General features: G+C 33.5%; 2 protein-coding genes across 5 annotated transcripts; one reads left to right on the top strand and one right to left on the bottom strand.

Annotated features, from left to right (window-relative positions):
- Positions 1-12,874: 12,874 nt before the first annotated feature.
- Positions 12,875-43,317, bottom strand: LOC124358956 (E3 ubiquitin-protein ligase TRIM23-like). The gene is made up of 10 exons (XM_046811245.1): positions 42,951-43,317; positions 38,196-38,358; positions 35,301-35,431; positions 32,843-33,127; positions 32,467-32,575; positions 31,580-31,806; positions 28,180-28,359; positions 26,668-26,907; positions 25,982-26,107; positions 12,875-19,210 (listed from the first exon to the last, which is right to left on the bottom strand). The coding sequence occupies exons 1-10, from the start codon at positions 43,041-43,043 to the stop codon at positions 19,031-19,033; spliced, it is 1,734 nt and encodes a 577-aa protein (XP_046667201.1). The 5' UTR covers positions 43,044-43,317; the 3' UTR covers positions 12,875-19,030.
- A 22,337-nt stretch (positions 43,318-65,654) lies between these two features.
- On the top strand, positions 65,655-127,005 carry LOC124358936 (NUAK family SNF1-like kinase 1). Of its 4 annotated transcripts, none has more exons than XR_006922090.1 (20): positions 65,655-66,257; positions 76,830-76,956; positions 81,678-81,756; positions 86,642-86,762; positions 87,237-87,388; positions 89,791-89,856; positions 91,133-91,263; positions 92,414-92,535; positions 94,013-94,227; positions 98,782-98,896; positions 99,012-100,042; positions 100,262-100,356; positions 100,587-100,703; positions 101,053-101,184; positions 102,914-103,066; positions 104,584-104,749; positions 105,987-106,084; positions 110,211-110,302; positions 119,372-119,487; positions 124,422-124,558. XR_006922090.1 is itself a non-coding variant. In XM_046811220.1 (20 exons), exons 2-19 carry the CDS (start codon positions 76,859-76,861, stop codon positions 119,419-119,421), a joined length of 3,033 nt encoding a protein of 1,010 aa, XP_046667176.1. In that variant the 5' UTR covers positions 65,655-66,257; positions 76,830-76,858; the 3' UTR covers positions 119,422-119,433; positions 124,422-124,557. The 4 variants fall into 4 exon arrangements, 3 of the variants coding, with proteins under 3 accessions (XP_046667176.1, XP_046667189.1, XP_046667168.1); XM_046811220.1 differs by having other exon boundaries at positions 119,372-119,433; positions 124,422-124,557; XM_046811233.1 differs by lacking the exon at positions 124,422-124,558 and adding an exon at positions 121,366-121,383 and having other exon boundaries at positions 119,372-119,433.
- The last annotated feature ends 14,792 nt before the right edge of the window (positions 127,006-141,797 follow it).

Below are 141,797 nucleotides of genomic sequence, written 5' to 3'. Positions count from 1 at the left end.
AATTATTGTTCATATTTTATTAAGTAGATTGTACGGTAATAAATACAAGTTATAAAAAATTATAGAAAATACTTGATCATATTTCACACAATAACTTAGCCTCTAGAAACTAGCCTCTATTATTAAACTTATTGTATAGTTATGCTTAATTATGCATTATTCAATGGTAAATTATTTTCAGCACAATCTGATTCGCCCCTAATTGTTGTGTTTAATCCAAAAAATTACAACATAGTCAATAAATACAAAGCGACTTATGGAGTATAACATCACGACTACACTCAAATAGTTACAGAAATACAATTAAAATAATAGATTATGAAGTGGAAGAAGAAGAGTAGCAAGTGCATTATGTAATATTAAAGGAATTCATATACTGTGCTCAGGAGTCTAAGGTCTTATGCATTCATAGAATAAAATTGTCGTGACTTCACAAATTGCATTTATGAATATTTTTAAGAAAACAATTGCTTGATAATATGTCACTGCTCAAGATTCAATACAAACTTTTCGCAAAAATAAATTTAAAGTACCGTATTTGTGAATAGGTATTAAGTTAGATTTTAAGAAAAGTGTAATCCTGCGTTTATTACAATTGTTTTGTTTGCCATGGTACGAGTTAGCAAAAAGGAAAATGAGAGGGTCTGTAGGGTTTTAAGAAAGGCAAACAATGAAAGTAGATGACTGCGTGATCTCAGTTGATCATCGGTTAACCAACGAGGATATGAGAAAATGACGTAGCTATAACAGAGATTTCGAGGTGGAAATATAAAAAGTCAGGGACTACACATAGTTGGCTTTTTTCTCTGTTTCAAGAGTTTGAGTAGAGATATCGTGAATTATTCCGTGCAGGATAAAATGTCTCACGTTTAAATTTTGTAAATTCATCAACTTACATTCTATTATTTTGTTTGTAGAACATATGTAAGAGCTGCAGTGAAAACGGACTGAACAATTCCGTTTTCACTGCACAGGTGCTTATTAAGTAAATCTATCTTTTTTTTTTTTTTTTTCAAAAGCTTTATTTCTGGTTCAATTACTACAAGTAAATAATTATACACAGAAGTTTGAATCATAGAGAACAGAAGAACATAGAAATATTTTAACATTAGTGGGTTTGCTCCAATGGAGACACCCTATAACATAATACAGTTAAACAGAAAATAAAACAATAAAATTAGTACTTTGACAAACAATGTAAGTTTCAAATTATAATAAAAATGTCTTGAACAAGGACGTGCTTTCAGTCTTTCTGTTTGACAGTTCTTTGGCCAATGTTAAAATGGACAGCACCTGGTTGATTGGTCCAGAGTTTCTAGAAATGTAGCACTTAGTTTTCGGATGTAGTCACAGATGGTCGGAATTTCTAATTCATTATGAATCTGTCGGTTTCTAACAAACCATGGAGAATTTGTTGCTATTCTCAAAAACTTGTTTTGGAATTACTTGAAGTTTGTTCATTTTTGATTTATGGAGGCAAGGACCCCAAACTGGACAAGCATAAGTTAAGAGGGGTCTGAATATTGTCCTTGGTAGATTAAAAGAGCGCATTTAAGTTTAAGAGATGATCTTCTATTGATAATGGGTACATTTGTGCCAATCTTGTGTTTGCTTGATTTAATTTTGAATTTATGTGCTGTTTATAAGTAAGTTTAGAGTCTAATAAGACACCCAAATATTTAACAGTTCTGTCATTTTCATTCCATGGTATGATGTTATCTTGAATTTCTATATTCCTTAAGGGATTGAATTTTCTTAGCGAAAATATTTTCGCTTCACATTTTAGAGGGTTAAGTGCGATTTTCCAATTAACGAACCAATCCAACAGTAGGTCTGTATCAGTCTGAAGCATGTCAACTGCTGTGTCAATGTCTTGATGTTGGGAAATCAAGGCAGTGTCAATCAGCGAAAAGAGCAAGCGTAGAATGAGCTGGAATGGGTAGGTCATGCATGAAACATATATTAAACAGGTTAGGTCCTAAAATTGAGCCTTGTGGCACACCAGCCCGGATCTGTCGAACAGCTGGAATGTAGTAGAATTTATTTTTACTGAAAAAGTCCGGAGGTTTTCTAAAAAATGATTCGATGATGTTTTGCAATGTAATTTGGAAGTCCAGTTTGAAATAGCTTATACAGAAAGGCCTTTGTGCCATACTTTGTCAAAGGCCTCTGAGCAACATCCAGAAAACAAAGCAGCAGAGTGTGTCTTTTATTTTCAAACCCTTGCACTATTGTTTGTGTTAACCTCGCAAGTTGCTGCGTAGTAGTAATGTTTTGCCCTAAAACCGAATTGGTGGGGAGGAATACATTGAGCATCTTCAATGAATCTGCATAGTCTCTTTCTGTATTAGCTTTTCAAATAACTTTTGCCAGAGTGGGTAGTAGGCTGATGGGTCTGTAAACTAGAGGGATTTCTAACAGGCTTACCGGGCTTGTGGATAACAATAACTTTCAGCATGTTTCCAGGATTTAGGGAAAGTATAACCAACGTGTAGGCATGCATTAAATAAAGTTTTTAATAGCTGATGGGCTGTTGGCGGGGAGTTCCTTTAATATTAAGTTTGTTATCAAGTCATACCCAGGAGCTTTCCCTCAACGGTAGGTATTGGATAACATTTCTAATTTCAGATGTTGAGATATACTGAGTGGGAAGCTCAGCAGATAAGAGTGTGCTATTTAAAAACCTGTTGACTTCATCTTCAGTTTGCAAATTAACAGTAGGGTTAGGGAAAAAAGCATTTTCAAAATAATTCGCAAAAACCTCACATTTTTCAGAGTCACTCTGGTACGTCTCCTGGCCTTGTTGAAGGGGGAGGGGATTCGTAGAAGGCGTTCTGAGAATTCTTTTGGTTGCCAGCCACATTGAAACTATCGCCTGGGTTTATTTCACTCAAATATTTCTTGATAGTCCATTAATTTTGAAAATATCTAATTCTGATTTTATTTTCCTGATGAGCCTGTTAAGCTGCATGCGATCTTCTGGATGCCTGTGTCTCTGCCACCGTCTCCTAAAAACATGTTTTTTCTTTAATTAAAATTAAGAATTCTTTGCGGAGGGCGATTAGGAGACAAAACATGGTTTGTGATTGTTTTTGCGACTGCTTTTTTAACCGAATTTTTTAATCAGCTCAGTGAATTGTAGTACACAGTTGTCAATATCTTCGAAAGAGACTGTAAACAATTCGGCAAGATTAATATTAGTTTCTATTCGTTATGAAATACAGCCCAGTCAACTTTACCATTTATTAGTTTCAATGGAGAGATTGGTAAAAATTCGGGTTTTAATTGAAAAAGTTACAATTACTGGTAAGTGGTCAGACGTTAACTCGCATAAGGTTTGCTGTACTATCGGTTTCATTGAAATTATTAAACAAAAACAATATCTAATATGTCAGGTTGCTGGTTTCTCTGCCACGGATAATAATGTTGGTTCTACAGGAGCAGATTATATTAATAGTTGTACGACATTCAAGTAGTCATTCAATTTATTACCCTTTGGGTTATTAGTGCGCGACATCCCCCATAAAGTGTTTTTACTGTTTAGATCTCCCATTAAAATTGTAGGACTATTATAGAGAATCCTATTTAAAATCTTCATCAACAAAACGTTTGTTAGGAGGTAAGTATGCTGAATACTAATGAAAAGTTGAGGTCCATTTTGTAAAAATATTTTTATGGATAAAACAGCTTCTAAACTTTGTAACTGGGGAGCAGAAATTCGTGGTGTTTTATGTTTCTTTTGATCAAAATTGCGACACCCCCAGAGGCATGAGGAGCCACTCGGTCCTGTCTGTAAATAGAATAGCCACTTATTTTTAAATTTATCATTGGGCAGGAAGTGAGTTTCAGTGACACTTGCAACATCTATATTATGTCTTACTAGGAAAATCTGTAAAGAGATTGTTTTTTGTCTTTCAAGCCATTGGCATTCCAATTGAGAACAATTAAGTTTTTATAAAGAGAGTTGGGGCCTGATTGTTAGTCCCGGGCATTTTTAAAGGAAAAGAAGCAATAACCTGCTGAATAACCTTTTTCAACTGGGGTATGAGTATTTTTACTACATTGCTTATTATTTCGTCAAGACCTGAGATGTTTACCTGCTTCCAGAGATTGTGGATCCTCTACGGAGTTTGCAGTTGAAGGAATGTACGACGGATTGAGCCACATCAGCATAGCTGGGGGAGTTCATATTCAACGGACGAGATCGAGGTGGAGATGATTTTGGTATTGAGTTTTCCCTAGGTTCGTTGAGTTTTCGGGTCGTCGTGTCGTTGTAACTTGTGGACGAGATTCCTTGGGTCGTTCCCCTATGGGAGGATTTCTTGCGACCGGTCAATTTCTGCTTGATGCCCTGGTAGTATTTACACCTCCTGTAATTTGAAGTATGTTCCTCGCCGCAGTTAACACACACTGGTTTGGTTTCTTTACTGACCGGGCAGTCTGAATAGAGATGGGATCCCGAGCACCGCACACAGCGAGGGTCCAGTTTGCAGAAGTTTTTGTGTGTGACCAAAAGTCTTGGCATCTCAGACACTGTGGGATGTTTTTTTGACTTCCTTTTAATTTCCACTTTAACTATGGGAAGATGGCGTGAAACAATTGTTCAAGGTTCATAATATCACGACCACTTTCCGAATTCTCCAGCTCTACAAAAACAGCCTAGTGGCATTGGACTTTTGTTTTTGTTGAAACAATCTTGATACTTTAATTGGTCGGCGTAACCCATGTCACATAACTCTTGATTGATTTCTTCGTCAGTTAGAGAGTAGGGGAACATTACGAATGATCACTTCAAGGTTTTTGTCCTGGGAAGGTTTTAAACGTGAAAAACTTTACTTGATTTGTTTCATAAAAGTTAGTTAGTTTCCTGTAGTCATTTATTTCTGTTAGGTTTATCTTGATCGATTTAGCTTTGATTTCAGTTGTAGGAAACTTGATATTTACATTACACTTAATATCTTTATTATTTCTTGGTGGTTATTTACGTCACGCAAAAAATATTGGTGGGATCTTAGATCGTGATTTATTTTTCTTTATATCATCAGGAGATCCTTGTTCCATTTCATGTCCTTGTTGTGAGGAAGGAAGACAGTAGCTATGATCTGCCAACATTGGTATGGGTTGGTTCAAGTATCTTGAATCGGTTTTTTGATCTGAATCTCACTCACATCGAGGTAGTACTTCTTAGGGAGGTGGAGAAGCATTTGCAGTTTTAGTAATATGTCGCTTTTTTTGGATTCTCACGAAGTCGTTGTTGTTATCGGGAAAGAGGAACAGTTAGCATTTCATTCATGTCTAACGTCGAATTTTGTCCGAGCGCGGGAACAATTCATTAGCCCCACTGGCTGGCTGTCATAGCGGTAGGAGTAGGTTTTTTTTAAAACATTTTAGGTTAAGCCTTTGTTTTACAATATTTGAATTTGAACATCAAATTTCTTGTGTGAAACGAATCTTGTGAATTAATCAAAACAAATACTATCTAAACACGGTAAAAAAAGTTAAAAACAATAATTAAAAACACTTAAATAAAACTTTTGAACAAACAATTCGAAGAAAATAGCGGACTAGAAAACACTAGGTAAAAACTGTTTTGGTCAGTCAGCTGAAGATTCCAAATCTATCTGGTCATTTGACATATCGGAAGCCTTTGAGTCCATAGACAGTATCTTACTTGATACATTAAGGCCCTACAGGTATGACGGGGTTAAGCAATATACACCAAGCTGTATGTTTAAATGTTCCTGTTGGTTTCAAGTTGGAGGCAACTTTGTTCGTACCAGTTTTAACGACCTCCTCGTAAATATAATTAGATCTGGTACAAATTATTTATTATTTGCTGATGACCTGGGTGTATGCGGGAACGAAAAACAATTTTTTTGTTTCTACTTATGAGCAACTCAATATAATATATGTAATAATTACTGATTCATGTAACGCCAACAAGCTCAATTTAAATGTTGAAAAAGTTTAGGACCTATCTCAATGTCTAAATAGTAAGCAACTGACAATCACAAATTTAACATTTTATGGAAATTGTATGCAATCTGACTTGAAATGGAATAGCCATATTAACTCTGGTGTTAACAAAATGTCCAAAGATATTTATTTACATGACCCGTTTGCTGAGAGGCACAGTAAATCCTGACGTTCTTCTTTGTAAATATTACAGTCATATACATGTAGTCATTTACCATATGGAACTTCATTACGAGCTAACTCCGGTTAAAAATTTTTATTTTACAAAAAAGGTATGCCCCCTCCCATCGCTCTCTGAATTATGAAGAAAAACATTTTCAATAAGAACTTAAAAATTTGAATAATAGACAAATAATAATACTTTGTACAATAGAGTATATAAATCTCATCAGTCCTAACCACTTTACAGGCCTATGAAACAGTCCTTGAACTTTTATTCTTGAGCATATCCTGGATTTCCTACTTCCCGGCACTGGAAGCAGGTGATAACTGTAGTTGCAGTCTGTTCCTTACAAACAGCTTGACGGCAGCTATCAAACCTGGCTTGAGTGACTCATGTTTTCTGTATTATACAGTAGGCACATCTAATTTTAGGCCCATCTTCACAGCGAGGTTCTGGGTCTTTTATCTTGGCAACATTAAATCTTCTGCCGTAGTGCAATCGACAAATTTGTTAATGATGAACGTCTTGTCATGTGAAGAATTACAAGTTCTCTAGCTAGTTCAGACAAATATTTTCGTGGAGGTAAAAGAGTATCTGTATTGGCCTTCAAAATTATTTCGCCGTTTATGGCTCCAATGCAGCCAAGAGCAGAGCACTGTTAGCGGCCTCCTGTTGCTGACTCTGGTGACACAGTATTCAGTTTTCATGCGATCGACTACATCAACGCCCCCTTTAGTTAGATTATAGAACGTGATCAGTTCTGGCTTAAGCTGCTCACCAGATTCTTCATCAATAACACTTTTTTGTGCATTGTTGAGCCAACCAAGACATTTCCCCCCTTTTTTGGAATGTAAGATGCAACCAAGCACTGGTTGGGATCCCTAGAAAAAGCAAACAAAGTGCTATTTACTGGGCGTCCACGTAGGTTACTAGTGAGTTCTACAGGCAGTTGAGGCTTGTTTTACGTAAAGTGCCGACCACAGTCAATCTATGGTTTACATATAGAACATTGGCTAGAGGAATATTCATCAAATAATTGACCATAGTAACATTGCGGCCGGATTTGTCAGTTAGCTTGGTTAAGCGTTTTACGACACTTACTACATCATTAGAGACATTAAATTCTCCATGGGGCTGTTTGCCATGATATATTTCTAAATTATTGGTAAAAAAGTTCTGGAATCAACTAGTGCATAGATCTTAATGGCAGGTTTGTTACCTATATATTGTCTGAATTTACACCACCCCCTAAATGCCTCAAGCATTTCATCTAGGGTGACAAGCTCCCCAACATTGTTAGTTTCCTGGCATTTTTTAACAAATTCCTCAAAAACTTGTCTTATTGGGGCTATGTTGTCCTTAGCCAGACGCTCTTGTTTTGTCTTTTTTTTATCAAACCTTATAGCCTGGAAAGTGTTTGGAAGCACTTTTTTTTACATTATTATCACAAAAAAACTCCGGAGCTGAATCATCGTCTGCCCATAGCTCATTTAAGTTCAAATGGTTACATTTTTCACGCCATCCAAATACAAAAAACCCAAAAAAGCTTGTATTTCACAAAAATCAGTTTGAGGAAATTCCTTAGCACCATTTGCATACTTCTCACTCATCAGCGTCAACTGTTCATTTGTGCATCGTACAATATCATCTACTAAATTGTCAGGAAAAAATAATTTCCATGACTCATACGCTGTTTTAGCGTTTCGAGCAACTGCATTGACACCAGGCAAAGTTGTTACTATATTTCGCCGCGAAGTTCTTGACAATGTAGGCTCATGGACATTCCATTGTAAGAAGATCCATTTCCAATAAATAAGGTTCCTGGTGTGAAACAGTAACTAAACGCTGACCACTTACAGTATGGGTGTTACTTCTTTCTTCATGAGATACCGTGGCTTAGTTTTCGGGTTCTTCTTCATATTCTGATTGTTCTGTGTTACTGTCATGGCCTTCATCTTCCGTTGGCCCATCAGAGTCCGACATATTACCCCGCACAGCATCAGGTTCACTCGCTACATTAGCTTGTTAGTCAGATTCATCCAACCAACTTAAAATTAAGTTAGTGTCGTGCCCGCTCATTTTAGTTCACAAACTACACTGCTAGATAAAACTAAACACATAACATAGAGCAACACTTCTTAATAAACGTAAAACATGCGTGACTAAAAACAGCAACGCGATTACTCTCGTCGTTAGGTGGCGCCTAACGAAACCGACTACGTGCTTACTCTCGCGTTAGTTCCACCCTAACGGGCCTGCGCACGCTTACTTCCCCCACCCCAGCCCCGACCCGTACTCCCTTGCCGCCAAAGCGCAACAACAACATGCCCCCAGATACCTAGTTGGGGATTAGACAACCGGTGGACGCAAATAAAAATTTCAAATTAGTTTATTCTGTTAAAGTTTATTATTGTTAGATTCAATCTAACAGCGAGAATAACCGCGGGTTAAGGCGCAATAGTCTTGTTGCTATAGTAACCACAAGTATTGAGCTGGAGTGAAGGTGTTAAATAGCAAATTCTGTAGAGTTATTGGCTGAACGTTTAGGGAAGAGTCTTATCTAATTTCATGTCCAATTTAAGTCTGGACAAACAATATCAGTCGAACAACTGACCTAGAGCAGGTTCATTACCGTTAATCCATGGACCACACTAGTGAGTCTTGGGATAGTCCGGTAATATAAAGGGGGACTCAAAAAACTTTAACAAAATATATTTGGTATCCGTTATATTACCTATCAAACATTTTTACATTCAAAACAGTTTTCATTTTATTCATCGTGTAGTGGAGGTTGTAATTACATAGTGCAGTGTGATTAATTTTGGTAGATTGCATAGATAGTCTATATTTCCAATTTTTATTTATATCATAAGATATTATTGTTCCTCCTTGTGTTTTACATGTAAAAATGACTCCAAAAAGTAAACATGATAGCAGACATTAATTTTAACAATTAAGAACTGTTAACATCTAAAGAAGTGGAAACATCTAAATTAAAAGATGCAATCAAAATTATTTATGATTACTTTGAGTAGCATAGCATTTAGTGTGATATAATAGCAGGATTCTGTACCAACAGAGCATCAGCTAGACTAGAATCACGTAGGAACACAGTCTTATTCTCAAAAAGTTACGTGCAGGATTAGATGCTATGCAATTAATTATACCTAGTATATATTGTTGACTGTTTTAACCAGCTGAATTAATAATTTCAAAGTTCTGGGAATTAAAACTTTGATAGTGTTGGTAATATATTTTGAATTTGAGAACAAACTTTGGGCATATCTATGTAAAATTGATATCTGGATGACTAAAGTTGAAAGGTCAATTTTATTTTTAAATCAATTTTAACTTTCCAGGCAACTTCCTGACTATGAGAAGTGTCGAAGAAAAAGGTAACATAACATACCGACTCGAAGATGACTCTTAATGGCTTTTACTTTTTAACATTATTTTCCTAAATATAGTAGAAGTGAAACTAAAACTATGACGTCACTCAAAATCCTTTGTCAAGTTTAATGATATGCCTGATAATATTGAATAACAAACAAGTCATTGAATTTCATGGATTTGGCTGACTGGTTTAAACTTGGACGTGTAATGATAAAAAGTCATTAGCTTACCAAAATATTCAATAAATTTTGCAATGTCTTACAGTGTTTTTCACATTACTGTGTGAACATGCAATGATTTATAATTTCAGATTATATCTCTAAGCAAGACTGCTCCAAATTGTCAAATTAGAGCACAAAAAATTTTACAAGAAAGTATTTGAAGTGCCTACTGCTTTAACATATATTTGTAATAAAGTACATTTAAATACTTAAATACACCAACAAAAAACTACCCAAAGTTGGGTATATTTGTATTTGCAAATTAAGTAATTTTAGTTAGATGCCTATGAGTTACAAAAGTAATTAATAATAGTCTACAATGAATTTGCTCATACTACAAGTAACTGTATATAGATATAACTGTTACTATTGGAGTGATTTACTTATGTTATTAATTTCAGGGAAAATACCATAATTGTGGTGTGAAAGTAAGAGTAGCCAAGAAAGATTTATATAAGGCCAAGTGTTCCGCTGACTTCTGTGGGTTTGGAACCACTGACTTGAGGGTTGAAATTTGTATACATCGGTTCATTTGGAGTCTCAATTTTTGTCTGTCAAAAAGTGACTCTGGTAACATTGGCTTTAATGTGTTGGCAATGAGAAAAACACAGAATAAAAAATAGAGACAATTGAGTGAATCAGGGAGTATTTTGAAGGTTAATCCATATAAAACACATGTAATGTAGTAACTTAAAGATTGGGTGGTATCATATAAAGCTTAACGTACAATGTCATCTTGATATTAAGCTAAACGGTAAAGGGCTTTTACGGAAGAGTTATGTTGACTGGGATCACTAGTGAAAAATATGTACTTGACAATACGTGTCTCAATATATACCTCAATATATATGGTAGTTCAAACATTTCAACTAATTCACTTTATTTCATAATATTATAGTCTATTATTGATTTTAAACCAACTTAGCGAAGACCTAGTGTCTTTAAATTTTATAACATGGTTCAAAATTAGAAAACAATATTATAATATGAAATTTAATACTTTACAATCTTTACATAATGAGCACTTATGCTCTGATATGAGTGTTTGCACATCCCTTGGATTGTTCCACATAAAACAAAGGGATTACCTTCTGCCGCCTGAAAATCAATAAATGTTGTATCACTTGATAATGTAGTTTTTAGTTATTTGTACGATTTTGCAGATGCACATGAACTCTTTTGTAAAGAATATGAAGAAGAAAACATTACATGTACACACATGGTATACATTACATGTATTTATTGTTTGTAAAATTTAGGGTTGAGTCCTTAAAAAGTATTCAAATTACAAAAATTAGCCAATACTGAGTTTAATTAACTGAGTGTTACAGTCTCTCATACCAGTTAAAAATTAAAGCAGATTTCCGCCTTTTGTGTGTGTCCATCCGTCCATGATATTACATCTAAACCCTGCAATGTTCGGCATGGAGTTCCACAGGACTCTGTGCTTAGACCAGTCCTGTTCCTTGTTGCTGTCAACGATCTCAGTTTGGATGGGAAAGCACTCCTCTTAGCTGACAATACTACCATCTGTCATACAGGGACATCGCTAGCCGGAGTGATCAGGGGGACAGACAGCCTACTCAACAGAGCTAAGCTTTGGTTTACAAGCAACAAGCTTAAGCTTAATGAAGAGAAAACCCAGCGCATGATCTGCTCATTGGGTCCACAAGTGGAAGAAAACAGCCAAGTGTCAAGCTGTTAGGGTTTGTCGACTCCCGACTTTCATGGATAAAGCATGCTGAGTTCATCTGCACTAAGTTAACACGTATGGTTTACCTGCTGCGCAGATTGGTAGATCTGGTGGCTGAAAAATACCTGTTGGTGGTACTTTCTTTATTTCAAAGCCATCTGATCTACGACTTGTTACTATGAGGTCATTTATTTGGGTGCTCTGAGGTTTTCAAGCTCCAGAAGAGTGCAGTCCGTGCTATCACGAGAAGCAAAAGAATGGAACACTGCCTGCCCTTGTTTCATTTAGTGCCTTGGGATTTTGACACTTTATAACCAATACATCCTAAACTGTGCCCTATGTGTGAAATTTAACCTATTGCATTTTGAAACCAGGGGACATCACCTCCACAGGACCAGGTAACATGAAGAATTCAACATTCCCTTCACTCGACTGAGTCTAGTAAGGGACAGTTTTCCCAACCTACCATCAAACTTTTTAATAGGCTACCGGCCCATGTCAAGGTCCTGGATGCAACAAAAATTCGAGTCGATGATGAAAGACTGGTTAAAGATGCGACCCTTGTACTCCATGAACGAGTTCGAGGAGGATTTAACAACCTTGAACGTGTCCACCGCCATGTGGTATTTTGTAAATAACTTGTGAATAGTTTTGTGTTGTGAGTTTTAAATTTAAAATTTTATTGATGCAGTCATTCCAGTTATGCTGGTATTAAATCAAGGGCAGGTATCTATTTACACAACTTTGAAATGAGATAAAGTAGAGGATTAAAATTTGGTGTGAAACTTCACTTTTCTAATATAGCAATTGAAAATAGTAAAGATCGTCCCAATTGGAGTCACTCTTTGGGCTTGGATAGTGTCTGCTGTGGGGCGAATGTGAAGCTCTTATACTGACATGAATTCTGGTGTACGTTTAGCATAATACTAATAACTCAAATTCATATTATCATAATTTATGTATATCATAATTTTTCTCAATAAAATTCAAGGTATAATCTGTTAATTGACAAAAACAGTATATTATGTAGTTTTATTACTTCTTTATTATTTTAATGTGTCTACTCATACATTTACAGGAAGAATAAGTGTACTCTTAGTCATATCTAGCGATAGTACAATGATTATTATTTAACTTTGGTAACATTAAACAAATGTATAAGGTCAGAAAAAATATTACAAACTAATGTTTATCTCATGGAATGGACTCATGAAGCGGAATTTGGAACTACCCAGCAACCATAGAATCGTTCTAAAATAAATTACATATTGAGTTGAATAAAGTAATGTAAAATCATTTGTTAAAAGTAACATTATTATATTGTATATGCCTCTTATTTTTAGAAGTTAAATTTCTTAGTTATAATTTAGATAATTCCTAAATCTGATGAACATAAATGGGGTAAGGTTTGAAATAAAGCAAACAAACTTAATATTAACAGAAACATTTTTATTCCAAACCGAATAGTGAAATGAAACAATGTAGAAAATACATTAAACCACAGCACATTAAATACTGTTTGTAATATCAAATCTTGTAATATCTTGAGGAAAACCAGTAATGTGCAATAATGTAGCAGTTATATTTTATTTAATAAAAAATAAAATTAAACCAATCCTCAATATCTTATTTTTTTATTTTTTAGTAACAATTATCCATAATGCTTAAAGAACTGCATATACCAATTAATTAAACATTTTATAAAAACTGAAAATTTACAATGATATGGTTCAACAGACAATTGATTTTGTATGAGCACTAAAAATGTAAGCTATGCAGAATACTTCCTATTATTCAGTTTAAAAAATAGAGAAAAGGTGCAAAAATATCCAAATAAAATAAACTGTGATCTCTTAATATTACTGTTTACTCTTTTTTATGCACTCTATAAGTGGTGATAAATTCTCTCTCACACAAATAGCCAAAAATGACAAAAATCGGTCTATAATTTGTAGGTAACTTTTTGTAATTTCATCCATTGGCATTGTTCAGCTATAATATTTTGAATGTGTACACCTTTTAAAACTTATTAAATTTAATTATTTTTCATATAGCCTAATCAACAAGACATAATTAGTATTCAGTTTATTACAACATTTTTAAAATTATTTTGAAAAGAAATATACTTTTACATTAAAATTAAAACATTTTATCTGTCCAAAACCTCTTCATAACCTGGATATTTATGAAATTTAATTTTAAATCAATATATTCCTGAAAAAAATAAGCTATGCTAATGTGTAATAAGAAAGTGTTATAAATGGTACAGGAAGTAGAATCCTACTTGATAGGGAATGAAAATTTAAAGTAATCAAATTAAGTACTGTATACAGTATTAGAAATTCTGAATATCACAATAATTAGATATGCATAAATTATAAATGTGTTATAAATATTATTGTTATATTTTTATATAATATGGATTATGATAGTACAAAGCATGTTTGAAAAGTAAACAATACTGTTTTGGATTGAGTAAATCGTGGTTGTATTTCACGAAAAATTTTAAGAAAATATAAACGGTTAACTATTTTTTTATTATCAAATCATTCATCCTTAACAACGTTTTAGACAAAGCATAAATTTAGCCCACTGGTAAAGTAATGGTGTTTAGACAAGGACTGTAGTGTACATGAGTGAAGTGGTAATTGTCACACTCATGTAACTACAAAGTTAAATGGTATTTACTTTTCAATGACACTATGTACTGTATAAATGATCACATGAAAAGCACAAAGCAACAATGAATCTACCATCTGCTTCTATCTGGTTGTAAATGCATTAGGGATCAACACAGTATTACATTACATTTGATTGACATCTCCTACAAAACATGGAAGTCACCAATTAAAAAAAATTTTGGTTTGTATTCTAAAAACTAAAAAAAAGAACTCAATGTATAAAATGAAACCAAGCACAAGTTTAGGCTTAAAAGAGAAACAATAAAACTAGTTCATTTCTAGTATTATTTAACCCATTGAAGAAGCAATTAACCTAGCCTCTATAGGACTGAATGTTTGAATTGATTTAAAACAAAAATGCATGCATGTATTAATAGAATGAGTTTGGATACAGATAAATTAGTCAATTTTTCAGGCCATTTCAGTCTATTTGATTGCTCTACAAAAGTATTTGTTGCTTTCTTCAAATATATAAAAAAAGTTTTTACATATATTTACAAATTTTTTAGTAAGAAAACAAAAAATCAAAAACAATTGTCAATATTCTATTACTTTTTTGTTTATCTGTTTCAATAATTTTTTATTCAAAACAGCACAATTTTTTTACATGAAAAACCAGGTTTGATTGTATTTTGTAATTATAATACATAATAACTAAACATTCAAAATTAACTTACATTTTTTCACTTTTTGATGATTTTATGATAAGCTCTTTGATTAGCTGTCAGGGAGATGAGATAAAACTGTTTGTTACATTCAATTGTTATTACTAAAATGATAATTAAAATAAACTATTTACATTACATACAGTGACTATACATTTACTTTTTATAATTCACTTTTGTATCAGCCTTTAAGTATCTTTGACATCTTAATATCACTATCCAAGTATCTGTCTATTTCTGAAATACGCAAATTGTCTTATTCCATGAGGTAGCGGAAGAATTAAAAACTCATTCAACAACTATAAACATTTAAACACTAAACATTGAGAATACGATATATAGAATGTAAGCAGAACATTGAAATGATGAAAATTGAGCATGTGGTAAAATATAAACAATAACAAAATAAGCTATTATTAGTTGTGGTTTAAGTATGCAAACATAACAAATCGAAACAGAATGGATGCTCAAGGATGCAAGTGGGCACAAAACTGCGATATAGCACTAAAACAAACAAATACATGATCATTAAAGTCTAGAAAGAGCATGGATGCCGCTTGGGCAAAATTATTCAGTCCTGCTCCGCCACAACAAGGGACGCTCGAGAAAGTCCCCCAATGGATTAAGTAACTAATAAAAATTTAACTACAATTTTATTTCATATTTTAAGATAGTTTTCCAATTTACATAAAAAAATATTGTTAAGAATTGTAATGAAATCTTATTATTTACTGTTTTCATTATTAAAACTCAAAGCCTGGAGACAAAAAATGCCATAATGAATAACTTTTTTCAAATAAATATAATTAAGGTTTTATACCAGTAGTCTCAATTTTAATCACATTGCTAAGGTTTCAAAAGATATCCAATCTTATATATTGTGAATAATATTAAAAGCGAAACACAACATTTTTACTTTCAAAAAACATTTAAAAAATTGGCTAATATTAAATATTTCCTTTAATATTTTAAGTTTCATAATCTTAATAAATAACATACACAATACAATCCACAGTTTTTCATCTCATGAAAGAATGTTTCAGGATGAATTGAAAATAAATGTTATGACCCACATATTTTTTTATAATGGACATAGTGATTTTTGTATCATAAATATGTCCTAAATCTGAAGAGCCAACTGTATTGATCCATCTTGACTTAAGCCACATCACAGATATGAATCTGAACATTCTGTGTTTGTTTTCATACTGTTATTGTTTATTCGGAAAAAATCTAGTCATCATATTTTTATTAGTCCATATTTAATTTTTTCCATAAAAGTGTTACTGTTTTAAGAACACTTATCATGTCACGTAATTTGATCAAAGCGAACATTGGATCTTCCCCCTGAGCAGGTATCGAGACAACTGCTTGCATCAAAAGTGTAGTCCTACATCAACTTCAAAATACAAAAGTTATTCAACCATTTCCATAGTTTTAGCACACTAGTTAGAGAATATATGAAGTTAAATTGCTAAAATTTTAATCGTTACTTCAAAAATAACCTTTTTACGTTTCCTATATATATATATATATATGTGAAATTTATAACCCGATTAAAGATTGAACTTGCTATTACTTTCACAAATAGAAATGAACTATATAGTCTTAATACAAAACTGTAGAGTAATCATAATATTTATACAGAACTTTAAAAATACATTTTCACAACCTTACACAACTTTAAGTATAAAATGATGCCATTTAAAATTAATACACTTCTAATGGGAATTGAGCTGCAACCCAAACAAGGTAAGCTTACACATAATGTACTAATTTTCTACTACGTTATCATAACATTAACCCTTTGAGGACAAGTTGACTCTGATGCAAGAAAGATGGGACAGCTGTTGTAAACATCTGGAAAAAATGTTGTTTTGAGCTAGAATCTTGTAAACAAATATATTTATAACACATTGAATGAGATTATTCATTAGGCAATAAGCTTTCATGATAGGTTTCATACAGTGAGTTATTTTATAAAATAAGGACCAGGGAACAAAACTGATGCATTTTTTAAACAAAAACGATTTTAAATATTTTCTATTAGTCTTAAATCTTTTCCAGATCAGTTCATGCTGACTATTTCCTTTCTGCAATGTCAGCATCAAATTGTTTAAAAAATTGAAATAGGTTTTTTATTTTGGTTATTAAGTGTAATAGTACATGTTCTATGCAGTTAAAACAGATCTAATTACATTTGATATATAGTCAAGAAGATGTTGAAAAACATAAACTGTCACATGACAGTACATATATTATAATTTTCACTAAATTATATAAAACTTTCTTATATGCATTATATGAGTAATCCCCACATAAACCATGTCTCAACTGAGTAGTCAAAATTGGTCCATGTTGTGTAGTTAGCTTTACTGCAAATTTCACGTAGTTTTGTCAAAATAAAATACGTTTTTACATATTAATAATTTACTTTTTTAAAAGCTCTTTTTGTAAGATTCAAAGCTTACAAAAATCTTAATTTTTCAAGAAACTGAATTAATTTTTTTTGTAAACTGTATATCCAAAATAGGTTCTGCCAGCAGTTGAATGGCCTATTGTAATTAATATGGGAACTTACTTTTTGATTTATGCACATGAAAATTTATTAAATATTCAAATTTTTATGTTAGTTGTTTAGGACTACATCAAATCTTAGATAACCCACTAATTCAACACCTATGACCCAAGCCATAAACTTCCTTAAAAAAATAAACATTTTTACAAAACTTGGTTGATTTTTATATATAAATAATTATTAAATAAAATTAAAGTACTCGTATTTCAAACAGCAGAGAATTTATTTGAGCGAGATTTAATATATTATTGTTCAAAACAGCTAAAAATAGTAATAAAGGTTTGTTTAATTTATACCAAATATGTTTGATGCTCCCCGGCTTGTGGAAGCGTATCTTTAAAGAGATCGTGCTCGCTTATGCTTTAACAAGTTTCATTAAAACAAGTAACGTTGGTATTGTAATACAAATGTTCAAATAGTTTGTATATAGTAAATTTGTTATAACTATACTGGGCTTTTTGTTATTTCACTTTAAAAGTTTTCAACAGGTTAAAGAAAATAACACAATTATTTAAAAAACTGTTCCTCTTATCTATTCAAACCTATGTGCCAAATTGGGTTTTTTTTAGTTTAACTAGTTTTAAAGATAATGTTTTTATAAAAAATACAAAATGGCGGCTAGTGCCTAAACGAGATATTTCTCAACCAATGTTTATATGAATTTTTTTGTTAAATCATGAATATTATCACCCATAGAAGTTTGTGACATGTCTTTATGAACATTCTGTGTGTGTGTGTTTATAAATATATACAAACATTAAATCACAAAAAGTTCTTGCTCCACTGGGACTTGAACCTGTATCTGTCACTTGCCACTAAATCATAGAGCCATTACTTTTTACAATATATAAAACTTGAATGAAAAATAAGATTTTAAGATGTAAAAAATACAGTGTATGTAGGAGTAGTATATAATATTATTGGTAGATAAATGTATATAATGATACTAATGTAACCATTATATATTTTTGTTATAGATAAATACTTATTTTTATTTTCTTGGGCCACTGCTAAATTTATGGGGCCCTTTGTTGTCTTCAAAGGATTAAATATCAACATTATATTTCAATATTTACAACAAATATTAATATCAATTCATTTTATACAACCTGGGAGTAGAATTTACTTTTAGTAAGCAAACATCCAAATTGAAATTAGTATATTACTATTAAAAAGACGGAGGTGAATGGATACGGCCAAAATTAACAGTTTCAGATCCTCAGGATTTCATATACAATTCGAAATTGTAGGATAGGAAATTTTTACTAAGATTTATATCCCATTTTTTATTGGTATTAGGATTAGGTAATGGTAAATCTTTTTAATACAATGTAAAAACAAAGTATGGTTTCTTTTTAAAGTAATGCTAACATAATTTATATACGGATAGGTAATTTACATACATAAATGACTCTTGAAAACTATGAGCATTAAAAATATGTAGATTTTCTAATAAAGTTTTAAGCAAATACAGTTTGTCAAACAAGAATACATTAAGCTATACGATTCGTACAGTATGCACCATTTATTAAATGGTAATAAAATTGTACCTGATGGAAATCTACTTGCTATAATGGAAATAAAAATTTGCTTGGATTTCTTGCATGAAATAGGGAACTAACAAAAGAAGTAAGGTCTAACATCAGACAAATGTTAACATTTAGGTCATATCGTAAACGCCAGCAGCAACAAGTTGTCGGGACAACCAGTCAAGTCCGTCACGCAGCCCCGTCCCACTCTGAGCGTCACAGGCCTGGATATGCCAGCTATGGCCACAACACAGTTTCGCCAGGGCTAACTGCTCCGAGATGCTTTCTATGCTCTCACAGCCCTCCACGTCCTAAACAGCAGATACATTCAATGTTATTATCAGACTGATGTACAAACTTGATCCTGCAGCTAACAATACTAGAGGTACTTCTTCAAGTAGATTTTTCAGCTAAAGCCAATGGTATAGAAATGGAAAAATACCTTAAAAATGTTTTAAATTAACAAGTTTGCAAACAATTAACATGTAAGGAATAGTAGTGTATCATACTACTATTTTTCTGTTGCATATCTGTGGTTTCATTATAATAATTGATACTTTGCTGTGAAAATAAACTATAATTAATTTGTAGTACAGTTTGCCTTGAGTGTTCAATCATTTTTACAAATTTACTATTTCAAATGTTATTTGCATGTGTTTTGTAATTGAATGACAAACTTTTATAGTTTGTTGGGATCCCATCTTAAAACATTGTTAATAATAATAACGTCTTTATTTGCAGCGATTTTCAACATTACATTGTTGTTTTTCAAAATAACTGAAGTCATACATTTTTAATAAAGGCACATACAAATCTATATCATCATCCGAGAAATATAAAATTAAACTAATCTAACCTAACTTAAACTAATCTAATACATTACACAGCTATTTAGAGGTGAAACACTCCTCCTCCAAAGCCAGTCTCAGATTGTCCTTAAACGAGGAATATCCACAAGCCTTTAGACTGTGAGGGACACTGTTGTATATCTGGGGGCCAAAGTATCGAAATCCATTTCTCCCCATCTCCAGCCTGACCCTGGGCACCTCCAGCATGGCGTCCTACCGAGTGTGACAGTCCCTAATCTCAGCCCGGGTCTGTAGCATCCCCCTGAGGTAAGAGGGTTTTCCCGTCAGCAACACCTTGTGAACAAGGCAAGCCACCTGGAGTTTGAAAATATACTTTATCGGGAGGATCCTTGCTGTACGGCGATACTGGCTAACGTGATCAAATTTTCTCAGGCCGTACACAAATCTTACAGCCGAGTTCTGTAACCTATCAATCAGGACCGCACCCTCAAGGGTCAATCTTCCCCCAAATACAGGAAGAGCATAAACAATAACTGGGAAAACCACAGCTTTGACAATCTTCAGTTTCACTTCCTCCTGGAGTAACCCCTTAAACCTAAACAACACTCTTAACCTATTCATTACACCACGATTGATATTTTGAACATGGTTCAAGAAGGTTAACTGCTTGTCAAAAGTAACGCCAAGGATTTTTACTGTGTCTGAAACCTGCAAAGGAACACCTCCCAAGGAAACTCCCAAGGGTCAATTACCAAGAAAGACTGCATTTGAGGAGGGGTAAAAATTAACACGTGAACACTTTCTTGGATTCAACTGAAGCCCATGATCGTCAGCCCAGAGCCTGACCCTCGACAAATCAGCATTAATCTGCTGCATTGCCAAGGAAGACTGTAATGGAGGATATGACAACACAAGCTGAGTGTCATCAGCGTAGGAGTAAAGGGAACAGAATGATAACTCAAGATTAAGATCCGCAGTATACAATAGAAACATAATAGGACCTAAGCAGCTACCCTGAGGAACCCCTGACTCCTTGAGAGCAATCCCTGAGAGACGATCATTCACCCTGGTTACCTGGGTTCTGTCGATCAGATAAGAGCGAAACCACATTGTTGAAACCTGATCAAAACCGTAGTAATGCAGCTTAGCCAAAAACATATCAAAATTCACTGAATCGAATGCATGTGAGAAATCAAGAGCAGCTAAACTACTACATAAATTCTTATCCCTGGCGGAAAACAGTTGGCTTGTCAAACTTAGTAGAGCAGATGTCGTACTGAAATCCTTCCTGAAACCAGACTGACTATCGGGCAAAACACCGCTGCACTCCAGGAAGGAAACCAACTGATTTGTTACAATTCTTTCCAATACCTTAGACAGAACTGGCAAAATGGAAATGGGCCTAAGCTCGGACACACTAGTAGGATTACTATTTTTGGGAAGAGGGATGACCAGGCTTTTTTTCCATCCAGAGGGGAATCGGCCAGAGGAGAGAGAGAGATTAATGATATGGGTGATAGCCCCGATACAGAAAGGACTAACTGCTCTGACCATGATGATTGAAATTCCGTCAATGCCAAAAGCCGCTGTGGAGATACTGTTGATAATGTTTTTTACCTCACTCTCACTCACCTGCCGAAACTGAAATTTATCTCGCACCTTTTCGCAAGTAGCGTGCTTATAAAAACCGAGCCTTTCCGGGTTCACACTGTTATCGCCGCCCAAGCCAGCAAAGTAGCGGTTAATTTCATCCGGGGAAATATTAACCGATATAGAACCGCCAGCAGTGCCCACCTTTAGATCTCATGCGCGCAAGGTTGCCCAGAAAGATTTTGAGTCACTGCACTTTAACTTTGCCGCAAAATAATCTTTTTTCGCCTTTCTAACAGCGTAATTGAGTTTATTGCGTGCGCTACAGTATGCCGCTTTCGCACGTGCATCATTACGACAAAGTAAATCTTTTTTTAATTGGTTTTTTGTGTATGTCAAAAGTATTATTTCTGAATTTCGCCAAGGCGCCTTCCTTTTGGTCACACGCTTTTTTACCAATGGAGCACATGTATCAAATACCTGCATAATTCCCGCGGTTAACATATCTACAGCATCGTCAACATCACTCTGAAGTTCAATCCCATGCCATTCAATGGAGGAAAGCTCTGTGGAAAACATTTGCAGATCCACTTTTGACAGTTCTCTGTAGGAAATGAACTTTTCCTTCATCCTTTCCTTAGTCTTGCAAGGGCAGTCACAGAAAACCAACTTGTGGTCAGTGATACGCTTGCCTCGACCATCCAAGATCTTAGACGTGTCAACCACACCAACAGTCATGTTGCTCAGGGAATTCCTAACGATGATATGATCAATCAAGGCTGCGGCATTGTCTGTTTCGCGGGTTGGCTCATTGACGATCTGAGCAAGGTTCATCGATGCCAAGAGATTCCTGAAATACTTGAACTCCGGCTTATTGTTCCCAAGAAGATCAACATTACAGTCGCCCATCAAAATCACCTCATCAACTTGAGAGAGCATGTCAATGAAGAGGGCGTGGAACAGAGAAGCAAAGCATGAGTAAGGGATATTCGGAGGCTTGTAGACAACACAGACACACAAGCGTAATCTCTGAACTTTTCCCAACACGCATATGTATTCCAGCCGGCCATCAATATGATCAAGATAGATCCTCTTCATATCGAATCTTTCCCTGAAGTAGACGGCAACACCGCCGCCATTTGAAGGCAAGCCAGGGCCGCACGTCCTATCAAAACGCCAAAATGAATAGCCCTTCAAACTGTAACAATCCGAAGACATATCAGGAGTAAGCCAGGTTTCTGAGATACCCAGGAAATCAAAGTTAAAATCCTCAACCACAGAGCAGAGCTCACCGAACCCCGTGTTAATTGAACGAATGTTCACATGGGCTAATCTGCAGAGAGATGGCGGCCTATGACGGCGTTTCCCGACAAGGTGGGAGATAGAGGTGGTTGTACAGAGCTGGCCACTGAAGGTAAAACATTCAAAGAGGGATGACCGTCCAAGGCTGCGGTCTCCGAAGAAGTAGGCGCTAGAGGAAGAGGTACAGAGCTAACCACCGAAGGCACTACTCCCTCCTGAATATGGGAGAAAATAAAGTTGCCGAGAAGATGGTTCCCCGTTCTGTTAAGATGACGACCATCACGAGCCAAGTGATATCTTTTTATTGAGTCATTGGCGTCAACAAAAACCACACCGAAGTTATTGCACATGAGATTTAATTGCTCGTTAAAAAGATAAATGGATGAGTTGCTGATGTCTCCTCGCTTCAGGACTCCACTCAAGATGATCCTAGATTCAGGGAACTGACCCTTAGCAACACTCAGCAGATCAGCCATGCTGTGGAGAGCAGCCTTCTTTCCCCATCCACCATTATATCCAGCACCCCCATTGTACCCATCTACCAGATTATTTGTCCCAGCATGAATGAAGATAAGCTTCGGCTGGGAAGCCACATACCCCGAAAGCTTTTGCTTAATATGTACTATTTTTGCCCCGGGACAGACATCAACGGTTGCCCCATTCTCAGCACAAGGGGCACCCGCGTACCTCAACAAAGAGTCCCCAATCACCAACACCCCCGCGGATGATAGACACCCAATTGAGTATGAATCAGAGCCGGCCTCTCCAGAAGTACAACAGACCCCCAAGTCAGCCCTACTAGCAACTACCTCAGTAACATTACTGCAACATTTCATATTAATACAACTAGGCTTATGTTTAGCACCTTGTGTAACTGAGGTAACATTACCTTTGGAGGACTTTCTATACTTATTATTTTTGGTATTTCTCTTCCGTTTAACATTCCATTTACCAGATACATTTCTTATTACACCAACTACGTCAGAGTTTACTTCCTCCTGGTCACCAGAACCTAATAATACATCATACGGATTTTTGTGGACAAAACTAGATTTTATTTGAGCTTGTATTCTATTGGACTTTAGTTGTTTGCTATGATTGGGACTCACCTTTGTCCAAAAATTATCCTTAACCTTTGTTTTGCCCATTACAGAGTCACATTTACTATTACTAATGCTTTCAACTGAGCTACAGTTTACAGCCTCATTTCGTTCCAGGCCTACCACAGGAATGTCAGAGGAGGTCCCCTTATTACTATTTACATTTACACCACTTGGGTGAGACACAAATATGTGAGAAGAAATACACCAATCATTGAAAGAAGTGTTACTTATCCTAACAGCACTACAATATCCGTCATAGACAAGCTTGGTATTCACAAGGACATGTATACCACATTCAAAATCTTTGCACTGTTGACTACATTTAGTTACAAAAAACATGTTTTCTTCAAAAATTCAATTTATGTACAAAAATCTTTTTGGCAATGCCCAAATTAGTGTTTGAAAGAGAGTCAAGACAGTGACCAGACTTAGCATTAATATCAATAAAAAGTAAACTCCAATGAGTGCCATTGTCAGACTTGAGTTCCGCTCCATTATTATTTATACAAAGAAAAGCAAAGTCAAATGAGTAAAAAGAAAGATCTTTCAGTTGTTGCTTTACAACATCAGGGCTACCATGGTTAATAATTTGTGTTACAGAGGGACCTAAAAACAAGGCTTTTGCCTTTTTGCTGTCATTAAACGCATCAAAATAAGAATCCAGAATCTTGTCATCCAGCCAACGCCCAGCTTTCCATACAGAGTCATTAGCATTATTAAGCTGCGCTCTTAACTTAACTACCTTCTTATTTAACTCTAAATTCTCTTGTTCACAAATATTTAATTTCTGAATAAAACCATCAGCCGTGGCATTTTTCTCCATAATTAGAGATTGGAGAGAATGATTTTCCCCTATAATTTGATTTAAAGTACCTTTACATGAATTTAAACTATTTTTCAATAACATATTATCTTTTAAAATAGAGTCTCTTTCTTCAGTGATGACATCTTGGGCGTGTAAAGAGTCGTTCATTGCAGCTCGACTATTACCTTTCACCTCCAACAGTTTACTTTCGAGAGATAAAATGTCTGATTTGCCGGTTTCAACCAAAGACTCGAGATGTGAGATAATGCTCGAAGTTTCGTCAAGTTTTTTAATAAGTTGGGAGACACCCTTTTCCAATTCCTGCAGTCTAGGGTCCGGACAATTAGCTTGCAATTTTTTCCAATTTAGGCAGAGTTCGGAGACAATGTTTGCAGAGATGTCATCAAGATTGTTTGTAGTATTTAATACACTTTCCAAATTTTCACAAGCTAACTTTGCACGAGTTACCACCATTGTCAGTTTACGGTAAAACGAAATCAGAAGAAAACAAAAAAATAAATGTGCCTATTAAAAACGTTATTATTACAGTCAGGAAGGAATACCTGATTTCCAAGTACTCCTGAAAAAGAACATTGGCAATCAGCACTGTAGATATGTAGTAAGATTGCCGTCCATAAAATGCAGGCGCAAGTGAAACCGCGCCGTAGTCGGACAGGTGGCTAGTCTATTGCACTGTAGCTGCAGGTACGGCAGGGGAATTTCGTGCGGCGGCAGCCTGCTGGAAGACTCTAGTGCGCATGCGCCGACTGAGCGTTGCGTGTCTGCAGGTACCCATTCATGCCGATATTTCCAAGAATAGACACTTCACTGATAACGCCAATCCTGACAAGCATTACTACTTACGGTAGTCCAGAGTATTTAGTGGCGCTGGACGGCCACGGGCACAGTTCAAGTAAACGCTGAACTCGTTTAAACTCTGCACTCGGATCGTATTATTTAAATATATAAACTTAAATAAGCAGCGAAATACCACACAGCAATTAGTGTAGGACCAGGCCTACCAATCCAATTGTACTATTGTTATGATATAGCATCTTATATAAACACATAATTTTGGCTTATTCAATGACAAATAAAACTGTACTAAAATTGTCATTATATATGTATCTTCAAAATTAGCAGAAGAGCAATTGATTGTGTGTACATGTATAAAACTGAAATACTACCATGGCGGTATAGAGATATACACAGCCGGTCTAATGCTGGGTGGTTTATGCATCTACCTGTGCCGAAGGCTATGACAGTTAGCACACCGACATGTTGGTACAGCTCGGGGGTAAAAGGGTTACTATTTTGGGATTTTATCAAGTAAATCGTCTTAAGATTTGGTAAAAAATGTATATCAGTATATTAAGAAGACAACATGTGAAATGGATTCAAGATTATTGTATGAGTCCCAACATGCAGGTGCCTGCCACAGTCAATATATTAGCAAGAATGTCCAATATGTACCTGTTTATTTGCAAGAATCAGCAAAGCTGCGTCCTTCAGTTCCTTCTCAGACATTAGCTTCGACAGCTCACTGAGGGCTTCTGGCAGCCGTTGCTTGTCTGCAGAGTCGATCACAAACACCACAGCCTACGCACACCCGGGCGGTCACATTGAATACAGCATATGGCAAAGTTACATTAATGAATATTGTTTTATGTAAGAAGTGATTCATTTGGGAAATGGTGTTACTCATTTATAGCATCATTTGAACATTATTAACAAGTAAATAAAAATATATAAATTATGACAAGTTTAAAAGAATTTCATAATTTATAGCACAGAAATTAAACTTAAGTCATTGCAAGAAAATACTGAGAACATTGATAAGAATTAGTTACAAATATGTTCCTGTAAAGTGCATTCAAACATCAATGAACCTATCATTGTTCTTCATAACCCATATATATCCAGAATCTGGAAAAGACAAGCAGTTACTCGCACACATTTTTGTACTAGCAGAGGGTCGATACCGACCCTGTGGTTATTAGTACATATAATGCCATCTTTTGTAAAAGTGACATGAAAGATGTGGAAGAATATTAATAAGTTACAGTAATATATATCGCAATTTTATGGGTGTATATGTACAGAGTGGCAATTGTTTTGAAACCATAAGAGGAGTGTATTTACTTCTCCAGAGCTTATACCTGAGTGTTGAGGTAATAATGTTTCCACAGAGGCCTCAGCTTCGGCTGACCACCAATGTCCCAAATGTTGAACCTGACGTTCTTGTACTCAACTGACTCCACATTGAAGCCTATAGTCGGGATCACTGCCATGAACTCGTTCTGTTTCAGCTTGAATAGGATGCTGGTCTTACCAGCTCCATCCAACCCAAGAGTCACCACTCGCATCTCTATCTTGGGCCCGATGTGCACTCGGTTGTCCTGCAATTGTTGGGACAAATTACTTTTAGACATTTATAAGAATAATAAAAATTTTAATGACCATCAACTGGAGTACGCCTAATTTCATGCATATCATATATATATATATATATATATATCTTTTTATTAACTTTTACAAGATTTTTGTGACTGAATAACATGGAGATTTGACTACGTGAGAAGTAGTACGTTTAGTAATAAAATGTTCTTACTTGCATAAATAATTGTTCAGCCCACATCCAGCTGAAAAACATTTTATGTTGTAGCTGTTTTATCTAAAATAATATTCGTAAATACTGTTTTTTAAACAGTTGTTTAAAAAACTGGAGTTTAAATAGAAACTAATTTTATATTGAACTGGTATTTATCACAATGTTTGTAGGTGCATTATGATTAACACCATTAAAAAAAATATTTTATGTACAAACTGTTCTTTATTCAAAACCCTCACTGCAATTCTATACTGAGTGATTCTGACTAGCCATAATGGTTATGGTGCACTAACACATCTGCTGGAGTCAATGTGTGCAAAAACTCATTATTCACGACTACTTCAGGAATGAGTAGATTATAAAAGGTTACGTACCTTATACCAGTCTCCAGTTCTTTTTTGTTTTTTCAATGTCTTATTTTTAAGTTAAAACCCCAATGTCAGGCTGTAAAACTACAACATCCAGGTCTTTGTCAAAATTCTAAAATATAGAACAAGACACATACATGACAAGCAAATTACTGCTGGCCCACTGATAATTTGGCAGGTGTGTCAGCCAGCCAGCCACCGCTGCGTCATGTCCTAATTATTTTATGGTTACTGTTAATTTAAATTTGTTTCTGATTATTATTTATTGTATTTCAGAATTTGTACAAAAACCTAGATGTTATAGTTTTACAGCTTGATGATGGATTTTTAATGCCAAGACCAGTCATTGAAAAACAAAAAGATATGAAGGAGAATTCATAAGGTTTCACAAAATTATTCTTCAATTTTCTTAATGAATTTATTATGATTGCTGATTACCAATAACTTTACTCTTCATTATGAATGGTGATTCATCCTGAAGTCAAAATGCTTCTCCCTGAGGCTTTGCAAGAGTTTTCAAACTTTTATTTTACCTTTATGGTGAAGAAGAATTTGATAGAATAAAAATTCTAATACTTATACTACCTGATAAATATTTATTGATAAGAAAAGCCTTCTACACCTGATAAATATTTATTGATAAGAAAGCCTTCTAGAAGTAAAATAAAACCTCAACATTACTGATTACTAACCTTGGTGAAAGTGATGGGAATGCTGGGGTCTGGTTGGAGCTGCTCTGGGCTGAGCTCTGCATACTGCTGCTGTTGCTTTTCAATGGACGACAGTGCCTCCTTGAGTTCCCGAGAGGCTGCTAGAACTCGAGCATCATCCTGTTGTATGGTGGCCTCACACTGAACACATACCACTGCCACCTGTAATAATTCAAATTATCTGTTGCTGCATTACAATGTACAATAGTGTATCCACGAGTTTCTTGAAGAGTGTTCACCCATTGAGGAACTTGCCTGAGGGGCACTCGTTGTGCTCTTTCTAGATGCTAATGATCACGTATTTGTTTGTTTTTCCACTAGATTGCAGTTTTGTGTCTTTTAAGCAATAATTCTGTTTCAATTCCTTATTTTTTCACACTGGAATAAAAAAATTATTGAAACAGATAAACAAAAATAGTAATAGGATATTGACAGTCGCTTTTGATTTTTTGTTTTTCTTACTACAAAATTTGTAAATATAAACTAATAAATTTTAATAAAAAATTATTTGGAGAAAGCCACAAACACTATTTTAGAGCAACCAAATAGACTTAAACGTCCTGAAAAATTTATATGTATCCAAACTGTACACGCATGCATTTTTACCAAAATCAATTCAAACATTCAGTCCTACACAGGCTAGGTTAGTTGCTTCCTCAACTTCCATTGTGAAATTTTGTAAACTATACAATATTTTTTATGTTTATTAAGACAAGAGGCTGAGGAAATCTCTGGTTAAACCTATGAAGTATTCTCACAGCTTCTTGAGTGACAGTATATTCAAGGAGGGATAATGATTACTGATTCAGTCATTCTACTTTGGAAGAAGAAGCTCTATTCATTCAACTACCTGACGATGCGGACAAGGGATTATTCTCCTAACGTTTAAGCTTAAAAAACATTTAAAACTAATGAAGTCTCACCCACTTCTAGTCCAATTGATCATCTCTAATAGATTTAGTTGTAGTTATTTTCAGTATTCTATGATTACAACTTTATTTTAGTTTGTACCTAATTTAAAATACATCTGTTACTGCTGGTGTGCAGAGTTCATACACATAAATTAAATTGCAAATAAAACACTCATCTAGTGTGAATTTTGGGTTTAGCTCATGTTCATCTCCCTCTTAGTGCAACATCTGGAATCTAATGCTATCAGACTTTACTCCTGGAATCTGGACTCATGTTTGTCTGCAGAGATCAAAAAGACTTTGAGACAAAGAAGCTTCAAACTCTTCATATATTTCCATATATAACTGACATTGGTTTATGCTGTACTTAGTATAGATTGTACTAGCAAATAAACCAGCCATAAGTAAACCATCCTGGGTAAATGGGGAAGGACTATGTTACTGTTAAACCTGAGCAAAAGTCATCAAATGTGAACTACCCAACCTAATTGAAATTAAATTAATCTTTGTTACTCCTTGACATTGTGTATCTTGAGTGCTAGGAGGCTAGTAACCAAGAGCACTCAAAACTCAAAACTTGAGTCCACAATGTAATATCCTTAAGGTGAAAAGAGTCTGTTATGCAAATCAAACACATTTGCAAATCACACCTATTTGCTTCTACTACTCGATAAATATAGTTTTTGTAGTGCTGTCAGCACTTAAATGTCACACTGCTGTATGGCGCTCTCACACATCAGATCTAATGAATTATCCACTACTGCTTCCGATGGATAACACAATCGGTTTCAGTCTAGAAGATATACTTTTGACTTCATTGTGCTGTATTGGTGATGTCACACTGCTGTATGGCGCTCTCACACTATCACCTGTACATCAGATCTAATGAATTATCCACTACTGCTTCCGATGGATAACACAATCGGTTTCAGTCTAGGAGATATACTTTTGACTTCATTGTGCTGTATTGGTGATGTCACACTGCTGTATGGCGCTCTCACACTATCACCTGTACATCAGATCTAATGAATTATCCACTACTGCTTCCGATGGATAACACAATCGGTTTCAGTCTAGGAGATATACTTTTGACTTCATTGTGCTGTATTGGTGATGTCACACTGCTGTATGGCGCTCTCACACTATCACCTGTACATCAGATCTAATGAATTATCCACTACTGCTTCCGATGGATAACACAATCGGTTTCAGTCTAGGAGATATACTTTTGACTTCATTGTGCTGTATTGGTGATGTCACACTGCTGTATGGCGCTCTCACACTATCACCTGTACATCAGATCTAATGAATTATCCACTACTGCTTCCGATGGATAACACAATCGGTTTCAGTCTAGGAGATATACTTTTGACTTCATTGTGCTGTATTGGTGATGTCACACTGCTGTATGGCGCTCTCACACTATCACCTGTACATCAGATCTAATGAATTATCCACTACTGCTTCCGATGGATAACACAATCGGTTTTCAGTCTAGGAGATATACTTTTGACTTCATTGTGCTGTATTGGTGATGTCACACTGCTGTATGGCGCTCTCACACTATCACCTGTACATCAGATCTAATGAATTATCCACTACTGCTTCCGATGGATAACACAATCGGTTTCAGTCTAGGAGATATACTTTTGACTTCATTGTGCTGTATTGGTGATGTCACACTGCTGTATGGCGCTCTCACACTATCACCTGTACATCAGATCTAATGAATTATCCACTACTGCTTCCGATGGATAACACAATCGGTTTCAGTCTAGGAGATATACTTTTGACTTCATTGTGCTGTATTGGTGATGTCACACTTTACAAATGCTACAACCACTTATATTACATCAAAAATTAAAATCCTTAACTCTAAATTACTTTGATTCCTCCTGAAGAATTTAAGGAAATAGTCAGGTCTGATATATGGTTATAAACTGTCTAGAGTCACACCTCTATAGGAGAAAACTTAGATATGTGATATTATATAGGTGAATAAGCAACTAAATCATTCCATATGTAATGTTTTGTTAATTCTTGCAATTCGTCAATCCACCATACTGTTAGAAAATTGATATTTAAATATCAATAAAATAATATTTTTCAATATAAGCCATTTATAATATGTAATTTGTGAACCCTGTCCCTCATTTCATTTGATAATAGTTTATGTCAAGTCGACCTGCACCACTGTTTGATTTCCTTCTAGTACTGGAATTTGTCTGTACTTTTGAATAATTATCATTCACGATGAATATGCTAAATTTCAGAGATATACAATCAAGTGGAATATATCAATCAGTTCCTTCTAACTGAACTTGAAGATAATTAATAATTATGAAAAAGTCAGTGGTTTCCTGTTCTTCTTGAATAAATATTAAAACTGTACTCAAATTGATTTATGGCCAATTCTGAAAAAACCCTGTCATACTCGTATTAGCAATTTTAATTGGATCTGTCTAGCTGACCTGAGATAGCCAAGTAGCTAGGTCCTCCTGAAGTTGCCTGAGAGAGCAGAGCCGTTCTCGCACATGTGTGTCCACTGCACTCCGAGCCGCCGCCTCCTGCAGCAACAGTGTCTCTCGCAGCTGCTTGAAGTATTGCTCCACACGGGCACGTGCCAGCTCACAAGTCCCCGGCTCCAGCAACTCCCCTCCTGGTCCCTGCCTTCCCTCCAGGCCCACCGCAACCTGCTCTGCAGCATTATGAACAGACCTCAATAATTGTCAGTAAACCAATTATAGGAGAGAAATATAGGAAAAGTTTCTCAGAACATTAAAGAATTCTGGAAAATAATTAAAATATTTAGGCCACATAATCCAAAGTTAACTGACACTAAACAGCTGTTGACCCTTACAGCTGAAGTTTACCAAAGAGCAGAAACATTTCTTTACCTTTCAGCACTTTACATAGTTTTATGACTATGGCTGAAATTCTATAATGCTATGGCAAGGATTATTTTTCTTCCCTATTTATTTACATTCTATTGTATATTATCATAGAGATAGAACATACAAATATAATTTTAAAATAAATGTTGTAAAATTCAATGGATCAGACTTTAGCTATTTTAAGTACACAGTAAACTTTTAGGTAAATTTGACATTAGTTTTCGTGATAATAAGTTGTAAATATTGTATTTAATTTGAAATAGCAAACTACACTCACCTTCACTTTATAATCTAGAACATATCTCCAAATACATGGTCTTCCCAGTCAGTCACTGATTATGAAATAACAAATTGCATTAACTGAAATGTTTTCTTATATATCCAAGAATGTAGTTAACCAACCAACCATGTTTTGGTTTTAACAATAGGCTTTCAGACCAAAAATGAACTTTAACAGAGCTTACCTAGCCTATGGACAGTGTCACTCATGTCCTCCATAAGAGTCCTCATGTGTTGTACTGCATTCACCACAGACGAGCGGATGTTCTCTGCCTCCACCTCTACAAGAGCGTGCTGGAACATGTTGACACCTGTTTTTGGTTCTGTTATGTCATTATTCATCTTTACAAATTAGTTCGTTGAGTTGACTCTAACACTTTAACTATTGTAGACATGTTGGTACGTGTCTCGTAGTTCCCAATCCATGGCGTGGTTGATCCAGATGGCCACAGCACTCTCAGCATGAACCAATCAACGTAAGTAAAACTTATAATTTCGTCTCTCTGTTTTAAGAAGTGTTATAATTGTTTGATTGAACATAAATAGCTCAAAATGCTGTACCTTATGGTTCTTGTGGCGTCCATAATCCTTGCATATGAAGCACATGATGGTGGACGAGGATGTCTGGCATTCGTCTTGCAGGCAGACAAACTCGGCAGGGTGAGCAGGGTGGGCAGGGCAGCGAGGACGTTCCCGAGGTTTCTCTGACAATGGGACCCGGCGATGCTTGGCCAGGGTACGTGTGGCGTGTGAGCTCTCGCTGCAGACCTCACAGAGGTGTGAGGCACACACTGTGCAGTATAGCACAGCTGTGTGTGCATCGTTCTCGTCACACCGGATACCCAACTGAAGATCACAAGTCATTGTGTTCAATGAAAATATATTAATTGTGCACAAAAATAGGGTTGAACCGAATTTGTATTTAAGCAAAAATAAAATCCGGATGTTGAATATTATGCAAATTTAGAACATCATTATTCTAATCACATCAGCTTTTGTTAACAGGCAATCAATTATTATATTTTCAATAAATGCGTGTGATACTTAATACAAACAATATACAGCCCAGATTTAGCTCCAAGTGACTTATTCATGCACTTAGCTGGGCTCTTATCGATTTGATATGATGAAGAATTCAAAAAAGGCTGAACCAAGGTACTGGTGGAAGTTTTTTAAGCATAAGGAACTTCTAAGTTAGTTATGATGGATAAGGAAAGTATTTAAATTTACATGACAATAATTTTGAGGAATAGGAGAAAGATGTAATTTTAAAATGTATATAAAAAAAAATACTTTGATCTACTTCTGAGTTTTATTAATAACAAGCAGGAGATTACTTTTGAAACAGCCCTCATTTTTATACATGATTTTAAATATAATTAACTAATTTACCATGTGTTCGAATTTTCATATTTTTGTCCTCAAAATCTTTTAACAATTATTTTTTTACTTTCTTATTGTAAAGCAATAAATAATTATATTTTAAGCCTACAAATAAATTAAAAAATACAAGGCACGTCCATAAATTAAGTGTACTCAATTTATGTAGGGTTAAAATAATTTATTAAAACAAAAACATACTTGGTTACACTTGTACATATGAAAGTTATTTTTCGACATAAGTCACCATCCCTCTCGATGCAAGTGGTCACCCGTGGGATCAATTTTTTTATGCCCGCCTCGAAGAAGTCTCCCGCCAGCTCTTTCACCCACTTCTCCACCTCCCCTTCACCTCCTCATCCGTTCAAAACTTGTTTCCACTCATGTCACCTTCAGGGAAAGAAGAGATGGAAATCTGAAGGGGCCAGGTCAGGGGAATACGGGGGATGGTTCAATACGTCCCATCCAAAAGAGTCCAGGAGTTGCTTCGTGGCGTTGGCCGTGTGAGGTCTGGCATTGTCGTGCTGCAGGCAGACTTCCTTCGTCAGCATGCCCCTCCTTTTATTCTGAATCACCCTTTTCAATATCTTGCTGCATTGATGGTCTCTCCGTGAGGCAGATATTCAATCAAAATTAAGCCTTTCTGGTCCTAAAACACGGATGCCATGATTTTTTGGCTGAAATTGTGGTTTTGAATTTCTTGGCGGAGGGTGACAAGGTGTGACGCCATTGCTTAGACTGCCTCTTAGATTCAGGCATGTAGTGGGCAACCCAAGTTTCATCTCCAGTAACAGTAGAGTAAAGAAAATCATCGCCTTCGAGTTCCAAAAACTCTTTGGAGCTCTGCACTCAATTCAACTTGTGTTGTTCTGTCAGCTGTTTTGGGTCCCACCTCGCAGACAATTTCCGATATCCAAGAGTTTCTGTGATTGTTTCGCGTATCAGAGACACGAAGATTTGTGGAAACATCGCAGAAAGTTCATATAACGTCAATCTGCTATCATCACAGACCGCAATCTCGATTTTTTTCCACAAGTTCATCAGTCACAATTGAAGGTCCTCTGATCCTCATGCACGGAAGTACGGACATTTTTAAACTCGTGACACCACTTGTACGATTTATAGCTCCTTTACCGTAAATAGTTTTCACATCATTATAAATTCAAACGCAGCTTTTCCCTGCAACGAGGTAGCGAATGACGGCACGAATTTCGCACTTGGCGGGAGATACGATCGACATTTTTTGTGAGAGATGCTGCTGCGTCAAGAGTTTTCAACACACTAACCTCGGATTGGTCTCATTTTAAATGGGAGGGATCAGGCTACGTGGCAGTGTTGCCAACATGTCGAAAAAGTATTCTCTACAGCTGTGAAAGTACCAGTACACTTACTTTCTGGATGTGCCTCGTAGTTTATTGTTTATTACCAATAAAAATGTAAATAAAACAATAAAGGTTAAAAATATTACCATGTTATAATAGTTTTCTAAATGCTTACAAAACAGGTTTTCCAGTGGCTGTATTTTTTTACAAACATTTAATTAGACAGTACATATTTTATGTAATAACTAACATTTTTATTTTCAAAAGATTAACTGGGGTTATTTGTATGACCAGTTTCAATAATTAGTTACACTAACCTGTCTCTCCTTGTGTAGCATATCTGTGGAAAGTAGAACTATAACTGCTTCTCTCTCTTGAGAATCCTGGAGTCTTTCCAATAATTCCAGGAGGGCAAAATTCTTCTTCAAGCCCCAAACCCCTGAATTACCTAAAGGAAAAGTAATCAATTTAAGTGCTAGGTGAACTTTCTTCGATGTATATAACAAAATACTTCAAAAATCTCCCATTGTTTAATAACTAGTGAACACTTCACATAATTTAGCAAATGGTGGGAGGGATTGATTCAATATGAATGTTGCGGTTAGATCCATTTCACTTTCCACTTAGTGCAGTGTCAGAAATCTGATACATTCACAGATTGACTTCTGAAATTTCATACACTACATTAAGCGGAAGGTGACATGGATCTGAACTCAATATTTGTATTCAATAAAACCTTTCCACCATAGCTACGTTATGTGTATAAAACTCTGTTGTTGTGGATCGTATCTGAATCATCATAGTGAATTCAACTATGCCTGATGAGATAACGAGAACACCTCTTTCGTTCTCATGAGTCAAGTCAGAGACAGTGTCTGATTTAGACGCTTCATTAAAAGAAAGGTGAACATTTGGCATAGTAACAATTCTCATTCTAAATATGATAAGTACTATTGATCCTATTATTCAAGAATCAGTATTGTAAATTAAACAAAGACGTAATTTCTTTTTCAAATTTTGTCTTATGATCTACTTATATTTAAAATTAAAGAATAAAAATATTTGTTTCAGCCAAAATTAGATAAGAGGGGTGGTAGGAGTTATGATGATAGATAATCAAATTAAAAGTAACTTTTACTTGATAGTATTAACATTACTAACAAATTACAAAATAAATTGAAGGATACTACAAATTATAAAATAAATATTCAAAAAATGTAATAATTCAGTTTAAACAATAACACTTTATGTTACCTGGGCGGTTTAGTCACAAATAATACAAACTCCACATTTGAACTATTTAAATTGTAAAAAGTTATAAATTAGTATGGGGTAGACGTACAAACAAATATGTAATTTGGAAATTACAGAAAATTTTTTAGAAACACATTTTGAAATAAGACATGTATGTTGGTATGTATGTTGTTTGTATGTTACTACATTTTCAACAAATAATTTTATGATGGTTTTATATAAAAACCCATGTAAAAAATTAATAAAATATTTTAACATCAGGCATGGAATGGAACAATTTTTATAGACAAATTTGTATGTCAAACTTAGTGTGTCAACATTTTTACCAAATAATTTTGTTGAAAGTTTAATGGTTAAAAAGTCATGATGACATATAAGACTGCAGTGTTGCCAAAGCACAAAACAAATCATCATTCAATATGTGTTTGGAGAGATCTTATTTAAATACTAGCTGTTACCCACGGCTTTGCACGCAAATCTTAAGAACCGAAGTCCTTATATTACTTAGTAAAAGCAATTATGCGCAATTGGCTGCGAGTAACAGCTAGTTCGTAGTAATTCGTAGTAATTTATAACGAAAACTCTTCATTTTCAATAAAATACCAATTACAACCAAATACCCAGATACCCACGGCTTCGCACACGATTTCCTACAGAAAAATTGGAACATAGGAGGCATATTTCTTTTGAACGTCGTTATTACCCTTCTGAGATAAATGATAGTCACTGAAGGTACTCCAAGCTCATGATCTATTTAAGATTTAAATGTTAAAACAGTCTCAATATGCACCTGTGAAATAACTGGAATTTTTCTCCAATATTCTATGATTTTTGTATACAATTGAACTATATTAGACCATCGTGGACAGGAGTCAAAAAGTTGGAATTCATTAGCGCACATACAATGTAATAAATGGTGGCACTCAATGTAATTTTAAAAGGGAAATAGGTATATTTTAGGTACATATTATTACAGTCTAATGATTATGAGCTTCAGATGTTAAGCAAAATTACGTATGGTTTTTATTTTAGGCTTTGCGCGTGTATCACTTCTGGATCAAATTAGTTACTCGTATATCTCCGATGCCATGATTGAGCTTGCTTTGTTGTCTCGATCGAGAGAATATGTACACACGGAGTTTCGAGAACCATACTTCTGTCAAAAAAAAAAAAAAAACTAAGGTTGGTTTTATAACATTCTTTATATTTGTAGCCAACGTAAGATAGTAATTTTGATATCTGCATTGCTCCTCTGATCAAGCATGAGCATGGTTTATATTAGATAAATATTGCAGTTAAAGGTGAATTTTTACGTCAAATTTGAATTGTATTATCTGGATAGTAAAGTCTATGTTTAACTATGTCTAAGTGATTGCAGAAACAGTTGAAACAAAATTTGGTGTTTCTCTTAAGCTTACTCTATCCTTTCAAATTATAAGTGTAAAGAAATTTAAAATAATAATTAAATTATAAAAACATATATTTCTTTTGTCGCATTATGTATGTTTACAAAGAACAGCTGATTAAATTTGAAAAGGCTCTTTCACTTAATAACATATGTTTGCTGCAATGCATTTCTTACAGGTATTTCTGTAACTTTTAGAGACCAGTGGGGCGGAATCCTGAATCAGGAACGGGATAAAAAGTATCCTATGTCCTTCTCCCAGTCCTTAGCTACCTCCCTACCAATTTTCAGCCAAATCGGTTCAGCCGTTCTTGAGTTATAAATAGTGTAACTAACACGACTTTCTTTTATATATATATAGATTAAATAAATTGCCTTTAATAAATACGGTTGTAAACAGTTTTACATATAAAAATAAGTTGGTACGGATATAATATAATATTTAAGTAATTCATTACTCAAATAGTATATTTTGGCTTTACCTAACATATAAGTGGATTGCCACTGTATACATGAGACCAGAGACTATGAGACACTCATGATTGAAACATACCAACAGGAGTGGGCTGACGATCAAAGGGGCATTGTATAGTATCATCCCGGAGTGGCAGCCTCAGGAGACAAGCGTGACACACGGTGTGACCACAATACAGCAGTCGGGGCACTTTGTCTCCAACCAACCCAAATACATCCTGACACACACGGCATTCAAGCACCTGTCAAACATGAATGATACCAACAATCAGGAGGAAAATGATGTACTTAAACACTCCAATGTAACAATATTTTTGTCTTTTTGGAATATAACACTATACTTATTGATTTTGAATGTTTATTAAAATACAAATATATAGTAAAGCTAGTTTCAAGGAAATTTAGAAACCTGGAAATTTAATTGTATTCTAGCTCACACTATTAATATCCTCATGAATGTAACTGACTGATTCCATCAATTTGTAATGGCTAATATTTTATAAAAATTAATGTAATTTTAATTAATATCTAAACACATACCATAAACAATTAGTGTACATATTTGCTGAATATATGAATCAGTAAGTAAAGTGAACAGGCAGTTTTTCCTTTTTGTTTTTTTGGATTTTTTTAAACCAAGAGGCTACTCTGTAATAAAGTCAATGATGTCAATAAACATTTACTGTAGTATTTCCTTACTCCACACACGTAATTTAAGAAAGACTTGATTTATGATTTCTATTTGTTAGAAAACTGCAGATCAGCTCATTACATCTTAGTTTTTATTTTGCTTGAATACTGCCTTAAATATTTGTATTTGTTGGTTATATTATAAGTAAAATTACATTAATTCATCAAGTTATTAGTGTTATGATTTTTTGTGTTTTGTCAGGTTTATAAACATATAATAAGTTGCCACCGAGAGAAAATTTCAGAGCCTTATTAAACAAAGTAAAAATTAAAAAGACATAAATAGCACTTTTTTGATAACATTTATTTACCACCTTAGTTTTTTATCTACATGTACGCCTATCTACTTTTCTACATAGCCTTATAATTAGGACCTGTATATTTCTATAAAGAATATTTCTGTGTATAAAATATTTACATATATACCTAATTTTACAAATATACTCAAAATTTCAAAACTAATCACAATTGTTTGTAAACTTCATGAGTAAAAAATAGCTTATTAAATTTTTTATTGAATACACTGTTAGAACATTCAATTTAATACTAAACAAAAGAATTGTTGTATGCCTATAAACAGAATGTGCAATAAATTTCTACATAGAAAACCGCAAAAACTGGCCAGTTTGACCTTAGCAATTTTATATAGGCTGCAGCATGAAGTAGCTGGTACTCAAATGGTTAAAACGTATATAGATTCTCTACCATACTTGCTGAACTGATACAATTATGTCCAGTTTGTAAATATGAAGCACCTTTGATCTAAACCTCATTGCCCAGTTCACCAACATAGTCCAGTACTAACATTCACACAGTTTTGGCTCTTCACATCAAGAAGACTTCTCTTTGTACATTGTAGTAGATCAAGATGAATAAAATTTCTTACATTTTCCAAAAGCGCTAAAACTGGCAAAAGTTTATCCAAAACTAAAAAAGAACCCATCCACTTTAATAGATAACTACAGACCAATATCCCTTATCTCTACCATCTCAAAAGTAATTGAGAAAATTGTACTTTCCCGTCTCTTGAACCACCTTACAACTCATAACCTCCTAACAACCCAGCAACATGGTTTCCTAAGGGGCAAATCAACAGCCTCAGCTCTCATAAGCTTCACTGAGAATATACTGGAGCTACTGGAAGAAGGGAATTCCACCAGTGCCTTCTTCTTGGACTTCAGCAAAGCTTTTGATTGCTTGGACCACGCACTTCTTCTACAGAAAATGGAGAAAATGGGTGTGACAGGGAAAACTATGAAATGGATGACCAGCTACCTGAAGGAGCGTTCACAAATAGTAGAAATCTCATACAAAAGAAACAATACAATCTACAAGGTCTCATCTACTCCACTATCGATCAATAGAGGGGTCCCACAGGGCTCGGTACTTGGCCCTGTACTGTTTATCCTCTTCACAAACGACCTACCGAAAGAGCTTCAGGACTACAGCCGGGTGATGATGTACGCAGACGATACTGCTCTAATTGTAGCCGACAAACAACCTTCGGAGCTTGAGGTGTCATCTTTTATTGCCCTGAGTATGGCAAAACAATACTGCTATCAGAATGAGCTTGTGCTAAACTCAAGTAAAACACAGCAAATAAATTTTGGGCTGAAAACTATAAAAACCTCCAGTCTTCCAGAAGTGGAACTTACAACTGAAGCAAAATACCTTGGGATTATTATTGACAGTAAACTAACCTGGACCTCACACATAAATCGACTATGTAAAAGACAACAGCAGTTTATATGTTATATATAGGCTAAAAACTACTTGCAACCTGGACACAGCCAAAACTGCATACTTCTCGCTGTTCGAGTCACATTTACGATATGGTGTGACAGTGTGGGGCAACTCCTCAATAACAAATCGGCAAAGAGTATTAGTTTTACAGAAAAAAGCAGTGAGAACATTAGCAGACCTAAATGCTTTGGACTCCTGTCGATCAGCTTTCAAAGATCTAAACATACTGACAGTTGTGTCCTTGTTCATTTTGGAAGTAATCTGCTATGCTGTCTCACAAAATCTTACAAGACTGGGAGAGACACACAACTATAACACCAGAAATGCAAACGACTTCACCCTGCCCAACCATCACCTTACAAAGTACGAGAGGCAGCCAAGCTACATGGGACGAAAACTCTTCAACCATCTACCTGACCATCTAAAGAAAAGCAGTAAAGTGAAGAACTCAAATCTCAACTGAAAACATGGCTCATCAAACAGACATTTTACTCAATTGACGAATTTGTGACCTGGAACAACTAAAAAATCATTTTTCTTTTCTATCTCTGTATTGTTATTATTATTGTTATTGTTATTGCATAGCTTAGCATACTGTGACGCCTATTCTGAAACTTTCTACCTGAACATATCTTTGGAAATCAGTGCCCGCAACAGATGTATTATAAATTTACATATTTTACCAGGACCTAAACATTATACAACTTTTTGAGTAAGAAATGCAGTAGGCTGGAAAAAAATTTAAACATTTTTCTTTGATTCCTATATGTTATGTGTAAGGAAAATAACCCCTTTTAAAGAACTTTATTTTGTTTTAAAATTCATATGTTATACAAGCATGCAACGTTTTAAAGGAATTACTTTGAAGTGTGTAGGAGATATTGGGCTAATTGTACGGATGAACATATAGGTTCAGGATTATATGCGACAATCAATACATATGAAATGCATTGACAATTAAAATATTTATACTAATAAAATAACAAATTCCATGAAAGTATGTTTTATTGCAGCATAACGCATATGGGTTATTTAACATAAATTCTGAGGTAGGGTTACATTTATTTACATAATTGTTTGGTTATTTCATCTTCCTACACAAGTTTTCATCTCAAATGTAATAAGATCTCACTTGGTGATATATTTCAATATTAAATAAATTTTAATTGATACAGTTAGTGTAGAAAATTACCAATCAGAAAATACTTATAAGATCACAGGAAAGCAAGTGCTTGCATACACGTTGGATTCCAAGGTGCTCGAGGATACCTCCCTCTTCCTAACATCACCTTTCAGCCAACAGGATAAAATAAAACCTTGTGATGACGTCATCAAATTTGGCGCCATCTTTGGAAATGTAAATGAAAAATAAAACTGGAATGAGCAGAATTTTTACCTAAATCAATAATGTTTCTCTTAATTTCAAGCTAAAATTAATTAGTTGTTGTCGGGTTGAGACGGGTGCCGGCCATCTGCGTGGGTTGGTACAAAAACATCCCTCGAGATAGTACCTATCAGTAAAATATCAAATGCTACAGGGGCTGATCAGAAATATAAATTGAAATGTAATGCAAAGTCAATTACGTAAAGTGTAAAAAAATTAATAAATCAAAAAACCCTAATATAAATACACAAATGGACATTAATAGAGAATACTTACCATTAGTTTGTTGGCGGACAGAGCTGAGCGGCAGCAACAAAAAAGTGGTGGAGCCTGGTATGTGGGTGGGGATATTTGGCCTTGAAAAGGGTCAACAAAATTAATGGAATGATTCACGGAGAAGTGCCTGAATTCCTTGTCACAGAGACAGTTGTAGGCCTCCCAATAGTCGCTAACAATTGTCGTACTTAGCAGAACCCATTCTTTACACAATACCTTGTGACGCACTGACTTTGCCCCGGAGCGCTCAGATAACAGATAAGGTATCAGTCCCGACCACAGATAATATTTACGTAAACAGATATCCAGATACAGCAAACAGAACATTAAAAACTTACTATTTATGAATATACTCCCTAAAACCGTATTATTTGTCATTTGCACCCCCAAAACCATATATATATTTTCGTTTAGGAGGATGAGCAGAATACGTTGATAACGTCAAATTCGTGATTTTCCAGGTCGGCCTTTCACCTCTTAATTGCCAAGAAATCTAGATATACTGCATCCAACTGACGATTATAAATAAAAGCTACTTACATCTTTGATTGAAAGTGTTAGGTTCAATACATGGACCTCACGCCAGTGAAACCATGCTACTGAGAGCAGATTATGTCAGCCAGTTTGAGCTTAATGCAACCAAGGAAGAGGTCTTGGAACACTTTGGACATAAATAAACAGACAACTAGGCCCAGACATAGGCTACTTTTTAAACTTAATAATACATTTGCCAACACTTACATTGTTTTTTGTTGAAGATTTCAAACTTCTTGTTAGAGCATAGGAATGGTCAGCAAGGTCTCCTGACATTGTTTTGTGCCGTATAATAGACATCAAAACAGAACAGGGAAGATATATTTAAACCAATAAATTTATTATTGAAAGTTGTTTCATTTAAACAAAAGTTATATAACAAAAAGTTCCATTTCTTTCAGATTGTGTTAGATTTAATAATTCTGCAATCTAAACCAAATAAATATAGTCTACGCGAATTTCATAGTTTCACTGCGAAAGTCGAAATGTTATTTAAAACAGATTATTTACTATTCAAGAATTGTACGTACAATACCACTCCACTGTTAGTACTTCTATTTATTTTTATTCAGATACAGAATAAAACATTGGCATAAACAGCTGATTTGTTTATTTTGATCTGCGATTGCAAGCAATCGTGAGTCGTCTGTAAAGTTACTCACTCACATACCAACGAATACAAATGTTGCTGTTACTAATCGACTGATATAGAGTATATAATAGTATAAGAGAGGAAGGGAAATAACATGTAAGAAACTGACGACAAAATAAACTTAGTCCACAACTACAACATAATTTTGATGTTTGGTCATCTCCCTAGCTCACACCGTAAATAAATGGTTCTAGCTCTCCGATCCCTATCAAGTGAGGTAAATTTAAAATGTAACAATAATTGGTTCAACTAAGATTACGATTAATAGCTGTTGGCTGACTTTGGTATCTAGACATTTCGTTCTATACATTCCATTATTTTCTATTGCAATTTTTTTACTACCGGGTATACATTGCATTAAATAAAGAGGATTTATGCGATAACTAGTTTGAAGTGAATTGCAAATAATTATCTGAATAAATAGAACAATGTGAACGTATCGCGCAAACAATAGTTCAATAACGATACCCTTCCCTCCCCCGAGAATAATAAATTAAGAAACCCTATTTTTGTAACCGGACAGACGTTAAAATATTTAAAACTATTTTTCAAGTATTAATAAAAATAACTTTAACGAAAGTATTCTGATGGAAATGACAATCCAAATAATAAATATCGAAATGAAGAACACAATGCAGATATAGACAAATGGTCAAAGATTGGATCAAGAGTTGGAATGGGTATAGACGATGCAAAACACTACACAAAATTGGTTTGAAATTAAAAGAATCAAAATAAATTGCATAGTACAGAATTATGTGCAATAAAAAAAAACTGTAAAATACGTGGACCAGTTAGAAGACAGAACTGCCGCTCCGACAATATTTTCAGGTTGGTTCTCAAGCAGCTCTGCAGACAATATTTATGTACAGTCTGGTAAGGGAAAAATAAAGAAAGGCTTCTCGCTTCAAAATGTCAAAAAGTAATTATCAGTAAAAAAAGACATAATGTTATAGTTAACGCTCGGACACTTAAGCATAAAAGAAAATGAATTTTCAGATAAAATTGTTAAACAAGCTAGTGAAGATATACATTTTTAGACAAACTATAAATCATTAAAAAATATGTATATTGAGAAATAACGAAGAATTAAAAATAAATTAAACTGTACGTTACCAGGTACTTACTAAGTATTTTTAATGTTAATACGTATTATATAATTAAGGACTTGATTGATTGATATGCCTTTGACTTTTTCATAAGTTAGATTATTGATTGATTACAATGTTTTTAAACTAAATTACTAAAAACCAAACAGGCGCATTGCTCGTTTAAAAATCATTTATTTTCTTATAAATACAACATATTTTAAAAATCTAACCCACCACTTTTTATAATACCCAGACTCCCTATTCCCTCCCCTTCAGTTATTACCCTACACTTTATTCTACTCGTAAATAGGTTAGCAGTGAACAAAACAACGACTGAACGAAATGAACGACTGCACGATTTTGGGGAACTATTTAACCCAGAATCTATAATTTTAGTTAGTTGCGTATAATGTTAAGCTATTTTTTCTATGGATAAGGATTTTAAATTAACTTAATTCTAATATTATAAGTTTTTACGATTCTTAAAAATATTACACCTGATTTAGAAGAATAAGATTTATTCATTTTACGGAAAAAAAGTGAACGAAACGTTCGGGTTGAACGGGTCATTTGAAACACTCTGATCCGGATAACGTTAACCTGACCATAACCGAACGACACATATTATCTAGTGTCAAGTTGTCATTAGTTGCTTGCTCTCTTTGCAACCTTAGCACTATGATGTCCATTTATGATTTTGAAAAATGTAACAAGTGTTCAAATTCAAGTGTACAATAAATTAACACTTTCAAAGAAACATTTCTTAAAATATACTTTTTATATTTTGTTCTTAAAAATTTACCAACATGTTAAGGTTTAATTGACGGTAAGATAAAAAGTATATTCTGGAAGAGGTATAGCTTAAACATCTGAAGAACAATTATGAATAATTTACACGAAGATTGTTGTTTCTCCTCATTCCTAAATCAGGTCTACTCCTTTCTAAGTAGTATTTTCTAAAATACTGATGATGAAAGATCTTCATACTTTTCTCTTAGTAACCTTTCAAAATAACGATTCACTCCATTAATGATCACCATCACAAAGTCCTGGTTCAACTTAACTGAAAACAAAATAAAGTGCTTGTGTTCACCAATGATCAGTGAGCTGTATAGCTTGGTCCTATATTCCAGCTACTTGGAAATTAATTTTGGAGATGGTTTGAGGTTACTCTCTATTGGTATAAAGACGTCTTCACAATGAGCTTTCCAATAACAGGAAGCTTTGTAAAGCTGTTTAAGTAGGGTTCTGAATAGCGATGAAATGGAATTTGACATTAGAAGCTGAATTTCTCCAGCCAACCAATATATAGAAGGCAAATTCCGTTGTTTGTACTCTATATGAAAATATAAATATAATATAATATAAATATAATTTAATATAAAAGTAACTGCAATATAAAGATTGTATATAGTAACAAAATAAAGTTTTTAACCAACTATTTTATTTATTTAACAATCAATTACTGTATTATTTAATGGTGAATAAAACAACACTAACTAGATAACAAAATGGTAGACCTAAGCATCAACGACGATACACACTGACAAGCAAGCATGGTTTTAGTGTCAGTGTTAAGTGACTATAGCAACAAAATAAAAGCTGTCTCTTCAAAATGATCTCATATATTAGTTCACAGAACCATATAAGTGTTAAAAAGACAAAATGTTACAGAAAACATGGATGAATAGGTTTGTAAATTGCACTAGTTATGACAAACAGTTGCAGTATCAGTGTAGGGATACCTACCATGGTGCCTAACTGCTGTGATCAATATACTTAAACAGCTAATTATATTTAAAATTGGTGTAATTTAGTATCGCCCAGTTTCATTTTAAATTTTTACTCGTGTAAAATATGTATATTAACAGTTGAAGAAAATAAAAAGTTAAAAATTTGAAAGTTTTATTGTTGGGTTGGTGTACAATATATAGAAATTGAGTGGGTAATACTCATTTGACAAATGAAAAATACCTTAATTAAATACATTAAGTCTTGTCAAGACTTAAGTAATATTTTAGAGTCAGTTTGTTTCCATAAATCTCATTGAAACACAAAAGTGGACATAGTGACAAAGATGGCTGCCAATGTGGCATTGTGCTGTCAGATCACTACTTCACACACTATTTAAAATTGTTGGCTATTCATTTTTGGAACTCTTCCAGTAACTTTTCTTTTTAATATTATATTGGAATGATTGTTCCTGTTTAATAAAAATAATAAAAGTTTTTGTTCTTTTTCACTGTATTCAAAATACAATGTTCTACCTGTTATTAATTATATGAATGTGATAAAGCAAAACACTTGATAACCAACTATATGTTATTCCTTAGTTCAGATAAATAAACAACACACTCAATTTAATTTAATTTTGGAAGACAATGTACAAAAAAGACTACAAGACATTAGCCTACACAGCTTTAAAAAAGCTTCAGATTGTAATTTACTGCTACCTTGTGTTAAATGTATAGTATTGCAGATAATCAAGATTGCCTCATGAATAAACACAATGGAAGAGTGGAGTTGAAAACTTCTAGACTACTTCTCTCTTTAGATTGAAAACATAAATAAAGTTTAAGTAAAAACAAGTTTACTTTTTTAATTATCTCTAAAATGATATGGTATATCTTATATGAATACATTTTTGATAAACATCATTACACCCAGAATCTTTAGAACTTTTAGAAGATATGAATGTATGAAAATAAGGACTTGTGACATGTAATTCAGAAGCTTGTTTCACATTCAGTAATTCTTGTCTACACATTGCCTTAGCTTAAAACGTGTACAGTAACTGTGCCAACTTTTATGTATATGACCACCCTTTTTAAAATGCCACAACATAAACTCTCCATATAAATAATTATACATTCTTTTCCAAAGGTTACTTAAGGTCAGTGTGTGGTATATCTCAATATTTTACGCTCCGCTGCGTAGTAGCCAAAGATTTAATGAGCTTTAAAATTACGTCACTATGATCCAACTTAGAATTGTATGAGAATGCCAAGATTTGAATTTTTGTCCTTGCGTTTGTGGCTGGTGGTATGTGTCCTCTAAGGAAGTTAAACATATTATTGCAGCATTTCTCTTTGGAGGTATAAATTTTAATTTAAACTTTTTGCTTACGGGTAAATTTTATATAGTTTATGTTAACATTTACACTAGCTACATATTCAGATATAAATGATAATAATGGTAAAAGGTCATAATCAACATTTGGATTTATTAATAAAACTCCCTAGAGGTAAAGCTCCCTTTCGTAACAAATTCTTATATTTTTAACATTTTAAATTTTAATTTATGTACAACTGATGATTTGTAATACATTTGATATCCAGGTACTATTGTAACTTTACCCACTAATACAAAACTTTATGAATATCAATATTTTTAAAGTAAAGGCTTGCTTGAATGGTTCCATATAATGAAAGTTTTAACTCTCAGATATAACTGAGATAAAAAATACTTTAAAATTAAATCACTGTACCAATGTTTAGTGTAATGGTAAATTTAGTGTAGTGTATCAGCCAATAAATTGTTGAAAAACATTGTAAATATATATAATAAATATGCAGAGGAAGAGGGCAGTAGGTGACTAACCGGTGGGACTACTGGCGTCTTCCTTACACTCTTTGCCAAAAACCCAACCATTATTAACTCTTAATTAATTAACAGATATACTTTCCAAAAATATCTCGGAGATGTAGCCAAACATGAACTAATGAGGGGTAATATTATCTCCTTTTAAATGGGCCACTAAATCTTTCCATTTTTCTATTGCACATGAACATTACTGCAACATAATTGTTCTGTATTAATTTGATCTTAAAATCTCAATTTATTTCTGACAAAAATGTAATTATGAAAATAATAATGGAATCCAGCAGAAGAAAACTTGTAGATAAGGCTACAACTTTTAGCAAGAAAAATCTTTGATTTTCTTGTAATAATAAATTAGAAAATGCGCTTTAATGCGTAACTTAGCTATTTTAGTAATAAAGGAAAACACAAATTAAAAAATGTTGCCTGATCTGTAATCATGTTGTTTACACGTTCAAAAAGTTACAAGCAAATCATATTTTAAAGGTATTTTGTGACATTATTTCAAAGATAAATAAAAAAAATGTAATAATACTAATTAAGTCTGTTACAATTGTGGGAGAGTTTCCATATTACTATAAAATTGTTATTAATGCAACTGCAAGAGATTTGACATTCATATTATTCTATGTGATGTGTATATTTCACAAACAAAATAGCAAAAATCTGTAATGTATTTGTAATATAAATATTTTGCAAGAGAAAACAAATTTTGATTAGTAATATTAAGTTAAGTATATTTTATGGAAATCTATTGCGATTACCATTATAGTAGAATTTTCCAGAGATTTTTTATGATTATGGCCCCCAGAAGCCAAAATGATGATAATCTTAATATATAAAAGTATGTGTGTGGATGCAATATAATTATGCATCAGACTAAACCTGGTACAGAGACAATAAAACATTTTAAGATGATGACTGTTGGCCTAATAATTAGTATTAACAGTAGTCATAAGCTGTACAGTTCAACCAAATATGAAAATTCATTTAGTAATGTTATAATGTAATAACATTACTAAATGAATGTGAACATCAAATGAATTGGCAACATCTTAATTAATGGTGATAATGATTTAAGGAATCTAGCCCTGGATGCTATGAATAAAGCGAATTTAGCTCTTTGCAAAAGGGTAAACCAATTGATTTTTGTTGACTATAGCTGCAAGAAGAGCTTCTTGTCCATAATGGTGTCAAAGATGATAATAACTATCTTATATTATGGCACTACTCCAGTAAGATCTCATCCGTGTAGTGCAAACGTGTAAGACATTTTTAATAGTATTTGTTACAATGCTAGTACTTTGCGCCTCATCTCTTTCTAATGAGGTTAAACACTACACTCTACTTGAAAGACGGAACTTATATATGTTGTGTTCATGTTAGTCTTTTCATTCCTGATTCCTCATTCTTCTTCAACTAAAACTTTTCTTACCTCTGGCCTGGGAGGCATTGCACTGCTGTTTTTATACTACACATACAACACCGTAACATGTACAAAACATATATCAGCATGGCTTCTAACTCCTTTTCTTATTGTTTTCATTACCATACAGAATTCTTTTTCTAACTCTAACTGCTGCAAAGGTTCACAGTGGCAACTAAATGCTGAGTGTAGTCTTGTATTATTCTTATTAGCTCTTTTTAACATACTATTGAATAATTGATTTAAAGTTTATTTTTACTACAAACATTTATCCACAACATTTACAAATAGTTTGTGCTCCGTTAGGGGTTGAAAATATAAATTTATAATTATTTCTTTATTTACTCAATGTCAAAAACATGAAACAAAACTTCGTAAATCAACAAGTAGAAACAACAGAAATCCAAGTTTGACAGATATCCATAAGATTACAGCACCAACTGACTGCAATCTCCTACTAGTCTCTGACCTGAATATAGACCCAAATAACATAACATGCCAGCTGTCATCACGAAAGCAAACATAGAATTTATTAGTACTATACAACATTTCTTGGCATGATGGTTAAAGGACATAAGCTCATTATCAATAATGGATGATTTTAATGGATAACGGGATCAAACATTAGCCATAACTGTAATTGACATATGTTATCATACTTTAATAACAGTTTTTGTATCACATAATAATCAGCAAATATCCCAAATCCTATTATTCACATGAAACCATTTTGGTGTTGGTTTTTAAGTATTTCTATGTGAGTTGTGTAACATTTAAATTTCATGAAGTCACCTGAGTATAAAGATTTTCAATTTTAATATACAAAAGTATTGTGAAATCCTTTTTTCTTGATAAAATTTTAAAATAACTACAGTTTTATTACTTTATTTTATTTTTCAAAAGAACTTCAAATGTTATATATTAATGATTTTAATACATAATATAATTTGTATGTTTCTATAAAGTAAGTGTTATTTCCATTGTATGTGGCATTGTCCTTTCCAGCAGATGGTTGGTTGTTTCTTTTGTTGTTAGTCACTGACACAAAATAAGGTGGAAAAACACTCAGCAATTTGCATCTATCAAGTTGGAAGAAGAAGCAGACATCGAAGTGATGGCACCCACGTGTTAGGCCACACAATTGTGGCAAGGTTGAGCAAAATGTCTAGCCAGATTGTTGTCAGCCTGCCAACTCGCTGTCAGTGATAGCTGGCGATAAGGTACCGGATGTGACGAGAATAACCGTTCCAATGACAACAGACGTGTGATCGCTACACCTCCTACCCCACCCTCCTCAAAATTTTCGTCTATCGAGATCCACCTAAATGTTGATGAACATCAAAGAGGACTGTACTCTGTGACTGTACAGCCTATTGTGTCTGTTAGTGAGGTCCCAAACTGAGTCATCAGCTAAATTTTTTACAAATATGAAAGTATTTAAGCTTGCAGATTGGTAAACTGAAGACAAAGATGTACTTGCACAAAAAATATTTTAAAATGTAGTAAATATGTGCTGGTACATATTTACTAGATTTTAAATTATTTTATATAACTAACCTTATGCCTTAAGGTTTTTTGAAAACTGATGAAGAGGCTAGGTTTTAATCCTCGATGTCTAGTGTTCTATTTTTGTAACATATAACAACGGAAAATGTCCAAAATCATACTATTACCTACTCTGGAAAGGTGTCCAAAAGAGAAAATAAACTATAGTGGTAATAGATTGGAGAAGGTTGTGATTTTCAAATCAAACAAACGTGGGCTTCTTAAACATCCTGCCACTATTATCACAGGATACATTGTTGTGTTATAATTATTGTAAACCACTTTTTTTAACGTTACGATTCCACAAGAGGAAATTGCATTCCATTACCATAACCTCTCCCGCTTATCTAGTGGTGTGTACAGGATTCAATTTGGATGCTCCAACCCATCCTCATATTACAGATAGGGGGAGAGTAGGTCGACCTCATCTTTTTTTTTTGTATTTATGTAATAAAAATACAGGTCTCTGGAAAATGTATACCACAACTTGTATAGATTGCTAACTGAAACTGATAAAGCAAAAGAGTTATTTCAATATTATGCAATTATTCTTGTCATCTGCTTAACAATGTATATGCAGCTATGTATATACACTATGTTACTTTTTATAACATAAACTGTTTACAATATTTTTTTAATATTATATGACTGATGTTCCTATATTGAAATACCTCTGAATTAGATTCCACTTGAAATTAAAATTACCGAAAAAGCAAGAGGAGTTATTTATCAGTCCAAATTTAACTTTCCTGATATATTTTTAAAATACTACCACACGTAAGTACCAGTGTGAGCTTGTATGAGCACAGTATCGCTGAGCCCAAGACACAAGACACAACATGTGAGCCTGTATAAGTACAGTGTCATTGAGCCGATTAGGGTTTGGACCCGATCTTATGGTTAGAAGTTACTAATGACACTGTAATTCATATTTGTGTTTTAATTTGATTTATTAACTAACTAAAACGTAATTAAATTGTGCAAATTTATATAATTCTCAAGTTATTAGTTGAAGTATATGGTTTTTAGTAAATTATAGTAGTGGTAATCCTTGAAGATTCTTCTCTGGCTGTTATTTTGAGCCTTCCCTGGAATAGGTCATTGCACTTATCTTTCTCTTTGTTAGTTACACCTTGGATTCTAGAGCATAAGATTCTGCTCTAGAATCAGTGGTTAAACAACAAGCCTTATAGAGTATATTGAGCCTCTATACTTCTCCCCCTCTGGTTGTTCTCTACTAAATATAAGCCTCTAAATCTGTTACCCAACAACAATCTTACATTAGCTAAAACAAAACAAAAAAGTATTTCCATTATACTTTTTGAAGGACCAGGTACCCAACACTCTTACTTTAGTGGTAGAGTGATAATATAGTATCTGTTGCAGTGATTCTAGTTATGTTCTTAATTTATTCTTCTATATAGACCAGAATTACAAATTCTTCAATCTTCAACCAATTTTAGACACATTGAATAATATTAAAAATTTAACAAATTACAATAAAACAAATACAATCTAAATCTGGATGCCTCACTGAAGTTATTTCTAGGAATCAGAATTCGTTTATGTTCACTATATCCAATAATATGGTAGTTTCTGGGTTTCACTGTAGGGTTGCGGTGTGAACTTTGTTTTAGTGAGGCTTCTTTGTTTTATATTATGTGTGGAATAAAATAGAATTAGCTTTATTAAAGTAGCTATTTAGTAAACACTAATGTTTACTTTTTGGTTTTAGTATGGTTACAAATTTAACTAATAAAACACACTGAATAGTTCTGTGTAGTCCATTATCTATTTTCAATGTGTAAATTAATCTATCACTACAGCTTCAATCTGCGTGTTTGCATTTAGATTTTAATCACTACTCTCTTTAGAGCCAAAAGCCCGCCCAATGTGAACAAGGGGGTAGTGTTGTCACAGTCAAAGATAATGAATATACTTTCACATTGGTACACATTTAGCTGGTGACTCAGTTCGGGACCTCACTGACAGACACAACAGGCTGCACAGTCACAGAGTACAGTCCTCTTTGGTGTGCAGCAACATTTCAGTAGATCTCTATAGGGAAATTCTTTTATCCTTTCAAATGATCCATTATCAGTAACAAACTTGAATCAATGATAGATAATAATGATGCTGAACTGGAGGAAACCAAACTTCTCTAGCTGCTGGCTTCCAAAAACCATACATTTGGGTACTTAACAGAACAACTGATTAGTACTGACAGATCTGGACAAAAATTAGCGAAGCTATTACCTTACAAGTATGAGCTAGCTGTGATCTCACGGGGTGTGTCACAAGAAAAAATTTAATCAGAATCATTTGAATTTTCAGATGAATTTAATAAGACTACTACACTGTGGTTTTTTACATATTTAACATACATATTTACATATCTACCACCAATAGTAGTAAAATATAAATAAAATCAAAACTAATAAAAAAATCAAATGACAAATATTTTTTATATAACACTACATTTTTAGACTTATAAGAAAAATTCATTAAACGTTAGTGTTTTGACTACTATTCAAATTTTCATTCTACACAGCATCAAATCAAAATTATAATTTCGACATATATTACCTTTCTGTGGAGGCCATCTTCAATCAAGTAGTATGTTTATGTGTATTAAAACATCCCATGAGGGTGAATTTCTAGTTTATATCTTCTAGTTGAACCTACATTGGATACAGCAAAACTGATGTGTCACTTAAATCTGGGCAACCTTATGGATGTCAAGGAACGGCACATCACTAACAGCAAATGACGACATATTGGGATGCAAGAGTGGTTCGATTGATCTAGTCGACTGCGGGAGATGACTGTTGGAGTTTGTGGGCCTCCCTAAGTGTCAAAGCTGTTGCTAGCCTCAACAAGGGTGTGCCACCCCCTGCCTGCTTTGACTGGAGAAGCTGGTGCAGAGCTGGCTTTCCATTCTTCCAAGGAGACATGACTGAGATTAAAGCTCAGAATCCTTCCTCATGGATCTCGACAGGAGGCAGCTCCTTCTCCCAACCTTACCCATTCAGAATATCCTGTTACTCTGGAAGCAGCACAAAGGTCCCTTTAGGACCATGTGCAGTGAGAGGTTCTTGTCCTAAGAGAACAAAAAAGATCATAAAAAAGCATATGAGTATAAAAAATAGGTGAACTAAAACAATTGACAGATGCCAATCATTAGTTGGCTGTGGTCTCATGCCTGTCTTCCACTTGGTGTGTATAACATGTTACATCGCTTTGACCTGTTTTGAACATGTGTAAACAAAATAAGATTTTTAAATTTTTGAATGATTGAAAATTATGCTATCACTCAACACGCTATTCTCATGTTAAAATATTTAAGTAAGACGAGCGATGCAAAGTTTTGTGTCATTCCAGAAGATCCTAAAAATTTTAATTTACACCACTACTTCAAGATAATTAATTGTAATCAAGGTCATAGATCCTTAAAAAGTTATGATCCACACTCCCTCACAAAAATGTATGTAACACAATACTTAGCACTATTGCAATGTATACAATTTATAAATTTTTTCCATCCAAGAATCTATCATAAATACATAAAATAAGTTATTCTATACAAATTCATACATCAGTTAATTTTGATTTGTTTTACAAGATTTATATTTTATTATTCATTGAATGGTATTGAGAATCTCATTATATAACTTTTTTTTCTTTTAAAAACGTTCTGAAAGAGAACAATCTATTTTTGATGTTTTTTTGTGTTTTAAATGAAATAATGGAGTTTTAAGTGGTAAAATGTATAATGGTTTCATTATACAAGAGCAGTAGAATAACTTTCTTAGTTGTTTGTAACTTAATCATAACATAAGAGAAATAATATATTTATCTTTTTATAAGGTAATTTTTATTTTTTATTGCTTGATAACATTTTTGATTTTACATTGGGTTTTAAAATTCGGAATGAAAATTAAAAAAATAATCACTGTTTTAAAACTATTGAAAATATATATTTTAAAAGTATTTAGCTGTAAGTTAGTATATACTCGTAGTAAGAAAAATCCTGGCCAAATTGAAATTCTACAACTTAACACGATTACAATGATGTTCTTCAAACACAGAAGTTAAACAGAAGGCTTTTGTAAACCACTTTCACAGAGAAACATTGAAAAAACATATTGAAATAATTGTTTTTGTGTGAAATTGCACAGCCAACATGCATTTCTTGTTATACAGTGGAACCTGGCTAATTCGAACTTCTATAATTCGAAATCTTCTTTAATTCGAATATTTATATTGGTCCCTAGCATTTTCTATATAAGTAATGCAAAAATATCGTGGTTAATTCGAAGTTTATTTTGGATAATTCAAACTTTTTATAGCAAACCGCGAAAAGACGCTGCACCCTATCCTTCCACGCCTATTGTTTTGTAGACGTGACTTCGGTTGTCCAGCCAATGGACCAGGGGATCATAAAAAAATCTAAAACAGTTTTACAGACTTTTATTGGTTGAGTACATACTGACTGAAGATAGCGACGCCCTAAAAATCAAGTTAGACATTCTTCAAGCCTCTCGCATGTGCAAGAAAGCTTGGTACAAAGTTAACGTCCGAAACGATCAAACATTGCTTTAAAAAAGCTGGTTTTGTAAAAAAGGAGGACTACGGCGAAAAGCCAACGACATTATAGCGGAAGCGGTACCTTCAGTTGACGGCTGGGAGGACGTCATTACTGACCCTGCCATCTCGTTTGAAGATTTTGTCAACGTGGATGAAGATGTTGCAGTATGTGGTGAGATAACAGACGCGGAGATCATCGCTTACGTGCTCAACAATAAACAAGATGGCGACATGGCATCGGGTGACGAAGACGGCGAGTCATCAGTTGGGGCGGAAATAATAAACGTTCCGACTGCGGCCGCCACATCACATCATGGAACTTGGACGTATTTTTGAAAGTAAAAAATGACGTAAGTGAGTCTATTTTCAATTCATTGAATATGGCAGAATCTTTTGTCACTTCCAAAAGACTTAACTTTAGAAAACAAGTGAAGATTTCCGACTTCTTTCGAAAAAATTTAATAATATTGTACTGTATAATGTTCCTTATCACCATTCAACTTATTTTCTTTTATTCAAAAACAAATAATGCAATTGTGTATTTTTTAGATAATTCATGATTCAATTTTGCACTGTTTTTACCATACTTTGCTTGGTAGAAATACACAGAAAATCATACATTTACAACCATTCATGTTATTTTCAATAAAGGTTTTCAGCAAAGATGTAAAGTGCCATTATGTTAAGCCTTTAATTCTTAACTTTTTTAATTCGAATTTTTGGATAATTCGAATTTTTTATTGGTCCCTTGAGATTCGAATTATCCAAGTTCCACTGTACTTAGATATTTAACGTAAAAAAAGATTACTGAATAAAAAAGTCCGGAAGTAAGCCATTGTGGTGAACATGTTAAACTGTTTTAGAGTCAGAAAACAAGTGGTAAATGGAGTGAGATAGGACAAAGGTATTGTCAAAGGAAATCTTACGTTTAATTACTTATTACAGTTTTCCCACATCGTTCAAACACTGTTTGGACTAAAAAGTGATTAAAAGTATAATAATTTACCTGGAAAAAGATAGTGTCAGCTGTATGCAGGCTGAGCCTATCCACACATTGTGCTATATATTTAGCATGTCCTGCAATAAAACATTTATGCAGTGCAAACATTGTAGTGTTTATATTCACAATAAATTCAATTACTTATGAGTGATAATAATAATTAGTTAATAAACCATTTATTGATAAATATTTTAAAGTGGTGTTTAATTTATGATTTCCACTATTAATGTTGAATCTGAATTTTGTACAAACACTATTAAATTATTTTTTAACAGTTGTTTTTAATTAATCTTTGTTGTAAAATAATTTAATATAGAAACATGTTTTTCAATCTCACTGTACTGCTTCTGAGATAGTTTTAAGTCTTGCATGAGTAAGAATAAACCAACATATGTTTATTCCACGATGCAGTCAGTAATTTATACCTTGATTGTATAGAAATTGCTAAGAATACAGACACTTTTCAGACACAATTCAAATTTTAGATAGGATTAAGACAATTACCTTTCATACAGAATTAAGAAATAAATGTAATATATTAACATTTTTTAAGTGAGGATCCCACTTGCTATTTATCCATTCTCCCATGGGCCGGTGGAACTCTAAAAACAAATAAGTACAGTTACGTCAAAAACAACTGTAAGACCTAGGTATACAAGCATGTTCCAGAAATAAATAAAAAAAAATTCAATTATGGAAAGACTTTGTGATTTCTGTAAAGTTCATTACTGTGTCTCATATTCTAATAAAGAGACAAAACAAACAGGCACATTTACAATTTATAAATTGTAATATTAAAATTCTACGTTATTAAAACAATACACAATAATTACCTAGTTACCTCTGAACGGTTGATGGTGGGAAGAGAGGTGGGTACCCTGGGCCGCAAACACAGGTAATGTTACGGAACTGAAGAATAGATATGTAAATTGATTTTTATTGAGAGTCAATTAATTGAATTAACTTTACTGTTCTTGTTTTATAATATTACTTTGTGATGAGTGAGAACCAGGAGCGGCGTTAGGGTAGGGTGGGGTTGGGCGACCGCCCAGGGGCGCCGGTAGCCTTTTTTCGTATATAATTGAACTGCAGTTAGGGGGCACCGAAGAAATCTCGTCCAGGGCGCTAGTAGTGCTAAAACCAGCACTGGTAACTATATATATATATATATATATATATATATATATATATATATATATATATATATATATATATATCATATCTCAGTACGATGAGCTGAAGAAGTAGTAAGTCAATGCAAATTCCATAAATCTACTCCTACTAGCACAAGAAGCTTTCAGACCATTCAAAAAGGAATTACAGTACCTTTGCTTAGTCTAGAGTTTTATATCTGAGTAACCCATAATATCTATTCCAGACAATGGTACATTCATATTAATGGAGGCTTTGGATCAAACATCTGAAAGACATTAGATAATAATGTTCGTTGCCGAAAACTCAGGTAGTCTAACACACATAACAAAGCCCTAATTAATTCTGGTTTTTGAAACAACACTGATTATCTATTCAAAGAAGATCAATTTGGAATCCATGAGAACACCAAGATCAAATCCAATTGATCAAGACTTTCCTTTGATCGTATGGCCAATCCAATAAAACATTATATTTTACTTTAATTTTCCATTATTAATACTTGCTTTGGAAAGTGATATGGGATATTGTAAAATGCATTAAAAAGAGGTACCTATTAATGGCAAAACTTTGCACATCAACACATAAAACAAAAATCTATAAAAACTTAATGATTCAGTAGTATTTTTAATGTGTTATGAAAAATGTACTATGTTATCTCATAGTAGTTTGTAAAAAGCTTCATATTAAAGTTGGGAGTGTAATAGTTAAAACAAAGAACCATTTTGAATTCAACTGATAAGTGAGTCCCAATAGGTACTGTAAAGTCTTGTAAAAGCTGCTCAAGTTTGAAACAAAATTTCCATGGTGTGCGCCAAGTTTAAAGTAACGAGAGAGTAGGATATTGTTGAGATATTATTTTTACTTCATGGTTACTTTAAACTTGGACTCATTCCATTATTGCTCTTGTCAGTACTGTTTATTATGTTTGAGTTGCTCTACTTCCCACACTGTTCATGTACTGTGTGTGTACTGATAAAAGTAAATGTTAAGATATATTGTCTACAGTAAGTGGTACGATATTCAAGCATACACTCGAGAGGCAAACAATAAATTCTTGTATATATTAAAATTATATTTTATATTTCAGTATAAAAATAGCATTTAAATGGTTTTTGTAGAAAACTTATATACATTAGTTATTTTTTTAATATAAAATAAGCATTCAAAACCTACAGCTACCAATAAAAAAACTATACCTCAGTAACTACTGATCAAATTTGAATTAATATATACTTGAAATATAAACTTAAACAGAGCTGTGGAATCACTGTATACTTTCAGGTGATTTACACTTTGATCATTTAAAATTTTAACTCTTGATACAATAACCTTATGGATAAGAAAACATTAACCTAACCAAATACTTTTAGGTATAATAACTGAATTTTTTGGCATAATCCTTTTAAAGTAGTATTTAATTTATATTTCCACAATTAACATAGAATTTGACATTTTTATAAACATATTAATGTACAAATGTAATGCCTGCATGTACAAATTTACAGCTAATGCACAATCTTCTAAGTGGTTATGGATGTAAACAGTACTACAAGGAAACTGAAAAAACAATATAACAAATATTATCTTCTATATTAATTAACTGTTGTTTTTATGTTGTGTTCATAGTTTACAGCACTAACATCTATTTCATATACATATTAGGAACTTATAAGACATTTTATTTAAAATAGAACAATAATAATAACTAAACAAAAGATGTATAAGAACAATGACACAGTTTTCAAATAACCATAATTTTCAAATAAATTTTGACCATACTTAAACCGACAAATTGGTCAAAGAATATATTTTAAATTCTAACTTTAAGATACTTAATGCAAAAAACACATAGACACATACTGAGTGTATGTAATAAATATAAATATTTAATAATTGAAGCCACATAGAACATAGTTTGAAAATACTAAAATATTTTCCTAAATCAGGACAGGTCACCTGAATGGTAAAGGTAATTCTCCTGTGTGATGTATGCTAAAGTACAATAAGCACGTCCTAAAGAGATATTTGTTATATTTGTATAGTTGCTGTATAATTTTTAATAAGATTTTTCACTCAACCCAAGAACATACAAAATGGAAAGAGAAAGCATACAAAATTAATTTCGTTCAAATTGCCAATGTTTATAATAAATTCATGATAGGTAAATATGTAATTTAATATAAGAATGGCAATGTTTCTCTCGTACACGCAACAGCTACCATCTCAGCAGTGCTCAATCAGTCTTGAACCATCTTCACTTGTTCATCCGCCTCCGTACAGCCTCGTAGTCTTGTCGCCAGCTTTCCTCCTCAGGTGCCAGCACTACGCTGCTCTGTTTGGCACCGGTTCAGTATACCATGGCAATTCTAATAGTGCGTCACTTATCTCTTTTGGCATAGTTTTAAATATACTATTTTTATTTCATTAAATGGCATCTATATTCTATAATCATAGCATCCAGATAACTGCAACACTGAATAGTCTAGCAGCTGAGAGCAAATTTTAGAGTACAACCTGGTTTTCATGCAGCTGATGCAGGAATTTTTCCAAAGAATGAAAGTGAACATCAGCCATATTAGTTTTGGTGGAGGTCAAGATGAGAAAGTATAAAAAGGTTAAAAAATATGAAATCATAAAGTTTATACTTTCCCTATTCACCATTTTTAGACTCTTTAAGCGGTCAGCACTCTGTAATTCAACATTTATTTACATAACTGACAGTTGGTTCTGAGTGTATCAAGCTAAGAAAAGTATGATCAGAGAAAAAAGTTACTGTTTCATATGTTTAACCCTTTTTTATGCCCTCTCATTTTGACTCCACCAAAACTATCTAAGGTGATGATTGATTTCTGTCTTAGAAGAAATTTCATTATTGATTTCAGGAAAAAACCAGGTTATATGCTTATTCAGTGCAAATTGGCTCTTTACTCCTGGACTATAAGGACAGTTGAGCTATGTCAATAAATATCCTAGTTTATCCACAGTATTTCTGTAGTACACTATTCTTCAAGACCAACAGTGCTCCAGAGTTCCAATTAGTAGTGTAATAAGGGAGGGGGGGGATGAGGATGATAAAATCCCCACAACAAACCCTAACAAATAAATGTTTAAAAACAATCCAACTTGTTTCAAATACAGAACCAGGAATATAATGTTTTATTTTGAATTAGCCCCATCTAATTTATTTAAATTTAGATTCATTCAGATTTAATATATATGATGTGGTGTGTTCCTTAATCAGATCAATCCCCTCCTGAAACAAACTCCTAGTTACACCACTGGTCTCGCTCAAAATTTAGAAATTAAGCAATTAATAGTGGGTGTATCAGTATTAAGGAAAGTTTATTACTGTAACTTTCTTAGTTTTTCATCGTAAGTAGATAACCATCATTACAGTAAATGTAGTTTTATCAAATACGTTTAATCTATTGAAATATAAAACATAATTCTCAAAGAAATTTCCAGAAACTAAGAGTGATTTGTTGAACCTTAAACCTATGAAAATGTATTACTTAAAATAGTAAACAGTATTAGAATTAAGTTTGTTATAAAAATTTTTAGTAACTAAAATATTTAAATTAATTGTAATTAATTTGTCACCAATGTTGGTAAGTGAATCTATTGAATTCAAATTCAAATTTTCTTTATTTGTACATGTAAGTTCAGATTACAAGAATAGCATCAAAACACACACACACACACACACACACACACACACACACACACACACACACACACACACACACACACACACACACACACACACACACACACACACACACACACACACATATACACACACACACACACACACACACACACACACACACACATTAATATACACATTATATCATTAATAACTCATGAAATAAGTTAAGTTTGAGTCATGATGAATTTAACTTACTTACTAGTTAGCTTATTAACTACTTAGATTTCAGATACATCATACATAAGATATATAAATGGATTTTATACATTAACAAAAACCTCTAATAATACTTAAAGGTTATTTACATATTTACAGAAAAAACTTATCACAAGAGTACAAAGATAAGGCTAACAAATAATCTTTCAGTAGTTTTTTTTAATCCGTCATAAGTTTGCTCATTTTGAATACTAAGAGGAAGATTAAACAAGAATGTTGTGCCAATGAAACTAGTTTTATTTTCATAAAACTTTAGTCTATATTGTACCATATACCTATTACATATTAAATTGTAATCATGGTAATTTAAAATATTACTTAGGTTGTTATATTTTTGACATATAGAATAGTTTCATAAATATACAGATCATACACAGTCATAATTTGAATTCGAGAAAAATATGGTTTCACTGAATCTCTGTGTTTTAGGTTAAAAATTATTCTTAAAGCTTTTTCTGTTGTAATAAGATTCTGTCAAGTTTTTTTTTTTGTTGTGGCTCTGTATATACATATATTTAAGAAATGTGTGAATTTAACATAGCAAAGTATATGGCTTTTAAGTCTCAATGCTACACACCCTTGAAAATTGGTGTAAAGCAAATAGACCAGAGGACATTTTATTTACCACATAATCAACATGTTTTTCCCAACCTAGATACTAAATATTATTCCAAGAAACTTTGTATTATCTGCTTGACTCAATTTTGAGATTTCTAAATATATGTTTGACTGAAATTGTGATCTTGATTGTTTGGTAATGAATGATACAAAATTAGATTTATTTGGATTTAGCAAAATAGTTTTGTTATTTAGGAAATCTTTAACAGTTGTCAGTGAAATATCCCTCAACAATAATTAAAATCGTCATTGAAATGTATTTCTAATTTTAATATCAACTTCATTGGCACTGAATATTAGATATTTGCTTGCCAAAATATTAACCTTTGGTTCCACAAGACGATTAAATACAGGAATGTTTAGAGAAGAAAGGGTTCTATCTGCAGTTTTTGTAAATTTTCAGATTATTTCTTTAAACAATTAATAACATAAATATTTAAGTATATGTTTGACTAGTTTGATGATTTACACAACCCTTAGAAAATATTTTAAGAAAAATGTTGTTCTATCTGCAAAAGTTGATATTCAGTGAGAACCAGATGGTACTATGTGCAAACAGCTTATTAACAAATGAGTTCTAGCAATGACACCAGAGAGTTAAAGTTTTGTTTTGAATAGTGTTTATGTGTTGTATGAATTGTAGCATAATAAGTAAAAGTGTATTAATTCTTAGTTAAGCAGTGATTTTTCTTAATTAGTTCCTCATAACATAATATCAGTGGCAAAGAATACATTTCACCTACCAAAAAAGTAATTTAAAAGTAAGAAATTTAAAGCTACAAATGCTACCTTTTGATAATTATGGCACAAGTTATGAAAATATATCTGATGACAGATCTAGTGATAAAAAGTGTATTCTGTTTCCTGAAACTTTATTGCTCAGGAAATGATATTGCAATTGTAGTGGTAAGAATATTGTCCATAATTATTTAAGCATATCTGGAAGTTACGGACCATTATACGGAGTGAGGTGTGTTCATCAAAACAGGAATTAATTGAATTAAATATATGCATGAACTACATTTATGTCAGCTGTATTAAAAAGACAACAATGAAGTCTTCCACAACTGGTCTTTCCTGTATCCTGGAAGTGGACAATATTCATTCTAACATTGAGAAGGCCTTAAAATTCTCTGAGGTTTGGTTGCCAATGTCATTGCCTAGAATGATTTTCAGTGCTTATAGAAAATGTTCCTACACAATAATGGAATTACAATCAACAGATTCTTATGCCTTTCAAGCTCAATAAAAAAATTTGAACTACAAAGTCCTTACACGCAAGTTTGTCAGCGGAAATTTTCATACAACCATCTATTATTTATTAGCTACAAAACAAGCCATAAGCCAGGTGTATGGATGATCATTGATTTATTTTAAAATATTATAATGGATAATAAAAAATACAAAGAAAATTTAAAGACAATCTTCAAACGTCTTATCCGCCAATCTCAATTTCATGAGCTGATTACCAGTTTAGTCCTAAAGTTGAACAAGAGAAGAAAATATGCTTTCTTAAATAGTACAAAATCTAAAATCATTGATGAAATGGATGTCATCAAGTGATGTAAACTATTATATCCAACTATTGTTTGCTATGGAACTAATAATTTAATAAATGTTTGGAGCCAACAGTTTTTGTGAGTAATTTATGTATAATATTTATAAAAAGTTGTGTGTTGCTATAATAATAATAACAAATTAGATATTTCTGAAAGTAAAATAAAAATATCTGTATTTTTATCATACATAATTACCAAAGTTACTATTTTTATAAATTATCCCACAGAAAGTAATAAACTTTAACATGACCTCCTGTAAAATATTGAAAACTGCATATAATCGTAGAATTCTGGTTCTCACGTCTCGATTTGTTAACTAAACTTATATCCTGACATATCTGAGTGTTTCAATGAGCTGTATAACTAGTTGAGTCCTTATAAATTGTTTCAATCTCAATGAATTTTAAAGTGTTGGTTAATTTTAGTAAGTTTAATCTATCAATTGTGGGGAACAATGTTTCAGTAGTTTTCCTCCAAACTACTTGTAACATAACATTGAAATGTTCAATACTGATCATAAAAATAAAGTATGTTCATAAAAACCAATTTTATCTAGAGCGTTATAATGTTCTACGTGAGTAAATAAGTAAGAGGTAGGGAGGGAAATATTAGTGTTTCCATTCCTAAAATATACTTTAAAATATTAATAACAATAAATCTATGTCCAAATAAAAACAATTACTATCCACTAGTTCAGGAATTCACGCTAATACTATGAGAAGTAAAAAACCTTCAACAGATTACTTTTATAAGGCCGGATTCTACAATGGCTCAGGCGACAGGGACAGGAATCTTATTTTTGCACTCTTCAAGAGCGGCCGTGATGTCTTAAGAGTATTTATATCTTAATCTGTAAGTAGACGTGGGTAGACCGCGAGGTCAATGTTCAACAGTCTGTCCTATCTGGTGCACTATTCACTCATTAAAAAAGCTTAACACAAAAATGATAATGTTACTATAATAATTATTACCTATCTTTCTCAAGGCAAGAACATATTTAGCTTCAGGTTGAGTTCCGTAGTCTTAAAGCTATATATAACTTCACATGATTTAATTTTGTTAGTGAATTTGCTCAACTATTGCAGTATTTTTTTTATTACGAAAGTTAAAATAACGAGATAGTTTATTAAAACAACCATTTTTCAGTTATGTAGGTCTGAAGTTGTTTTCTTCAAAGTAAAGGCTCTATGAAAATGTAAATAAAAAAATCTGTTTTGCCATTTTTTAAACAGGTTCTTCGTTTAAATGAGCATGTAATATAATATTATAAATCATTCGATTATTTGATTATAAATTAATAAGAAGAAGTATATTCTGTAAGAAAAGAACATCATGGTTAAAGTTGTATGCTATGGCTGGTATTATGATATATTGTTAATAGATTGCCGTACACAATACTTTATTTATATTAAACGAACATATTGCGCTTAAAATTCAATGCCGTCTCCTACTTGCCAATGAGGTCATACAGTAGGTGTTATTAGTCATCATTTGGCAAGCATCCAATTGGTACAATAAGCAATTATTTGATTTGAAGCTACTATAACAAGTTTTAAAGGTTTAATACAGTAAACCGTAAAAATATGCAGATAAATTAAAACAATTAATACTTATAGATTTTTATATACAACTAGATGAGTAAAAATGTCTTATTTATTTATGAAATGGTTTTAAATGTTCTGTTTCCATAACCACTTGTTAAAAGTGACGTCACGTGCGGGTTTGTCTGCTGTAGCAGACGATTGTTTTAGCCATATATGAACTACAAACGTTTTAACCTTCAATGTAGTGACGTTTCGGGAGTGGATATTTACTATTTAATAATTCAGAAAAACAGAAAATTCTAATACAATCAAAGGAAGTAGATTGTTAGCAAAAGGATTATGTTCTCAAATTATGACTGTATTGATAGTTTCATTGTGTGTTTATCTGTGCAGACAAACGGAACAATTGCTGCTACATAACCTAAAAGAAACGTTATTAGCATAAATGAATGAATTATTCACTAGATTGTTTCGTACAGATGCTATAGCTAGAAACAAGTTGTAGCATTCAAGGCACTGAGTTGACGTTTAAGTTGTTAAATGCTAGATCCAAAGCGCGTACAGTTTTCAACTAGCTGTCTCTGGCTGAGTTAGGGCTAAAAATAACTAGTGTGTCTCTAGCGTGAGTGTGAGTGTGTGTGGGGCAAGGGAATTCACTTCTCGCCTTGGTTATTTAGTCTTAATGGTTTATTATATATTGACTCCTATAGATTTAGTAAATTCATACAATGCTGATGTTTGTTAGTGTAAAATGTTACTTCAAGACTGCTGGGACTTTATGTGCAAGGAGATGAGGATTAACTAATAGCAAGGTAAATTTCTATCTTACTATTCACTTGGCAATTTACCAATAAGCAGCCATACATAGCACTAAAACCGGTAAATGGCCCTCTCAGAACACATGTCGGCTAATTTTCGTCTTGGCTAAGAAAATTAAAAAAAGATTTTGAATCTAGTGTAAGTTTTAAACATAAAGGTAATATATCGCTGAAGCTAGAGAACAGAACAAATGCGGTGCTTAAAATAACTCGGGTTACGTCAATTAACACACTAAACAGTTAAGCTGAAGATGGTGCACAGTAATTTTACAGACTATAATTGGATGTTAAACGTTTAAAATATAAGATTTACCAAGACCATATATTTTTAATCAAGCATACAGCAAAACCTTGAGAAAAAATACCTATTCACTCTTTAATAATCCTGTACTGAACATTAAAAAATATATATATTATACATATCCAATCATTGATAAACCCTTGTATCTGATCAATAGAAGCCGAATGTAAACTGAATTAATTAAAATATACAAAAGGTGGTGTACCTGTCACCTTATGCCTTGCCTCATGAGTAATAGGCAACTTATTTAGTCAATGTTTATTTGAGAATAAGATTAATATTTTAGTAAATATTTACTTTACCCTCTTCACATTATTTGTTGTTTTAAGATGGAAAATGTTTAGAAAATGAATATTAATACAGCATTTAAAACAAATCTTTAGAAAGCTCGAAAAACAAAAAAAAACTCCTTGAAAAAGCAACTAGGAGTAGTAGTTGAATAAGTTAACAGTAATGCCTTCAGCCATCTGTATCAGCTGATGGTGATGAACGAAAAATATTCCTCGAGTACCAGTAGGCTAACAGATAAAAAGTCTAAGGAACACGATCATGAAAATGCTTGAGAGAGAGAACTAAAAAAATATTATTAACTCACCTAAACATAATTTTCTAGATAGGAATACTCTTCAAAATATTTTATTAATCTTCTACTAATTGTAAAAAATAAAGGTTTTCTCACAATATTTATTGTTATAGTGTTCTCTAGATTATTGTAAATAAAATTCTACCAGATATAGTTAGGTTTACAGTTTATAACAATTTATAAACACTTTTATAAATGTTTTTGTTTTTGATCACGAAACCAACGCTTCTTGTGAGCTAAAACAAATTAATTTATCTAAAGACTCATACAAAACTATAAATTTTCTAAAACTAGACTAAATTTGTAACCTTTAGGCTATCTTGGAATTTGAAATTTTTATGCTTAACTATATTTTTCAGGCACACCCCTCCCTTTTTTACATGCATAAAACAAACAAAAATTTCCCCACTCAAAGTAAAAAATTCAAATGAAAATATTTGTTGTATAGAGCTACTTATTATCATTGTACTATACTTTTCATTGTGAACTAAATAATATCAAATACAGTTAGGTTTGCAGTAAAAATTTATATTTTACAGATTTTAGAAAGAAAGCTTACAAAACTGGGAAAACTGGCTTGGCGTTTAAGGAAAATACCAATGGCAGTCGGAGGGTTGATAAAATTTTTTATGAAAATGAAAGTTGGTAGGCCTAAGAAGTTGTTAAAAGTGGTTTCAGATCATTGTAGGTAACATGGATGTTACCATCATAGGTTTTATTATGCCTGAATATAATAATTTTAGTCAAGTGCTAATGTTTTGTGGATAATATTAGAGACCTGTTTACATTTTCTGTTAATTACAATGAAATTTATATATATTTCACAGAAGTTAGTTTTTACAAATATGATAACTATACACATGACATGGATTCTTGAATATTTGCAAACTATTGTGATCAATCATTGACAACATACAGGTTAGCTAAATTAGTTATTAAAATCAAATAACTTGTATGTCTTTGTAATATTTAAACTATGTACAGTGATGTATAAAGATAAGAAAGTGCTCTATAAGTGCTTTTAATAATGCTCTAAAAGTCTCTCTTCTGCCCTGTCAGAAAATGTGGTTTCCATTTCAGCTTGGTCATACATTAGTTGTTAAACTGAGTCTAAATATGCTTCTTAAGAATACTGAAGATCCATCTAGGATAAAAATACCTTGATGTGCTGAATGAGGAATCAAAACAGCAGAACAACAACACTTTTCATCCTGTTTGAGCGCATGTATCTAATCAAATAAACATACTGAACCTGCCAGTTTAGTTAGATTGTGTAGTGAAATGGAGATGCATTGTTAACCTACCAACTGTAGGAAGTAATTTAAAAGCTCACTATTACCATTAGAAATTATCCAAAAGTTAATTATAAAAGCTGCCTAGAACAAAAGATCCTTGAGAACTTTTATTTCATGAATTTAAGGTTTTAATGTTAGACATTATTATTTGTTAGATCCATAATGATGTACACATTAAAAAATTACATCAATATTTTTAAGCAAGTAAGTTATAGTAATTCAACCAGATTGGCAGTGTAATCTGAGATAATTGGCCCAAAATTGGAGAAGTGTATTAATTGCACAAATTCACACTACATTGTAAATATATTTTTTTTATAAATTAATAAACTGCCTTAAGCTACCAAATGTTTACAAATATGACATGTATAAAAAGAAAGTAACCTCATGGCTACTAAACATAGATAAATGTCAATTAGAATGTTTGTTAATTCTTTTGATAGTAAATGTAGGGGCAGATGATGGAGTGATGGTGGTAAATGTAGGGGCAGGTAAGGGAGTGATGGTAGTAAATGTAGGGGCAGATGAGGGAGTGATGGTAGTAAATGTAGGGGCAGGTAAGGGAGTGATGGTGGTAAATATAGGGGCAGGTAAGGGAGTGATGGTAGTAAATGTAGGCGCAGGTAAGAGTGATGGTGGTAAATGTAGGGGCAGGTAAGGGAGTGATGGTGGTAAATGTAGGGGCAGGTAAGGGAGTAAGTAATAAGAGAATTAGGTTGTGTTGTGGGTGAGTGCACATGCGTGTGTGCATGTGTGAGTGGTTCCAAACTCCCTTACAGATTGTTATCGACATAACCTTTGATGTTTTTTTATGAAAAATAAAGTTATTATTGTCCGTCATGATCCATTAATTATTAATCATCAGATATTCAAAGCTAATGTTGTTATCTGGTAGTATATCTAATTTGCTAACACTAGCTTTGTTGTAGCTGTTAACCTATGTTTTTGTTTTGTTATTTTTTTATTATAATACATATACGTTAGGTAAATAAGTTTAATATTGTAAATTTTACTCTGTAGTAAATGGGTATTTTTTCTCTCTGAAGAATTTATATTGTTTAATTAGCATCTGCATATAATTGATGCTTCTGATCACGCCTCGATCTCCACTCACAGGCTACGCACATACAGAGATAATTTCCTGTATTTGTATACTCTAAATGCTGTAATTTGTATTTATATGAAGTCATATAATATAGAGAAAATATATAGTCATTTATTCAATAACAAGATAACATTGAACCAGCAATCTATATACAACTAGTATGCAGGCAACTGGAATTAGTTACACTTTTAATAACCCCCAGAATTAATTTAGTTTGATGCACACATTGTTTGTTTGGAACTACAAATATACGATTACATCATTTGTGTTTTATAAATAATTCAGGAAACTTAATTTGCACTGCTTCTTTGCTTCTACAGTAGAACCTCTCATATCCAACCAACAATTAAAAAAAGGAACTTAATTTATCTTCATTAAAAAGCATAATTTTATGTGTTATCCTTACATTAACATTTATCAATAAATTGGTCATTGTATTCCTATTCTTTGTGTTTGATTGTTTGACTAAACTATGGTGGTTAACTCTTGAAAATGCAACATAAGTTGGGTATGAGTGATAACATCCGTTGAATTTGAAGGCCTGCTCTTGGTAGATGGTCACTGTAAATCCTGGTTTAAGTGGAAATTGAGAACTCTTCTTGGTTAATCTGTCATTGAACTTCCTTTCCTGTACGTTCTTTAGTTCTAATCTTTGCAAAAGGATGCTGTTCAGTATACATTTGAGTTTGATTTGATCAAATCCTATACAGTTTCATTCTGAGTGTAAAAGTTAGTTGTGTTTTGTTTAGGATAAACAAATGCCAAAGAATATTGTCCTTGTGCAACTAATGTACGCGATATTCCGTAATGATGGCGTATTCAACTTGTCTTTCAAAATATTTAATATTTATCAACATCTAATACATGGTAACTGTTACAGCACTACATATTTTGGTAATGTCTTTTTATTGTATCACATATTTGTTGGGGAAACAATAAGTCAAACATAGATAAGCTGAGCAAAATCCCTGATTGAGATTCCAAGAGAGGCACTGTTGATTGAGCTATCGTTGCAATGCATTATGCGATTTTTATCTTCCCTGAGGGAGATTCCAAGAGAGGCACTGTTGATTGAGCTATCGTTGCAATGCATTATGCGATTTTTATCTTCCCTGATTGAGATTCCAAGAGAGGCACTGTTGATTGAGCTATCGTTGCAATGCATTATGCGATTTTTATCTTCCCTGATTGGAGATTCCAAGAGAGGCACTGTTGATTGAGCTATCGTTGCAATGCATTATGCGATTTTTATCTTCCCTGATTGAGATTCCAAGAGAGGCACTGTTGATTGAGCTATCGTTGCAATGCATTATGCGATTTATTATTATCTTCCCTGATTGAGATTCCAAGAGAGGCACTGTTGATTGAGCTATCGTTGCAATGCATTATGCGATTTTTATCTTCCCTGATTGAGATTCCAAGAGAGGCACTGTTGATTGAGCTATCGTTGCAATGCATTATGCGATTTTTATCTTCCCTGATTGAGATTCCAAGAGAGGCACTGTTGATTGAGCTATCGTTGCAATGCATTATGCGATTTTTATCTTCCCTGATTGAGATTCCAAGAGAGGCACTGTTGATTGAGCTATCGTTGCAATGCATTATGCGATTTTTATCTTCCCTGAGGGAGATTCCAAGAGAGGCACTGTTGATTGAGCTATCGTTGCAATGCATTATGCGATTTTTATCTTCCCTGAGGGAGATTCCAAGAGAGGCACTGTTGATTGAGCTATCGTTGCAATGCATTATGCGATTTTTATCTTCCCTGAGGGAGATTCCAAGAGAGGCACTGTTGATTGAGCTATCGTTGCAATGCATTATGCGATTTTTATCTTCCCTGAGTTCAAATTGTCATTTTAATTTTGAAATACTTGATCCCATATTTTCTTTCACTTGTTAGATATTATTAAAGTTGTTCCAAGCTCAAGTAATTTGTTACCCAATCAGAATGGGAAACTGGTGCAGTGACTGAGGACCGTTACCTATGCAAGCTTTGTAACCAACAAAGCATCAAAACATGGATGGTGAAAGGCAGGGAGTCACATGAATTTTATCTTGTCGACAGTGGTAACATGGAAAGCCCATAATCATATTCTTAAGTATCTGCAGCCATTACTGATTTTAAGTGTAGAGGCAATCCAGCAATCTCTACTTTCCTGACACTACTCTACCAAACACAACACTGTGTGACAGGAAAGGGAGAAACTAGCATAAATATTTCAAATACTACTTTGGCTTTAAGAGAGCTTTCCTTATCTAATCAAGGCTTAAGTAAAAGTCTCCACCTATATTCTTCGATCCTAATTCAGTGTCGAATTCCATTGCAATGTAATGTCCCTCTCCAGAAGCTATTTTAGAAAATACTGCTTAAGACCTGCACTGATCTACTTGCTCCACCATATCCAAAGTTGTAATAAAGCCTCACTCAGCATAGCGAACAAGAGCAGAATATTACCAAAATCTAAATATTGATTTGTTCATTCATAATTTTGAACCCTCATCACAGACACAGCCCTCAGAATGACATGTGTAAAGCAGCAAATTAAAATTAACAACAATGGATCAACCGATTTTATACCGTAGCTGACTTGATAAATTATTATTTCTTATTAATTCTATAACTTCAACATAGTAATATTCCACTTATAAAGGATTGTACATTAATGTTAATATCAAACTTAGGACTTTGTCCTATAACATTAACACGTTACAGTGACAGTTACTCTAGTGCGCTTGCTGCCTCATGAGAATACTAATTATTATCACTCATTATAGAGCCATAGTGAAGGTATTAAACTACTTTATTACAAGACTCAACATAGCTATCAGATTAACCAGTTAGATATCAAGTGGCTCAAGGTTATCGATTCCATGATCTTCAGATTACTATGAGTAGGTAATTTCATTGTAACAGTAGTGAATTTTAGTTGTTAATGATTCCTTTTGTAATATATTCATAAATAGTAGTTTGTATCATTAAAAGCAAAAGTAATTGTTTCTGTGTACAATTGTGTTTTATGAACCTGATGTTGGAAATATGATTGAGTACCGAAAGACACTTTTGTTCTTTGCGGTGATCAATGCTCTTTATCATATGGAAAATAAAATGAAAACTGATATGATTTCTTTAATTTTTGTTATATAATAACTCAACATAGTCATACGGTAAAGTTTTTTGTGTATCAATCACAGCTGCACTGAAAAACTTAACTGTGCGTCAGCTGATTTTTCAGGTTGTTATCGTAAGATAAAACAAAAGAACATTTCATGGATAAAAAGGTATACTTATAAATAATAACCATAATTTAAAAATATTGTTAGATTCAAAGATAGAACAGATTGTGTAGATGATCATATATTTCTCTGCATATTTAGTGTTAATATTTAGCAGAATATTAAGTTCGATAAACACCAAGTGACTGGGAATAAATAAACGGTAAATTACATTTTGTAATCTAAAGCTAACTTTATTGCACTAGATCACCTTAATTCTGTAATGTGTTATTATATAAAAGATAATATCGTGTCAAGTGATAACATGCTGTGTGGGTGAAAGTGTAGGTATGTACTTATCAGTTCACTGTAGAACTGACTGCCACCTACACATTGTATATTAACTAATAACGAGTTACAACTTTTCATGTTAAATCTTTCATGTGGTGCAGTGTTTTCAGTATTTAAAATATCTGTACTAATGGAAAGTCAGTAGTGTTTGGCGTGCACATAAAATAAATCAAGAAACTGCATTTAGTCAGTGTTATTTTAGTTTTATTGCCTGTTAAATGGGCCTTGAAGGATTGTTGGTGTTGTTAATCGGGTAGGCTGGCACTGAAGCCAGAACACGGGTTGTCAATGTGTGTACTGCTATAGCGATAGTGAAACTGTTTTTGCCAACTTTATGAATGATTCACCGCCCTTGATTTCTATTTGTATTTGTCATTTATGACAACTACTTGAATCAAGTATCAGGAGTTCAGTTAGTTAAGAGTTTTCACAAGGTACATTTTGTTGTATAACATACATTCCTTTACAGTTGTAAAGCACTGAGAACAGGCCCATGCACGATGTTAGTGTGTAGAACCATCCATCGCAAGTAGTAAATCCTAGTGGCAAATTGCTTCGCACTGATTGATCATGCTACTACAATGCAATATGATTTCTTTTAAGGATATACATAGGGTTTACTGACACATAAACACTTTCATATGTCTATTATTCTAGTTTATCCTATAAAATCAATTATTTAGTAAATAGTGTTTATTAGTAATGTTAATTTTCTTTACATGCAACAAGCAACAAAGGTTGTTTATTACTTTTCCATTATGTTTTCAGATCAAAGAGTTTGATTAATGTGGATTATGAGATTTTATACTGCAAAATCATTTTTATCAGGGAGTCTAGATTGCAATCTAATAATTATAGTTTATTTAAATATAGTGAAATAAGTTTAATACCTTATTCCAGTAATACGATACAAATTTTTAGGGCCATAGTTTTTAATAATTTTTCAGATCCTTTATACTACTGTAAGTGCAGTATTTTCATGCCCTCTTAATAGTTAAGACTCTTTTGAAATTTGAAGGCATATACTTCATTGTCGAAGGTCGTTATCAAAATATAAAATTAAACAGCTGTTTTACGTAAGATACAATATTTTTTTCTGAACATTCATTTATCATAATACCAATGGAGAATACAGAAAATTTGTATTATTTTATCAAGAGTTATAAAGTTAACTATTGCTGAGAATAAATGCTTAGTTATATCTTTATACCTTACAACAAATATACTGATTTTGTAACAATAATGTTATACTTGTTTTCAAAAAAAAAGAACAAAGGCTGTTAAAGTAAATAATTTAAAGCATTAAAAAGCAGTAAAAGTTTATTTAAAAAAAAACATAAATATCGCATACAAAACTATAAAGTTATGTTAGCCATGACGAACCTATGAAACTATGATAATTTATACAACAATCAAATTAATACTAGAGCATAATTTTATCTAGAGCATAATTTTATATTACGTTACTTTGCGTAGTTATTAACTTTATTTAATTAATAAGATGAAGGCAAACTATGAACTGTAAATTAATTATCAGAACTAATACTATTAATATGATACAAATTATTCATTGTGTTTGTAAACAACAAATTAAAACAAGTAGTAACTTGTAATTAACCTGTTTTAATGTATATTTTATTAGTAAATACTGTACAGAATTAATAATGAAGTTAATCACGTTCAGTTTTTAGATTTTAAATTACAAAAATATCAGTACAAAACAACACTATTTTCGATTTAGTTTGTAAGAGCAGTATACTAGAAATGGAAGTGGAAATATATCATTTCAACCATAGTAGAAATGAGGGTAGTTATGAGTAGTTTCCAGCTTAGGTTGAGTTATATTGAAATGCTAGATCTGCTAGTTTATTACAGCTACGAGTAATTCAGTGTTTTTTGAAAATGTTAACAGTGTTGTCTTCAGATTGGAGTATATTCAGATCTTAACTTATTGTAAAAGTAACAAGAAACTATTCCATCACTACAACACATCCCAATGCACATTCAAAAGCTGACACAACAGCAACAACAACAGTTTCAACAAGGTCGTTACAGCAGTTTGTTGTAGGGAGAATCAAAGCCACCATCCCTTTCTCACCCTTCTCCCACCACCATCCCACAGGCCGGCGTGTGGGAGAAAGTGATCGAGTTTGCCTGTGTGTAATTTTGTTATGAAGCCGGATATCGGAGGTGCCGGATATCCCAGGGTCGGATATGACAGGTTTTACTCTATGAAAAAAATTGCATAAAAAACTAAACTAATGCACTATGCAAAAACTACCTGTATGCTGAGGAGCTACTGCTATTTGAACAGTTCTATTTTGTTGTCGCATTTCACACATATTCAGTATAACTTGATTGTTAAAAGAAGAGACAATTACGCTAGTAAGTATAACGTATTTAATGAAATATATACACAGCTGTTTACAACTATGTCAAATTGCCAATGCCTTGGCAATAACTCTGTTAGCATAATTGCTGCTGATGCAACGTCAATTTTGGCCGAAGCTTCAAATTTTAAATAAGAATAATAAAAATATTAACAACAATAAAAATAATTAACAATCATAATAGACCCTTTACATGATATTTATCTTTTGATCTCGTTTTTGCTAGGATAGTTTGTTGTTAATGCTTTTTGGCCATTTCCTGAATGACTTTGTTATCCTTATTTATTTTCAACAGGTATCTAGTTTTTTCAAAGCTGGAACAGAGTTTATTTAAGAAAAAATAACAAACTTATTCAGTTCTTCACAAATTACATTTTACTTATCATTAAAGCTTGAAATAATGGCTTGAACAGTTGTCCAGCACTTGTGATTAAGAATTGCCAATTCGTGGAAGTTGGGTGTTGTTGAAACTTTTGAACTCTGCATGAAAATTGTAACATTTTTATAAAAATTGGGTTTTAATCTCAAGTTGTGGTAATTATAATAATATTCCAATTATCTGAAACAGAACAAGTATGAATAAAGGCAGTATTTGAACTAACCAGATTACAAGAACCATAATGTATTGAGAGAGAAAACATGTCTGAAAGCTTTAAAAGCACTGTCTATAACAGTTTAAATCATATCTATAACATTTAAAGGTTTTGGGATCATTATTGTAAAAAGAGAATGTCTTCAGTCAGTTGCAATTAAATTCATCCAATACTTTGTCAGTAAAGTTTTAATTTTGTGTACATTGATAATTTTCAAAAACAAGTTAAAATCACAATGAGTAAGCTCTGTGCTTCATGGAGGGTGTTGACTGTAGTTTTCGCACTGATTTCCTCTAATTTTCAGTAGGTTAGTATTTTGGTGGTCTGAAGCAAAATGAAGGTTAGTAAGGCTGGTGGGTTGGATTAATTAACCATTTTAATAGTAAACACAAATCATCTACTACACTACTTGAATATCTTAATTAAAGGTGAAAAATAATAATGAAATTAAGTTTTAGTAATTGTTGTAGTTATAATGGTTGATGAGTCTCATTAAAAAGGAATGGAACAGATGGTACAGAATTTAATATTACATCAATATGGCATGTAACTCATAAGCTAAACATGAGTTAACTGGAGAGCAAATCAAAAGTAGAAATTATCATTTGCACTGGAGGATTCAGTACGGAACTCAAATGTTGAATGAATGATTCATGAATTGTTCCACTAGCCCATTTCTTATTCTATTTAGCTTCATAACCTTCTCTTCTGTACTTACAGTATTGTATTTTGCAGTAGACGCCAATTTCCAGTGAGACGGCAAGATGGTTGTGCCGGAGGCTTCCATCAACAACATCATGGGCGGGCTGGAGAGCACGGGGGGAGTTCGCCTGCACAACCACAAGCGAAAGCTCAAGCAAAGGTAGGCTTGCTATTGTGAACTGATGGATGGTACAATTAGGTTGTCACTGGAAGAGGTATTTTATGTACTTAAAAAACCGTTAAGGGGTTAAATTATATTCTGTAAAGCTATGAGAATAACAATTTTTACTTGTACACTGGGAAAAAGTTAGCGATTTACAGTTACGTAATATAATTAAATTTGTACTAACCTTTCACTAATCTTGTAGCTTGATTGACATGTCATGGCTTGTTTAATATTGCTTTTAACACTAAAACAACAGTTTTTATGTATTTACACTATTTAGAATAGGTTTGTGTAGGTTTTAGATTATAATCGACACTTCTGACATGTGAAGCACAGTGGATGACAATTTTCTCACTTACAGTTCTAGATTTTTCATATCACGTCCTTGTGAACATAAAAAAACAGGTCTTTTATTTTTTGAAGAAGTTTATATATTATAATGTACATATATATACTTCAAATTTCTTGCTCTGGAGTAGTATCTTGTAGCCAACAGAAAATAACTGTTCATATGTCATAGATGCTAGCACCAAAGGGTTATTATTACCAATATACATCAATCATGCAAGGCAGTTACTGACTCTTGGCAACTGGCTAGGTGTATGGGTTTCCTTTTTCTTGTTGTGAATGTTCTCATTAAGAGGCAGTTAATTTGAACATGGACAAGCAACATAATCCAGACTTTAAATTCCAAAGCAAACAGGCTTAAACTGTTCTGTTGAGTCAGTGTCATTCAGTCTCTTCCTAAGTTCAAATTTGTTTGTCGAAACGTGAAGTGCCTATTATTTTACCCACAAATACTGTATAAATATTTCTTCCCCACTGTCTCCATCAGGAGGTATTATCTGGCCTCAGATCATACCATTAACTTCCTCGATACTTGTTATAATTTTGCAACATATAGCAATAACAAATGGCTTAAATCCTGTTACCCTTTCAGATCATCCATCGTTATTAACAAACTTTAAACTAAACATTAACTTCCGCTCTCACATTTTCACAAGGTTACTTTTCTGTGTAACTTTAAGACTCACGTACAAAATTTCATCGCCTTTACTCTTAATCGAGGTATAAGTTCTGTCGTCTCCTCCTGAAACTTTGGCTGATTGGACAGTAAAAAATACTTGCTGAACCCTGTTTACCATGCCTCTCCACCAATCTACAATTAAACAAAGATCATTAAGTAATTGACACAAGTAAGGTATGTATGTATCAACCACAGTCAGTATGCACTCCATCCAATTGACCTTGCACATGTCTAGACATCTGGGGAAGACTTCACCAGGGAAGGACTCTACAGTGTCATATGGATTTAAATTAGTAGTGTTCTCACTGCTTTCTATATCAACGCTCATTTCACATATCTAGCAAAGAAGTTACTCAATACTATTTGCCCATATGAACCTGAACCTTTGATAGAGAGTGTAGTTTGTTTCACTTACTACGAGGGGTATTAGAAAAATAAGGTTCCCATGATTTTTTTTAAATAGACAGCTCTATATTTCTACTTAGTGTTATACATCAATTTAACACGTAAAAGTTAAGCTATTTTTCCACATAATCACCGTTTCTATCCTAACACTTTTGTAGACGATGCTCCAACTTTTCTATCCCCATGTGTAGAATTCTGCCGCCAATCCTTTGAGTAACCTCTTCCTTGACTTCATCATCGGTACTGAAGCGTTGGCCACCCAAGTGTTCCTTTAATTTTGGGAATAAGTGATAATCACTTGGGGCTAGGTCTAGGCTGTAGGGGGGATGGGGCACAATAGTCCAGCCAAAATTTGTCAGCAGTTCTTGAGTTTGACGTGAGACATGAGGTCGAGCGTTGTCATGGAGAAGCCTCACACCACTGGACAATCTTCCTCTACGGCGGTTCTGGATCGCGCGTCTCAGTTTTCTTAATGTGTCACAATATCTGTCAGAGTTTACTGTTGTTCCTGTGAATGGCGATTCTCCGATCTTCAAGCAGTATTGTCTCAACTTTTTCAACAACTCCATCTGAAACTGAAGGCCGTCCACTTCGGTTTTCATTGTGAATTTCCATGCGGCCTTCACTGAATTCTCTACACCATTTCCGAACGTGTTGAACAGATATGCAGTTTTCCCTATAAACTTTGATTAACTGACGATGAATTTCAATAGGTGAAATCTGTTTTGCATTTAAAAAACGTATCACAGCACGAATTTCGCATCTGGCGGTAACAATGACAGGGAGCTACGTCTTCGAAGGCAGCTAGGCCGGCACTGTTAGACGTAGCGAGGCGCGAGTGGTATGGATAGAGAGAGGGACAGTTGATGAGTAAGACAGTGTTTCCAGATTTCTCCCAACATATCGCATTCTGTCTCGGCGGCATAGGGAACCTTATTTTTCTAATACCCCTCGTACGTTGATTTTTGGCAACTCTGGTTCAAAAGGAAATAGAATCATTTAACAATCAAAATTTAAAGGGAAACAAAATATCTTGGAATTATAAATGACAGCAAATTTAATTGGAACATCACTTGGAATAGAAACATCTTGCAACCTAAAATGGTATAAACTCACTATTAGAGATTCCTATTCAGTATGAGCTGATAATATTGAGTAACTTTTCTGCTAGGTATGTGGAATGAGCTGTGGTTCCCAAAAGAACTCAGTGAGGAGAAAACATTATTAGATATAAATCCATGTGGGGCATTTTTCAAGATTTTTAAATACTAATTAAGTGGGTAGTGACACACATTCTTGAAATGGTCAAATTTGTGTACAAAATTAATTAAAAAAATAGGAGTTGCTCACCAGTGAGTGCCTGGATCTACACAAAGTTTGCTGTGCAAATTTACGAACCAAAGTTGTACAAGAAGAAGCTATGCAGGGTTAGGTTGTCTATCTTCTACTTGACCATTAAAAATATCTTTACTCTAGGTTTATAGAACATAGATTTCTAATGTTCTGACTCTAAGGAAATAATGGTAAATTTTATTTTCCAAATTAAAAAAATAAACGTTAGTTTAAAATGAATGTTAATTTCACACACATGAAGTGTAGCCATCTCATGTGTTGCAATGAAGTAGTCGACTATTGTTGTGGTGGCGGCTGTGGTATTAAGTCTGGTTTATGTGAGAGTTATGGCACTGACACTGGCCTTGGTTGTGTTGAGCTATTACTGTGACCCACTTCCCTATTGTGTGTCCAATTTCACAAATCTACAGAGTAACGTGGTAATTAACAATGGCAGATAGTAATTTTGTACACATTGTAAAAAGATAATACCCTAATATTGTTAGAACTTAATAAATCTGTTTTGAAGTTCAATAAATTAATTTTACACATTGTAACGTATTTATTTGGAATTCATGAATAGTTGACAACAAATTTTTATTTATTGTACAAGAAATATTAAAAAAATGATGATAAGTTCAAGTGTAATTTGTACCACACATTTGTAATCTTTTCAATATAATGCTGTAAAAATGTCTACAATTTAGGAAAAAGTGACTGTCCTAAGGAAAAAATTAAATTTGTTCTTTCCATCAAATTATTTTTCTCACCTTTGTAAAAAATATGTTACAAATGTTATTTAGAACACATATTATTTAATGTTTGCAATTATTCATGTATGGAGTTTCATATTTTCCATTAATTTAACAGACGAAAATGAGAAGAAATAACCTTGTGAGCATTTCAAAGACTTTTTGTTGGAATTAAATTCAATTTCAGAATGACATTAGTTTATAAAATTTGCAACTCAAATACAGTTAAACATTTTAGTAATGAGAACATTAGACTAAAAAGAATGTTCATGCCAAAAGTTACCTGTTTTATAGTTTTTTTTTTTACATTTTGTTTTGTCATAGTCCAGAATAAAATAGAACAGAATCACTAAACTATCAAACTTAGGGCAGTAATCTGATGCTACTCTCATCATATTAAAACATATTTGATAGTTATTAATTAGGTGTTTATACCTGTATTTTATTCAGTTAAATAAATTTTCTTGAACAAATATTGCTTTTTTGTTATTTAATGAAGTGTATTAGTGTATTAGTAATTGGACGGATGTAATTTTCTAAGTTTTAGTAGTGCACTGTGAAAAGAGTAAGAATTAATTTAAGTAACTCTTCATATAATGTTTACTGGTTTTTACTGACTATTAAAAGTCTCACCAGGTAAGTTTTAGGGGGAAGGTGGTAATATTCTTGTTAAAAATTGAACCTTGTACAAGCATAAGTATTTTAGTTCTGGTTTAGAATTAATTTGAGCCAGTACAATGTAGTTATGTTATATGTTCATCCAGTTCAAGAAAACTTCCAGTGAAGTTGTGTATTTTATAAGTATTTGAAGTGTTGATGTAAATTGAACAAAGATTTTTCACATGCTATCTATTAAGAAAAGTTCCATTTATAGATTCATAAGCAAAATGTATTATTTTGCACAAGCAATGATTTTTGCACTCTTTTCATTGCAATTTCAGTAAAAGTCCAAATTTCAAGTGCAGTTAAAATTTAGATGTAAAGGGCGAGTGGCGTGTTAATTATTTATGCTTCACTTATTCTGGTTGTTTATAAACGTCGGCGACTCATGCCAAGATTTTAGCTCAGTGGTCGTGTTCTGAACTCGCTGTCGCTAAATCACTACTGCTTGGGAAATGTTTAATTCTGTGGTATTTTAATATTGATTATCAGTCTGTACTGATATCAGACCGGCAGTGATGTGAAATGTTGGGTTGCAGGTTTGACATAGTGAAGAAGCTGGGCCAAGGGACGTATGGCAAGGTACAGCTGGGGATTAATAAAGAGACAGGACAAGAGGTGCGTACCCTATACTGTTCACGAGTTTGGTATTGTTTACATTTATTTAAACTCTATATATTTTTAGAATGGAATGTTGATTACTTATTAACTATTCATATATCACTCCTTATCACTTCCATACGTACTGTCTTTCTGTTTTATCTTGTAATCACATGCATGAAAGGATAGTATGGTAATAGTAGGTATTTACTAATGTTAAGAGACAATAAAAACAGTGATTCCAGCTCATTCAGGAGAAATAGGTAGGTTTGTGGCAGCTAAAATATTAATATAATTTATTTTAGAAACACAGGATTCCAACAACATTTATACAAAGGAAATTTTTCTGTATGTCCGTAAATAACATAGTCGTAACATACAGTATACTCCTTTTCGTTTGGCCACCTCGGGACTGGACCTCCGGCCGAACTATACGAAGTTAGCAAAAGTAGAACTATTTTAACTGCTAAAATCATGCTTTTGGTCATCATACATGTAGTAAATATTTGTGAAACATGTGAAAATAGTATTTCAAGAGTTTTATGTAGTAAATAAACTAAACTAGGCCTAGGTTAAGTGCTAACTTACAACTTATCACTGGCAGTTGGAGTTGTAAAATTATTACACATATTCGAAACTCATAGTTTTTTCATCACACACAAAATAACAAAAATAAAACCTTACAAAACTAAAAATGTACAGTATGTACATAGATTAAATAAGTAAATTTTTCTACTGTATAAAAGGGATTAAAAGAAATCAGTAATTTTTCGTGACACTCTCTTCAATGGATTCTTCCTTGCATATTCATGCCACTTCGTCAAAAACATGGCATTAACTGCTGTAGAAGTTGCCTGTTGCTCAATATAGGTTGTAGCCAGTTGTAGGGCTGCTACTCCCTCTGTGTGACTCATTTTACCCTCATCGTCCACCCCACCGTCGACATCGTCTTCTTCTTCTAAGTCCTGGGTATCTTGTAAAATCTGTAAAACCAACTAAGCTATTTCTTCATCATTCAAAACTTTATTATCAAGCTCCTTTTCAGTGGCCAACCAGTCTAAACCTTCTTCCACAATGTTTTCAGTGAGAGGCAATCGCATTAAGTCACTTAGGACTTCTGTCCCTTCCTCTGCTTCATGTTCAAGGTCGGATACACGAAGATCATTTCCGTCCTTTTCGAAAGCTTTTTCAATGTCTGGTCACACTTTTCTCCATGATTTCATTATTATCAAGGCTGTTATTTCATCATAGGCCTTAGCCACCATGAAAATGATGCTCTTCATGTTGGTTGTCTTTAATACTTGCATTAGGTCAGTTTTTTGTAGCTTGAATAGAACTACTAACACGTTCAATGACCCCCTGATCCATTAGCTGATGGAGTCTTGTCACATTGGGCAGCAAAAAATACAGTTTTATTCCATTTTCACCTTCACATGCCAGTTTATCCAGATGGGTAGGTGCATTGTCGAGAACAAGAAGTGCATTACAGGAATAAGGTGCGTTTGTGCATGAACTCACAAATAAACCAGTTTTTGAATAAATGAGAATCCATCCAAACCGATTTCTGTGACCGTTAGTACACTGGTAGCTTTAACTTGTCCAAGTTTTTAAATGCCCTGGGCAAAAACCAAAACCATAGAGCATTATCATCTAACTCATTGTTAGATTTCTTTAAAGTGCCATGAGATACAAGAACTTTGTCTATTTCAATCTGCGTACAAAAAGTCTTAATTGATTTTCTGTTTCAATTACAATTAGTTACCGTGGTTTTACCGACTCCAAATTCCCTATAAATACTTTGAACCAATTCACCTTTGTCTATAATATGCTCTAATGCTTTCAGCCGTTATCCTATTGTCACAAAAGTACGCTTATGTTTAGCACTCATAACGAAAATGAATCCAAAACTGCTGCACACACGCAACAACACAATACACACACAAGTGTTTACTCAAGAAAAGAATACTACTGTATGTGTACTATACGTTTTCACTCGATCAAATACAGAAGGCAACTGACCTATTTAAACAAAGAAATGAGCGTTGCCGCCACTAAATGAACTTGTGACGATTTGTGGCCAGTCATGGCATCGATGAATACAGTACATGCGTGCGTGAGTCATACTAAGAGGGGCGGCCAAAACAAAGGAAGCCGAACGAGAGAGAGAGTCTACTGTATCGGAATGAAAAGTCATACCAAGCTGGCCAATGAATTTAGCCAATATATCTATATACTGAACTTTTGTATCAAGTTTGAACTTGATTCAGTATTTCTTTAGTTATTTCTTGATGATTTACATGTAGTTGATTCTAATGGACTTACATGTATTTGATATCCTGAAAATTGTTTCTATCAGACATTCAGTATTGTTTTGATGTAGATGTGGAATATGTAATCTGTAAAATTGTTAAGTAAGCCACAGAATATATTAATGTTGATTTTTTCATAAAGTGTTGTCATTTTATTGCTTTAAATATTTGAAGTTTTGAATATTGAATAAGTGAATATCTATAGGTGCTTCCCATAAGAAATGCACATATGATGCATTTAACAGATATAATAAATTGTTTACAGAGATAAGATAAAACAATTTCAGAGATAGCTTGATTGACATAGGTTTATTGCTTGTGTTGTAATAGTAATTCACAGAAAGAGATTCATAAAAAGATGTGACATGTACTTTTTAAAGATTTCTTTTGAAATTGATTAGTAGAAATTAATTAAGGTGCTAGTGTGTAGATAAATCTTGAAAATTGATAGGAGTCCTTATATTATACTCAAATTGGATGCTTAAATGTTGGAAACAATCTAAAACAATCTTTCTTAAATAATTATTGCATTATTACTTAAATCAATGAATAAATAATGTTATTTATTCAAGAAGTGCATCAACAGAACTAAATTAAAATTTAATAAAATTATGAGAAAAATCAAAATATATTTATAAAACATCAATAATTGAAAAAACTCCTCTAAGTAAGATTAGTGAAGATTTATTAATAACATAAATAGTTTACCTGTATATTTTTAATTTTTTAATATTTTTTATGATTTTTAGTAACTGACTGGAATATATAATTTCGGCACTATTAGTTTGTTCTCATAAACTTTTATAGAATATAGTCTTAGAAACAGAGTAAGTTTGTCTTCTTTCTAGTATCATAACTACGAGTATGATAGTACTCTAAACTATTGAGTTTATTACTGTTACATATTAATTGTATTACTGAATATATGTAAAATCTGATCTAATAGTTCAAATACTTTGGAAACAAATTTACTACATGAAAAATATTTAACACCTTGACTGCTGCTCCACACTCAGTGGTTCTGATTCCATATAATAGTGCATTGCGTACTCGCATGTCTGCAACAGTCAATGTGTGAAGTCTTCATTTATATTTCATAATATTTTTAATAAACCTGTGGAATAATTTTTATTCATTATATGGTTAATCTTTTACCAATGACATTTACATGTTGAATAAAAAGGGCATTCTAATTAATTGGGGACAAATAATGTATTTTGATAAATAACTAAATGTTATTTGCAGTTCTGCCTAAGTACTTGCTAAATGGATCAGAACATGTAAAATGTATTACATTTTTGTCGCTTTTTATGTATCCTATACAGCAACAATCTTTATACAGAAGCAATTTTTATTTACCAATGAGAATTTAATAAGAGATAACTTGTAATAAGAGCCTATAAATGAGTTCCTAAATGGGTGATAAAATCTTAAGATTCTGGATCCTCTACCCCTATAACATGCAGCTTAATGTGTAGCTCAACTCTTCCGCCACTAATGTAATGAAACATCTCTTTAGTGTCAAATTGTGAAAGTGCTTATTCTAATTGCACATTAGAAATACTTTAGATAACTAATCAGTAGGTAAGACATACTTTGAAACAGAGTTTTTGTTGTTTTGTAACTTTCATCTAACACATATGAAACCTTTTGACATTATATACCTTTCCCCTCAACGCCAACAGTGTGATTTTATGTACAGAGCCCATGGAATCATAAATTAAAGATAATTGCTGTGATAGCTCTTTAAACATGATTTTCAAGCCAAATTCTCAAGTAATTAATGCTTAAATATTTCACTTGGCTTATTTTGTGACAGGTAAAATAAACACCAGTAATGATGATACTACAGTGTACGTGGGGAAAAAAAAAAAGAAGAATTCTGCATTTCTATTTTACAATAAAATTTATGATTACCATTTAATAATACTGTAATCACCAGGTTGTGTATTTATTGACTAGAATCAGATCTTGTTTAAAACTGAGTTCATTACATTGGAGTGATACTTATTTATTTTGCAGTTTTCTTATTATTAAAGGTTATTCTTAATTTCAATCATCGAAAAGTAGTGCCAGTGTTTTGTTGACATGCAAGCGAGACTGGAATATATAACATCCACCTATAGTATTTAACATGCTTTGGATTCACAAAATTTAATCATAACATCTTATCTTATCAAAATATTAAATATTTTGTTGAATTATTGACAATTATAAGGAAGAAACCAGACAGATATTTTTGTATAACTAAGGGTACGAATACACAGATAGTGACACAACACAATGTGATGCGAAGCAAAGCAAAATTATGAAATACAGCAGCATTTGGAATAAAATACACTGATCACATTATGTTGCGCTGTGTGTATATTATTCTCTATAATAACAGCTGTTTGATAGTCTCACATCACATCCCATCGTGTCACCATCTGTGTATTTTTACCCTAAAAAATTAATGTAGTAATATAACAAAGCTTACAACTTTTCAGGGGATGCAAAATAATGGCGGTTTGCTCTGTTTAGTAATCAGATAGCGTTAAAAAGAAAGGAATCTTTTACCTTATAAGTTACTAAATATTTGCACTGATTTGCAGGTTGCCATTAAAACTATAAAGAAATGCAAAATAGAGACAGAGGCAGATCTAATCAGGATACGAAGAGAAATCCAGATCATGTCTTCTGTCCAGCATCCCAACATTATTCATATTTATGAAGGTAGGTTTGCTTTTTGGGAGTTTCTCACATTTTGGGTCTTCAGATGTATTAATTATAAAGTTTTAAAATATTTTACAACATATGTATTTTATGGCACCTTGAATTTTACAAAATGAGCAGAGAGTTATGTAGTAGTTTTGCTATTAAAAATAATTAAACCGTACACATTTATTATTTTTTTTTAACTGAAAATTCAAGGAACATTTATCAGAACAATGCAGATATTGATCTAATGCTATTAACTTCTAAGAAGACTCACTTGTGATGAGATCTGAGTATTTCAGAACAGGCTTGTGTGGCAATGTCTGAAACATCATTATTGAAGAACATCATGAATGGTTTATACATTTAAATATACAATAAATACATTAAAAACTAGAAAAATTAGTTGTTGGTTTAAGTACCATAATTTAAAAAAGCAATCTACACACTTACTCTCCATGAAAACTGTAACTATGGTTTTGACTGTGGCAGTGTTTGAGAACCGAGAGAAGATGGTGTTGGTGATGGAGTATGCTGCGGGGGGTGAGCTCTACGACTTCCTGAGTGAGCGCAAGGTGCTGGCTGAGGATGAAGCTAGGAGAATCTTCAGGCAGATTTCCACAGCCGTCTACTACTGCCATAAGGTGTGGTTTCTTAACATAGATCACAAAAGCAGCAATAAGTTGAGCAGAACTTGAATATGGTAAAATAATGTATACCCAGTCTCAGTGTATTGGATGATAATCACCATTTTGTTTGCCATTGATACTTTCATTGTTGGATATTTAACCCATTGATGCACTAGTTTTAGCACATAGTTTTTATGGTTCGGTGTTGTTATGGTTTAAAACGGTTTATTAACTCTTAAATGATATTATTATGGTTCTGATTTAGTAATAAATGCCTTGTAAAACATAACATAACACAAATCAAGTGGTTTCCCGTGATAATAAAGACAAAAAATGCAAAACGGGTGATTTAGGTCTGGTACATCTATACAAGTATAGACTGTTCCTCTCAACTTTCACCCAAGCCAATCACTGTTAAGTTAAGATATGCCTTACCAACAGCTATACCACAGACCAGTTACTCTCATATGTGTTCACCAGACTGAAAAGCTCTCCAACATCAGGTGCAGGAATCAACCCATGACTTCAAAGCAAACTCTTGCAGACAAGAGTAGTGCCTTAAACTAAACCATGCAACCATCCTGACTTGTTGTCTTAGATATGCAGATAGCCCATTTACAGTTTCATTATTTTTATCTAGTGCTTCCATTGAGGTTTTTGGTTTACTATTGTGTGACGAAACCATAGCATCAAAATAGGTCTATGGGTTAATGCTAAATTCTTTGAACACTAGCTATGTTCACTGTACATAGCCACTTTTAATTTGAACATATTAGCATTTTTTTTTTTTTTTTTTTCTTCTTCCTTGGGGCGGCCTACTGCCATGCACTTAAGCCTCAAGGGCCTTTTGCGCACCCCAAAAACACCATGAGGACTACCAGTCTACAACTTCAGCAGTTCAACAAACCGCCGAAAACAACCTATCAAGTCCTCCTGGGAAAACTCGCCACCCCTGTTCAAGCTACCAAAGATGGCATACCGCTCTCTTGCTATTGCTGGGCAATCAAAGAGCAGGTGCTCAGCAGTCTCCTCCTGCTCATTACACCTTCCACAGAGCGGATCCTCCTGAAGGATACCAACTCTGTGTAGATGCTTCTTCAGGTGACCATGCCCCGTAATGAGACCAATGACCTTGGAAGACATTGATCTGTTTAATGAGAGAAGGTCCGAGGCCACCTTGGAGGAAGGTGACTGTAATACCATTCTACTCACTCTCAAACCCGGATGCAACCTCCACCTTCTCCCATGCTCCGCGCGAATCCATTTCGAGACAACCCTAGAGGATTCACACCTTGGAACACCGCAGAATGGTTGAGGGCCCGTCATAATTGTTGCTGAGCCCTGGTTGGCCAGGGCATCAGCTCTTTCGTTCCCAGAAATCCCCTCATGACCAGGAACCCAACAAACGGTTACATTGTTGATTCTGGCAAGGGAGGAAACGGTCTGATAGCAATCCCAAACCAGTTTGGATTTGATTGCGCAAGAATCCAGCGCCATCAGCGCTGCCTGACTGTCCGTGAAAATGTTAATCGTCTTGCCCCTATATCGCAGACGAAGATTCTCACGAGCACATTCCATAATGGCTGCGACCTCCGCTTGAAAGACTGTCGGATACGGACCCATAGGAACCACCAGCTCCCTACATGGTCTCACTCCCAGAATTCCAGCACCTGTGCCGCTTTTTGTTTTAGAGCCGTCTGTGTACCATTCGAGCTCCGCTGGTGGAAGAGGTTGCTTCCCCTCTGACCAATCATCCCTTGAGGGCAAAATAATCCTAAAGGGTTTGTCAAAGGAAAACTTTTGTGGCATCTGATCAGAGATCATATGCAAAACATCCTCCTGTATCAGAGTGCTAATTCTGCAGTGCCCACCGCTGCTGCAGCCCGACCAGAATCCCGTCTGCTGAAGACAGTAGGCACTCTTCCTGGCCATAGCTCGAATGACAATGTCCAGGGGGGCGAGATTAAGACAACAGTCCAGAGCCGCACCTGGCGCACTAGGAAAGGCCCCTGTGATAGCGAGGCAGGCCATCCTTTGGATACCTGCCAGACGTGCTACCACCGTTTTGGCTTCCATTTTTGGCCACCATACGACAGCTCCGTACATTAGTGCAGGTCTGACCACGGAAACATAAAGCCAGTACAAGAGCCTCGGCTTCAGTCCCCAGGGCCCACCTATCACACGTCTGCATTGCATTAGAGACCACTTACCCCTGGCAATGACCCTTTCTAGATGAGGTCCCCAGTTTAGAACCCTATCTAGGATCACGCCCAGGTACTTGACCTATATTAGCATTAATCAGTCTGTTTATTTTTTGGAGATATAAATTTGTTAATTCCAAGCAAGTAGTGAAGAAAATATTTATGTACATTTTAATCAAAATATTTTTTTAAATTTTTAATGTGTTTAATTTTCAGCACAAGATTTGCCATCGAGACTTGAAACTAGAAAACATTCTGCTAGATGAAAATGGGAATGCCAAGGTTTGTTTCTGTGTTTGTAACATTATACATTATTCATACATTTGTAAATATTATGCTTTTTACGGATTGGTTTAGATATAGAAGTCCTGACTTTTAATCAAAGGGTATCAAGTTATGTTCTGCTGCTGGGACCATGGTGCAATTTTTAATCATCCTATTATCCCACATGGTGTAAGTTTATTAAGAATTGTGAAAAATAAAATTTTAAATATTAGTTTTTATTTTATTGTAATAATTTCTCAGTATAAGTCCTGAGCAAATATCTTATTAACCATAACACACTGTTATAGTACAAATCTCTTAGTAAAATGGGAGGATTGTTCAAAATTACCACAAAGTTATAATATTACTCATTACAATTTTGAATTAAATGTAATTTGCTTGTGTAAAATGTACTAATTGACCTGAACACAATTTGTTTTTTTAAAGTATCAGTAATATGGGACTTTTAGATAAGTAGGAATTCTGTGTCGTCCACAGCAGAAGATTCCCATACTTCTATATTTTTATACTTAACATAATTGCAACTTTTAGTCCCATGTTAACAACTCTCAACCCTATGCTTGCCACACTCAGCCTTATGCTTGCAACTCTCAGCCCCATGCTTGCAACTCTCAGCCTCATGGTTGTAACTTTTAGCCCCTCGCTTGCAACTCTTACCCCACGCTTACAAATCTCAACCCTTTGATTGCCACACTCAGCACCCACACTTGCAGCTCTCAACTCCCATGCTTGCCACACTCAGCAACCACACTTGCAACTCTCAAACCTAAGATTTCCACACTCAGCACCCACACTTGCAGCTCTCAAATCTAAGATTTCCACACTCAGCACCCACACTTGCAACTCTCAAACCTAAGATTCCACACTCAGCACCCACACTTGCAGCTCTCAACTCCCATGCTTGCCACACTCAGCAACCACACTTGCTACTCTCAAACCTAAGATTTTCACACTCAGCCCCCATGCTTGCAACTCTCAACTCGCATGCTCGCCATTCCCAGCTCCCATACTTACCACTTTCAATCAGTACACCATACACCTGCAACTCTCAGCCTCCAAATTGTACAGATTCTAGAAATTATATAGTAGATGAGAACGAATATTTACCAGTGACACTTGTGTCTTAGTGCTGAATCCGGTTTGTATATATCAAACACACATATAAGTAAATTAATTAAGATAATCTATAGAATAAGGTAAATTCTTTTTACTTGTAGTTTAATTAAAATGCTCTCTACTAAACATCACTCAGTAAACATACTATGCACTGCAGATAGCTGACTTTGGGTTGTCGAACGTGTTTGATGAGAGTCGACTGCTGGGTACATTCTGTGGCAGTCCACTCTATGCCAGCCCAGAGATTGTCAAGGGCACACCCTACCATGGTCCAGAGGTTGATTGCTGGTGAGTTGCCCTCTAGGAACATCTATGTAACACTTAAGAACATATAAAATTGTAAACATTAAAAAGGTTATTCTTGTACGGATTGAGATAAATCAAGAATATAATATATAACTACTTATATAATTAATTTTTGATAATAGCTTCATTTAAATTGTTTTTTTTTTTTGTAAGACCTTAATCATTTTGCGTTTCATGTTTAGTTTTGGTAATTGCTAAAAATTTCAGGGAGCAATATCTTGGTGTCTGGAAATTAGTACAGATGAATGATCTCATCAAAATACGTTCAAAGTTCTGTAAATTAGCTTTATGAATGAAGTGTCTCCATTATTGTAATGGATGTTCCAACCATGAACTTTTCACAAGGTCTGGGATTTCCTGTATCATTGTTTACAAACTGAAACTTTGAAATAATACTCCTGATTTATCGCCCAGCATGTTGTTTTATATTAAAAATTAAATGATCCCTTATCTAGTTATTTTGAAGATAGAACAGAGACATTTTTCAAACACTTAATCTGGAATGTAATTATGATAAAATTTCTTGTAAAAAACCTGTTTCACCATAATTACGCTACACATAACATAGCTGAACTAAACATTTGCATAATTATGCTGTTATATGGCAAGATTTTCCAACCAAAATTCTTGAAACATTCGTTATGATGTTTTGTCAGTAGCAGTTAAATAAATAGTTTATTAACATTAGTCTACTGGAAAATATTTGTTAAAATTAATGATAAACTACCTTTTGATGTTAATAAGTTTCATATTTTTTTATACTGTAACTTAATACAGTGTCTTAATTACTTGATAACCGTAATGTTCTCTCTCTTTAAAAGAAATCTGGCTATTTTATAAGCTCTAATTCAGTGTCACGATCTTTTAAAATTTCTGTATTTTTACTGTATTAATTTATGCACTACTTAAATTAATTTCATCGCTAATTTAAGGACAACTCAATATTTTATAATTGTTTTATGCCCTATGAGTGTGAAGATAGCTATGTGAGTTGTAAGTGAATAATATGTTTTATGCAATTTATTCATCTATATTAAAAACCTTCTGTCTCTAGTCAAGATTTCATTTATGTTAGCTTGAATAAAAATCACACGATGATTCAATCTCATCACTGATGTTTATGTACACACAGGTCGCTAGGAGTGCTATTGTACACTCTAGTATATGGAGCCATGCCATTCGACGGATCAAACTTTAAGAGACTTGTCAGACAGATCTCTCAGGGTGACTACTTTGAGCCCAAAAAAGCTTCTCGTAAGTAAAGAATACAACAGTTTCCTATTGTCCAGTTTTTTTTTAGAATTAAGTTTAAATATGACAATGAAGATTCAGACAGATTGAAAAGAAGATCAGTAGAAGTACTAGGTTGAAACTTTGAGATGAAAAATTTTGGGCATTTTGGTTCAATTAATAGTTATGAAGTAAGAGAGGGTAAAAATTCTCTTCCTTAATCTTGGATTTGAAAATGCCTAATATTGGACTGTTTACACATTTTTTTGTCAATACATCTTTAAATGCATACAATATTGTTTTAATACTAAGTAAAAAAAGAAATGTTGGATATTCATAGGTAATAAAATCTCTGATAATTTTAACCCATTACGGTTGGCAAAAATTTTTGACACCTGGTGGCCAGAGTTGTTTGTAGTGGCAGATGGTGCGGCGGCAGCAGACAGTCTGTAGCATGTACACAGTTCTTTATTGTATTAAATTCTAAAACATAATTTTATACATTTGTTAAAAAAGAAATCTGAAGTAATAAATAGGAAATCCAAATATTTTACACAAATTTATTTAAAACTATTAAGTGAACAAAATATATGTCCAACCAGTGTTTACTATCAAAACTAATGTAATACATCTGAGCTCATTCTACCAGGTGTTTAGTATTACTGTGAACACAACAAAACACTAAACCTAACTGAGAGCACACAAATGCATTTCAGTGGAAATGTAAAGAAATGCAATGGTTATTGCTAAACGAGGATTAGGGGACACATTGTGTGTCTTTTGACCTCTGGTTCGCTGAGTGGGAGTACACACACTGTGCATTTCACCTGCAATGGGTTAATGTTCAGTTACACATTTATATGTATCGCACTGCAGCACCGACTGTGATTAGTCAGCAAGTTCACTCAGCAGTGTTATTCCACCAATCAGTATTTTGTTATTAATTTCTGCTGGTGATAATTTGGATATCTGTGAGAAAGATAGAAGGATTTACAAAATAATAAGATTTTAGTGAATTACACAGTGGACTGGCAGTCTAAGATTCGTACTAAGCAGACAGATGATTACAACTATATAAATATCCATAAATATAACCTACTTTAAAGAACCCTTCAATTGAATAACTAAGAGACCATAAATAGCTAATGCCTTGCATGGTCATGTGTATGGTATTGATACATGACGTAGGACACAATAAGTGCAACTCTGATCTTGTTTGTTAGACTATGATATAAGAAAAATTGTTCTATACTTGTAAGGAACTATACTACTGTTACAAGATAAATAATTATTATTATGTCATTTAATAGTATATATTGAATAGAGTGCCTTTTATAAATTAACCAGTAAATATTAAAGGTTGGCAGTTTTATATACTAGCTTCAGAGACTCTCAAAATGATAATGACAAGACTAAAAACATCATCTTGTTAGATATAGTCAAGGTTTCTTGTTTCAAGATTTGGCATTTTATATTGATTTTGTACTACAAATTGTTGCAGCTGCCTCACCGCTCATCAGAGACATGCTGAACATAAACGCTGGGCGGAGAGCAGACATCACTGCGATCTGTTCCCACTGGTGGATAGATGCTGGTCAATCGGAGGCTTGCCTGGAGGTAGCGGAGGAGTTGGCCAACCAGACGCCGGTACGCCTGGACCTGCTGTTGTGTTTGGCTCCCAGTGGCGACAATGACAAGATGCTTCTAGCGGACCAGGTAAGAATAGGTGAATACACGTAATTGTATGAGTAATATCAGTATGGTCTTAAAGTTCAATGTCAGTGTGGAGAACTAACTCCTTGAAACCCCTTGTATATGAGTATTGTATTTATGATCGAAGTTGAAAATGTTGTAACTGCTTAAATTTCAAGTATATTTAATATGGGATAACGTCATACTTTAAAGTACAGACTTTATTTATATTCTGCTTAGCCATTTTAGCCCATCAAACCATATGTTTAGGGACTATAGTACAATCATTAAATATTGGGAATTGCAGATTACAGTTATCTGTGATTGCTCTTGTTACGAGGGCGGTTTGATAAGTCAGTGACTTTTTGAATTTCCCTCGCAGTAACTTTAAATGCAACAGTGCTGCAGTCAGCTTTAGTCCAATAGTGGACAACTTTCTAATTTTGAATAAGCTGCGTCGTGCAGTTGGTGTTTGATAGACGTTTAAAGCAGATAACCTCATAAATTTTCACGAAAATGGAAAAAAGTGAATTTCGTGTGCTAATTAAGCATTACTTTTTAAGTAAAAAATCCATCACTGATACTAAGGAAAGACTTGATAAATAAATACTATGAGGGCTTGGCACTTTCAATTTCGATGGTTAAGAAGTAGTTTACAAAATTCTGTTGTGGTCGTACCATCAATAGCGTTCAGATCGCCCAAAAGAAGTGATCAAAATCCTGGAATGATATTGGAAAATCGGAGAATGATAGTGCATGAATTGGTTCATGCTGTAGGTATCTCAACTGAATGGGTACATCACATTTTACACGAATATTTGGACATGAAAAAAAATGGGTGCGGCGATTACTCACACTCGACCATAAGCGCAACCATGTGACCATTCCAAAAGAGTGTTTAGCAATGTTCAGCCGTAATCCGGATGAGTTTTGGCGCCGTTTTGTAACTGTGGACAAAACATGGATCTATCACAACACGCCAGAGACCAAGGAACATTCAAAACAGTGGGTTGCTCGGGGTGAACGTAGACTAAAGAAGGCCAAGGTGAGTCTGTCAGCCAACAAGATCATGGCCACAATTTTTTGGCTTGTATGGGATGTCATTAACATTAATTACCTTGAGAAGGGTAAAACCATCACCGGCGAATATTATTCAGAAATCTTTTGGAAAGATTCAATGTTGATTTGTAGCAAACAGGCTGCATTTTGCAAAGAAGAAAGTGTTGTTCCATCAAGACAATGCACATGTGCACACTTGTCTAGTCATGATAGCAAAATTCCATGAATTTGGCTACGGACTGTCACCTCATCCAGCATATTCTCCAGATTTAGCCCTCTGCGACTATTTCCTGTTTCCAAAATCTAAAGAAATGGCTGGTTGATAGGAGATTTGGCTTGAATGAAGAAGTAATTATTGAATAAAATGCCTATTTTGAGAGCCCTGAGAAAACATATTATCTAGAAGAATAAAAAAATTTGAAAAATACTAGACTAAATTTATTGAGCTAAAAGGAAATTATATTAAATAATAAAATGTTTATCTGCTGAAAAAATTTGTTTTATTAAAAAAGTCACTGACATCAAACCGCCCTCTTAGTTCATACTCCAGTCATGTAAACAATGATTTTGACAACAGCTGTTTTTGTAAATATTCTAATTTATTGTTTTTATTCTCATTGTTATGGTTTATGATATTGCCGCAACTACTTATGTTCACACTACTAACACTATTACGGAAACGTATTCAAAATTACGTCAATGGAAAAACCTGGTCTCTGAGACCACGTTTTTGTTTTTGTAGCCTTCTATCACAACACTTAAATATAAATTGAATATAATGGTTACATATTAAAAAAATTAAGTTCTTTTTGTTATATGATATTTATTTTAAGTACATATACAACAAAGTACCATATATTACAACAAAAAATTTGATAAAAAGATCAATTATTTTTCTTTATCATAAATCCAAATCCATCAAAGCTAAAATTTAATTCTGGAACATTTAGATTTAATTAATTTGTTACGTACTACTAATACAATATACTAATAAAAAGGAGGAAACGAGTATCTATGGTAGATAAAGAATCTAAATTACTTGTATTTTGCACATTCTAAACAAATTTTTCTACTACACTCCAAACACACGGGCTTTTTGCAGTCAATGCACATATATGCAGTTTTTCTTTGTTTTGCCCATGGGCAAGTAGAACATGTTTTCCTTTTCTCCATTTTATCAGACGGAACTTGTGGGAGATCGGCTTGAAGCTGTCGGGCTTGAGGCTGTTGATGTGGCTCTGGCTGCCCCTTCACCCATGGTCTTCTCTATGTTCGCCCGTAGTTCTCGTGGAAGGTTGGTGTTCATCAATCTTGCTTGTACATGAGGGGCAATGAGTTGGTAGCCCAAGGCTTTTATGAAGTCAAAGCGTGTCATATCGGGTATGTCCTTGAAACTCATGTACATCACAAATGAATTTATGGTTCCTATGCTCACAAGCCTGTAAAAGACAGCAAGAGGCCAACGCCTGGTTCTACGGCTTGAAGAGTACACTGCACATTTCATGTCGAGAAGATCTACTCCACATTTTGTACTGTTGTAGTACAAAATAATTTCTGGCTTTTTCTTCTCTTCATTGTATTGAGCAGTGTGATGCATACTTGATGCTAATATAACAGCTCGATTCTTTTTAGGAACATAGCTTAGAAGAGTCATTTTTGGTCGGAATCCATAGATGGAAGAACCAGGAGGTCAATTAGGGTTCGGCAGAAATTCTTCAGGAATTTGTTTTTTGTCTTTTTTCATTGTACCTACGTAAGTCAATTTCCTCTTCAACAGTTCATCTATTACTTCAATGGAGGTGAACCAGTTATCAGCCGTTACATTCCTGTTGGATCCCTGGATAGGGCGACACAGACGGACTACGGATTGCGTAGGAAAGCTCAACTCTTTCTCAGATTCTGTTACTCCTAAGCTGTCACTTCCTTTGCCTGTGTAAATGTAAGCATTCAGCAAGTATGATGTCTTGGCATCCGCTAAACACATTACTTTAATGTCATATTTTTTTGGTTTTTTTGGCATGTAGACCTTATGATTCCATCTTCCTCTAAATGGTACTAACGTTTCATCCACCGTTACTCTTCAGATGATACACAATAATTTCTCTGGCAGTTAGATATGAATTTAGTGAATAGTGCACCAAGCAGTTTTATCGGTTCTCAATCTTTCAGTGAGTGTATTAGCATCGTCAAATCTCAAACAAGCAATTAAAACTAAATATCGTTTTTCAGACATTTTATTAGAAAATATAGGTCGACTGAAAGAGCCTTTGGAAAACATAGATAGTATTTTCTCATCATTTGACTTCAGAATTGAAGAAAGCATAATTATACCTAGAAGTGCGTTTATCTCGTTTTTTTAGTATCCCTGTAGTTACTTTTATTCGTTTTGTCTCCCAATTTTGGAATTTGACTCTGCAATTTTTTGTTTGTATTTACTACAATAGTGTCTATCATCTCATCATCAAATAAAAGATTCCAAACCTCTGTTATCTTTGGTTTGTTCCCTAATGCTCTAGCGCCACCCCTAACACCTGGCAAACCAGTTCTAATGATATTTCTGGCAGGAGTTCTCACCTGAGTAATAGGCTGTTTTGAAGTCCATGCATTGGGAGGTCCAAATTCAGTTTTCTTTGACCTTTCAAGAAAGAAAATCGGTAAGGCAGCATCAGGTTGAATATTTTCTAGAGAAACGTTTTGATTACCAGGATTTGGCAGAGCGTAATCATCTTGGTCACGATCTAGTAGTGCTTCTTCATCTGCTGAATCTTCTGATGATTCTTCTGGTACCACAGGCTCCCTCGTAGCAGCTTCTTCCTCGGACAGTATGTAATCGGGGTCTTCGTCAGAATCGTCAACTTCTTCAAAACTTTCGGCTGAATCGACATCACTTTCATAGTCCAATAACCTACGTATCCTGTCACTATAATCTGGGTCACTAGTGTTCACTGATCTACTGATACTTGGCCGGTCCATTTTCGTCTCAAATACCCACCACACGTTATAAGAAACACCTTATAAGAAAGATCGCTACGCGCACAACGTTCACGGAAACGCCTGGTCACACAGACCGTGTAGGTTTTGACTAGTGGTACGTCAAGGTCAAATGCTTTGCCGAAACTGATCAATATTTGTAGTGGGTGGTAGAGGGGGGTGAGGGAGGCAGCTACTGAGCTGACCAGACCCCACGCTCGCGCCGTGTTGCCAATACAACAGAAAAAAATTTCCCCAGTGCGTGAGAGACCGCGGTTTCCATAAGAGTGTTAAAATTGTTTTCTCTTGCTATTTATCAATGTTTTACATGACTTTATAATTGCTTAAATATTAATATTGTCACTTAAAATCACACAATAATTATATCTGTTATTTAGGTACTCTGTAATGTTTATTGGTATGAAAAAAATATTCTGGAAAAACTTGAAATTGCGTTTATAACATTGACTAGCCAACTAAACTTTAACTGTGATTGGAAGTAATTTTTATTTAATTCTTTCAGACACCAATATTTCGTATTTGTTTCAGCCGCCAATACAGGAGGCCACCGATAGACCTCTGAGGTCTCAATCTCTCAGTAGCCTCGCCACCGCTCAGGTACAACCTGACTTCTTACCAGAACCTGCATCCAGTCAGAGCAGACGTAAGTCAAACTTTTGCATGATCATTGCATTTAGTTTAATGCAGAAAAAAATTGTGTAAATATTTTTAAAATATTACTTTTAAGATCAAAGATTTAATAGAATATTCTTTTTCAGGAGACACAGAAAGTAGGAGCAAGAGGAAAGAGGAAGGTGGAAGTGTTAAAAGAAAAGAAAGGTCGAGAAGTAGAAGAGAAAGGTCGAGTAGTAGAAGTAGAAGGGATGATTCTACTCCTGAACCTGATTCTGTATCAGAGAAACCCAAAAGGCGATCTGTGAAGTCAAAGAAAAGCAGCAGTGAGGGTTTGGTATTAGAACAGCCTAAAGAGGAAGTTCTCCAACCAAAGATAGCAGAAGTTGAAGAAGACTTAGCAAAATCCAGTGAAACGATCCTCGCACCAACAACGCCAGTTGATGAAGTTCCTAAAGCGAAATCTCCTGTGCCTTCAGATGAAGTTGTAATAGAAGAGATTAAATCTGAGGAGCCAGAGACACCTTCAACTCCAGTACATGAAGTTTTTAAACAGCCGTCTCCATTGGCTTCCCCAGTACCAACAACCCCCACCACACCCACACAGCCTATGGCTTTCTCACTACCTGCAGAGAAAATAGAAGATAAAACACCTGAAGAAGAAAAACCTACAAAGCCCATGGAAAGAAGAAAATCAAAAATATTTGAAACAGCTGAAAAATTCAATAAAATAGGTACAGCTGAAGCCCAACCAAAACCTCAACCAAAGAAAATGGTTTTACCTGGTGTAAAAGTAAGCGATGCCAAGAAAGCATATGAAAGAAGGTCATCATTGGCATCATCAACTAACTTTATTCGAGGTTCAGCTTCAAGAAAAAGTTTATCAGGTGAATCGAGTTTGTCTCCTCCAGCTGTTGAAGATGCCAAGTTCTCCCTGGCATCTTCAGTAGCATTGAACAAACTGGTTGAGAATGTGGAGAGGCTTTCTAAAATGGAAGATGAAAAAGAGAAGGAGAAGGAAAGTAGTGTAGAAACACCAACGGAAACAAAGGTACCAGAGCAACCTCCCAAACCAAGTCCTGAAAGAATTATTGAAGTAAAAAGAGAAGAACCAAAGGTTGAAGAAAGTGCCAAGCCTGAAGAAGAAACAAGGAAGAAAGTAAAAACAGCCATTCAGGTAAGAAGAAAGATTAGCAAATGTTTTCAAATGTACGTGAATAAAAGCAATTAAACTATTTAAGTTTTAACTTACTTCTTTATAAACTTAAATCTATGTAATTGTATATTAAATTACTATGAACTTAAGAGCAAAACTAATTTGTTATGTTTCAGAATTTTAAACATTTACACATTTACATTTACAAGATTTACATTTAACAAATAAACATGTGTCTAGGTTATCGGTAATGCCATTACAGAAGGCATTGGCGAGTCTAAAGCTGCCACATTGCCAAGGAGACGGACATCTAGAGCAGAGATTAAACTGGCCATGTGAGTGGATTTGTTTTGAATTAATAATATAAATTGCTATGAATATAGTAATATAATTAACCGCTAACCTTATTTATTATTTTCAAGTCTGAAGAAAACTGTGTATTATTAAAATCAACATTCAGTAAAAGAATTATTTTCAGTTCAATTAGTTAATTTAAAGTAGAAGTTTAAAAGATGCTACCAGATTGGAAAGCTATAACCTGAGTAAAATTTATGTATGTATGCAGGCCACCGACAAAACCAGCTGAGTTCCGCAGTGAGGTGGAGCACATGGTTGGGTCACCAGTGGCTGTGCAAAGGTCAGAAGTTAAGTTTCCAGTAGCTGCACCTCAGTCCACCCCTCGGTAACTCACCAACACTTCATAATCTAAGATTTATGTAATAGTTTCAATTGTTTGTAATCTTGATTTTCTTTCATCAACCACTTATCAGATCGCTAAATATTGAGTTTTATTTTTATTCAAGTGTAAAAAATGTGTCCAGACACTTTTAAGAGGCTTTTTGAAATTTATTTGGTCCTCAATCAATTACGTATGGCAAATATTGCTAACATTATTTTCCAGGTCATTACAGATATCCCAATCGACCAATTAAACCATTCTAAAATTTGATATACGAAACAAGTATTAGTTTGTGTGTATTGTGTAAAATTGTACTTGTAATTTCTGTAACTGATGGTACTGTGTTGTATAGATCTGCTGGCAGACAGGGTAGCACGCCACGTGAGTATATTGTACCAATACAACTGGAACAGGACACAGCTGTCAAGCCCCCGCCCCCTCCGTCTGCCTCGCAACGTCCTGTCAGTCGCACCAGTTCCAAGAGGTAAGTCAGAATTTGAAAGAACTAATACGTGTCTAATTCTCGCTGGGTAATATATTTGTAAAGATTATTTTTACACATGTTCCTTAATCAAGGTCATTGATTATTGAAAAGTGTTGGATAAATTTTAAAAATCACCAAAATATTGTAATGATTTAGCATTGAGGAACAATCTATATATATAAAAATGAAACTGTTCGTGTGTAACAGCATCACTCACAAACGGCTGGACGGATTCGCCTAATTTTTTTTAAAATTTGTTCGTCTTGATCTGTAGAAGGTTATAGGATACTTTTTATCCCTTTCCCGATTCAGGATTCCGCCCCACTGGTTACAGAAATACCCGTAAGAAATGCATTGCAGCAAAGATATGTTATTAAGTGAAAGAGTCTTTTCAAATTTTTAATCAGCTGTTCTTTGTAAACATATATAATGCGACAAAAAATATATTTATATATAAATTTCTTTACACTTATAGTTTTAAAGCATATAGTAAGCTTAAGAGAAACGACAAATTTTGTTTAAACTGTTTCTGCAATCATAATATATAAAAATGAATGTTTGTGTGTTTGTCCTTTATAGACTCAGAAACTATTGGACCGATCACTATGAAAATTTGTATTTTTCTATGTAGAAGGTTTATACGCAATGCCCATTGATGTAACTAACCACCAGGCTGTACTGCAAGATATAAAAGTTATCAAAGCGCCTGCACATTATAAACTGCAATTACAACACAGTAGTTACGTATATTAAAATATCCAAACACTATTTGAAGGCAAAGAAATATACGGGCAAAGCTTAAGAGACGCGTGCGAAGCCGCGGGAAACAGCTAGTTACATAATAATTTTTCTATAAACAGAATATTAAAATAAATTGTAAGAAAATTTAGATTTTACCCAAAAAGAGTTGTTTTGCATATATAATGGTAGAAGAAATTTAACCCTCCGAGTGGCGGTACTTTTTCTCCAAGTCTCGGGATATTTTTACTGATTTTGTATGTTCGCAAAAGAAAATTTATATAAAATACTGTACATTATATAAGAATGCCATATCATACATCGATTTAAACTACATAACACACAGAATAGAATGGTAATAATATGAAACACTTACCTTGGATTGGTGTAAAAAACAAATGGGTTAATTCCAAAAATAAAAATTCAAATTTTTTTGTTTTATGTTAGGCTGAGTAAATGTTCCTAAATTTAATTTTTTGACACAAATCCAAAATAGCCATTTTGTTTATAATTTAATTCTGTAAAAAAAGTTATTTATGTATTGTTTGTATGTATTATTCCTAAAAACAACGCACTAGTTGCTGATCGAAACTTTTATCAGTCTGGTAAATAAGCAATTCTGTGAGGAAGATCTACACTTGGTCCAGGAGGTAGTACAGTAGGTGGATGAACCGTTTGTAAGAGTTCCATAAGTGCCAGCATATCTGAATACTATATCAAATTAAAGTTTGGAATCTGGTCTTTCTAACCATACCTAATATATAGCGTTTAAGTCGCGGCATAACATCGGAAATACCGGAACAAGAGAGGCTTGTGTTAATAGATGCTAGAGCGTCTTTGCCATTCGCGAACGAGATTTAATAGACACTGCAGCGTCTTTCACCACTCGGAGGGTTAATGTAGTTTATACCAACAATTGTGAATAAACAATATTATCCTTATTACGACTTCTCTAATAATACAAAGCTAATCTTAAATCAACGTGTTGCAGTTTGTCTCGACAAAGTACGCAGGACTCGGACCTGGGCAGCACGGCCAGTATGGGAGAACCCATCCGTAAGTCTCCCAGGGAGGTCATCATTCCCATTGCCGTGGAAGGCGGAGGCTACGTCACGCCTAGTGCCGACACCATCTCTCGCATGAGGTACATTATCAAACAGAAAGCCTGGATAAAACTGTAAGCAATCCAGGCTTTAACCTGAGTGGAAGTGAAACTCATATTGTAAAGCAACTTGGTACTTATGGTTACGAGAAATATCAAATGAAATAGTTTTTCCAAGTAATAACATTTTAAGAATATTTATAAAGATATATAACATTCAGATTATCACTACTATTTTTTAATATTTTTTGGTTGTAATAATTGATGAGAAATATTTTTGGCTTCTATATAAATAAATTAATTGTAATGCTATTGTACTTTGTAGCTGTAAAACTGACTAGATTCACAATGTGATTGTCTTTTCACAAACTTTTACTCAAACATAATAGGGCCTATTTATCAGGACTGTTGATATCAGTGTTATAGTTAGGAAGTTGTGATTTATTGATTCTTGGAGTTATCACTATTTGAACTGAAAGAATGTCAGTTATCTGATAACAAAAGGAGGTGATTTCAAATCTGTGATCTTTGAAGATAAAAAATTTTCTGGAAGTGCTTCCATATGGGTTATTTCAACTGGCAGATTTATTGTAATATGACTAAAAGTCAGTTATTAAGCAACTTACAAATTTTCAAATATTATACAATTGTGATCAGGATAGTTAAATCTGATTAAATCATGACTAAATTTTCGTTAAGTTTCCTTTGTATGAACTGAACGTGTCACAGGTTATGAATTGTAAATTATTATAAAATAGTTTTTGATGGGTCTATAAAAACACTCCATTCTCCACTGTTTTACTCAATTATTAAAAATTAGTTCATTTAAACTACAAATATCATGGCAATACATCAAACTCTCTCCATGTTAAAAAAAACTTGAGACCTTTTGATCTCTTGTTCTATATTAACCCTTCACGCGCTGTTGACAAATATAACCGCCAATTTTTACTTTGCTAAAAACGCTGTTGACAAATATATTCGCTTTTAAACATTGAGTTTATTATTGGGAGTAAGTAGGTCCCAGTTTTGCTGGTGGAGTGCAGCAGCTGCTGGAGCATAAATCCCTCAATAGAAAGACACAGTAATAGTTGTCCCCTCGCCTCCGGTTGTTCTCCAAGCTGCAAAATGGCGGCGCACTACCCATGCCACTGCCTGTTTTTGCCAGACACTAGCGCTACTGACAAACTAACTCGCCGGTTTAGTTTGTTCGCGGACTGCGAGTGGAACTGTTGTGCGTACGTTGTCAAATTGGTTTGTTGCAAGAAGAGAAAAGGGGACGGGAAGATGTGTTGTGTGTAGCACACAAGATTTTGAGGTATATGTAGCGTTTGGGTATGGTGCGTCCCAAATTGCCGTAGCGCGGGAAGGGTTAATAAATAGATGGTCCTTAAATGTTTTTAATGTGCAATCAGATAACGAGAAAAAAAAATTGACTTAATGTCTAGACCGTATATTCTAAACATTTTTCACCGCTTTGAATTCTAAAATGAACTTATTAAATTGAGTTTTGAGAAAAAAATGAAGCAACCAATTATACTGTTCTTTTTTGGTTGCAGTTCTTTGAATGAGAGTGAGGATGACTTGCCGAGAGGGTTCGGTTTGCACAGTTCTCGCAGACACAATCGTCAGTTAGAGACTGCTGATAGTGTGAGCTCAGACGAGGATGATGACAACTTTGAGATCCTGACTGCTGAGAATCTCTTCTCCACATTGCTGTCCAGGGTAATGTTCCTTACTACTAGAATTGAATGAATCTATAGTATTTTTCATAGTAAAGGCATTGGAACAACGGTGATTGTATTAAGTGCCTAAGTATTCAAGAGTGACACCACAGGTCAAAGTTACAAATAACTGAAATAACTAGTTTTCAAATCCAAATTGTCATCAATTAGGTGCCTAAACATAATGAGCACTGCATTGGTTCTGTTACCAATACTAGCTAAGTGTCTATTCTAAGTAAAAGTTTTCTCCGTGGTTAAATCTTTGAAGGTCAGGTCAACAATTCAGTTTTAGATCTAAACACACCTGCCATTACATATGTTACTTTCCAAAACGGTCAGCCTCAAAATGGCATGTTTGACACACTGCTACAAAACCATCTGTAAATAGTAGTATCTTAAATGATTTTTTGTTGCTTTAAGCCATAAATTTAAAAGCATAAACATTTTTTAGTCTAACATTTTTTACGTGTTAAATTTCTTTTTATTGGATCGAAATCATCTCTCATGGAACACAATTTTTTACAAGATTATTGAACAATGTTCCTTCACTGATCTACTCCTTTTAATAATTTTCTAAATATAACAATATTTATATTGACTAGCACAAACACCAATTAAAGTGTGAAACATGAAACAACGCTTGACTAATGAGATGACCATAACACATCAGAGCAAACTCAAAGTAAAACCAAAGACGTTCAGTAAAGAAAATGGCTTCTATAGAATATCAAACCTTTTTTCTGTGTGTTATCCATATAACACAGTTGAATTTCAAGGCATTTGGACAACATTGAAAGCCATCATAATATGAGAGGGCTTTTATAGCACACGTTGAAGATTTTCGCATAGTATGCACAAATAAGCAAGTCGGCAGTTTTCGAACAAATGGCAATGTGCTCAACTGCATATTGTTAAAGGGTTAAAGATTAGGTTGTGATGAGCTTGATCCATATTATTATGCATTCTTTAGACTTCATCCGTTATCCATAATGTCTCCAGCCAATTTGAGTATTGTTAGAGGGATTTGGTAGTTAAGTAAGGGAGAATAATTCAGTCTTAGACTGAGGGCTCATTTTAAGCTTTAAAGATAGCCAACATAACCAGACCGGTATTTGTTCCGTAAACAAAATTTTGGTTTCCCTGCAGTTGCTATAAAAACATATCATCAATGAGTAGTGAGGATCAATTATGTTTTTCTTGAACAACACTCTTGATACAGGATATTTTTGTATGTACAGGTGCGCAGCCTGACCCAGCGGCTTAACACAGAAGAGAGACCATCAGCCTTCCCCCGATTGTTCAACCACCATCACTCCCTCTTTGACATGCCCCCCAGGTATCTTTGATATACTCTTCACCATAGAATTACACTGGTTACTAATCTCAAGTCATGTGGGTGCTCCCAAGTTAGGAACTGACACTACATTAGATTAACGTGCAGCTCTAACTTTGGCTAACTAAAATTGACTGTTCAAAAATTTATGATTACTGATAGTAAGAAATTTCTGTTTGGCCTCTGGAGTTAATAAACCTCATATAATAAACTCTGGAGAGCTTTTGGCTAAATAGGAATTGATGTTCTCTGTGTTTATTAGGCTTTAAAATACACTTATGCATACATTTTTGTTGTGTGCTGTTGGAGTTAAACTTTAAGACCCTTTGTTTTCCTGACCACTTGGCTAATAATTAATTACACTTTCTGTGAAGCCTGAACGAGGCCACACAGTGCTGGCATAGATTGTGGACAAGGTGCTATATTTTATTCTTTCACATACACCTATGACTTCTATTCATGAAATAATAAGAAATGGTTCTATCTTAAAAGTTATCTGGGCACTGATTCAAAATGAAAAATAACAATATCTACTAGTTTACCATTAGAAATGTAGAAATTTTGCAGTGCTCTTTTATTATAAAATCATAAATAAGTACTAAATTAGAATTTCTGTTTCTGTATTGAGGGTTTTTGGAAGGGGGGGGAAACTTGAAAATTAATGAAACATTGATAAAAACATCGAGAAAAACTCTTAGGTTTTTCTTAGGTAATATTTTGAAGTACTTTGAAAAACAGTTTGGCATTTTTGTTCATTACTTGTTATTGCTTTACTATTCAGCACAGCTTAATTGCTTTATTCATCTGCAAAATTCTTTCATTATAAAAACGCTTTGAAGAAAAATGAAATAACTTATTATTCTAAAACATCTTGATAAATTGAATTGAATATGTTGATAAATTGAATTTTTATTGAATTCCAATGCCCATTGTGGTTCCAACCATAGGATTGGCAGGAATATTTTCTCAAACATTGCTAATATGTAAAATGGTTACTGTTTTCGAGCCCTGACCTAACCCATTGCGTAGCACTGTTATTGTCCCTTCTCCTCTTGGTATTGTGTGTATGACACAGCTATCAATATATCTAGACTGTGTCTGATTCTTATGATAATGGGTTTCAAGCTCGTATAAATGAGACTTAAAGGACCCAAATCTCCACTCTGTAATAATTTTCAAATACATTTACGCACATATTTCATTGTATGATCACAGGAGATGTCTCATTTTATGATATAATTACTATAAATTGAAACACTTTTATAGGTGTTCAATATTTTTATTTGTTAATAAAGAAATCTTATTCTATTTTGTAATATATCATTTGTATATTCAAAAAGTATTTACAATATTATTAATTTACAAGAAAAAATTAAAAACGTTTGGATGTGTATTAATCCTATCTTTAAAATGAGACATCTCTCATAATCCTGTGACAAAAAATAGGGGTGAAACACTGTAACATTGGTCTTATGAAGTAAAACTCAAAGTTGTTTCATTTCAGCTGGCTCTAAAGTCGTAAGGAACACTGTTAGTAATTACAGTAAAACCCTGGTTAACCAAACTCACGTCATCCAAAACGGTTCCCCGAACTATACTGTATATATAATTAACCGAGCAAAATAGTTTATATTCAACAGCAGAACACTGCGCCAATCCACATTGCTGTAACAACTGACTGAGCAAATAATCTGTCTATAAGATGATTCACCTTCTCCCTCACTCACCAGCCAGTGCACGTTGCGCTGCACCACACCAGCATCTGCTACTGCGCTGCTCGGCAGTTATTTTTTAATGTAATTGAGTTAACCGAATAATTAGTTATCCAAAATGGTTGTCCTCCTTTCATTTTGGTTAACCAGGATTTTACTGTACATACTTTTCAATTATTGTGCCAACAAAGCTTTTAATCCCTGATCATCATTTGTTACAAACAAAGTCATCATCTTCAACATATTTGTGCCAGCTATTAAAATAACAACACCATCTATTCTCAAATCTTTGATATAGAATTTTTTACACTCAGTGACGATTTCCTTCAGTTTTGCTCCCAGTTTAGAATAAAATAAAATATCATAATCTTGGTAAGGTCTTAGCTAGAGAGATGCATATTTTCCCTGTGCTGTTCTCATATAACTAGACCGGACTATAGCTAATCTTGAATAGTTTATTTTGTGAATCAATTTCAAGGTGGAAATTACATTTTAATTTTTTTAGGTTACTAATTTCTGCTTAGCTTCAATTTAGCCAACTCTTTGTCAACCATTTCTTCCATTGAATAAGATTGTTGTGTAGATTATGAAAATGTTTTGTTGTGTCCACATTAAACATTTTTAAATTTCCACATTAAATGTAAATTATTAATGGTTTTCCTTCTGAAATTATATATATTTTTGTCAATAGAAATAAATGCATAATCAATCTTATTATCTGTTTGTTGCAAGCCATAAACAGAAGACATCTATATATTGGTAATAATTACGTGATATTTTAATTTATTTCATGTGCGAATTGAAGCAATGTTTCAAATTCATCCATATTCATGACCAGCTCATCGTAAGCCTTAATTTGGTTTATTATTAATTTCATAGAAAAACCTATAATGCCTTCAAGATTAGAAACTCCATTTTTGTAACTGTTATGATCGAAATTTGTAGAGTAAACCTTTAGCATTCTTAATCTTATTGAATGATGTCTTGTCTGTAGTTTTAAGTTATTATTCTGTTCATGCTACCATCATTTACATCTTAGACACTTTCTATGCTTGTGCATCATATTCCAGAATTGGCTCATAATATAGCCATTATATTTTTCATTACTGTTAATGGTTCATGTCTACTACTTGTTATTAACCCACTCCTATCCCCTCAAAAAACTGCTAAAAGTTTTCAGCCTGCATTGCTTGCTTGTTTAGATCTAGTCATTTCCCCCCTCTTTCTTCAATTCCTAATGTTATGTCATTCCATAGTTAAAAAAACACACTAAAAAATAAATAAACCCATTCCAACTTCTATGTGCGTTGCTTCATTGTATTCTGTGCCAACCTTTAAGATAATTATTGACTGATAATCTCAACACATTTAAATATATTAGTTGTTATGATTAGTGCGTAACAGAATTTGTTGTGTTATGTTGGACATTTTATGAAATTGGAATATGTGGATAATTACTGTACTGATGAAAAAATTAAGAATAATTTGTAGTATTTAATTAATTTGTTTCCTATGTTCTTTAAATGAAATTCAACATACAATTTACCCCCTCCAGACATTTCCTTAATGAGATCCCTCTATTTATAAACAAAATTCAAACGTAACGTAAAATGGTTTTGTGTTTCTTATAAAACCTCACGCTTGATATCTTATCCCTCCAATGTTGGGGAGTCAGAAAACCCTGCCAAATGACATGACAAGGAATGAGGGGGTACAAATACTAATACTAGCCCTATTTAAATGAAAATGTACAAAATGTAAGTATGGAATAGGCAATATCAAGTCTGTGTTGACTACACCTAAAAGCCTCCCTATCATGAGGACCTATGACCCTCTATTTTTAAATGTAGTTTAATATTCACCAATTTTTTATAACAGTGTTTCATATTTGGAAGTCAAAAAACCTTGCCAAATATGAGAAGGTTTCTAGGTGATAAAATATATATTGTATTTTAGTTAAAGGTCATACAAGCACACCTGAAAGATTTGAAACAAAATGGACCATGGAAAATAAGTGAACTGCCAGAGCCTGACTTTCAATTAAAAAACACATTCATTTTAAATAGTTATTCAATTTTTGTTTATTGGTGCTTACATAACCTGCTCAGAAAACTGAACATCTCTACTACTAACACAGCATACTACAAAACATCACGTTCTAAAATAAATTGGACAAATTAGGATAATTATTTATTTTTTTATAATTATATGTTATTTCAGTAAGGAGATTTATTGTACAAACTAAGAATCCAATAATGTAGGGTTGTAAAGTAGCAAAATAATGATTTAATTAAAAAAAAATCAAATTTTGTAGTTTTAAAGAATTTTAGAAGCACGAAGTTGCTTGTATTTTGTTGTCCATTAATTTATAAGAAAAATAACTGGATTAAAACTGTGTATGATTGTGATGGCTTCAGTCGCAGGCTGTCAGAGGCCCGGTCGTTCGGGCGTGCAGACAATGTGCCCTGGCGTCGCAGCACCAGCCGAGAGGGCTCACTGTTGCCACGAGGTAAGTCCCAGCTGTTGTGTTGCCGTGTCACACTAATTAATTGTTGCCCTCTGTTCTAATACTGCTGACATTATTGTTTTACTTAGTTATTGGATAAATTAATTTTGAAATTATAATAAACGTAATAATTTTCAGTAAATAACATACTCTTATGTTTTCAAATTTATTGTGCTGATTTATTAATACAATTTCTCATCAAAATTCATCAAATAAATTTATATGTATGTGTAGTTTCTACATTCCCAAAAATAAATCTTTGTTATGTATTTGTTATTAGTAAAAAATATACTTCGATCAGAACAAATTCAGATAAGTTTCTCTTTCCATGTTACAAACAATTCTAACAGTTTGATATGTGAGGTTTTTTGAAGTAATTTATTCTAAAACGAGATATTAAGTATCTTTTACTAAATTTTGAAATAGAAAGACTAATTAAATTTAATAGTAAAATGTGCACTTATTAGTGATAGGGTGAAAATTACATAGTCATATTTAAAAAAGGTTAAATTGAATTGCAATTATTGTGGGAAAAAGGTAGTTTTGCTTTAATTACAACTGAGGGTAATTTATATTAGTCAATAGGAAACTAAATATTTTGAACTGTTACCTCATGCATTCTCTCCCACCTGTTTGCTCTGTTCTTCAGTCTGATACTAAAAGTGACCTGCACAGATATTTACTGTTTCGTTTGGGGCTGTACGATTCTACTAAACGTGAGATATGCCGAGTGATCAGTTTTATGAATAGAAAAAATTTGTATCCTATGAAAAGATACAGGAAAATCACTGGGGTTATAATAATGAGATAACTAAAAGTTGAGTAAAAAAAACCATGTATCTCATATACAAGGTCTGTCCAAAAAGTGTCCGACCGCCGACCAGTAGGCAGCCGCGGCGTAACCGACCGGCTCGAACCGGTTATTGGAGGGGAGGGGCGAGCCTACTCTTTCCCATATTAGGTATTGAATACTATCCGGTCACTCAGTGAGTCACAGCGCTCTGTTCCATACAGTACTGCCGTGTGTGCGCCGCATTTCAATATGACTGAACGTGTTGAGTAGCGCATTTGCATTAAATTTTGCCAAAAACTTGGCCAATCAGCATCATAGCCGATTACTATGATACGGAAAGTTTATGGTGACGTGTCTATGGGCGATACACAAATAAAAGAGTGGTTTAGGCGGTTTAAAAATGGACGCATATCTCAGTGGAGAGTGATGACCGATCTGGCAGGCCTTCAACGGCCAGAAATGCTGAAAATGTTGAACGTGTTCATGCAGCAATTAATGAAAACTGTCGATTGACTGTTCAAGAGCTGGAAGAAGATTTAGAAATACCAAAATCGTCAGTTTGTAACATTTTACACGAAGATTTAAAAATGAACCGTGTTTCGGCAAAATTTGTACCTCGGCTGCTGACAGAAGACCAAAAGAACTGTTGACTTGAAATCACACAGAACAATCTGGATTTGATAAAAAGTGACCCAGGGCTATTTAAAAAAATTATTACTGGTGATGAGCCATGGGTTTATGGCTACGACCCTGAAACAAAGGCTCAATCTTCACAGTGAAAAACTCGCGAAGATTAACGGCCGAAAAAAGCAAGACATATTCGAAGCAATGTCAAGACAATGCTGACAGTTTTTTTTTTACCAGGACGGCGTTGTTCATCACAAATATGTTCCAAGAGGCCAGGCAGTGAATAAGGAGTATTATCTTGAGGTCCTAAGGCGTCTACGAGATGCAGTGTGAAGGAAACTACCTGAACTGTGGACAAGCCGTGAATGGATCCTGCACCACGATAACGCGCCAGCTCATTCCTCAAATCTTATTCAGCGGTTTTTGGTCAAACACGACATCAACCAACTACGACAGCCTCCCTACAGTCCTGACATAGCTCCTTGTGACTTCTGGCTATTTCCGAAATTAAAAATTCCTTTGAAAGGAATAAGATTTGACGATGTTGAACAAATAAAACAAAATGCGACGAAGGACCTGTTAGCCATTCCGCAAAATGAATTTAAGGAGTGTTTCCGGAAGTGGGAGGAGCGTTGGAATAAGGTAGTGGCTTGCGGAGGAGAGTACTTTGAAGGGGACCAGATTGCCGTTGCCGCCGAGTAACGTCAGTTCATGCCAGACATCTAGGTCGGATACTTTTTGGACACACCTCATAGACTAACATGTTTTATAATAAACTCAAGAGTAGTGTCAAGTTGTTTTGGAACTGGAATCATTCCAACTAGAACATTCTGGGCTCGGAACTAGTGCCACAAGACAATTCCAGTTCCACATGTTCCATCACAATGGTTCTTGCCTAGATTATGTGTTTCCTGACTGCTTTCATTATGGATTAATATAGTATGCACTATGTTCCAAATTCTTTGATAATTATATTTGAGGTGTAAGATTCTACTTCACAAATGCTATAATGATATTTACAAACTGTCTCTGCTCAACCGGTTTTCATTCATTATAAATATATTGATACACAATACTACAACAGCAATTACAATTTTTAATTTACTTGTAAAGTTACTGATAATATTGGTGATCAAAGTGAACTAAACAATTCATATAAACTTGTTTTATTTAAATTTAAAAAAAATGTATAGTTTGCTTAACCATTCCGACGGAACTGTTCCAGTTCTTTGGTCACCTCTCTCATTATTATGATTGAGCTTATCAGTCATTATAGAAGGCCGAACTAAACATTTATAATCATGGATATTCATTTGTTTGCAATTAAATGTAATGTATCATTTTCAAATCAAAGTCCATAAACTATGCTAAAAATTTTGATAACCATAAATCAGTAACCATTTGGTCTTGAAACATGACATATGATTCTTCCATCATCATTAATCTGTCTGTAGATTTTATAGCCCCATAACTGGACAGTAAATATCACTATTGACATACTCCTATTGTCAGAATGGAGAGAGAAATTTCATGTACCATGAGGTTACATACACGGTGAAACCTAATTATGAGGGCTGTGACTACCACTGCCAAAAGCGTTGCCGCAAACAACATGTTAATATCATTGACTGAACCCCATCCATCAGTGGTAGAGACCATATTATATAGCAAAATCAAAACTATCTCTACTTTTTTAATAGTTTACTCTACTTTTTAATTATTTTGTTAGAATGTTTATTAGCAATTAGGTGAAGTATAAAGGACAATATTTTTTATTAATACCTGCTTTTATCCCAACTCTATGTGTTTTAAATATAACTGTCACTAAAATTTGTTTCAAGTTACAGTGAACTCTTGGTAATTCAAACTAAATGATTGGGGGGGAGTGAGGGGATGTTGTTCATGACTGATACAATTGAACACAACAAAAGCGAATATACTGAATAGTGATGACTTGAACTCTAGTCTGATAATGATGGTCACAAGGGCAATAGTTAACAGAGCAAAGTACTCTTCTAGGAAATACAGGAAAGATTTGCATTCATATTTAAAACAATCAGAACATGGAAAATAATTCAAATCGTAAATTATTCACCAAATAAACTACTCAAGATGACTAGGTATCTGAATACTGCTATCACTTAGAGGATTGTTTTTTTTTGTGTATTTAAAAAATGTATGTTAGTATAATTCCACTAAAAAATTGCATTGTGTTTATGAAAATGAAGTACAAAAAATGAATTTTATTCATAGTTTAGAGCTTAAATGCGATTGAATGTATATTTTTCAGTTTAATTTTTTAGTTTATTACTTACTGAAGAACAAAGATTGGGCTTCAGACTGTATAATTAATTGTTTGATTTTAAGCACTAATGAATCTGTGTGAATTAGACTATAAGTTCTTTTGAATAATTTGAATATTTTGATATGATATGGCTAGTAGTAGTTTTTCAAAATTAACTGTTTACATTTTTCTATTAATTCATATTCTGTTATTAATACTTTGAAGACCACAGGCAATGCTATAATGTACTTGTTAGACCATTGCCTGGTATCTAGAGGATTAAAAACAAGTTAACAGTACATATACATGTGAGGTAACTTGTAAAACTTATAATATTACGTTTTATTATTCAAAGTCATTATTCCTTCAACTCAATACAGTATTTTTATTTCATTGCCTAAGTCACAATAAAGAATACTGTATGTTTATTCCAAATTAAATTACACACATACATTGGTAAGAAAAAAGGTTTACACTAAATTAAATTTGATGTTCATATTGCTTTAAATTGAAATGTTTACAGACGTATGTATTATTTACAAAAAACATTGTTTTATCTATATTTACTCACCATGACTTATAAGTTTAATACCTGCATGAGAGAGTTTTAGACCCTGATGTTTTATCAACTGCTTATTAAAGTTGTTAATTGAGTTTTCGTAGTGGCAATGATAATTTTGTTTATTGTTGTGTGTGTTGGTTGCACTGATAGGGTACGGCTCGGCAACCCTCTCCCGGCAATCTGCTAATGTGTGAGACAACCTTGCTTTCATGACTAGCTGTTATAGCTTATTATTATAAAAATGTATTATTATTGGCCTTTTTGGTGAACCTAGTTTATAATAATAACAGTTCAACCAGTGATTTCTTAAGTTTAAAAAATTTTAAATAACATACACCAATTTTGTACAAAATATAGTTATTGTAAAATTTATCGCATTGGAAGATTTCAGGTATACGCTTTCTAATATTATGTGTGGGAAATAAACTTGGAAACAGTGTTTATATTTTCACTAACAAAACATGTACATACATATAGTAAAAAATATAGAGAATTTATACTAGTTTGTATATAAATTTACGAGCTATGCTTACTAATTGAATTTGATCCTATATAATAATATATTTTCTAGTTAAAATTTATTTTCACAATATTTATTGTCCTTTCATGGCATTCATTACTTCATTATTTCAACTGTTATAATTCTATCAGCTTTTATAAAGGCCAAATGAAAATTCAGATTTGTAATTAGTGTTTGAAGTAATTAGTAAAAATTGATTACAATGTATAGGCTACAATTGGAACACTTTAGCCTGAATTTGAAACCATTTTGTAAATTTTTATAATGAACCACATCCGTTTGGTTGTGGCATCTTACTAATGCTTTTATTATTGCTAGCACTTATCACACTTCTGTGGTTTTAAGACAACCTTAATTTTATTTTATAGAATTTGAAGTGTTAAATTTCTATAAATAGTAGCTTGAGTTGTACAGTTAGTCAGATTATTTATATATCCATGCATAATTTCATACATAAGTTTCTTTAATTGGTAAACAATGTTAGCTCTGATATGATCAAAATAAATTTTAATAGCTTTTTAAATTATTATTCATAGTTAGGCCTACACATTTTTAAAATCTTAGATTATCTTTTGCTTGAATATAACATTTTTACCATAGTGACAGTTTGAGAGTTGTATTTTATAAATATTTAAAGCAAAAAGGTACATTAACAAAAAAACACTATAACACAATTAATTATTAACCTCCTTATAGTAAGTGTACATTCGTTATTAATTAAAGCTTATAAAGTAATTGCTGTACGAGGGTCATTCAATAAGTCCTTAGAAAATCCAAGAAATGGCTAGTAGTATAGAAAGTAAATGTTTGCCATTAAGTAGCACTCCTAACTAGCTGTTACAGTGTCAACTGTATCCATCTTACAGTTTAATTGTTGTCAAAGTAAACAACTTTAATTTGTCTATAAAAATGGATAAAGTGAGTTTTGAGCAGTGATTGAAAACTTTTATTTAAAAAGGTTGATTCCAAAAGACATCAAAGCTGAGTTCAACAAAGTTCATGGCACATCTGCTCCTAAATTTGCAACAATTGAATGAATGAGTTTAAACGTGGTCGTAGTCCACAAAAGATGAATGCAGATTCGGACGCCCTGTGGAAGTGTCTACCCCTGAAATGATAGACAAATTCTACGATATGATTTTAAATAATCGATTAATCAAAGTGTGAGAAATAATTGAGGCGACAGGCTTATCTCAAGGTACAGTGGCTTCAATTTTGCATGAGGAATTAGATGTGAAATCTTGGTGCAATCACGTATCGACTCTGTGGTTGTTTTGGCACTTTTCAGTCTCAATCCTGATGAGTTACATTGTTGATGTATAACTGTTGATGAAACATGGATACATCACTACACTCCATAGACAAAAGAACAATCAAAACAGCTGATTTTTGAAGGCGAACAGACTACGAAGAAAGTGAAGATGGTCATGGTACACGGTATTTAGGGATATTCACGGAATCATCAACATTTATTACTTGAAAAAGGGAACAACCATAATAAGAGAGTAATATGCATCATTATTGGAACAGATGAGCAAAGAAATCAAGGGAAAATGGCCTCATCTGAAAAACAGAAAGATTCTGTTTCACCAAGATAATACACGGGTGCACACCTGCACAGATGCGATGGTCAAAATTAAGGAGTTAAAGTATCTGTTATTACAATATTCTCTGTATTCTTGAAATTTGGCTCCCAGTGACTATTTCTTATTTCCAGACGAAGAAATGGCTTGGCAGACAAAAGTTTTCATCTAACAAGGAAGTAATCGCCCAAACTATTGCCTATTTGGAGAAGCTACAAAAATCATACTTTTTAGACAGCTTAAAAAATTTGAAAAATGCTTAAACAAATGGATTGAGTTGAAAAGAGATTGTGTTGAAAAATATACAAAATTTGGCCAGTCTTTTTTTTCTAAGGATTTATTGAACAACCATTGTAACAACAAACAAATTTGATTCCAACTCCATGAGCTCCACAATACAAAATAATGACAAACTCTACAAACTCTTTTATTTTTCTCTAAGCTAATATCTGATGTTAGATCAATTTGAGGTCTCATTTCAATGATATTATATAACTGACGAATTATAAATCAATAATTATAAATGTAATAACACATGAAATATATTTGTTGTATATAAAAAATATGAAATGTAAAATAAAATACATTTAAATTATAAACTTGTTTAATTTTGTTTAAAAAATTGAATCTTCAAATTTGACATATGAAAACCAAATTATTGAATTTTTGGCATGCCATTGTAATAATTTGAAAGATTTCCCCTTTCATCCAGAAGATATGTTTATCTTTAGTATGCTTTTATGCTACTTACTAATACTTGCTTTAGGTTAGAACATTGATTGAATACTTTTCAGAGATAAAACAATTAATAAAAATGACACTTGTACATTTATTATTCTGCCAACACTTCAGTGCAACCAACACAATATCTATAACATAGTTACTGGTTCAGCTTCCACTGTTTTTGCTAACTCACCACAATGCATACAATATTTCTTGTTCTTAGTAATCTATAAATTTAAGTTCTTTTTAACATTTTAAAAATGTTACAGTTTTTCTAACTACACTAAAGTTTAATAATTTATAATGCAATATAATCACTTTCAAATATTTTATCTTACCAGATCAAACTTTTATTTATAAAATTTATTAATAACCTACATGCTTTATTAGTGTTGCTTAGTACCCTTCTGAAGTTTGAACGTCTTGTTACATTACGCATTTTTAGAAACAGTATAAATTCTGTAGTGAAGTGGGAATATTCAGAATTTCACTCTCAATGACCTTTGTAGGTTCTATGTTAATCTATTAATTCACAGTAGATTTTTGTGCAGTACTTTAGATTTATACATTATTAATAATAAAATTATTCATTAGTGCTTTACATACCATATAATCTCTTTTAATGTAAAGAATAAATAATAAAGATTTTTCTCAAGAAGAGCTGCTTGGTAAACTGTTATGGCATGGATATTTATTATATAAATGTTTTAGACAATTTTCTGTCGATTTTCAGTTTAGGAACATTATAGAAATTTAAAATTCTAAGTTAAGAATATTTAAGTCACACAACACTGGAGAGTAATTATTAATAAGTACCAAACTTTATTTTTAAAAAATTGTTTTAAATTTGTAAAATTCAAAATAACTTAGCACATTGTAGATAAATATAACCAAGCATCAGTAGGGTTTTAATTTGTCTCAGCCCCTTAAAATCAAAAGTAATCAAATTATAAACTTCATTAATTACCTTGAGAGTAAATTACAAACTATGAAATAATCTTAAAAAATAATTAAACCTGCTTATTTTGTGTAAGTAAGCACTGCAGATATGCTGCTTATTCAAAAAGTATTGTACAACTTAAATGAATAAAAGAATTATGTTATTTAAAAGAAGACTGAATCATACCAATCTTTAGAAAACAAAAATTTAAGTGTAGAAGTTCTTGTTGTACATAAGTTTCAGGCAGTTTAGTAGCACATTTTTTTTAATTTTAAATTTTTGTCATTTATGTTCAAATTAGACATTTCTAGTATCTTTAATAGAGATCAATATTAGGTTCCGTCTTTCAAATCATAGTTTGCAAATTGCAGCTTAAAAATCCGTGGAAAATCTGTCTTATAACAAATTATATTTATGATTTGTTTTAGCTTGTTTTGGATTGGAATTTATGTAACCGATATTGGCCAAAGTGAGGAATCAATAGATAAGCAAGTGTATATACCATACAGGTTACTATATATCGTGACATTCTTATTACTCCATTTTTAAGCTAGTAAATTCACATTGTTTTAACATTTATATGGAGGTCTTCAGTAGGAATACTATAAATAATAATTCAATATCTGGCTTGACACAGGAAGTGATTTTAGTCTCAATTCTGCTGATCATTGAGGGTTGTTGTTATGTTAAAACAATAACATGAGTTGTGGATGAACAGAAGTTCCTAGTCAATGGAAGATTAACTAACGACCAAAAATCATCCAACTTGAGAATTATCATTATTACACAGGGCATCCACACTCATTATACACATCTGTAAAAACTCAAAATGACTTGTAAAGGAAAGATAATTAAATTAGGTTTACTTAAAGTGTTGTGGGAAATTTGTAGTAGCCGAGAACATTTTGACTCGAGTCATCTATCTGTAATCTAAATAAAATTTTGCACAATCTACTGAGGATAGAGAAGTAACGTAGATATAGCAGTGGGTGGTGGGGGTTGAGATGAGCCGAGCCGTACTCTGTGTGTGTCTGTTGCAGCGGCCGAGCTGCGTGCCGCCGTGCATGCCCCGCCAGAGGATGACCAATAACCAACCGCCTAGGTAACACTAACATTACCTACATTACCCGCCTCTACCTCTTGTTGTTGTTTGTCAGTAAGTTCAGTTATCGTGGATTAAATAAGATATTTCATCATATTGCACTGAAAACAATTTTATTCATCTTGATTATTTATAAATTGGTGTAAAGAATTGGCTCGGTTATAAAAAAAATGACAACGGTTGTTGAATAATTTTTTCTTTATTTAATGTAAGTTATTTCAGTACAGTATGATGAAATTATTGTTTGTAACATGTTTAAAAAATGCTTTAGATTATTATGAGTTAGCTCTGTGTTGATCAAAGTACATATTGGCCTTATTTTACTATTGGTCTAGGAAATGTAGAAACATTTTACTGTAAGTAAAATAAGTTGACAAGTAAATTAAAGGCAAGATCTGCTTTCATAAATGTAAACAACTATCTACTGTTCTTTAATTCTTTAGTCCTTTAATTAAATATCAGAAATTTGAAAAGCTAATTGGGTTTTTACAATCTAGCATTTTTAAATCTAAAAAGCTAATGAAATATGATGTGCTAGTTTTTATCTGCTTTCTTCTCAAACGAGAGAATCCAGTGCTTTGCTTGGACAAAAAGGCTTAAAAGAGTGGGTCACAGTAGACTTAAGTGTGCTAATTCTACAAGTGTTAGTATAGTAAGTAAATCAAATTAACAATATCCAGAGTGTTGATAAAAAAAAACCACACAACTTAAGCGAATTTTTTCTTAAGTAATTCCAAAAACTGTGAGGACTTTTTCATCTGTGTGGCTTGACCAGAAAAATCATTGGGGAAAAGTTAATTTTTTGGGGGTTGCTGATAAACTTTTATTGCACGCTGTACCACTTAGTAGCTAAAAAGGTTGGAAGTTCTTCATTTTACTATCAAGGTTTAAAACACAAGATTTTACTTATTTTATAGTTAACAATATGATGAAAATGTAGTTTAGTCTGTAGGAGAATACATTCTTCTGGGTTATACTCATAATTATACACTAGTTTTCATACTTCATTTGAGATGGACTGTCTAAAACTAGTAGAAAATGTTGATGGTGAACATTTTTTAAATGGATGGTTATAAAAAAATATATTGTACAAGTAACAACAAAAATAAGTGTGGTACTGTCTGTGACGTAGAATGTTTAACAGTACCATCAACCCAATACTGTATTGACTCTTCCCATTATCATGTTCGATAAGATCTTTGTACACAGTGGTCCATGGGGATCAACAGAATAAGGCTTAACAGGGGATTGCCCTCTCTTTATAAAAAATAATCTTATTATTATAGGGTCTTGTAATATTGTCAAGAATCTCCCAAAAATAATACTGCATGTTTTGAAAATTCACCTAAGATACTCTGACCATATAACTGAAGTCGGGTCTTGTTTCTGGTCTCTTTAATGTTTAAAAGACAAGCAACATTGGAATTTTTCATTGTATGTTGACTGTTAGTCTTTGCTGCAGTCAAACAACTTTTCCACAGTATTAACTTCTCTGTTTATAAATAAAACACTACCATAAGTGAAAAGTAGATCTATACAAGGTAAAGCCATGTTAACTTATTCTGAATTGAAATGCATCTAGTCCTGTATTAGTTTAAATATATTTTAATTAAATAGTTGAGGTGCACCATTCAATAAGAGCATAATTTAGGATCGTAATAGTTAGTATTAATGACAGGACAATGTCTTTTGGTACAAAGCCATTTACTGAAACAAAGAGTTTATGGAAAATTCTATAAATGTTTGGTTTAGCAAAGAGGGTGTAGTGCACTGAAATGGATATTTAGGTTACAGCAGGCAAGGGGTTAAAGTGATAAATATACTGTCTGCTAAAAGAGAAAAAACACCAATGAATGGTTTTTATTATTGCCTTACCAACCAAAAGATCATCTTTTTAAGTTATTTTGATTTATAATTTTTTACTTCTTTTAGTACAGTAGAACCTCTCATATCCGACCATGACGGGACCGAGCCATGGTCAGAACGGCCAAAAGGTCGGATATCGGGAGGAGCAAAAAACTTTCCCAGGTAGAAAAAACTACATATATGCAGTGTACTACAATAAGCAAACAACTTTATTGTACTTGTAAATACCAGCATTCATATGTTGTTAACAAAAATTCAAACATTTACAGTTTTTAAATTAAATGGATTTGAGAATAAAATCTAAGCGTATGTACAGTACCTTATTTAAAGAATTCAGTAATAGATTTTTGTTTCAATTGTCAATCTTTTGTCTGTCTCAACATCTGCTTTTGTCAAAGTAGGCTCATGACCAGTCTCAGGTTCTTCTTGTTTCATTGGTGGCAAAATCTTTTTCCAAGCCTCCTGAAGAGTTTTTTTAAATTTCATCCCGAGCTGCAGCTACAATATAGATAGCATTTTTTTATTTAAACTTTTTATTGCCTCAGAAAGGTTACATTTTTCTTCTGTATTTTCTCTTTAGCGACTCAATGACGTCCTGATCCATAGGCTGTAATAAAGGTGTAATGTGGAGCAGTAAAAAATGAAGCCTTGATGTTTTCTTTTTTTAGTTCAGATTTAGAGCAGCAATTGGCAGTGTTATCTAAGAATAAAACAGCACAAGTAGGTAAATTTTTAAACTTTAAATATTTTTTTACTGAGGGGACAAATTTGTCAAAAAACCATTCCTCAAACAAATGACTCTCCATCCAAACAGATGATTAATTACGATAGAAAACTGGAAGTCTTGCCATGTTTAGCTTTTTAAATGCTCTTGGCTTCTTAGATTTCCCTATAATGAACAACGACATTTTGTGGGTACCTGCGCAATGCTACAAGTTGTAATTGTGAGTCTGTCTTTAGCAAGCTTTGTTCCTAACACAGGCTCATTTTTAGCAGCAAGTGTGGTTTTTCTAAGCTTTTTGTAATTTAGGCCTGTTTCGTCTATATTGTAGACTTGTTCAGGTACAAGACTCTGTTCTATGACCAACTTCTCAAATTTTTCTATAAATTCTTTAGCAGCATTATCATTAACTGAGAGTTTCCCCCCCGCAATTATAACATGTTGTATGCCATGGTGCAGTTTCCATTTATGTAGCCACCTTACATAGCTCTATACCTTTGTAGATCACCTCCCAACTTGTCATGCAATTTTATGGCTTTTTCCTTTAAGATAGGGCCTGACAATGGTGTTCCTTTGTGTCTTTCCTGACAAAACCAAATCCATAAGGCTTCACACTTTCAGTGCCAACATTCAGTTGTACTGGTCATTTAAAGGTGTGTGAAAGTGCTGTCTGGTATACTGAGCGTCTAATAGCAAGAAGGTATAAAATTTTAAATTTGTATTTGGACTTTTATTTTAAATCAGTTTGTTTATAAAGAAACAGTATGTTGTTTATTTGTCATTGGATACATAATGTAGTACAATGCAGACTTGCCTTCAGCTCTTTTAATTTTTCATCCCGGCCCCCAAAGTTGGTGTTTGCTAAATTTGAGGCTAAACAAAAATAGGTGATGAATTTGAAGATAGGAAGAAATAGACCTTAACATAATGGTTTGAATATAATTATATTTAATTTTAAGGTTTGTACCACTGCGATTCTTATTCATTCTAATGTATAGTGGAGTCACTGTCTGACCTATGTTGTCTTTGGGACAGTTTTTACATGACAATTGGTAAATGACTGCTGGATTCACAAGTCATATTTATATTTACCCAGTTATCAGATAATTTCTCTATGTTGTTTTATTACAGGCATTTTTTGAAGGGCTGTTAAATTACAAGTTTGCAGTGAGGCCTAAACAAGGCTCACTCACGGCCTAAAGGTTTTTTGAAATCTTGGGTTATTTCATCAGGGGGTAGTGTAGGTCTTATTGATAGATTATCAAATTTAGAGGCTTTTTATAAACTACTCTAAGTGGACTACTAAACAGATTTCTTATTACAGGTGAAGCTTATAGAAAAGTATACATTGTTTTTAAGATACCATCATTGTTGTATAGCTCTGGAATGTATTTAGCAATAAACAATATATATATATATATATATATATATATATATATATATATATTTACATAAACTTTGGAGATGGGGATGGTATGAGCTCTGGGGGTTATGTTCAAGGTATGCAGTTGTTTTTTATAAGTGCTAACATGAGGACAATTGCAAGAGGCCTATTTTATATAAAAAATTTACCTAATAGCTGGCAGCTTTTGATAAAAGAACCATATTGATTGCTGGTGAATTATATTGGTTTTTGATTGGTTAAACTTTAGCCAATCATGATACTGCCCCACTCCCTTCAATTCTCTTGTATAAGTGGATGTGAATTATTGATAATCCCTGTAACTGAAGGTGGTTCTCAGTAAGGCCGAAATATTTCAAAATTTTAATTGTGTTAGAATTTTTCTAAGCGATTTGATTGGAATAGTCGAGTTATACTATGCAGGTTGTTTTTACGGTTGATTGTACTATGTCATTATTTATGTGATCAAAATTAGCTTTATGATTTTTTCATCATTACAGCTCTACAAAAACAATTATAATCTACAATCACTTAAAAATGATTATTTGTGTTCCACTTAACGTGTATTATATTTCTGTCGGTTACAATCGTATTACAACTAAACATTTTGTCTATGTTAAAGTATGACAAACTAAACACCAATAATGACAATTTATTTATTTAATTCATTTTTAATTTTTATGAGTTTTAAACCATCTTTTTATATTTATTTTTTGTATATGTTTAAGGTCAAGAAATGTTTGCTTTTTATAGCACAGGTTTGCTGTTGCTGCACTGTCATATGCTGACTCTTATAGTGTTTGATAATACATGATAATACTACTAGTTTGATTGACAAAATGATCCTTCTGCTAAACAAGTCCATACAACTTATTCACAGCCCATCTGCAGTTTTGATATGAAAGGTTTAGTAAAAGTCTATTTAAATAAAAAAATTATAAAGTATTTAGAATTGTACAATATTGTATAAAATTGTCTTTAATAATGTTGCGGTTCCAGATGGGTCGGTTAATAAAATCGGAGCTCCACAACGAACTGGATCCCTAAAATCATCAGGGAAGGACAAGCCTCCGCCATATCGGCCGGCAACGGTGCGTAACACTACTGACAGCTTGAGGCGTCATCTTAACTCTACAAGTACAGCAGAACAGATAGAGCAGGAGACTATCACTACGAGCACTCCACCGGACCACACCCATCAAGAGAGAAACACAAACGAAATTGAAAGAATAGATGGAAAATTAACTCCAAGCTACAATTATTCTAATCGAGGTATTCCGACTGCAGAAATAATTGGATCTTCTGTGAAAAAGTACTCTAGATCTGAGTCAAAATCAGAATCAGCAAAGAAGACTTCAAAACTACCACGAGTTTCCCCAAAAACGGTTCAGGAACAAAAGGGAGAGAAGAAAGAAGAATTGAAAAGTTCACTGAATACAAATAATGTTCATGAGCCAGCTGTTCCACAAGGACAACCACGAAGAAATTCTCTGGAGAGACCATCATTTTACAACTCACTCTACAAAACTGGATCAAGATCTTATGGTAGCAGCATGTCGAGGTCAATGAATCTTCCTCCAGACCATTCTCTCAACGGAGACCTCTCTTCAGATCCTTCTACCCCTACTAGGAGTGATCACCTTACCAAACTTGACAAATATTTGTCATCAAGAATGGATAATGGGGAGAATTCAACACCCGAGTATGATTTACACAAGGCTAGACCTTTCAGTACACTTGGACGATCCTATAGTGTAAAAGGACCAGTAGAAACAAAGCCCTATGACATCTTGAAAACAACCAAAAAGCCTAGTATGGAAACAGATATTGAAGCCAAGTACAGTCGCAGTCCTAGCACCATTGCTAGGGTTTCCAGTTTGAAAGAGAGTGATAGATTTTCCTCAAGGTTTCTCAGGCCAAAGTCATTTTATGGTGCCACTGACTTTATGGATTACCAAGGGCTACAGCCCAAACCTCCAACTGAAACCGTGAAACCAACTGTGGATTTGCTTTCTGAGAGAAAAAGTGCCTTTGTGGGTAGACGAAGTCCAAGCTATCAGAGATCAATATCGCTTTTTGAAGGTAAAAAAGTTGATGAATATAATCGTTCTTTAAGTGTTACCCCAGAACGGTCTGTTCTAGGAAAGTTCTTGTCTGATAAAAAGGTTGAAAATGAGGTTGAGAAATCATCTAAAGGTGATAGTAATGAAAAGCCCAAAACTCGTAAAGTTTCTAGATTTTTAAGGCCTGACTTTTATGATACACCAAAAGAAGAGAGTGTTTATGTCAAGAAAGAAAAGGATAAAACGTTGACAAATCGCCCTAAGAAATCTTCAAAAAAATTGCAACAAGAGGAATTGAAAAATCAAGAAAATAGAATGAGTATTGTTGATAAAGCTATTAAATCACTAAAAGAAAAAACCTTGAGTAAAAATGATCATGAATTAATGGCTCGAGAATCAAATCTTATTAAAAGAGCTGTTTCTCTAGAAGACTGCTCTCTGATCCCAGAAAGCAGGAACAGAAGATCCTCATCACTTACACCTCAGACATACACCGATAAAAAATACAATACAGAAAAAATGTTTCAGAAAAAAAAAGTTGAAGACTTCAAAAAAATTGTTGATCACAAACTGAGCACGAAAAATAGAGAATTGACTGTGGAAAGTCCCCCGCAGAAGCAAGATTCTATAATAAAGAAGTTGACTCGGAAATTAAGTCCAAAAAACAAGGTGAAACAGAAATTGTTGAACAATAGTGATGAACAGAGTGCTTGCAATGGTTCTGTGAACACAGTGGAAAACAGTGTTGTGGAGGATTCTGGAACATCTGGTCAGGATGCTCGCAGTCGCCTCAGTCGCATTGCAGGACTCAAGCGATTAGAGTTCACTCACCCGTTGCCAAGTGCTGACTCGACCCCAAGCATGGAAGAGTCCAAGTTAAGTGGCGAATTTGATGATTCTTCATCGTTCCTCTCCCCCACAGAAGACTGCAGTGACACGTGGTCAGTGAGTTCTGATTACGCAGATGCCCGAGAGTTCGTTACCCCCACAAATGAAGACTCTGTAAGTGAGAGAATTCGTAGGAAAAGTTTTTATTCCCGTTTTAATCAGTCAAAACGCAAAAAGTCATCGCAGTCCAGCCAGTTGAGTGGGTCCAGGTCTAGGCTGCCGATGTACTCTAAGTCAATGTCTTCTGATTTTTCTAATACAAATCTGTCCAAACCAATGAGGAAGATTTCAGATCCAGAGGCTCCTGTTGATAATTAGAGTGGAAACACGATGTTCCCTCAGCAATAACAAGATTGAGCGAATCTGTCAATTAGTCTTGGATACAACCTGCCAATTCAGGCCTAAGTGACATGTAACCTGTATGTAGACTTTTTAGTATGAAGAGGAAATATTTGGAACAAATTATATTCTCTATAACTTAAAAAAGCTTTTCAGTTTATTATTTGATTTTACCCGTGTTGGAAAAAGCTGTGACAATTCTAGTCATAAGTTGTTGCCAATGAGTTTAACTCAAAAGCATTTTAATTTTTGTAGACTAATAAAAAAAAATAAAAGTTTTAGTTCAACTTAGATCTGTTGTTTTTCTGTCTTGGAGTATTTTTTAGTTAAATTTTATATTGTTTAGATTTGATCAGTTTAGTTTTGCCTTTGTGTTTGTAGCATAGTGTAGTATTATTGTTGCGTAGTTTAACATTTGACTGAGTCTCTTGTAAACTAAACATAGACTAGGTAGTCTGAGCTGATATTTTTGTAAAACCATTGTAGTCATATGTAGAGTGGGAGGCACAATCAAAAATAAGAAGCTGTGAGAAATTTGCTTTATTATAAGTATTAACAGGGATCTGAAACTGCCAATAAAATATTAGTTGTAAATAAATTTGCTGGTTATTTAATGGATAAATTTATTTTACAAACCAGTATAACAAGAACAATGTGGTTATCCTTTTTTTTATATACTTAGAATTCTTGTTAACATACATTATTATAGCCAAAATCTTATACTTAAAATTAATAATTAGCTTAATGCATTGCTTTGTCATTTAATAAAATGTATTTCATCATAGTTATTGTGTTAATGTTACTAAATAATTACATAATTATATTTTAACTAACTTATTTTTTATTGTAATTTTATTATGTGCTATTACTTATTTTTTAATTATTTCTAATTAATTTAAAATTACAAAAATATGGTACAGCAAATTGTTTTTATCATTTATATTATAAAAATAGAAATATTTATTAATTTTTTAAGCATGCCTCATTGCTTGTACTCAGTGGCATACCCAATGGAGGTAGTGTAATGTTCCTTTTTTTCGAAAACTATTCTCTACACCCCCTCCCTCCCCAAATTATAATGAATTATGAAGATCTACATTATATTTTTGTTGGAAGTCATGGAACTTTCCTTAATCACTCATCTTTGGCTCGCTGGAAACTGTTTCCAGGTTCCCAGTGTGGTGCTCCGTAAAGTTGGGGATAAATGATAATAGGTAATAAGTTGATATTAGAGATTAGGGTTGCCATGAAGTTAATTAGATGATAGCAAATGTTAACTTTTTTTAACTAACTTCATTTTTTCCTCCGTAAAACTAACAAAAGCTTTAATTAAATTTCATGTTTTAGTGCAGACATAAATGGGGTATTATTTGTGTATGAGTGTGAGTTAAAAATAACCAAGGCGATGAGTTTAATGAGGAGAAGATACTCAAACAGGTATTTATTTTTTAGAAGGATAGAGCTGGTCAGGGGCAGGGATTTACTCTGTCGGTGAGAATTGTAGTATCAGGAAGAATCAAGAGATTTTAACATCTGAGGGTTAGTTTGATAGGGAATTACTACTGAGTGGAAAGGTTAAAAAAATTGTAACAGTATTCTGGGTGGTAAATTAAACAGAAATGTGTGTTTAACAGAGTTTAAAATATTAGTTTTGTAAAACATTTGAGTTTGAGGGTGTTTTGCGGCTTAACCATTGGAGGTAGGGCAAAGAGGAGCTGGATCTTTTTTGTGTAAAATATTACTTTGGTATTCAATTTTAGCATCAAATTTATGCTATGACCTTTAGTTCTGCTACTATGTGTTCTTTATGAAAGATCTGCGTGGGAAAATTGGCAAAATTTTAACAAAATTTGACTTTGCGAGTGTTAAGTGGGTTAAATACTGAAGACACAGCAAAACCCCACACACACATATATTTGAGATATAATGAAAATTTCAGCTGTTATCAGGTTTAAAAAGAAAAAAACTGTGTTAATTTTTTATGGTTAATTTAGAAAGTAATTATGTTTTCAAAATTTTCCTGGTGATTTCATGCCAAAATCATATATGCCACATTTAAAGTTTCTAGCTGTTCTAGAAGTGGTTTAGGATTTGTGTACCTTAGTGAGGAAGTCAGTTTACACGTAGAGCTGTATTGTATGTTAGATTTCATATATTATGTCATCTTAATGTTTTTACTTAATAATTGTTCATGAGGATGTGCACAATTCAGTTTAAAGATTTAAAACATCAAATAAATAATAAACAATAATTAACAGTTTAGACTTTTTATGTACTGTAAAATTGTCATAAAATAAATTAACATTTTTTTATGTAACCTGATTGAAGAGATGTTTAATGGTTAAGTACCGTAACCTAAAGCAAACAACCCAACAATCAAAAACTGCTGTGTGATCAAATTTTTAATTTGCATAAGCAGGAGCTTATCCAATAACATTGCTTGCATTTGTACCAGTTATGTTTCATATATAAATATATGGATATTTACTAATGTCTAGTCATTGTTAAATGTTTCAAATTGCAAAATATTTCTTAAATACTTTGTGTACTAATTGTTTGATTGAATCTTTTATTGTCATTTATTAAAACAAAATATCTCATTGAACATGCAAAGTTTTGTTATGTTCTTGTCAAAGATTATATAATTTCTATATAGATCAAAATATTTTCATTATATATGTTCATATAAATTAAACAAACTGTCTATAAATACAAAACAGTTAATTGGGTAGAGATTAAATTCATAAATAATCGACACAAATTACTTGAAAAAAGTTTGAAAATAAAAGAAGCATAATAGCTGTACAGTTAAATGTCTTTAGCTATAGAAAGAAAATAATTCAGTCTGTATTTACTACGTAGGTACAGTTATCTAACAGTAATTTTGCTTGATCTTAAAATTTATAAATTATTTCTCATTCCAGAATAAATAACCTAAAGGAAAAATTAAATAAATGAGGATATTTTTAACGTTACTTTATTCTACCATAGCTGGAACGCTTCAGGAGAAAATCTAGTATTTATAATAAAAACTAAGTCTTTAAAATTTTGTAGTAGTTATTTTTTATTATTTGTGATTTTAACAACTGTTACGAAAAAGGTTTACAATAGAGTATAATTTTATTTCGTAATGTGTTATTAGCTTTTATATAATTAGTAATTAATTATTCAATCAATATTGTTACCTTTACATTTGTTTGGATATTATTTTGGGTTTCCCTTTGTGTTGATTTTACTTTTGTTTAGTTTGGTATGAATGCCAAAGATCAGTGTCCTTACAGTAATTTTATTTTTCATTGTTACCCTTTGTTACCCAAATTTAGAACAGATCAATTTATTTGAAAGTGAGTTGTTTTTTTAAACGTTAATGCACATTGTTTTTTTGTTATGTTTATAGTGATTTAGTATTATGTAAATACAAATTTTACTCTTGTTTACATAAATAACAATTTGATTTAAAACTATGTACATATTTTGCTTGACTAAATAAACAGAGAGGATTTTGAAGGTGTTGTATTAATTTTTTCCACAACTTCACATATTCACTGCAGCATGCAGGGTAGGAAATTGAAAACAGTTTGGATAATAGATGAATGTAGCCTCAGCAAACACATTAACCCTTATTGTGCAAAACAAGCAAAAGTGCCCAAGCCTTTACACATGTCTTTACCAATAATATTAGCTTTCATCTAAATTTACCTTTTGTTTTGAAAAAATGGTAACTGCATTGACAGAGTGTTTAACGAAGCCCTCTCGCCAGTCTGTTACTGATGACAAAATCCAAATTCTCTGTCTGTGTGCACGATATCTGTCTTGTGAGTTGACCCAGAAAGTTGAAATTTGAGGTGAACCTATACATCTACTACCTTTACAATACATCAGGACTGAAAATGGTACACATCAGGACAGACAATGGTACACATGAGTTCGTTAGGAGTCTCTATTTATGTTTATAAAAAGTGGCTCTGGATTCTTTGGTCTTCTTTGCAAAACACAGAATATACAAATTATTAAACAGAATATATTGTAAATATTAATCATGTGACATTTTTCAGTAACTTGTGAATAACTCCTTAGATTTCTTTGTTGGATTGGTTGATTCATTCAAAGCTTGACCATTTCAGCTTATTGCGCACTGTCATCTTCACAAGTTAATCTGTAAAGGACGTTTTTACTGTTGTGTTTGCTGGCATTGCAGATGACAAATAGAATAATAGGAGGATGTATATCAAGTATAATAACTCAAAATTTCCTATTCATTCATTATTAGTGAAGCCTCAGATGTACAGCTGGCAGCTAACTAGCGTGCAGCTAACTATAATATCGATTTTAACTAACTTTACGAAGACCTAGTGTCTTGAAATTTGGCCATAGCTCAGAACCAGAAAACAGTGCTAAAAATGTGTTTTCCTACTTGTAAACTCATACAAGTGATTGCATATGCCTAGAATGGAATTACCTCCTGCTACTTGAAAATCAATAGATGTTTGTCACTAGGTAATGCACTTTTTATTGATTTGGATGTTTTTCAGACATAAGTAAACGCAGTCTGTGTCTACTTGTGTACAGAAGATGTACAAGGAAATATTAAAATGAATGTTTTGATTGTTAAATGTATGTTTGTGCCCTTAAAAAAAGTGGCTGCGAAGCGTAATTGGCTGAACGTTTAGCGAAGTCTCTCCCACCAGGTCATGGCAAAAGCGGATTTCTGTCTATATGTATCCATCTGCATACACAAAAACTTTTGAATGAGTTAACTTAGAGGGTTAAAATTTTTTCCTCTATATTAAAATTTAAAATGGTAAACTTTGGTTCACTGGGAGCTTTCTCCGACAAGGATGTACGTTATGTGATGAATGCCAAACCTAAGCTGAGCTGACACAAAGTTTGACCTTTTTTTTAAGTAGATCAATATATATTTTATTTATTTTATTTATTTTATTCTTATAACGTGAAAATATTCATTTTGATTTCCCAAAGATTAAAAGTAGTTTATTTCATTTTTTACTGCTTGTGTTTGGAATAATAATATACTTAAGAGAAAGAAAGCCATTAGCACAGTGTTATTTACATGACTGAATCCCACATTGTATTTTTTACAAAGTTACATAATTTTTAATAGAAGATGTAATAACTGTGGAAGTAAAAAGAAAATATAAATTGTACTAACCTAAAATACATAGACCATGTGGAAAACTATATGCAGACTCAAAGAAATTCTCTAGTGGAGGGGAATGGTGGAATACAATGTCTGGTATGCAATGGTGTGTCAAGGATTTAAGTTTGGGATGGCACATCCCCACCAAGATTTTCCCTGCTAGTTACTTGATGCTAGTTTGAGGTTTGTGATATAAGAAACACAGTTAGGGGCTGGGAAACCAATATCCTCTGCTAATTACTTCCTAACTTTACACTGATACCCCTGACACTAGTTTTTGTAAAAACTCTCTGAATGTTAGCTCTCGGACAGTGTTATATGCCTTAACCCAGAGTTACCTCCATCCATCCAAAAGCGTTACTGATGAATCTTCCCCAGGATTGAGTTAAATCAGTAATTTTAGCGATCTGTTTTTATTTTAACATCCCTACTATCACGGATAGTCTAGTAGTCGTCCCTTCTGCTAAGTCAAAGGTACAAACTCTCCTAACCTAATCGTTTTTAGCAATGAGTAGCAGAACCAGGTTATGTCAGAATGAACTTTTTGTTTAGGAGCATTGGATTGGAACGATCCAAGCACTTGTGTAGTCTGGCTTCTTTTTCATTGATCCTTCTTAAAAACTAGCTCTCTCACTAAGTGGTGTTATAAAAGTTGTTTATAACTACATGTAGACTTGAAGCTGCGTTTACACCAAAGTCACTAAGTTTTCCACATATAAAACTATACTGGCAATTTTTTTGTTTTTCCTACAAAATACAGCAACTTTTTCTGTCTTCCACTTGTTTAGAGACAAATCTTCCTTTACTGAATTGGTTTCCCATGGATTGTCAATAGAGATTAAAGAAAGTTGACAACTAAAAGTGGAAGATTTGTTGCTGCTCACTTTGCGGAAACTAGCAGCTTGTAGGGAACTAGAGGAGAAGTAGTGACAATTTTTTTTCTGCATAAAATATTTACATTCAGTTAGTACTCGGCTGTAATAACTAATGAATACATATGTAATTTTATTGACTTACCTCGATATTATCCTTAAGCACTTCTATCAAGGACGTACGAACAGTGAAATGGTTGATTTTGAGATTTACGACAAATAACTGAGACTTGTGTACGAATCACCAGTAGCCAGAAAACGTAATGTAACTGCTAGCTTTTCTTGGACAGCCACTTATTTCCTGTAGTTTGTGTCACGTTTCTTGATTTTATATCCGATCATTGAAATGAAATACTTAAAGTCACTTTTGGTCTTTCTCAGAAAGTGATTGACACTCCGTCACATCTCAGCTCACTCAACGGATTAAATACATCTTCTCGGAGATTATGTATCTGCCACTGTACCGGTCTCTAGCCTTCAACGAGGGTCTCACCCAATATCTTCCGAGATCATTTGTATAGTGGTTGACTATGATGACAGACAGCCGCGGCAATAATTGAGCCTTCATCATCCTTGACACGCCTGCTTAAAGCTTTCCCGCCAATTCTTTGACAAGTTTGTCATTTGCTGCTCTAAATTTGAGAAGAGCAAATTCTAGTTGACAACTTTTAGTTTTCTACAAACAATCTTTTGTCAACGTTTAGTTGCCAACTATAGTGTAGGTAATCTAACCGAACTCCACGTACGTATGAGCAACGCTTCACATTCGCATGTAAGCGAGCAGCAGAGTTGCCTCATATTTGACATTGTCTGCTCTCACCTCTCACCCCACACATCACACATGAGAGCTCTATATTTAGCGGCTCCTGAGTCAGCTGACACTCGGCAACCTCACAATGCTAATGTCACCTATTACACTCACCTCTCGGCAGCGGCGGTGGCAGCCCAGATGACGCCAGAGTGACTCACTGTACCCGAGGCCTCGTGCCGTGACCCGCTCAGCATTTCGGCCCGCAGGAGGTGATGTCAGTCGGTCCAACATCAGATCTTATAAGAAAGTTTGGAATAAACTTAGTATTATGTACACTACAAAAGTGGCAAAGTATGGCATGGGAAACTGATCAAATTATGTCAAACTTCTATATTCTAAAAGACAACGTACGTTGTATTGAGGCACGTCGTGCTTTCTTTTTCTTTTATTCTAATACAAAATTAATTAACATTTAAATTGTAAGAGTCATTTAAACTTTCAATGAATAAAAGGATTTTACTGAGAAATAGTTCTTTAATTTAGTTTTAAAAAGTGTTCACTCAGTCATCGGGTAACATTGAAAATTTAAGTATTGGTAATGTAAATTGTTTAAGTGAATTGTAAGTAAGAGTGGAAATTGTTAATTGAATGAGTAAACATTTATTTCTGGGTGTTGTATTTAATATCTCAAATATACAATTAAAATAAAATATCATACAAAAAGTAGTTTATTACGTATATGTAAATGTGCGTTGTAATTAGAATGGAATAAAACATGATTTCTCATGAATTGCAAGTACCGTATCCAATTTATAAAGTATAAAATTTGAATGAACTTCGTCTTCTATCCAAATTGTTTTTTTCCGCGGTGCGGCGTTCCGTCCTAAAAGCTTAAATTTGTGCTCAGAGTATAAGCTCTATCGATAATATGGATCGATCCATGGATATTGTCATGGTCCTTGATTTGTAAACTTAGAGCAAACAAATAAAACTCGATTATAATAAAATAGAAAAGGCACTAATAAATCAGAAGGCCAACTCTTAATGTAGGTCCATTAAATTATGTTATTTTGTTATTTTGAGGTCTTGCCTAACAGCATCAGTATTTGTATGTAGGAATCAACGTGTAAAAACTGACAAAGCTCAATTGTGTACCGAGGAAAGACAGTCGCAGAGTGGGGTAAACGAGAGAAAAACTAATTTTTCGAAATCCATACTTTTAACAATAATTGAGTATTTAATTATGAGAATAAATTCAATAACGATGAGACAGTCGTTGTCCGATTATGGATCATTTAGACCCGTGTAAAGTTAAAAACTGAAAAGGTAATAAAATTGTGAAGAATCTTAAAATTAAATTTAAATACCATATTTTTTTAACATGCCGGCAACAATTGTATAACATTTTAATAATAATTTTTTGAAACATTGGAAAGTATGTGTCTTGAATAAAACACAGTTTTTACCACTTTCATAAAAACCACATTTCGTTCTGTTGAAAATTTTCATAACTGTCATTCAAGTAAAGTCTGTGTAATGTTTGCTAGCCTAGCTTCGCGTTTAGTTTTGTCTACTAGAAACAGGATACCAGCGCATTAGCTTGTTTATTCGAATAAATTAATTTTATCAGCATGAAATTTAACTGCACGGGAGATTTCTACTAAATAGACAGCAATTCATACTACTCTCAGAGAAATCTGAAAAGTGAGTATTAAATAAGTAATATAGGCTATTATATTTAACAATGGATGAAAACCAAAAGTACGGCGTAGATATACAGAGTTACAGCGTTGTTTTCTATTGTTTACAGTTCTACTTGTACAGTGAAACATCCTAGTAAGTAGTCTATCGCATCATGCGTTCCCTTAAGCAATTTCGTACAGTGATTGTTTCAAAGTAGAAGGCAATTCATTAATTAATTGCTATAAAGAATTTATGGATCGCAAAGAAAAAAATCAAGACGAAATGCAAGTAACTTGAGTAATTGCTTAGTATTGTACTACACTAGCTTGTTTTCCCGCGGCTTCGCACGCGTCTCTTAAGGCTTTGCCCGTACATTTCTTTTGTCTTCAAATAGTGTTTGACGATATGTTTAATTTACGTAACTACTGTGTTGTAATTGTTTTACAGGTTTATAATGTTGCAGGCGCATCTTGTAATAAACTTTTATATCTTGCAAGTAACAGCCTGCGTGGTTAGTTACATTCAAAGGGAATTGACGTATAGGTAAACCTTCTACATAGAAAAATTACTAAATTTTCATTGTGGATCGGTCCAATAGTTTCTGTGTCTATAAAGGACAAACCACTCAAAACATTCATTTTTATATATTATGATTGCCGAAACAGTTTAAACAAAATTTTTGTCGGTTTCCTCCTTAAGCTTACTCCTAATGCTTTAAAACTATAAGTGTAAAGAAATTTTATTATAAATATCTATATTTTTAGTCGCATGCTATATATGTTTACAAAGAAACAGCTGATTAAAAATTTGAAAAAAAGACTCTTTCACTTTTAATAACATGTGTTGTACCCCAGCCTGTGCTTGTATCAGTGTTGTGTCCTTTATTTTAATTTAAAAATGTAGTTTTTTTTTCTACCCAATTTGTGGTTAAATTTTTTTTTATAAAAACTATATGAAAACAGTTCCTTAAAACATTTTTTGTTACATGAATTTACATAAAAATTGTTTAGATTTTTTTTCGTAATCTTTTTTTTTTTTTTTTCTCAGTACTTTTCCTACAACGTATCCTTACCGTTAACTTTAATTGTTTTCGAGTGTTTGTTTTACTCATTAGGTAGTTTTTCAAGGTTTCGAGAAGGTTAATGGACAACTTAAAATTTGCCCCTTCAAACAAACTTCAAACTGTTTGGATTTTGATACCATAATTAATGATCACAATTTATTGTTCTAATAAGCAAACAATGAAACATATTTCAGGAAAAAAAAACTATTTCTAATGACGATGTCCAATAATCAAAAACGTGTGGCAAATCGAAACAACTAGGAAACAAAAGGCCATTTTGTCAACAGCCAAAACGTTTCAGATGTTAAGTAAAACCTTGGCTAGACCTACAGTAGTACGTCTGCAAAAAACTGCTAGACCTAATTGAATTTGCAACATCAGATTTGAAATGCCTGGAGTAACGCCAACCTAGCGCTCTGAGAAGAAGAAACGTGTGAATTGACGACAAAATGTAAGACAACGAAGGTGGAGGCCTCCACCTTTATTTGTCACCAACATTGTCAAACATAAGTAAAATGATGGTAAAACATTGAACAAGTAATTAAAAAAGAGTAATATTCAGTTTAAATGCATAGTCTAGAGATAAAGTTAACAATCTAACACTGATTACTATCTGAAGCCTACCGCGAGCATTAGTCAAACATTTAACTTTTTCAAACCTATGAAAGTAAAATCTTCCATACATACCAATATAAAGGGTGTTGAAAGAGCTTATAGAGTTGTGCTTAAGAATATGCACTTTTCTCTACGGAAACCCCCAAGGAAATTACAAACACACGCTATAGAAGACTTTTAAACCACAATAGTTAGGGAATGTGCTCGGAACCTTAGAAGTATGAGCAAATCTAAAGATCCACTGTTCAATTTTTTTTTGGTAGACTTAGAGCCAGCATCAAACAACCAAAAAGGACATTTTTACCCCCCCCCCCCCCACCCCCCATTGAATTTCCTACCTAAATGCCATAATTGTACTTGATGCCCCTTTACAAAGCTTAATGAATGTGGCTGCAGTGCAAAAAAGTCGTCAAAAGATATGGGCCACACAAAGGCTTACCTGCTGGTACCAAAACCGCCTGTGTAAAAATGCGGACTCAGATCATGATTACTAGCAGCTGTAATAAATCTGTAAATGTTCCTCCCAAATGTGCTATTATGGTTGGTGGTGAGCACCCAGCCAACTATTAAAGAGTGCTCTATTTACATAATGATATTAAGAAACAGGCTTTTCCACCTCTAAGACCTGCCGTTTAAAAATAAAGGGCACAATCCTCCTTCCACAGTGCAAGATCGTCGAAATAGATAAGACCTATACATGTTCGTACTCCAAAATTCAACCAGGTAATCTGTCTACAAAACCAGTGTATCACCCAAACCCTTTATCTATACTGATAGAGTGGCATCAGGTCAAATCTAAATGTGTAGGAAGCAAATTCACCAATCTGAATCATATCTAATTGATGGATTTTTAAATAAGTTCGAAATGATTGATTGTCTCAACAAGCCCAGCAAATTAGGTACATTGATTAAAACCTATTGACAACTGTTCATATCAAAACTAAAATGAATTAGATTTTATTGGATTGGACTCCTGGAATGCCAAAATGGCTTGGCTCCGAGCATGGCCAAGATATTCAACTTTTTATTTCAATCACAGCAAAATAGATATGTATGTTCAATTTTCTGGGAGAACCCAATTTACAAACATTAAATTTTTTCAATAATCCCAAATTTTACTTTTTATTCTACAAACATCCCTGACAATACGGCAGCGATGGAGGTCAAGGGTAGCGCATGTGCTAATTCAGAAAAACAAAATAAATCAATTATGAATTACCTAGATTTCAAGAAGATCATATTCAAGCTTACAAGAATAGTGGTTGAGGAAGGACTGGATGGACACTTACATTTTTCTGGTGTTTCACTGTCCCCCGAGGACACAAATATTACCAAACTTCAATTCAACGAATTTTTCGAAACTATTTAGGGCCTCGTGTTGGTAGCAGGTGGTGACTTTAATGCCATAAATATGTCATGTGGGGTTTCAAGGATTGATTAACCCCTAGAGGTAGAAATTTGTCTTTTTAAATTGCGATGAATTAACAATCACTTGAGTTACGTATCTAAAGGGGGAAACCACATCCTATTGGCCTTCAGAATCCCAACAAAATTTCCTCAGATCTTCTTTATTTCTTTTGTTACGGGAGGTATTTCTGGCCTAAACTATATGGGTGGTCTGTTTCATTCGTGTACTTTGTCACGTCCGATACACTCTCCGGTCATCCCTATCAAATAAGTTCATCATTTGTATTGAAAGGAAAAAAGGCCAGCGTCCTTATGAATAAAGGCACAAACTGGGTGACAGTTTCGTGAAACGATTAAATGACAGTTTAAGGTCTTAATATATCACTTAAAACAAGAGAGGAAATAGACAACGCTGTGGAAAATCTTCTTAATGTATACTGTTCAGAAATCTGCTTGGGAGTGCAAACGCTCTGAACTTAATAATACAAGGTGTGGCCAATATCAAATTATACCCAATATATTACTTAAGCAGCACATTGCTCAAAAAAACGTCCGCGTACGAAGAAATATGGCAAAATTCTAGAATATGTAAGAGATAATAACAATGTTTTCAAACAGAGGCATCCATAGACAGTTAAAGATTTTGCTTAACAACTTAAAAAAAAATCTGGTTTCAAGAATTCACTTCAATCTCTCCCCAACTGAAGCAACAGACCTATTACTGTATGGAAAAGTAACAAAAAGCACAAAGTAAACCGCAAGTGCCTCAATTCCTCCTCCAATATCTTAAAACCCAGATAGTTCTTGGGCGGGAAAAGTAACAGAGAGGAAAACTGATTTGTTTGCCTGCATATTTTAGTAATGTTTTCAAACCATACCCTGTAGATAACAAATCTTGATAATTAGTACATGTTGTAAAGGGAGTTTCTTTGATTCACCTAACAAACTCTCACAACTTCCTAATTGGCTCCTTTAAAAACCATCTGAAAGTATATGATGAGATTAAAAAATCATAATCCCAAAAAAAGGCCCCTGGTTTATGAGTTAAAATAACAGGTACGATTACTACATAGAGCTTCCTAGGAGAAAGCCATACTCTTTCTTACCTTCGTAATTTAATGTCATTTTGAGGCTTTGAATACTTCCCATCACCAATGGAAAGGTGGCTTGAAGTTAGTGTTGTTCCTAAGCCAGGAAAAACCTCAAAAATCCGACAATAGTAATGTCCTACAGGCCCCAATCAGTCTACTTCCATATACCTTCTAAAATTTATTCGTAAAAAAGTTTACTTTTTTATAAACGAAACTTCAGGTTTTTATAAATGAATGCAATTTAATTCCCAATAATTCAGTTTGGTTTCAGAGTGCACCACCTCCCACTATCGAACAAGTCCATAGACGTAGCTTTATATAATTAAGGCAAGATTTGGAATCAAGAAAAATTTTGTTCTGCAAGCATTTCTCGATGGTGTGTCAAGCCTTTGACAAAGTGTGGCATATGAACGGGTCCTTCTTTTTAAAATAAAAAGTCATCTAACTTCACACTGTTTACAACCATTATAAAATCTTATTTAGAACGTAGGTATTTTCAAAATCCAAGTTTGATGTGATTGTTCTTTAAGATTCTGAATGAAATAAAACTCTGGTGTACCTCAGGGAAGTGTACTAGGAACCAGTGCTGTACTAATTTTTCCACTGCAGTCATTTCCTAACTAATCAAAAATTTTGTCTTTGAAAGCAACATTCGGCCGATTGACACTGCCGTACTGGGCATACCCACTCCACCATGTATGGTTAGCATCACAAATTCTACAAACTAAACTTAAATTCTATCACAGTTTGGACTTAAAACTTTGGAGAATTAATTGTGAAATGGAAAGCTTAACTCTGTTCACGTCAACATTTAAGTTGACAAACATTGACACCTGTTCCACCAGTGATTTTTAAACAACATTACAAAATTCCTCAAAGGAAAATGAAGCTAAGTATCTGGGTGTACCATCTCGATAGGAAGGCTTGACTTGGAAAACCACACATTATGGAACAAAAGGATCAATTTAAATTCAAAATTTTCAAAACTAAATTGGCTTTTTGGGAACAAATTCCCATTTATCAATAGATAAGCAAATACTGTTGCTTGCTGTAGTACATAGAGGTTCCTAAAAGCCCATTCTGGACTCGTACAGGAATGTTCAACTGTTGGGGAGTTGCTTCTACATCAAATATATTGAAATTTTACTGCGTTACCAATCTAAAGTTCTCCGACAAAGGATATTACAGGCCCCATGGTATGTTCGTAATGAAAGTCAGTTCACAGAGACACGAATATCCCTTTTGTTACTGAAGAAGAAAATTCCACAAGTTCCTGCATCAAGTATCAAAATCAAAATTAAAACTCCTCATCACTAAACTACTTGGCTATTAATATGCTATCCTAGGACAACAGATGACCATCAATTTTCGGCTAAAAAGACATTGATTTTTCTTATAACTTAGGCTGTATCGGATTTTTTAAAGATGAACCAATCTCTTAAATGTTTAATGTTTAATTATAGGTTATTGTCTCTCTTGATTAACCATGTCCTTAAGATTTATCATCAAATTTACTTATTGTTTGTTGTATATAAACAAGATTGTAAATAAATTAAAGTCAAAAAAAAAAAAAAAAAAACTTAATAAACATACTGTTTGCTTGACAATGCATTTTCTTTCGGGTATTTCTGTAACCAGTGCGGGCGGATATCCTGAATCGGGGGAAAGGGAATAAAAAAGTGATCCTATAACCTTCTACAGATCAAGACGAACAAAATTTAAAAAAAAATTAGGCGAATCCGTCCAGCCGTTTGGTGAGTGATGCTTTGCTTACACACGAAAACAGTTTTCATTTTTTATATATATATAGATCATTAGAACAACATTCAAACGGAATTATAACACTGAAATAATCCTGGACAATGTAGTACACCTTCTGAATAAAAAAAAGGTCTCAGTTGGTAGTTGGCTTTTATACCTATTTGGTTCAGTTGCACACTTTAAAATGTCTGATAAAAAATTTAATAGTGAATACAGGTGGTGCCCCGTCGGCAGTCTTTAAAAGAGATGACGCAACGCCTTGAGTCATCTTCTTTCAACTTTCAACCGTCAACTTTCAATTTATAAACTTATCCAATGGCGTTATTAAACTTTTGTAAAATGTGGTAAAATGTAGTCTACGCATAACGTAGCTTGGTGGAGAGGACTGAATCAAGCTGAATGTTGAGTTTAGCGCCAGTTCACCTTTTCTTAGTGCAGCATCTGAAATCTGACGCTCGGTACTTAGATTACACTATATGTTGTAGTCTGGATGTCTTTAATGTCAAAATGATGGAATGTGTTCATTTTGTGTTCATTTTTTCATTTTCATATTTTATCCATACACAAATATAGAAGCGATTATTTTTTTTCACATTATTTTATAATTTTCCTTTAAAGTCGTAAATGTACGTAACGCCAAGCAAACACACTTTCTACCACAGTCAGCTGGCACCTTTGCACTTT

The sequence above is a fragment of the Homalodisca vitripennis genome, chromosome 1 (genome assembly GCF_021130785.1).
Source record: "Homalodisca vitripennis isolate AUS2020 chromosome 1, UT_GWSS_2.1, whole genome shotgun sequence".
NCBI lineage: Eukaryota > Metazoa > Arthropoda > Insecta > Hemiptera > Cicadellidae > Homalodisca > Homalodisca vitripennis.
This window is presented reverse-complemented; position numbering and strand designations above follow the sequence as displayed.

What these genes read in the sequence shown, in the direction of transcription:
- LOC124358956 (XM_046811245.1), bottom strand. Translation starts at nt 43,043, where the DNA reads ATGTCTATTATACGGCACAAAACAATGTCAGGAGACCTTGCTGACCAT. An exon ending in TCGTCAGCCCACTCCTGTTG is followed by an intron (nt 35,432 to 38,195) that starts GTATGTTTCAAT and finishes CTTTTCCTTTAG; the next exon opens with GTAATTCAGGGGTTTGGGGC. An exon ending in GACGCCACAAGAACCATAAG is followed by an intron (nt 32,576 to 32,842) that starts GTACAGCATTTT and finishes AACATGTTCCAG; the next exon opens with CACGCTCTTGTAGAGGTGGA.
- LOC124358936 (XM_046811212.1), top strand. Translation starts at nt 76,859, where the DNA reads ATGGTTGTGCCGGAGGCTTCCATCAACAACATCATGGGCGGGCTGGAG. An exon ending in CCGTCTACTACTGCCATAAG is followed by an intron (nt 87,389 to 89,790) that starts GTGTGGTTTCTT and finishes TTTAATTTTCAG; the next exon opens with CACAAGATTTGCCATCGAGA. An exon ending in AGATGCTTCTAGCGGACCAG is followed by an intron (nt 94,228 to 98,781) that starts GTAAGAATAGGT and finishes TATTTGTTTCAG; the next exon opens with CCGCCAATACAGGAGGCCAC.